At 37.8% G+C, this 117,368-nt stretch overlaps 5 protein-coding genes across 5 annotated transcripts in view; all 5 read right to left on the bottom strand.

Moving 5' to 3' along the window:
- Positions 1–10,398: 10,398 nt before the first annotated feature.
- LOC103461946 (BTB/POZ domain-containing protein KCTD12-like) lies at positions 10,399–12,165 on the bottom strand. Its single transcript, XM_008404355.3, has one exon. It carries the CDS (start codon positions 11,818–11,820, stop codon positions 11,032–11,034), a length of 789 nt encoding a protein of 262 aa, XP_008402577.1. The 5' UTR covers positions 11,821–12,165; the 3' UTR covers positions 10,399–11,031.
- Positions 12,166–20,139: 7,974 nt separating this feature from the next.
- On the bottom strand, positions 20,140–30,661 carry LOC103461945 (high-affinity choline transporter 1-like). The gene is made up of 9 exons (XM_008404354.3): positions 28,682–30,661; positions 27,826–28,051; positions 27,427–27,540; positions 26,983–27,138; positions 26,713–26,861; positions 26,374–26,517; positions 25,747–25,900; positions 22,138–22,355; positions 20,140–22,043 (listed from the first exon to the last, which is right to left on the bottom strand). Exons 2-9 carry the CDS (start codon positions 28,007–28,009, stop codon positions 21,372–21,374), a joined length of 1,791 nt encoding a protein of 596 aa, XP_008402576.1. The 5' UTR covers positions 28,010–28,051; positions 28,682–30,661; the 3' UTR covers positions 20,140–21,371.
- A 266-nt stretch (positions 30,662–30,927) lies between these two features.
- arl6 (ARF like GTPase 6) lies at positions 30,928–37,765 on the bottom strand. Its single transcript, XM_008404353.3, has 8 exons — positions 37,559–37,765; positions 36,077–36,225; positions 35,764–35,825; positions 35,525–35,593; positions 35,349–35,443; positions 34,876–35,005; positions 34,604–34,659; positions 30,928–33,075 (listed from the first exon to the last, which is right to left on the bottom strand). The coding sequence occupies exons 2-8, from the start codon at positions 36,194–36,196 to the stop codon at positions 33,050–33,052; spliced, it is 558 nt and encodes a 185-aa protein (XP_008402575.1). The 5' UTR covers positions 36,197–36,225; positions 37,559–37,765; the 3' UTR covers positions 30,928–33,049.
- A 415-nt stretch (positions 37,766–38,180) lies between these two features.
- Positions 38,181–92,245, bottom strand: LOC103461943 (ephrin type-A receptor 6-like). Its single transcript, XM_008404351.3, has 20 exons — positions 91,603–92,245; positions 82,003–82,067; positions 70,804–70,932; positions 70,247–70,396; positions 69,998–70,159; positions 69,659–69,887; positions 61,863–62,018; positions 60,525–60,869; positions 49,421–49,545; positions 49,085–49,247; positions 47,584–47,689; positions 46,494–46,561; positions 42,207–42,332; positions 41,354–41,539; positions 41,063–41,124; positions 40,735–40,944; positions 40,505–40,654; positions 40,198–40,391; positions 39,433–39,582; positions 38,181–38,979 (listed from the first exon to the last, which is right to left on the bottom strand). Exons 1-20 carry the CDS (start codon positions 91,769–91,771, stop codon positions 38,865–38,867), a joined length of 3,060 nt encoding a protein of 1,019 aa, XP_008402573.1. The 5' UTR covers positions 91,772–92,245; the 3' UTR covers positions 38,181–38,864.
- An 8,531-nt stretch (positions 92,246–100,776) lies between these two features.
- The window catches only part of nsun3 (NOP2/Sun RNA methyltransferase 3), an 18,351-nt gene continuing 1,759 nt past the window's right edge, over positions 100,777–117,368 (bottom strand). The window contains exons 3-6 of the mRNA XM_008404348.3: positions 117,267–117,368; positions 116,746–116,900; positions 114,493–114,614; positions 100,777–114,347 (exon numbers count right to left, since the gene is read on the bottom strand). The exon at positions 117,267–117,368 is cut by the window's right edge and continues 413 nt beyond it. Of these exons, the coding sequence (XP_008402570.2) occupies positions 113,981–114,347; positions 114,493–114,614; positions 116,746–116,900; positions 117,267–117,368 (746 nt within the window). The 3' untranslated portion in view covers positions 100,777–113,980. The remainder of the gene's footprint in view (positions 114,348–114,492; positions 114,615–116,745; positions 116,901–117,266) is intronic.

Raw genomic sequence — 117,368 nt, forward strand, 5'->3', positions numbered from 1 at the left:
TCTTGTGCCACTCTTGGCAGCAACAACAGCATTTTTATTTGCATTTGTCTGTATAGACTGTGCCTCTCCTCGACCATTTGTTTTGTTTTTAGGCCATTCAGAAGTGGTCTTTGTGTTGTAGAACATTGTCATGCTACAGATTCCCTAACTTTAAGTAAATTTGATTTGGAAGTCCTTCCATGTTCTTCAGTGCCATCTATGAGACATCAGTATATTTTATTGGGTCATTCATGGGATAGTTTGTCACAATGCCATGTTTTATTTATTTTTTCCCCCTTTGTCTTCATCTCTGGATAATGACTCGCACCGTATTTTTATGTCCAAAAACCTTAAATGGTATTTTAACCACTCTCAAATGAATAGATGTCAATAAGTTTAACCAGAGCCACTTGTTTGACAAAAACAGAAGAAATGTGTAACGATGAGTACGAGAAGGGTCATTTAGAGATTGAAAAATCTCAATCCCTCGCCATCTCACTCTATCAAAATGCATTTTTGATTCTTTACAACACTTTTTTGTTCTTGAGGGACACTTTTTTTTAATTTCTTCATAAAGGTCTGTACATACATTTTGAATCAACCCCTACTATTGAATAGGTTCACAAAAACCAAACAGGGTGACGGTGTGCATCAAGGGCAGAATGTCTTTATATTCCTGAAAGCTTATGCTAAACACTAATATTTGTTGGTTTCTGTACTGTTTCCACAGTACAGAAACAGCTCTCATAAAAATCACCAATGACCTCCTTATGGCAGCTGACTCCGGCTTGCTGTCCATTCTCATCCTACTTGATTTGAGTGCAGCGTTTGACACTATCTGCCATGCTACCCTACTCAACAGACTTTCCTCTATTGGCATCACTCAGACTCCTCTAAACTGGTTTAAATCATATCTCTCTGGCCGCACTCAGTTCATTCGGATCAAAACCTTCTCTTCCCAGCCTTCCTCTGTCACATCAGGAGTTCCCCAGGGATCTGTCTTGGGGCCCCTCCTCTTCATTATTTATCTCCTTCCCCTTGGCAATATTTTTCGCAAGTATGACATTGATTTCCACTGTTATGCGGATGACACCCAGCTCTATGTTTCCAGTAAGCCCGCCTCCAACCTCCCACCGTCTTCGCTTACTGACTGCTTGACTGAAATAAAATCCTGGTTCTCCTCAAATCTGCTTAAGCTTAACAGTGATAAAACAGAGGTTCTTCTCATTGGTACCAAATCTACTCTGGCCAAAATCAAAAGCTTCAGTCTTGTAATTGATAACTGTCCCGTTTCTCCCTCCCCTCAGGTAAAGAGTCTGGGTGTCATCCTTGACAGCACCCTGTCTTTCCAGTCTCATATTAATAACATTACCCGCTCGGCTTATTTTCACCTACGCAACATCAACCGCCTCCGCCCCTCCCTTACTCCCCATTCCACTGCCATCCTTGTTCCCTGTCTTGTGACATCACGCCTGGACTATTGCAACTCCCTTCTGTTTGGTCTCACCCAGAAATCTCTTCATAAGCTCCAACTGGTCCAGAATTCAGCTGCCCGTATCATTACCAAAACCCCATCCATGCACCACATCACTCCTGTCCTGCAAAGACTCCATTGGCTGCCCACCAAGTTCCGCATAGAATACAAAATTCTTCTGTACACTTTCAAGGCCCTTTACAATCTCTCCCCACCATATCTTTCAAATCTTATTCATATTGCCATTCCCTCTCGCTCCCTCAGATCATCCTCCTCAATCCATTTCACTGTCCCCTCTGCCCGTCTCACCACCATGGGGAGCAGAGCTTTCAGTCGCTCTGCTCCCCAACTATGGAACTCATTACCACCATACCTTAGAAACATAAAGTCATTATCAAATTTTAAAACCGAACTCAAAACTCACCTTTTTAGATCTGCCTTTTCCACATGACACAATTGGTTTGCCTGATTTTACATAGTTTTTATATAGATGCATTGTTTTGTTTTATTTATTTTTATCTATTTTTAATTGTTACATTTTATTTGTTTCTGTCACAGTTTTTTTACTATTGTACGGTGTCCTTGAGTGCCAGAAAGGCGCCTTTGAAATAAAATGTATTATTATAATATTTAAAAGGCAATTGCACTCCAGCAATGAGCCAGGAGTATGAATCCTGTCTAAGCTCCAGTGTCCTTTTCTGACGGGAGCCATTTTTTCCTTTTGAAATATGTTGAACAAAGTACACACTGAATTACAGCTGAAATTAATGTGACATTAGTCAAAGTCCTATAGGCCCACTCGCACTCACGGAGGATGATGAGATGGCTCATCGGTGGGACTTTGAATTGGGTATTTCACGTCTTGCCCTTTTAAACAGCCTTGAGAGGGAGGGAGAAGGGAGCTGCACTTCTTGTGAAAGGAAGCCTGCTGCAGCAACAGCAGGGGGGGAGGATGCTCCCTCTCTATTCCCTGCCGCTGATTGATGCTGGCAGCCTTTTACCTTTTAGTTCACCGGCTCAGTGCAAGGCTCAGCTTTGTCACTGGGAGCTGCACCAATCTCCGGTCTGCTGCTGGGCGCTGAGAGCAGCTCAGCAGAGACTGGCGACATTTACGTGCTCCCTCAGCAACAACTAAAACCACAGCAGACAGAGAAAAGCTTTTTGGTCAGATGTTGTAGGAAAGTCCTTGCAGGAGATAGACAGTAAGTCGAGGTTCCCGGTTTGTAGCTACTCCTGGCTGCTAGTATGTCGTGCAGTTTTCAAGTGTTTCCGAATCGTGTTTGTTTTTTTGTCAGTCAAAGCAAAAAAGATGAGTCGGAAATTGACAATTTGACATTTTTAGCCGTTTCACCTCATCACTGTTTACTCATTTTATTAACCGATTCCTGTTTAGTTAGTTTCTTTAAACAATCATTCACAAAATGCCACGCAATAAGAGTTCTGATTTAATGTGGGGTTTTTTTGTTTTAACTATGAATGCAAAAATTGTCTTGGTGGGTTTTAATATGAAACAAGCTACAGTATGGTCAGTTTTCCATAGAGAATTGGGTTTTAGCTGGAATGTGTTATTATATTCTGCCTCTTTGTGCATTCATTGAATTCCTTTTGTCCAACACAAACATGTACTAGCTAGATAATCTGTCATTTCTGGTTTAAGACCAGGAAATTATACCAGCAAACCACTCTGACTGTAACACATGAGCCAGTCTGTAAAAAAAAAAAAAAAAGTCAGTGAAATGTCTGAGTCACAGATGCCAACAACTGAAATCCCAGAGTGTCACAGCTCACAAGATTGAAGTTTTTGAATGATGGATTGTGACGTTAAAAAAAAGAGGGTTTTGTGAGATTTCTGATCCATAGATGGGGTTAGACGAGAGGAATAAAGGGAGCTTGTTTTCTTTTGAAGATGTCGGTACATTTTGTAGAACTATTTAACGATCCATAACTTTTCACAGTAACAAAACAGACATTCATATGGAGTTACTCTTTAGCAGTGCACAGTTCTAAGAAGTGTTAATGATTTAAAATCGGTATGGGTCAATAATACTTTGATTGCTTGGAAACACAAACTGTTATGTGTCCAGTCGGTAACCAAGCATTGTCGTCCTGCGCTGTGATGCTACAGAATGTGTTTGCATTAGGCAACTCTTGTAATGCTTTAATCAAACAGTGAAGTGTTTACTCTGGAACCGGGACAAATATATTTTTAAAAGGCTTTACAAGAACTAAGGTGGATCATGTTCTCAATTTCAAAGTATCTCTGATTACCAACTATCAGATAACTACTGAGAAAATCTCCAAAATGTATCTGTCACTAGAATACATCTGGGTGGCAAACAAAGGTGTTTTTTTTGTTTTTTGTCTTTGCTAACCTTCAATGTATTTTGCTTCTTTTTTTTTTTTTTTTGCTTTTTGACTGCAGTGAGATGAGTTTAAAGAAATAAGACCAGCACACTATCGTTTGGGGAAATATTTTAATTCCCCCATGCTGGAGGGTTTCAATATGGTGAATACTGTAGTATCTAAGTCGTATTTAAGTCGAGACTCTGGTTATGGCTCTCCAAAATTAATTTTCTTCTGGTCCTTTTATCAATCAAGTTTATCACATTTCTGTAACAAGGTACAGTATATCAGTCGAAGTGCTTTCCATCATAAAAAATATAAAGTCACAGAAGACGCCACACAGTCCAAACTGAGAAAACCAGTAAACATTACATTTTGCCAAGTGCTATCATTGCAGATCAAGATGTTGGTCAGTGTTTTAATTATGGTAAATTGCTACTATTCTTTGGATCCTCGTCCTGCTGCAGACCAAAGTGTGATTGGGCTGAAGTACCTAATAGCTGAAAAGTTTGTCAAGATTTTCTGATGGAGTGGATACTTCCCCCCTCCCCCCACACTTATGGAAAGTCATCCAGCAAAGACCCCTAAAGTCTTGCACTGCCACCGCCATGTTTGACTCTTTGCACGATAGTCTGTTTCTGTTTTAGGTCAGATGTAATGAGTCACACGCCTTCCAGAGAGGTCCACTTTTGTCTCATCAGTCCACAGAAAATTTTCTCAACGTCTTGGGGATCGTCGATGTGTTTTGGTAAATGTGTGATGGGACTTTATGCTCTTTGTGGTTAGCTGTGGTTTTCATCTTGGAGCTCTGATATGGGGATTGGTTTGGCCAGTCTCTCTTTCTCGCTCTTCTGGGTTGTTTCCTGACTTTCTGGTCCAATCGTTGATGCCCTCTTGGAGTGCTTTGTCAGCCTTTCTTGGGAAGTTTCACCACTGCTATGTTTTCTCCAGTTGTGATTTATGGCTCTTACTGTGAGCCTCTGTAGTCTGAAAGTGTTAGAAAAGTTTACAAAACTATTTCTAGACCAATGGCTCACAATCCTGTTTTTCTACTGTTCTCTGAATCATTTTCTCTTTTTCTGAAGTGATGCTTTGATCAGGCGCTGGTTTAGCTCATAAAATTAAGCTCAGCTTCCTACAAAATATAACTTAATTGCAAGACGTAATTTAACAAGGGAGTCATCGTCATTTTCCAGGGACCCAGTTGGTTTTTATAGCTTCTTACCTTGATTTTAAATTCAAAAATTGTTTTCTGTAGTTAGTCCAATTAACTATGTTCAATATTATCAGTCTGATGATCTGAACAGTTTCGGAGTGACGGCATTCAAAACCAGATGAAATCTCTAAAAGAGCAAATACTTTTTCACAGCACTCTACAGGGTAAATTAAACTGAAAGATCCCACTCTGCGTTTGATCATATCTCATACCCAAGTTCCCATGATTTTCAATAAATAGTTGCATTTTGAGCCTTTAATAAACGGAAATAAATTAACATAAGTGAGCATGCATGACGGAAGTTGAGAAAATGAGATGTCAAGATTGCAGTGGTTCAAAAAAAGATGACTTTTGCTCAAGACCAAGATGTACCAAGTAGTTTTTCCTGCTTTCTCACATCAGATCTTTGAATGGTTGTGGGCCAAGAACATGTTTCAACACCAGATGTCTTTCCTGTTCCTATCTGTTTAGATTCAATTCAGTTCAGAGACATTTAACAAAAATGGAGAATTAAATAACTTTTTTTATATACAAGGATTGACATTTATACGTTTCAGAAAGTAATTTGCATACAATCCAAATGTCTTCAGAACATCAGTCTTTGCAAATGCTTTTCACTTCTGAGTGGGAAATCAAAAGAAGCTGCAAAAATGTACACTGTAAATCAGAAAATGCATGTGGATACACCTGGATGCATGTCTAAAAGTAACATTGACACCACAGGCATAAAATCTGTACAACATTTTGGTGATGAGCAGTAAATATATAAGATTTAAATGTGTGAAATCCATCCATCCAGTTTCTTTGCCAACTTACGCATGCAAGGTAGAAGGGGAATCTGGTGCCCCTTTGTAGTGGTTATTGGGTGAGAGACGGGTTGCACTCTGGACAGGTCGGCAGTGTGTCACTGGACAAACAGCCATGCACTCATTCCTAATTTAGATTACAATAATTACACAGAGAGCAGCTCACCCAACAGTCCTGGTTTTGGACTGTGGGGAGGAAGCTGAAGTACCCAGAGAGAGCCCAGACAGGAACAGGGAGAATGCACAAACTCTGACATCCTGCATGTTTTAGTTCTCTCCCTGGTCTAACGCATCTGGATCAAATGATGGCTCATCATAAGGTCTAAGAGGAACATTGACTTGCTGAGAAGGTTGTTACTACAACCAGGGAGAGAACTAAAACATGCAGGATGCCGGTCCCCCAGGACTGACTTTGGGCACCACTGGCCTAGTGTGTACCAAACAGCTTGCCAATTTGGCGTTGTTTCGTTGATACATGAATATATGTAGCATTTTAAAAAATGGATAAATAAACTCGGTATCACTGCCCTAAATATCTGCTACAGTAGCAAATGGATGTAATCTCCAATTGTCAGATCTGCCTGCGCTCCAAGTTCTCTGGCATGTCACAAATAAGAAACGCTATGATCTATCATGGCAAATGGCATTTTACCTTTTACTCAGTCTCCTGATGTGCCATATTATGCCAATGTTCTGTCTGCACTGATGAATATTCCTTCATGATTTGCCAGATTCCCAAAGAAACAGAAGTTGGATTTCTAGTTCAAGTTAATAATCTGTCCTTCTAGGGGCTCACAGAAGGACAGATTATAGCCATGAACCTTCAGCAGGCAACCCTTGAAAATGAAGACTTAAAAATCAAGACAAAGATGTGATTAGTTCCTATACTAGCCTGTATGCTACATGCGTGTTCTGTGTAAAGCAACAGTTATTGTGCTGAATAATTCTAACAGCAGTTTGATTAATTAGCACATAAGCTGTCAAATTTAACACAAAATGTGTTATATAGACACATTATAGTGTTGGGATTTGACTACACTTGTGCTGAAATGATCACATCTGTTTAAAGAGTTGCACTTTCTTCACCTATCCTTCCAATGAATATGTAGGATGTGTAACTAGGCAATATAAATATATACACATTTCTCAAACATGACGAGACTTGAAGTTTCACAATAGCTTTCGTGTTGCGCCCACGTAAAATATTTTTAGACAGAGCAGCATATGACAAGATAAGACAAACGGTGACAGAAGCTTAAAAGAAGAAAAAAAAAAAGAAAATATGGGTAGAAGAACTTCTTGGTTCATGCTCGCTTTAGATAAGCTAGCTCTATCTCGAGGAGCTAGAATCCAAACATCCTGAGGGCTGTAAAGTAGCTTATTAAAACAATCAACCATAAGTTAGGAGAACCAAACTTCCTCTGTTGTTTTTTTTTTTTTTTTTTTACTTTTGCTGTGTTACTTGAAGCTTCTATCAGGGGTGTCCAAGTCCAGTCCTCAAGAGCTACAACCCAGAGACTTTTAGATGGACCAACACACCAAATGAATGACTCGTCAGCAGGCTTCTGCAGAACTGAGTTAGCAGCTACAAGTTGAAGGGTGGGAGCACTCAAGGATAAGACCTGGGCATAATTTGATTCTTTATATTCAAATGTATTATTGAGGCAAAATGTTCAGTTGTTGGGGATCTGAATACTTTCTGAACCAGTTTTTAGAGTCTAAATTGTCAGATTAACTACTATTCAAGAAAAAAAAAACTTCTATTTATTTATTCTCTTAAATACATCTTTATATTACACCAAGTATTCTTTTGCTATGTCACACAACTGAAAATATCATGTACAATGTTTAACCTGTTGTGCTGGTGTTGAGACTTTGGGTTGTAAATTAAAACTAAACAAGCGGAAAATCATGCCTGCTTTAATTTATTTGTTTAAAAAAAAAGGCAACTATAGAATTGACATTAACCAAAAACTTTGACTGTGAAAAGGACGTTTTACATGAAATGAAAGAATGTTTGAATGTTTTCACATTCGGCATTCATCCGAGTTTCTCCTCTGCTCCCACACACCTGATCTATACAGAGACAAACAGAGCTTGAATTATTTATTCATGCACACCTCTCTGTGTGAACAGCGTGCCGAGTCTGTAGACTGAAGGACTTGGAATTAAAAAAGGCAAACTGAGTTAAACACAAGCAGGTCACCACGAGCTCTAGATGGAGACTGGGAGGGAAAGTGTGAAGGATTTAGCACATGGAGGCTGATATAAAGAAGGCCAGCAGGCTGGCGTTATCTGCAGCTCTGTAATTTGGCTAATTTGGCTCCCTCCTTCTGTCTCCCTCCTGCGCTTTGTGTACACAGAAGTGTGTGCGTGCGCGTGTGTGTATGTGCGAGAGCATTAATAGCATTTGGTGATGAGAGTTTTCTTCAAACAAGAAAATAGCATGCAGTGAGTGAAATGTGCTTGGGAGGTGTTTTATCGGCAGCGACACAAATCTCTTTCACAGGGGACAGAAAATGTGATTGTGGGAGAAACTCTATCGCTTCAAGTGAGCTTAAGAAGAAAACGGGAAAATTTAAACCAAGGAAATTAAGCCTTTAAAATGTTTTTAACCAGCATTTATGAATAGATTTAGAAAACATTTCTGAGCTTGGTTTAAACATTTTTTTTTTCCATAGTATATTCAAATTTAGAGAAAATTTGCTTAGCCTTTTTTTTTCTGTCTAGTTGAAAATAGTGTGCACTACATCCTGTTTCTGGAGCTGACACTGGGGGAAGAGTTGTGGTCCATCCTTCCTTTTTCCTGTCCAGATGGCAGCATCAGCTGACCGCAGATAGAAAGTCTCTTCTTTAGACATGACAGTCTTTGAAGCTCCTCAGTACTGCAAATGTGCATGAGGTGGTAAAGTAAAGTAACAGTGTGTGTCTGTTTGCCAGAAATTTAGGGAACATGAGCCGTCTATAAAAACAACGTATTTTACAACGGCAGCTTCAAATGCTTCTCTGTGAATGATTCACTCTGCAGCTTCTCTAATATATATATATATTTTTTTTTTTTATTGCACGTTTGTATTTGCGTTCACTCTAACACACAAAGCCTTTTTTGTATTAGACTTGATCCTGGGACAGCTTGGATTTCTTCCCCAGGATCCCACAGGAGAAAAGACATTTGATTACTGTACTTGTCAGCTAAAGAGAAGCCCCTCTCCTTCTCGCCCTCCTCCTCCCCCTTCGCTTCCTGCCCAGGGGAGATAAAAAAGACTTCTGTGTTATGCTGCTTTTGAAAGACGGCAACCAAGTTCTCTTCTTCCAGCAAGTTGATGTGATGTAAGCTTTATGTGGACATTCAATATGAATCACTTGAATTTAATGAGCCTTAATTGGGAGAAGCTACCGGGGCCTTTTTCTGAGCTCGGTTTAAATTCTGTGTGTGCGAAAAAAATTATTTAAAAAAAAAGCTTTTCAGTTAAAACACTTTCACCATTTAGCAGCTGATTTAAAATGTAAGTGAAACACGGGAAATGCAAACACGGATGATTCTTCGCCAGATTGTTTATATCTGGATGCAAAATGGTCTCCAACTTCCTTTTTTCTTGACCTTTCAACCGTTGGCTGCTACAAAACCGTTGTGCCTTTAATTTATTTCAGCCAATATTTCAGCAAATGCTCATCTGGCAGTAGTGGTCACTGATTACTTGCCTCTGTGCATGAAATTGTTTTTCTTGGTTGCAGGGGAAAACAAGATGAGGGATGAATAGATCAGTGTAGGAGTAAAAGAAAGGATCTGACTGTTTTTAAAGGAACAGACTGTAGACTGGAATGGCTCAGAAGACTTGATGCATTTCAATAATTAATAAAATGACTCATGTTTATGATTATTTCACTTAATTTAGTTGATAATGGCTTACAACTAATGGAAAAAAACAGCCATTTACCCATTATAAAATGTGTTTATAATCTCATAAAATTATTTTAAATACAGAAACAACTTGAACTAATTGGGGGGACTGTTTAGCTGACTGATATATAGTGAGACCCTTAACAGAGGGTTTGTTGGGAAGTTGGTTGTTCAGAGGGCTTTATACTATTAATGGAAAGTTGAGTGGAAGCAACTGGGATATAATTCATCCATAAGTATTTGGTAATGATTCACCAAGAAACTGTGGCTGGAGTGCTTTGAGAGCCACCACACACACTTCATGTCAGGTCAATATTGATTTGGGATCTGGAGTGAGAATCTGTGGAGTTCTGCCTGAAGAAGAAGATGCCAGATCCAACAATGCAAACAAACTTGAGGCTGAAAATAAACCAACCTGGGAAACGGAGTGATAATTTCTATTTGTGAGTCACGCAAAAGGAGTCCAGACCAAGTACTGAGCTCATATGCTAAGCAGTACATAGACATATTTTCCAATAGGCTGAAATTTCTGTATTTAAAAATCAGTTTCTGTCCTAAAATATTTTTTTTTTCTTTAAATGTCAAGATGAAGTTGAAAATATTTGACATTTTCAACTGAATTACCTGAGTTCTTGATATTTTATATTGGGAGGAAGAGTAAGAAGAACAATATGGCGGATAGTGTTAAAATATCACACTTTATTTGCTGTGTTTTGAATAAAATAACTTTACATAATCTCAAAGCACAAAAAAACACGTCAAAGTGTCAAAAAGAAAAAGAAAATTAAGGCAACACACAACATGTAAGACTTGATGGCATAGTGAAAACCCAGACTGTATACAGTGCACATTCTAGTGAGTATGTTCCTCAAGCATCTCCACAGCGACATTAGAGAGTAAAACACCGACGAAGAGCGTGCTGGGGTAGTTCCTAACATTTCTGCCACTCTCGGGAGAAAACTTGTCATGTATTTAAGAACAAAGCAGCTTCTCTAAAAGCCATCAAGGCCATGAGGCCAGTAGCGCAAAAAAAAAAAAAAAAAAACCCAAAAAAACCCAGTAATAATATCTGAAAAGTCTCGCTTGTAGTTGCTTCTAGTGGAGAGATTTATGAAGGAGTTTGAAGTTTTTTTTTTTTGTTTTTTTGTTGCTGCAGATAATCTTGTCTGAGCCTACTCTTGCAAACCAAGAACCTGAATCTAAAGGCAAAGCTGGCACTGGTATTATGTTTAATTAACTTTCTGTAACTGTTTGAAATAACAACTCTTGTTATTTCTCCCAAAGCTGCTGGTTAGTCGCGGGGTCCACCAGCTCATCGGCAGAAGACGTATTCCGTGTAGCTGGTCCACAGTTTGTCCTCCGATGGGTCGTTGCTGCCGTAAGAGCAAGTCCCGGTGGAGTTGCAGGCCACCATGTGGAAGCCGGTCTCCGCCAGCCGGTCAAACGCTTGCTCTAAAAAGTTATACTTCAGGTAGTAGCGGGCCGTGTATTTGTCCGGGGGCCGGTCCGGGTCGCGGCTCTCATTCAGGGTCTCCCCGAAAACCTCCTTGGCCAGAGAGATCTTTCCGCACACCGTTATCCTGGCAACCCTGCGGAACTTGGCGTCCGCCTGGATGTCTCTGCCGATGGTGTATGTGCCTCTGTACCCGATGGTGATGTAGCCGGAGTTTCCCCCCGGAGAGCGCAGAGGTCTATCCGAGGAGGAGGAGGAGGTGACCGGGCTGGTGAGTTCAACCTCCTCCGGCTCCCCGCTGTCCTCCGCGGAGGAGCTGTCTTTACTGGCCGCCGCCAGTCGCCTCGACAGCTCCGGTAGCTGGAAGAAGTCCGCCTCTCTCTGCAGCCTCTTTCTCTCTTTGAAAAACTCCGGCAGAAAAAGCTCCGAGTCCCGTAAGTAATCCAGAATGTAGCGGAACAGAAAGCCGTCCCGGTCAAAGAAGAAGCGGCCCTTGCTGTCTTTAGGCAGGTCGGCTGGAGTGTACTGGGTGAACTTGGTCCACAGGAGAGATCTGGGTACCGCGGTGAGAGTCTCGAAACGGGTCACATACACCTGACCACCCACGTTGAGCTCCACTACTTCAGGGAAAGTTGAACTTTGAGCCATCTCTGCCTCCCTCTCCCTACAGGGTCCCAGTTGCTGACCTCAGGATCCTGAGAGTACAGTAATGTTTATAGTGGCTGGGGCTGTGTGGGAGGAGGAGGAGGAGGACGGCCAGCAGAGACGTTAACTGTTCAGCGGAAAGCTCCGAGAAAAAAAAAAAGTCGTGCTGCATTCAGGGGTCGTCTGTAATCCTCAACGTTATTTTCATATATTTCATATGTAATTCTCAGCAGCACATGGAACCTTTTCTCCGTGTCGTGGTCTTGAAGTAACTAACTAACAAACAAACCGAAAGAACAATTATCTAGAATAGCAGACGTATGAGTCAATCTTCCCAAAATAAAGATTTGTGATTTGTGCATGGATCATTTTCAAACTGCAGCTGATTTATAGACATTCGTGTTGCTTGCTGTAACATCTTTATGGCAAGACATAAACTGGATCACGTCTGCTGTAATTCCTAAGGTCTGCATTGTTGCAAAGGCCACTCCTTGAACCATTTAGCAGAAGTTCTGAAACTTTTCATCATATTACATAAAACCCATCCTGTCACAAACCTCACCCAAACAACAGACATAATATTTAATCTTTCAGGTCAACTGTTTAAAATGATTATAAAGTGGATATCAATGAGCACAGTGTGACACTATACATAGTTTTATTTTTTTTCCCCCAACTTCTCTAAAATACTGTAACTGCTTTTTTTCAAAATGCCAAAGTGTAAAGGATAGAAAGTTCAAGCTACTACTATGTTTCCAAAAAAACTAAAAAGAGAAAATGGTACAAAGACCACAAAAATCCTTAGCATTGGCTTGTTTTCAGCTTTCCAAGGCCTAAGGTATAATTAAGCTAAATTCTCCTTTTCGGTCTTTGATCTAATGTTGCAGTACCGAAAGCTATGTGTTTATTTCCCAAAGAAGATTTACAACTGAATGCCAGATTCTCAGCCAATGGCATCATCTTCAACATTTTGAGCAAAATATGTAGTTGGTCCACATGTCAGATGTTACATTTGTAAAGGTTTTTCTGCATATTCTTCAGAGAGGAAAAAAGAAAAACATCCATCTTGACCAGAGCAAACAAGCTTCACCAATACAAAACGATTCCTTAGCAGCACTAATAAGTCACTGAAGTCGGTAAAGACGTGAGCATGAGATTGAAGAAGGCGTCGGTCATTTATTTCTAATTTAGTACTGAAGCAAAAGATTAACATAATAAACTGGGACAGAAAAAGTTGACTATCCGATTTTAAGTGGCTATATTTTAAGTAAAGGAGAACAAAATAAATGTTCATGTTTTCCATCGCAACAAAGTTTTTGAGTTGTTCACTCTTCATAAACATTGAGTTATCTTTTTTCTGGCAATGTCCTGGTCCACTTTGTTATCTGGGTTACACTGACATCTAGTGGACAGTATCCAAAGAAGCATCTTGTTTGTCTTCTGGTGGCATTTTCTGCAGATGTTGCGATTGGTGATATTTTACAAGTTTGGAAACACTGCTTTAAAGTGGGTTTGTGCTGATGTGTTTTTTTAATAAATATGCAGTAAATAAACTGTTAAAATTAATTTTTACTCATTTCACCTTTTTACATTTTGTAAGATTACACCCATTAACTTGAGTGTAATTTATTGGACTGTTGTTTGATAGACAAACACAAAGTAGTGCAAAATTGTTCTAGTGGAAGTGAAACAATATTTAGTTAAAATGCTTTTTAAACTAACCTGAAAGTGTTTTGTGCATTTTTATTTAGCCCCTCTGACTCAATGTGTCACATAGCCACTTTTTGCTGCAATTTCAGTAAATGTCTTGTCTCTACTAGCTGGGCATCTCAACACTGACATTTTTGCACACTCCATTTTGCAAAATAACCTTAGATCACCTAGCATATCTGTGAGCAGAAAATATTAACAACTGAGACTTAAAAACCCCCGAATTTGCTTGACTATGAAGTAGCTCTAGCTATTTCTGTTTTAGAGTTGTTGTCCTGCTGGAAAGTGAACCCCCATACCAGCCTTAAGGCTTTTCTTGATTTTAACAAATATTCTCCCAATAACTTTGACCAGCTTCCCTGATCCTGCTGGCTTCTTCATGGTGGGCTGCAGCTCCAGGGGTATCTGCTCATATGGCAGCTACACAGAGTACATCTGGTGCTAATGAGCTGATGGACCAGCAGCTTTGTGTGTTTAATATTAGCTTCAGTTACCCAGAACATCTTCTGTCACATGCTTGCTGTATACATGGCTTGTGGAAGATATTAAAGGGACTTACCAAGACACTCTCTCATCCTCCTACTGAATGGCACAAGCAAAACAAAAAGTTAGTTGCAGTAATGTCTGAAAACAGGCACAAAGTGATTAGAGAAAGTAAAACTTCCAGACCCTCTACCTGCACCTCAGATTCACAATGTTATCCTTTGGCCATGTCTTAATCTCTTGGAAGTGTCATTTTTGATAAGATGTGGCCTTTTTATTGTAGGCTGAAACAAGATAATTAGTTGAAAGAGGTTGTTAAAACTTAGCCACCTCTTGAAGGAAAGGAAGTGGCAACTCATTCATGGACCTCATAAGAAAGTTCTGTCTGTCTCCATCTCTAATGGCTGTCATTTCTGGGATTCAACAGCTCATAACCAGCCCGTATGATCTTTAATTGAGCTTGAGATTTTTAAGGTTTGATATACATACACGTTATGCCATTATTATTTCTTTTTTCCTTTACAGGAACTTTGCATTGACTTCCATTCATTTATCATTCATTTATACGGTCTAACTTACTCCTTACTCCTAACCATTACTAGTACATGCTAAACCTTAAACCTAACCTAAAATCAATTCACGCCTTTGTCCAAAACCTGATTCCAAAACGGCTTTAATTTTTTTCTAATGGGATCTGGGCTTTAAGTCCCATAAGGAGCAATGAGTCCTCACTATTTTAGTATTTGTTGGAAAAAAATTGCATTTTTTTAAGTCAGAAATCCTAAAAATACACACGTTTCTATTTCTACCCAATATTAGGACTTTGTATTGACATACATTTTGCTCGAGCTAGAAATACCATATGTACATTTCAGACTAATCATTTCAGGAAGGTCCCTTGGTATAAATACTCAATTACTTTCTTTAAAATCTATATTTTATGTCAAGAAATTGTGATAAAATCAAGACAATTTCAATATAAGAAATTATTATGATGCTATTTCTGCCATTATTATGATGCTATTTCTGCCATATTGCCCACTTCTGATCTAGCAGTTGCATTTTATTTCCGCAGAAAGGAAACATGTCAGCCTCCACTTCAGAATAATGTTGGTTTTAAAGCACTATCCTCTATCTGAACTGAATAAACTACTGTGCTCTGACTGAGAAATAATTTTTAAAGCATCACAAATGTGTAATTTCCTTCACAACCGTTACCTGAAACATTGCATGTGCGTGCACACAAACTGATCACATGACTGCCGCTTGTGTGGGTCTTTCGCATGACGTAGCTGCTTGTGGGCCCATTTGAGCTCATTCTTTATGAGAGTGGACATTGCTTTGTGTCTTTGGGTGAGCGTGTTCGGCAGAGTGAGAGAGAAAGCACGGTAGAGAGCGTTCTTGTCACCTCTTCTCAGGGTTACATCTGCATCCCTGTGCTCTTCAATCAGCCCTAATGGACCTTCTGGCTCAGACTCAACCGGGACTCTGATTGTGATCCTAAAGACGCTCAAAAACACACACATAAATGCACACGCACACACACATTGTGCAAAGTAAGACCGGGCGTGGCTCAAAGCTTATGTGCGTCGGGATGAGCTAAGAGGCAAAATGACCCTTTGAACGTTTCCCCAAGTCTTTGTCCTTTGTTTCTTCACCTGCACTTCCCTACAGTTCTCCTGTTCTACACTTTAATTTTACATTAGCTAATTAAATGGAATAGATGAAATGACAATTGTCATTCAAGTCCACCCGTGCCTTGGCTTTTGTCTTAAAAATGTTCTAAAGTCTCATGATTGTCAGCTGAAAACTATGAAAATATAAGGTTTATTGTTTCAAACGGTCCATCTTCCTTCCCTTTGTCGCTCCCTATCAGCATCCTCATCAGGGACCTTCGGACTAGCTGTGTGTATGTGACCGCTTCACAGCGGCCGATCCACCCTGCTTTGCTTGGCGGCTCCATTCAGAGGGTGAGCAGGTCCTCTGGGGATAATGTGTGCTTTTCTAAGTGTGCGTAAGGGAGTGTGTCTACGGCCGCTCGATTATTCTCTCCACTGATTTTCAATGGTATAAGAAAAATGACAGTCCGTCCAAGGCACTCCTCCTTTCTGTGTTAATAAAAGAGATGGGCCTGCTTTACAGACGTGCTGCAAAGCAGGGCATCACTACTGGATTTAAAGTGGAGGAGTGCTGGGAAACTTCAGATGTTTCTGGACAAATTTAGTCATTTTTCCTGTTTTGTGTGAATCCAAAAGACTGTCAAACAATTAATATTTCAGTGAATTACTTTCCTCAAAAACATGGTACACAGCAGACAAACTGTACTGCAAAACCCCCAAAAAATTTGACTTGAATGTTATTTTATGCAGAAGATGTCAACAATCCACAAGTATACATCCTACAAATGAAAATCTGCAAAATGCTTAAAAATCTATACTTTTTTTGCAAGATTATGATCTCAGATTAAACAAACAAAAAAAACACATTACCCCAAAATAATTTTCAACAAAATCATTAGTGTTGCAATTTTACATTTGCTATAATTCCCAGAAAAACGTGTTAAACAAAACAAAACACTTGTAGGATTAATACTTTGATTGTTTGAAGCTAATTTAGGTGTCAAAATGTTTATTTCAAAACTCCTGTCTTTCTATTTCCCTGTGGTACCAATTCAGTGTGAAACAGAGACCTGCTTCTCCTAACAATATTTAAGTTGAAAAATAGAAACTGCCATTCATTTGTGGCAAATGTGTCTTCATTTTCATAAGTCAGGGGATGCCTACAAAAAATAGCAACTTCCCCAAATTTGGATTCATGACGGTGTAAGCGATACTTAAAATAACTGGAATTATGAGGAAGATGCCAGATGAGGATCCCTGTTTATTTTGCCAGTGATCATGATGGGTAGCATTAAGATAACTTCAAGAACGAGTGGTATGTTGGGGTCACTGAGTCTCTTTAGACACTATTTTTTTATAAAAACATGACAGGAAAAAAGTATTTTCAATCTTGCCGTCACAAACTAGAACCATGGTTTTTGATCAGGTGAAATTCAGATTGAGCTTTCCCACAATAAACATTCAACAAGGATCTAACAGACAACTATTTGAAACGTTGCCATACATAGATATAAATGTGTGGATCTGTGATGCTCTTGGTCTGAATCTTATATTCGTCTTCCAAACTTAGAACAACTGTAAAACTGTAAAGACATTTTAAAATAATGGTAAAGAATTAATGGCAAATCTAACTGGAAACCCAAAACAACAGACAGCAGCGTGTTGGACTTGCATCACTTTTGTTTACGTTCCTACTCAAATCAGTTGAAATAATAAATTACTGAGAGGTCAAATAAATTAGCTCATCTTAACACAACACACTGGTTTTCTGTAATAAATTCCTCTTAAAGTCGGCATTTGCATTGATGTAACATAATACAATAAAGAAAGTATTCTCAGCCACCTACTGGAGGTGACATCACTGACAGAGTGTCAGTGATCCTGAGTGAAGCTGATTCACAGCTCTGACTCATTAAGAATTACCCAACTTGCAGATCGTTAGAAACCTGTCTCATTCCTGCGGTGAGCTCCAGACTGTGTGCACCTGCAGCCGACCCGGAGCGAGGCTGGCTCTGTAATCAGGTTCCCCTGGCTGATTCGATTTGAGCAGTCGCTGTGTTCGTTTCGCTGTAGATGCTCCTCAGCTCCTCGAAGGGACTAATGGAGGAGATAGAGAGATATATGGGAAACAATCAGGCAGGACATTATCGCAATGTATGCATGTGTGTGTGTGTGGGTGTCCAACACTGTGCATACTATTAAAAAGCTGCACGTTCATCCCAAAAGAATATTTTTGCTTTCATTTACATCATTATAAGATGGAAACACATTTTATTTTAATTTTTTTTACCTCTCCTGCTTCCCCACCCTTTCCCAATCTTTCAGTGACCTGACTTCCAATTAAATTACAGGGGACATTACTTATGAAGGACGTAAATAGAAGCCTGCCGTCAGGATCGTTGTTCCTCATCCTTATTTGAGATATGGAAGGTCTTGTGACGCATTGTCCTGAAAAGAGGAAGCAGAGACCACACCCAGTGGTTTGAACGCAGTCCCATCCAGTTAGAACTGTAAAGTATGATCTAGCTACAATTTAGTGAAGCCCATTGATTTAAACTTTAAACATATTTGCTTTTCTTGACAAGTGTGGCTAATCTTAGTGCTTAGATCAGTCCATACAAAATTGGAATCTGCTTCAAAACTTTTACAGCCCAACTAAAACTGCATCCTGATCACAATAATCGTATTGAACAAGCGCTTTGCTACCTGGACATCCAGTTTGCCTCGAGCCATCTCTCCAAAGTCATCTCCATCAGATGTCTACCCAAATGTATCATCCTCTGATGGTAATTTCATCACAGAAATCCCTTTTTTTTGTTTCTATGGAAGAAAAAAGGACTGTAACAAATTAGGAAAGACAGGGTCAGATCATGCACAGCAAAGAAAAGTGCTTTCATTTCATTTCTCTAATCATGCCGCCTGCTCAGTTTGACCCCTCCTTGAGCTTCTTCTGATTTTCAGATATCTGACCATCTTCAAGCTTGACTGATAAGAGATACTTTGGATATTTTATACAAGAACCATACCCTCACCATTACTGAATCCAACATTTTAAATAATAATAATAAAAAATATGTATTGTACCTGCATAACACACAATAACATTATAGGATATTATAAACATAATTGTGGCTGTACAAAAAATGTTTTGGTTTGTCTCTAAACGTTCCACACAAACCATCCCCCATCAGCCTCCTCTCCTTCTGTGAAGCACTAAAGAAAAATGGATTGCCTGTTGGACAAGCGACAGTTTAGTTTCATAATTGTTAATTATCATGAGTGCTCTGAGAGTCACTTTCTCTGAATGGAGGCAGGAATCTTTCTCCCCCCCTCCCACCACCTCTTCTTTTTATGGGATTGATCTAAGTTCTCAAGGACATCAAAGAGGTCAGTGACTATAGGGGGAGGAGACCCAGGGAATGCGTCAAAGACTTGCGTCATTTCCTTGCATCCAGGTTGGCGAATTCCACAAAAATGTTCGTTGGTAGGCTTCTTGCCTCCGCCTTTGGTCCATTTTCCCTGCCAGAGCAACAGCGGCCCCGCCCACCCCTCCCCGGCTCCTCCCCTAGTCCACAGCCAGAGAGAGACCAGCACTTAAAGTAAATAAGCAGCAAGGAGAGCTATTTTAAGATACTGTCTTTCACTGTGGACAAGGAGGGGGACAAAGATGCAAGCCATGCGATTGTAATTTTAGTCACGTCTTTCGACATGTCGTCTTCCTCAGTCCAACTCGCTGAAGGGCCCGGCAGACATGAAAGAGCTCGGAACAACGTATTTGTCCTGTTTTGAACAGAAAAAACATAAAAACACAGATTTTTAAAGACCAAGGCAGTTGGCGCTACTGGAAATCAAGCCTTACGTCTATCAACTTTAGACTTAAACGCAAGCAACATTAGGCGAAGCTTGAGAGAGATGACTCACAAAATAAAATATGTGAAGAAGTTCTGCTTTGCAAAACTGAGTCTGAGGTTCAACAACTTTGGTTCAGATTAGAAAACACTGTTACGGCATGAGGACTTGGATGCATTCTGTTGGTTGAGCTTCCCATGAAGTGCAAAGATTTCCTGGATTCCAAGACATATCAGCAAATATGCAAATGTTTGACTTTTTTCTAAATATTGTTGAATGAAATCAAAGAATTTCACATAAGCCTTTACCTTAGGTATTTGATCATTTGAGTCAGTATTTTTCTTTTTTTAACAAGAAGGTTTTTTACAGAAAATCTGCATGTTTTGGGAACTTTCTGTCAAAAATATCTATAGCTTTACCTTTGCTTTTCAGAAAATTTAAATTTTATATACTAACAAGGAGTTCTGGAGCTTTTTACCACAACCTCATCAGTATATACCAACAACAAAAACACTATGGAAACGCATAAAACAAAAATATGGTGAGTCTTGGACTTTTTTCAGTTAATTTGGTTTTTCAAAAGGACCAAAAATGCAGATGGTCCTTGATTTATTTATTTTTTTTAAATAAATCATAGACCAATAAAGCAGCTACAAAGAAATTACTTTGGCATATTTTATCGTTATCTTCACTCTTTTGAGTCTTTATTATTTTGTATCACATCAAAAATAAATAAACATTTATAATGAATGATTTTTTTTTGTCGCATATGGATAATTCAAACAGCAATAATTGTTACTCTTATATATGTTTTATCCTTATACAGCATGTAAATACACATGTCACAAGAAAATAACCTATTCACTGCTTCTGCGTAAACAAGTAACCAGCAGAAGGTACGTCAGAGCCTGCAAACACGACGCTCTGCAACATTTAGGAGGAGGAGAAGTGTCCCATTTAATTTAAACCAGATCTTCTGCAGATTTTACATTCATTGTAAAGTCTTTCTTACTCCGGTCTCTCATGAATCTGGTCAGAATAATGAAAGCAAAATATCTCTTTTATGAGCATCTTTAAGGCAGTTGAATACAGGTTCATTTAAAACACCAACTTTTTTTTTTTTTTTTTTGACTAAACTGTTTCTACGGCCAACATTAATGAGAGCAAAAGCAAATGCTTCAGCCAGCTAATTTCTGCTTGGATATTTTTGATTCACTTCATTGCATTTTTTTTTTTCAAATCACAGTTTGTTCTTTAGTAAGAGTATAAAATAATAATAATGATAGAAAATATAATGGTGTTTCTATTAAAAAAAAACACTTCATTTTTGTAATCACCAGCTTCAGATTTCACCGTGAACAACTGACATAATGAAGAACAGATGCATTTTTTTCATAATTACCTACAGCTGACCTACTCTACTGCTATAGTCATCGTCAGATTACGTTGCAAATGCTGCATGTGTGTGAAGCTGCATATCTTATTGCTTTTTATTGTTTCCCTTCCAAACAGTAGTTGTGCTGTCAATTCTTGTGAAGTACTTGTCAATCGTTATGCATGATTTTGGATGATAAACAGAAATCTGAAGTCTTTTTTTTTCTATAGTCAAATAAACTGGACTTCTCATATACCTCTAACCCAGTTAAAAAGGCATGAGGTATGCAAGGTGACAATGTATAGTGCTTTCTATGTATATATTTCAATATGTAGGTGTGATAATCAGCAAGCGGCTATAATTAGAGTCTAATATCCTGACATGTGGCTCTTATCCAATTAAGAGAGATGACCAAGTACTTTAAAGTCCAGAAAGAGGGTATTTTCTTCTTGCCTCTTGGCCTCCTGCCAGTTCAGTCAGGTATTCCGTCTTTACATTTTTATGAAATCCAGGTTTTATTATTCTTCGTTATGTGAGAAGTCAGGGCTGGACTCTTCCTCTTCCTCTTCAACTGTTTCCTCTGGCAGCGTGTCACGGCGGGTAAAGGCGGCTGCCAAGGTCACACTCAGCCGCGGCTTGACAGGCGCTAACTCCGACAGCCCGATGTTGTTGCCTCGGGTAACAAGAGTAGTTTTATCCATTATTTCCCCACTGCGGCTGGACACAACGGCGTCCAGAAAGTCATATTTGTGCGAAATCTTTCCGCTCTCGAACAAGTACTTCGCCAGGTACGAGAAAACAAAGTTACCGAAAAAGGAGGCCAACATAGAGACGGTCTTAAAGGGGAACCGTTGTATGATAATTTCCTCCATTTCGCCGGAGTCCTGGTGCTTCCGCTGCTCGGTCGTCCAGCCTGGATAATAAATGAAAGGAGGCAGGTGCAGGTAGGGCTCACCCCCGCCTATGCGCAGCACCAGGCCAAACAAGTACGCGGCCACCGAGCCGTACGTGTTTGTGCCTTTGACGAAGAGCACGCTGAGGAGCTGCGGGAAGATGATGACATAAACCAGGTCTGAGCTCAGGTACCAGAGGCCATAAACCGTGCCAGCGCCCAGGGCCATCAGCGTGGCAAGGCCGCCAAATACAAAGATTGTGATTCGCATCACCCACACAATTTCACGATCGGATGCCTTGGAAGACAGAGAATAGACATAAGCAACTAGATAGACAACTTCAGTAAGAGGCAATTAGTAACAAAATCTTTGATTATGTTCCTGAACTTACTGACTGTCTGAAGGCAAGCTGGTAGATGTTTCTTGCAAACATGGAGCTGGCAGACAGAATGGAGGAGTCTGCAGAGGACATGACAGCGGCAGACACAGCCCCCAAACCGAAGAAAGAAACAAATGGCGGACAGAGGTGCTGGAGCACAATGGGAAGAATCATTGCTGCTTCATCTTTGTCTTTAGGAGCTTCACCGCCGTAACTGGTCTTGTTCCAGTCTGAGTAAGATAAATAATCGTTAGTTCTATTGGAGGAAGACATGCTCTGTTTCAATTTTTGTAGATTAGAAAAATAGGAACAAACTTATTTAAAATTATAATTTAATTTACTGCATTTTCAGTGTATTATCTAAAACATCCTTTATCCCTGGTAGAGGCTGCAGTAATCTCATATTGAACAGAGTTACATTTCAGCATATGTGTCGAGATGGGGGAAAAAATCACATTACAATATTTACTTTTAGCAAAATATCAGACACATGGTTTGAGCATGTAGAGAAAGAGATGTATGATTCTTCTTAGTACAATCTCTCTAAATGATCCAGAGCCCGGTTCCTCTCATATGTTTATTTCTCTTCAGTTCAAAACAGATTTTTGATAAGATTAAATAAGATTGTTCAGGGTCTTAGATGCCCATGAAAGGATGCTAAATGCTGTCTGATCATTTCTAAGGTCAAACACTGATGCTGCACAAGAACGCCTGGCTTACAAGTCTGGATATTTATTCATCCTAAAAATGTCTTTTTGGGTTATGGTCTGGAATCTGTGGAGTTCACTGAAAACAAACTGACTCTGGCATGTCTTGACGCCTCTTGTTTTGTGAACTGAAGTGCAGTGATGATTGAAATGAAAGGGGACCAAACCGGTCCCAAAGATGAAAGTATAAAATGATCCCAAATGTCAGATACATCTCTCCAGACAACATGTGTCTATTGCTGAAGAACCCATTGGTACTTTACCACACTGAATCAAACATTTTGCATCGGATTTGGGAATGTGTGGGTTGGAGCTGTAGAAACAAAAACCAAACCATAAAGCTGTGCAGGCTCAGATCTCAAGCCAATCTGAGAGCTGCATGCAGTTTGGAGGTTGGCAGCTACTGACTCTGCAGAAACTTAGCAACTCCTTCATTCTCTGTGCCTTTGTTGTGCTACATACGGGCCCGTGCAGAGACCACTAAAGGGGCAGGTGCTCAACAACAAAAAAAAAGGGCACATCTAACCGCATTCTAGGACAGAATATTAACAAAGCCACTCAGCTTTCAGAGTTTAATAAACAATGATAAATTACAAAAATGTGACATATACAATCGAACATCTCCATATAGAGCATAACACTATGTCTATGTAAGATATTTTATTAGTAATTTCTGCAGGTCTACTTTGTTATAGGAAAGTATTGCAATATTAAAACCTGCAATTTAGCAGGATATGTAAATCAGAGCTAGACCACCAGACATATTTTGTCTTTACAGAATTACACTATTAAAATATAAACAAGGGCACAATGCAACCTTTTAGTGGACTGTAATCTATAAAACAAAGAGCTGCCTGTTTGCTGCAGTGGAGATGAAGATGGTCCATTCAGGAAAGCAGAGCTGCATCAATCTAATGTGGAACTGCAGAAAAAAGAAAAAAACAAAAGCAAAAATTGAATTGTTAATGCATGTCACCATGAGAAAGGCCTACTGAGTTTTGCTTAAAAAAAACTTTAAAAAAAATTTAAATCACACATTTTTGACTCATGAAGTTAACTTTTTTTGCAAAACAAACTTATTTGCGCTTGTCAGAAATCTTTTCTTGCTATTCTAAGTTTTGTTTGTGACTCAAAGTTTTGCTTGTGATTCTCACATGACATCTTGAACAGGGACTAAAATCACAACAAAAGATTTATGATGTGTGCAAATAAATGTTTGTTTGGTAAAAATTAGTTAATAAAAAAAAAGTATTTTAAACAAAACTTTTATTTTAAAGGAATCATTACAATTCCAAAAGTTTTGATTACAATTTTATTTTACTTAACTGAGGTTTTTTGTTTTTCTCCATTGAATAATTGGGAAACAAATTTAACTTCATACTCTGCAAACCAGACCCTAAACAAAGTCTGGGTCAAGTTTTTTCCCCTTCATTAATGACACTTTTATTACATACATTATATCTATCATGGTAATTCAGGATGAGTTATTTCTAATTCTAAATTAATATCCTAGTTGGACAATTATTTAAGTGTTATTCTCCTTAAAGATACATTTACCTAACGCTGGAATAAATGCAATGTACATTATGCAGCAAAGGAAATTAGAAGATCGGACATATATCCATTATGGAGATGATCGGTTTTGGACGGGCGATGTGCCCTTTTTGCATAAGCAATACTAAAGGATGACAGAAATTATTAAAGATGCAGGGAAGAAGCTTTTTAGTTATCTAGCTTTGCTAGCAAAGTCCATAGCTAGCAGCTAGCTAATAGCACAACAACAACAGCCTAATTTCTGAATGTTAAAAATACTGAATTGATAGATAAGAACAGTTTTTCCTCACCTGTCTGTCTCCTCCCGCTCAGTAGTTCTTCAGAGAAAGACAGACGCAGAGGCCTGTCAGTGTCTGTTGTATTTCATTACCTCTCTGCTTAAACCACGACTCCGAGCTGAAGCAGAAACGACACTTCAACGTTTTCCGTCATCTGACTACTTCCCTTTATTCACCAAAAACATTTTTTTTTAATTCACCAAGAACTGTTCTGTAATCTGGAACTTCACTACATTGAGCTCCGCAGTTAGCCGCCTTATTGCACTGCGTGAGAGGCAATTGCGTCATGCATCACGGGCAAAAGGTCAAAGGTAACAAGGTGACCGACTTATTATGCTATACAAAAAAGAAACAAAAAAGCAAAGAATTTTAGCACATGTTTTTATGTGTCAGAAGAGGGCTTAGGAAATAATACCAAAAAAAAAAAAAAGAAAAAATTTGACCAAAGGGGCACTTGGGGGCAAGGAGCAAAAAGGGCAGGTGCTTAAGCACCCCCAGCTCTCCCCTTCTGCATGTGCCTGGCTATATAATTAATTTTGTTGCAAAAAAAAGAAAAACTATTACATTTTTAACTGCAAGATTTTTTTGTCTGTGTAAAATTGTTATTGTAATAAAAGATGAATACATGTTAGGTCTGTAAAAACAAAGAACACATTGGGATACCAACATGTGTGAAGGGTCAAATCTGGACGCAGCAGAACATTACGTTTGTCTTTTCATCTTCCGTTACTTTGGTTGTTTCTGTTTGGGCCGTTTTATGGTATTAAGCTGCACATCTTGAGCAAGTTCATAGAACACGATGAAACACATTTGTGTCATCACTTCTCCGTGGAAGAATCTGACACCTAAAAATCTGGAGATCACAGCACTAATTTGGTCCCTTGCCTCGCTCTAATGCAATATTTACAATCCAGCACGGTTATTAAACGGATAGCTGCTTCATTATGGATGAGGTGAACCAGCTGCTATTTACCAGGTTTTCTTAGATCTAAGGGCAACAAGAACCCACCCAGAGCCTTCCCCAGCAAAACAAACACAGAGGCGAACACATCCACAGAGAGTGTATGTGGAGTGTCTCTGACCTGTGGAGGCCCCAATGGCTCCGATGAGAACGGAGGGCACGGCCATGACGAGGCATCCAAACGCAGCCAGGAAAGAGAGAACCTGTGCATAGGTGGCGGAGGAGGCAGATAACACCCTTTGGAAATACACTTGCCAAGGTATTCCTCCCAGCATCTGCAGCATGATGACCACCAGGAAAAACATATTTAAAAGTGAGGTTCAGGATTGTTAAACCTGAATCTGGAAGAACCAAAGTCACAAATCCATAGATTAAAAAAAAAAGAACAAAAAAAGAAAAGAAATATCCTGAGAGACATTATTTTAAGTTCAAAATATGGAGAGGACAAAGCAAATTTCTTAAGTGTAAAGGAACAAGTAAGTAATTTCATAAGGGAATGATTGTGCTGGAATGAATGAATTCTTTACTTGACCACGTGTCTAACAATGTAACAAATGTATTTACTGAATAATTTCTAGATTAACAAATGAATGAAGTCAATGAAGTTCTTCCACTTTTAAGCTAAACCCAAGAAGAGTAATCAACACATTTTAAAAAAAAAAGGTTGTTGATAAAATCAGTTTTTGACTGTATTCTAGAGTTTTAAGGTCTACTATTGTTGAGATGAATAAACATGTAGAGACAGTACCAGAAGACAAAAGTTGTCGACCCACATCCAGGTGTCTTCCTTCTTGATGCTGCCTCTCCACGGTGACTGATAAACCCTCTTCACTGCAGTGACGGTGATGTCTGACACCGCAGCGTTAGTCAAAGCAAAAGGGACGCTGATCCACTGCAGGCAAACAAACGTCAGTAAATACAAAGGAAAAACAACACAAACTAGGAACAGAAGAGTTTTAAAACACATTTAATTTCTTTCAAGGGAAACATGAACTTAACATCACTGTATTTCTGTCCATTTCTGCCTATTATTCTGAGAGATAATGACCAATGCATAAAATGAATCAAATGCAAGTCTTGAACTTACAAGGCCAATAAAGATACAAAACAGCTGCACCACGTCCGTGTAGGCCACAGAGTACAGTCCTCCAACCAGGGTGTAGAAGATTGCTATGAGTGCAGAGATAACCACTGACATCTTGATGTTGATGTCCACAATGACACTCAGAGTAGCGCCTATAGGTCAAGAGCAGGTCAAAGGACATCACAGTCCTTGTAGTGTCTGAAATTCAGATACATTTTGAGGTACATCCAAGAACATTTTTGTTCTGCTGTGTGTGCAGACACGTGGACTTACCGAGGGCGGACAGGATGGCAGCAGACCAGAAAATCTCACCCATGAACGCAGGTATGAAGAGAAGACCACCCATGCGTTTCCCATAAAGTTGCTGGAACGGGTCCAGCATGGTGACGTAACCTCTTGAGCGCATGGGCTTAGCAAAGAAAAGCCCACCTGGGATAAAGAGGGAGAACTTGATGGAAATACATTTCAGAGCCCATGTCTTCAAATCTTAAAATAGATCTGAATGAAAATAATAATAGTAAGAAAACATAATATGGACAGTTTGATACTTGTTTAAATGCTACCACTGAAAGATGAACAGAAGAGCACTTGAGACAGTCAATCTAAAACTCTTATTTTAATTATATGTTTAGCCTATAAAGTAGTGCTTAAGTTTGTATTTCTTCCACATAATACATTCAGCCATTTAAGAATAATATACTGTTTAAGAAAACTCACCAACAACCAGACTGAGAGCATATCCAAATGGGGCTTGAGCCCAAGCCAAGCCGTAGTCGGGAAGATACACATACTCAGCTGTGCCATTGATGTATCCTCCACCCACCCAGGTCGCTGCGAATTACACAAACACGTCACTGAACGTAACAGAAATTACATTTATTTGGACAGAATAATAATAATAATAATAATAATAATAATAATAATAATAATAATAATAATAATAATAATAAAGAAACTCTCAAATTCGAGTATAAACAAAATCGTAAATGTTTTTTTTTTTATTTTTATATACAATTCCAATAAAATTAACATCGACAAAGTCCCTCGGTTATGGGAATAGTCTCTTTAAAAATATATACCGGAACTAATGCAACAAACCAGTAACACAAACTCCACCTGTCATTGTGAATCCACCAACAAAGAGTCCGATGTCTCTCCCTCCGACCATGATGGTTTCGCTGCGGTCGGTGCCCTCCGCCTCCCCGGAGTGTTTGTTCTTCCATGCCGCCCAGATGCCCACGAACAGGATGAGGAGATAGAAGACCGCGATAGCCACAAGCCCCTCTGCATGGATGGTCATTGTCGCAGTGGTCTTCTGCTAGGAACGGGAGGACATGAAGACCTATAGAGGAGTAGAAAACATAGTTATCATAAGATATGATGTTATGTGCGCTTTTGTGTTTGTGGCAAGTGAAGTATCGACATAGTTTGGAGTGGAAACAAAGTTAGTTTTTTTTTTTTTTTTTTTTGTCCGATTTGAAATACTGACCAGACACACTGAAACCTGTTTGAAAAATAAAGGCACTTCAAAGAAAAACTAAGAAATAATTTTCTTTAAATTACGTAAATTTAAATATCAACTTGAACTTTGATATGTCTTGTAAAATTAGTCATAAAATGTGGTCATACTACCATTACAAATAAGACGGAAACGTTTCATAATTGTTTTTCTTCTTGGTAGAAATCCCAAGTATAAATAACTGAAAGATACAATGAATCCCCCAAAAATCTAATATAAACTATATTTAAACAATACAATTAACTTCGTATTACTATAATTTTGCTCTGTTAAATAAGTCATGTTCTTTTTGTTCATTTAATTTGGCTCCTTGTGGAGGATGCTTGTGCGTAAAAGCCTTATTACGCACAGAAAAACTAATTCCAAAGAGGCACAAATTATGATAGAAAGCGCCTTTCTTTGCGTCTTTCTTTCTTAATTTCTTTTTCATATATAAAGGACTACAGAACTTACCAAAAGTCTTTCCAGAGTCATGCGTGTGGGCAGATGAACAAAGAAAACGAGCATCACAGTTCCAGCAGCATTGAAATACGCGTCCCTCTTTGTACGGTGGGCAACTGGAAAGCGAAAAGGCGGTGGGGGTCTCGGGTGACTTGCTGAGGCTTATAAAGGGGGCAGATGTCGTCAGAGGACCGAGACACGCGTCAGAGAAACCACCCGTCCCTCTTAATGAGCACCTGGCAAAATAAAAAATAAAAAAAGAAAGAACGTCACAATGTCCCGGCTGATGTTACTGGAAGAGGGCCGAAATTCCTTCACCCAAGAACACTTTTTTTTTTTTTTTTACTCACCGGATGGGACATGAAAAGAAGGTTGTTAAAAGCGTCGCATCGCGCTTCGACTAATTACAAAACTGTGAATATTTTTTTGTTTTGCTTTGTCCGCTTCTGACACTACTTATTTATACTCAGTGCATACAAGTTTTAAGCAACACATTTCAGATGGCCTTCTGTTGGTCAGTAACATTATTTGCTTTCCTTTGTTCATCGGAAGGACGCTGGGAACACGCCTTCATCAAGAAACTCTGGTGGGATAAAAGTGTTATTATTAAAACATATAGCCAGGAATTACGAACACACTCTCAAGGAGAAATACTCAATTTCCTCTTTTTTTCCGTGATCAAACGAATTCGTGGATAAAACACTCCCCACATTTAAGCAATGATAGTCTTAAGTGTGTGTCTCCCTCTTCCCTTCAGGATATATATCTTTGAGCTGCGTCTACTTAATGGCCACTTCAGCTTGCACTCCGTTTATCTGAACAAGACTTGTCGAAACTGGCAGGCATCCAATTAGGATGGGTCCCGAGCATGCAGTGAGGTTTAATGATACAATCTGACTTTTTAAAAATCCTTACACACATACACCCAGCAACAGGAGGGGAAAAAAACTGTCTTGGAGAAGATGCTTATTCGTCATGGTAAATGGTGGCAAATGAGCAGAAAACAGCACCATGGAGAGAGACCAGAATATGTAAAACAGGTTATTCAGGTTGGGCCATAAGTTTCCATACATAGGAGAATGTAAAATATATATTACTTTTATATTTCAGATACCCAAGAAGATGCGTTTGACAAAAGAGCAAAGAATTGAAATGATTCTGATGGCTGTCGCCATCGGGAAGCAGTCGCATGGTTGCACGAAACTTTAACAGAAAACATGGACCGAGCATCTCAACGACACTGTGCGAAAACTTATTTGGAAGTTTCAGAAAACTGGAAATGTTTCAGATGAACCACGAAGTGGTCCAAGACGTGCAGCGATTACACAGAGTCCCACAAAGATAAAAACGGTTGTCCAGTATAAAATGTTTATATCTTTTCTATGTATGTAAACTTATGACCCACCCTGTATTTGGGAGTTATGATACAGGACATCTATGTTGATATTTCATGTTACTTGTATACATCATTAAAGACTATATTACATATGGACATTTAGATCAAAGCTTTTACAACAAAAATATTCACGTAGATGAAAAATAAAATAGATTTGAGCTTTATGTTTATAAATATTAAGCTTTTCTTAAAGTTTGTCACTAATTCCAAAACTATCGAAATGAAGCCTTAACTCATGTTTCTAGTAAGCAGTTAATACGCACAGTAATAAAACATCCTGCAATGGCAAACTGTGTGGCCGCATATTTAAAATCTATTACCAACATTACATGCGTTACATACAAACCAGCTTTTGGATCAAAATAAAATGAAATGCGATAACATTTGAGTGCCGAATGATTCTGCGAAATATTTATGCCAAAAATTAAAAGATCCGGCAGACAGCTGGAAAATCTGCTAACGGCATGTTGGACAGATGGTTGGTGCAGAACCTTGAGGCACTTTTAAATCAAACACTGAATCTTAACTTTGGCATTCGTGTGATTGGTTCATATCAAGAATCCCATTAGACATAATGTACATGCCTAGTGCATTTCTGAGCACAACTATTGTAAAAAAATATATATATATATATATATATATTGTGTTCCAGTTTTATAGAAAACATTTCAACATCTGTAACTTCACTGATTACATTCAACCAAATAATGTGTTCAGAGTCACAGGACTGGAGGTTTAATGAGCAGCTGTTGCTGGCAGCTCACAAGATCTCTAAAAAAAAAGCCTGAATAAAAGGAAGAGAGATGGAATATTTGGGATAACATCTGAATATATGAACATTACATGTGAACATGGAGAAATGTTGGGTTTCCACAAAATTTATTATTTGAAAATTAAAACACAGAATGGAATAAAATAGAAACAGGCCTTTGAAAAATGCAGTTTCAGCAAATAGTCTACAAATGATATCAGTTTAAAATATAAAACATTATTAATCAAGGACAGTTGACCTACAGAAATGATCTGAGATCTCTACAAGATACTGACTAAACTCTTTACAGCAAGTCAAGACATTTTACAATCACAGAAATATTACAAATCCACATGGTTTCCACTGTGAGAGTAAGCAGGAGTTTTCTTGATTTGGTTGTTTCACAGACGAAGCGCTGAAGAAAAAAACATTGCCTGCTGATGTACGACACTAAAATGTACACCAGCTTTTCACAACAAAAACAGCATCAGACTGTCAGCTATAACATTTTAAATAACTAACATAAATTAAAACATATTTTGCGATGCTTTCCTGACAACTATCACAGACTTTTTAGCATATGTTCCCTATCTATCTAAACAAATTTATAAGAGTTTGGTAACAGTTTAGAGGATGTTCTATGTGTGTGAGAACGGGTGATTGATTGAATGTAGCATGAAGAGCTTTGGGGTTCTCTGAACTTTATCTGCTATACAACATAACACATCTACCATTATGTTTTACAAACACCTCAAGTTTTGTCGAGGTTCTTAAGGTTACATTTCTTCAATATGATTGTTACTGAAACAGCAATCTCCATCTGCACCATTTCAGTTACATGTCATTCACGTTAAGGAAAACATCTTTGACAGACTACAAGCTGTAATCAGTTAAATAAAGTCTTGCTTCAGGAACAGTTACTTTCTGAGTTGTTGCAGGAAGACATTAAAAATGATGAAGAAGTTGTTTCTGTTTGGTTTTCGCTGCTAAACATTATTTAGCCACAATTCACAAACCTTTGACAGAGCATAGATAAAGGATTAAAATAAAGACATTTGTTGATTTTAATTTAGTGCATTAAAGTCAAAATAAAGCCTTTGTAGCTGCCGCTTTTAAATCTGTGAGCTTAGTTGTACGTTTTTCCTTCTATCTATCTATCTATCTATCTATCTATCTATCTATCTATCTATCTATCTATCTATCTATCTATCTATCTATCTATCTATCTATCTATCTATCTATCTATCTATCTATCTATCTATCTATCTATCTATCTATCTATCTATCTATCTATCTATCTATCTATCTATCTATCTATAATACTGATTAATTCTAATCAAAAAAAGGCTTAAAAACACAGAAAACATTTTTAGAAACCAGGGCTGAAATAGCATATGTTAACATGGACGAAACAAGCTGCTTTTATGGCAAGCTCTAGGTCAGTCTATATAAAAAGATCAAAGCCTTAAAAAAACAAACAACAACAACAAAAAAGAAATCTTTTGTATAGACTGTAATTTTATGCTTTCTGGCCTGCCTTTGATTCATTGAAGTACTGAGAGTAAACTGAAAGCAGCCTTTTTGAATGATTACTTCTTGTTCATTAGAAATGGAATCAAGCCAAAAAAAGAACAGTGGCTGGAATTTAGCTTCGCAGAGGCTTGTTTTGACTTATATTTGCAGTTTTCACCTACTTGTTTCACATCTGTATATATACTGACTTAATATTTGTATATGATCATTACAGCTAACTATGTCGTATTAGATTTCTATTTTTATAATTTTTTTTTGTTTATTATCCTAGAGAAACTTTGCTTAAAATTGAGCAGAGCTCCATTCTAAATTATCTGCAGTGAGGACAAAATGCCTGTTATTAGTGTAAGCATAAAACAGCCAATGAAGTTTTGGAAAAGGCAGGAATCTGAACACATTTTGCCTCTTTCTTCTTCTGATTCCCAATGATTTTACAATAAAGTAAATTTTACCAAAATAACATTGCATCTTAACAAATCTTAAAAATGTTATAGGAAGCATTTACCAAGTTCACCTGCTGATTTTTGTGCACTTCTCTTACCAAGACTTGCTTTTTGGACATTTGCATTTCTTGCTTTAACACGTATATGTAATCAGAAACAGCATCTACGTCAAGTGGTGTCTTAAAAACAGCAAAACAATTATTTAAAAAAATATCTGCGAGTAATGGTGATTATTCTGGTGGTTGCTCCTCATGCGCTCATGTTTTCATTGCTTTGATTTGATCTAGAAAAGGAGGAAAAGGGTTATTCAGCAAAATATAACACATATGTATATTAATAACAGACAGATATGTCTCTTTGAATTCTCAGGATTACCAAAAGAAAACTGGACAAAGAACGGTCAAGACGAAGAGTTTACATGGGTAGGTTTCTAGCTTAAATACATTGCACAGGTGGCTTCATGTAAACTCACCTGCTTAGGATACAACAACATGGGGAAGGGAACCAGTTATAAATCCTAAACAACTACAATTCAACAACAGTAGTATTAAAAAGCAACCAGTACTCACTGTATAATTTGATCTATGGAAGGATTTGAATGAGGGCATTAAACATAACAGAAAAAAAAAAAAGAAAAAAAAAAGACATGGACATTCTTGTACAATGACACATATTTGTTATGAACATGCTTTGGAAAAGTAACTGTCTTGATAAGAGATAAAGACATCTTGAAATTCTAGATATCTATAGGTCAAGAAAGCAATGAGAAAATGGCAGAAACAAAGACACTTCAATAAATAGTAAGATAAAAACGATGTAATAATCCTCATTCACATCACTGCTCCCCGTTATTGAGGTTAGAACTATACGTCTCATTGGTTTATCTCTTCCTCAACCCACAACTCCACCTACTTAACCTGAGGTTATAACCATTTCTTAACAGAACTCTAACAAGGTTGGAAAAAGTAAGAGTGGAGTATTAATGTGGACAGGAAACTAATCTGAACAGCTGCAGTTACATTAGAAAATAGGCATTAACAGCAGTGGTGGGTTAATTTGTTATTAGAACAGCTGCTTCGAATAAATTGGCAGTCTGGTATATTAAAAAACCAAATAAATAAAAGCACTTCCCAAACTTTCTAACTCTGTTCTGTGTATGAAAACCAGCTGTGAGAAGTTTTTCCTCAGCTTTGGAGCCCAATTAGCCTGATCATTGCCTTTCTACGCAATTCTACTTGATAATCATCTGCCTTCAGTGATCCACTGGGATTTCTCCCATTGAGCTGGATTTCTCTGGTTGATGTTTAACCTTACCAGTCAAGAAAACAGAAGGAGGAGTTGTGACTGTAGCTTGGTAATGACAACGAAGGAAGTGAATGAAGCCATTCAGTTCTTGTTGGTCAAACTTTCAAATTTTGAGGAATTTAAGTTGGAGCAAGAACAATGAACAAGCCACTGTATTGCTGGAAAATATGCCGTGGCACTACTTCCCAAACGTGGCAAACGTGGCTAACGTTTGTCACAGCCAAACGTTAGCCACTGGGTAAAATCAGATCCAATATTTTAAAACTTCAACAGAGTCTAACCTCGCCACCCCCCCCCAAAAAAAAAACAAAAAACATGTGGAATATGACCAAATATGTGTGGTTGTTACTTTATTAGATTTTGAATGCTATTCTGGTGTCAAATTGACTAAAAAGTAATCAGGTAAGAATAAAGTAGATAGCAAAGTAAACTTCATATTAATCTAGGGGGGAAAAAAACAATAATACAGAACTTTAGTCTTCAATTATGCACATTAGGTCTCTCACCTTGCAGCCAGTCGACTCCTTCTTGTAAACCTTCTCCTCTGATCGCATCAGTGGCACTGGAAAACAACAAATGTGTTCTGAAAAACAAAAACCTGCATCCACCCAGGCTTTTCTACCAACCATGCAGAAAAAAAAAAAACAATCCCAAAAAATGTTACAAGAGTATATGACTGGTTCTATACACTCCTGTGGTTTAATAGTTATGTTAGATTATTAGTAGTAGTGTACAGTTTATGAGACAAGTACTTCAAAGAGTTTTAATCTGTTCATACCAGATGTACCAGGGCTTGTCTTTGATGTTCTCCAAACAGAGCAGCTGTGAGACCTTGACAGAAGACAGAGCATCTCTGACATCCATCTTGTTAGCAAAGAAAAGGATGGGGATCCTCCTGTGTTTAATATCTGCAGCAAAAACGGTGAGTAAAGTGTAAACAACCTACAGTTGTGATGGTGAATGATAAAGAACAATATTCTGACACCATTGCTTAATATTTGACACAATATTGCTCAATATGTGTTCTGCAAAGTGGTTCACTGTGTTTCTCACTCGTGGAATACTTTGTTTTCCATCCACACACACATACATGCATAACAAAAATAAAACGGGTTTGGAGTCATTGATGTTTGTGTCTTCAATGACTGTGGTTTATAAAATATAAACCAAAAATCTGTATTCATACTTGTATGAATTAAACATAGAACAGTATAAAAAAAAAACTGTGCAGACAGATCAGAAAGAGCTTACCGGGATGATTCAATAATGTTTCCAATTCTTCTTTGGCTACAACCATTCTTAGCTTGTCTGCACTATCAATGACAAATATGATAGCCTGCCCTTCCCTGAGAAGAGAGCAATGGGAATAAAATGTCTATGTATATCACCAAAAAAGGCAAAAGTCCAGACTGTATGTGTGTACTCACTTGTAGTAATGTTCCCAAAGATTCCTGTATCTGCCTTGACCGGACATGTCAAAGACGGTAAATGAAAGACTGGAGAACAGAAAAAAAATCATCAAATAAATAAATAAATAAAGTTGGAAACCTAAAAGTAATCACATGGAGCACATATCCTATCACTTAGCAGACGAAATGTTCAAATCAAAACAAGGTGGTAAAACAATAAGACATTTAATTTTTACTATATGGCATTAAGTATCTACCTGGATGTCTTGAACTTCTCTATACTGAAGCCAATTGTTGGAACAATGTCTTGCACCTGGGCCTAAAAGAAAGAGATTGGGGAATGAGGAATGGCTCAAAGAAAAGCTCACACAGGCAATGTTCATTTTATTTTCATGTAAGAAAGGATTTTTGTTTTTTACTTAATTGCATTGTAAATAATGTTGTGCAACAGCCGATCAACATAACTGCAGGACAACACATTTAAAACACAAAAAGGACATGCACAGCATATATGTCAGTGTGAGGTGTATTAAATACAAGTGCACAAATTTCACTGGATCATTCACTTACATTGGAAGGCTTGAGTTTGTTGATGATGGTGGTTTTGCCACTGTTGTCCAGGCCCAGGCAGAGCACATTCACCTCCTTCTTTAAGCCCAGCCATCCGACCAACTTGTCAAATAGTCCCATTGGCTAGCAAGCAACCATCAGCTGTGAGCCTTCAATGAAAACAAAAAAAGCAAAAGTTAGTAGGTTAAAATTACAAATAAGAAGAGGTAAGGAACAGAAAGGAAATCTATAATAGACACAAGTTGATCACACTTTCAGAGCAGTAATGGTGATATCAGTTTTAATGAACTTATATTTTTCTCTTCTCTTTTTTGTTTTCAGCCATTATTAGGCACCTTTCCCTCTTGAGACCTTTAGTATCTCAAACACTGAGGTTTAAATAAGATGCAGGTGGGTAGCGTCCATCCAACAGGCTAAATATATTCATGCTTTGAAGAAAATGGATGCATGGCTACTAAAATATTATAGCATATTATATTCACTACTTTATAAGAGTCCTATTCAACTACCAAGATGCACAAAAACTGAATTAATATAGGACTTTTCCATTCATAACGGCTACTAAACGCCTACATTCACCCAGTCACACTTTAAGCATGGAAGTTGTCTAATTTTGATATTACAATCATTGACCTGCAACCAGCTCTGATTAAAATTAACACGTACTGAGCAAGTGCATAAAAAGGTGCATCACACTAATCTGGTTGCTAGCTAAAATGTTTTAAGGAAAACTATAGCCTCTTTTAAGTTTAGAAAAGCCCAGTGTATCCTAAAACAGAGCAAAGATCAATGAGGAACAGAAATTCCTTTCATGCAGCGAAATTAACTAAAAATCGAGAAATCTCTGGTAAATCTCTGGTAATGTCCATATCCCTCAATTAGCTGAACCATTCAGGAACTATGGTCATGGTGCTAAGTCTCTTTCACACAAAAATATCAAGCAGAGCAAAATAATGTTTTGATTAATAATGAATGTACATGGAATTCGTTTATTTTAAATAGCAACCAGGTTATTTTCTATGAACATCAAACTGTGACATTTAACACCCAATTGTAAATCTATATCAAATTGTGATCATATCAGTGATAAAAAAAAAGAATATAAGAGCATTATCTACACCCAGTGTAGTTAATGCACAGTGTATCCTGTCGCAGATAGGTGTTTGGTGGTTCTAACCAGATTTGGTCGCATTTACTACACGCTAACAGCTATTTAATCTCTGTCACGATAGTCGCTAGCAAGCCACTGCTAACCGTTAGCTGTTTGAAAGTTAACTACTTCAGTCATTTCAATACAACATAGACAGAACTTTCCGTGGTCTTTCTAAAAAAAAAATTCACAACATATTTCCACTCTTAAATAATCCAAATGTAGTTATGCAATTGTAGCGAAGACCAACACCGCGGTTAGCCTAGCTACGATATCGCTAACGTTAGCCCGTATTATCCTGTCGCAGATTGTTAAGTAGAGCTGTAACTTACCTGTAATTCGCCCGTGCTATGTTGCTAATATTGGATCAGCTAGTGCAGTCCCAGTCTTTGTATTTCACTAACTGATGTTTCATTCATTTCTCTGCTGCTCTCTCATACTACATAGAATAAAAATATAACTGGATATTTACACTACGTTGCTGGGAGACCAACGTCTTGCCGCTAGGTTGTATCACCGGGGCAACGGAAGACGTTTTCTACGTCAGCCGCACAGGGGTCTACCGTGATTGGTCATTGTGTTGCTCGGCAACGATTGGTCTGCTCCGCGGTGATTGGTTGTTACGGTGGTAGTGGCGTAATCATATCTATGGATAGACGTGTAATAATGTTTGGCAAACCCAAAATTTAAAACCTTTAATCGTAATGATTATAAAGGAGTAAATTGAGTGTTATTACTTATTGCCGGTTTGTTATTTTTAAAAATGACCATGTACTTATCACCATATGACCTTCAAGTGTCTGTTTAGATACCTGATAAGACTTCATGCCTTGAGACTGTTCACATGAAGATGATTGTCTACAGGCGCTTAAAGCTTCCCGTTTATTGTTGCGCATTAACCACAAAACCAGCGTGGCACAAAGATGTTTTTTAGAGTTTGAGCAAAAAGCAGCATTAAAATATAGTTGTTTATTAAGGAAGAAACTTACAGAATAAAACATACAACTTTCACAAGACTTTTTTGTACAAGACATACTGCATTATCATAAGGAGAGAACATACATTTCTAAAAATTGTTTGACATTCAGTGGTCTTCAGTTCAAAAATCATTGTGGAACTTTTTTTGTTGTTGTTTAAAACCAGTTGGAAATCTTAGAACCACATTATTTCTCATAAATCACCAGATGGTATACAGTATATCCTGTATACTGTATACCACCTCTCCTCATCTTCCCTGGTCATGAGGTAACTGACTTGACACCTTTCAAAGTCAATAGAAACCATTGGATTGTCACTTGGAAAGATAAGAGGTATTGGTGAACACTTGAATAGACACTAGAGACATGAAGTCCTAAATTCAAGTGAATTCTAGTACTTGCTGAGATAATAAAAAGACCCGGTTTGGCCAATGCTGACAGAGGTTGATTGTTGTGGAAGCTGTCCGAAGAGATGATAGTTGGGATTATGAGTGCAACTTATCTGGACAGCCGTGGGTCTAGTACCAAGACCCCTCCCTCATGAGCAGCATGTGGTACTGGCAACACCTAACAGTCCAGTGTTTGTGCAATTGGTTGGATGATGATGCCAAGGATCGGCAGCTGGATGTGCAAAAACACAGTCTGGTTTTGTGAAATGGTCTCAAACTTGAAATCCACTCTGATGGATGTGATGAAGTTGCAGTCGAAGAGACTGTATGCTGCTTATGATTCTCCTCTGGTGGCCAATCAAACAAACTCCAATGCGTTTGATGTCCCTGAAGAGGAGAAGGAGAATTATCTGGTTTTACATAGCAGAATTCAACAAAGCTTTTGCTTGTACAGAAACTTGAACTTTAAGAGCTGAAATCAAGGGAAGTTGAAGAAAGGTTGGTCTAAAAAGTTTACATATTTAGCATAGCAGGATTAATGTAATAAAAACAAACATCAAAATTAAATTGTATATAAAAATATTAAGGATCCTGAAAATGTGATGAAGTTGTATAATTAGCTACTCTTAATGTGAACTGAAACTAAGCTGCCATACATATTTATTTGGCATGTCAAAAACAATGACCTTTGTACATGCCTTCTCATATACAGCACTCTGCACACTCCACACAGTTCTTGATGCAATGCTTTTGACAGTGTTCCCATTTTTCTTTGAGTTTAATGCAATTCTTTCTTCTATTTGTGTGTAGCATCACTCCTTATAATTTAGCTCCACTTACTCTATACTCATAGTTGCAATAGAATCCAGTGTAGTGTATCCTGCTGCAAGGAAGTTGCTCTTATACTGGCTCATTTTGATGGAGTCTAGCCAGTCGCCGATAGAGATGAAAAGAGGGTAGTCTGGCATCTCCTCAGGAGAGTCTGAAAAACTGAGAAGACAAACAGCATATTAGCTGATACAAAGTCAAGTTGGCATGCCAACAAACTGAATGATTTTATTTGGCTAGTTAATAGTGCAAAGTAAATTATTTTTTAAAAAACAAAATACACTTTAGAAATGCTACTCTTCTTTCACTGAGGTATGGGATGTACTATATTTTTGATTTTTTTTTCACTTATGAAAATACATTCCAATTATTATTAATAAAGGTCAAAAGTAAACTAAAAAATAACTACTTTTTGTAAAAGTGTAATTGTCATTTTTGCTATTAGGGCTACACTAAGAAAATAAAAAATAATATTACAAGAATAAAGTCATAGCATTATGAGAATAAAGTCATGGTATTGTGACTTTATTCAAAAAATATTATGACTTTATTCTCATATTATTTCCACTTTATTCACATATGACTTTATTCTTGTAATATTATGACATTTATTCTCATAATACAACCTTATTCTCATAGTATTATAACTTTATTCTCAAAATTTTATGACTATTCTCGTAATTCATTGTTTTATTTTTTTTTAGTACGGTCGTAATACTTCGTCTTTGTTTGTGGTTTGGATGCAGTCACGGACATTTATAATAAACTGACATTTACCTTAGAGCGTCATTGACCAGAGTCAGCATACTACTGGGATTAATCATGAGTTTGTCAAGGAAAGAAACCACATTGTTAAAGCTTGGGCGTTGGCTGGACTCCTTCTGCCAGCAGTGCAGCATCAACTGGTGTAGGGCCACAGGACAGCCAATTGGTGCTGGCAGACGATACCCTTCTTCAATTGATAAAATAACCTAAGAGAAATGTCAGCAAAAAACAACTACTGGATTAGATGTTTTTATTGTTAAAATGACATCATTTTGATAATCTTGGAGCTTTGATTGATTGTATGTAAACATAAACTTACATCTTGATTGGACATTTCCCAGTAGGGCCGTTCACCATATGACATCACCTCCCACATAACAATGGCATAGCTCCATATGTCACTAGCTGAAGAAAACTTTCCATAAGCAATAGCCTCTGGCGCTGTCCAGCGTATCGGTATTTTTCCTCCCTGATTCAAAGAAACACAGAATCATCCTCAGAGTTTGTTTTACCATAAAATCATTTTGGAGCTGCCATTTCCGCACTCACTGTAGCTGTGTAAGCGGATTCAGAGTCATCTTCAAGGATCCTCGACATGCCAAAATCTGACACCTTGCACACCAAGTTTTCATCCACCAAGATGTTGCGAGCAGCCAGGTCCCTGTGAACATAACCCATGTCTGAAAGGTATATCATGCCGACTGCGATGCCACGCAGCATGCCAATCAGCTGGAGCACAGTGAACTGGCCCTCACGGGTCTGGAGTTTGGAGATGCAGACAACAGAGAAAACAAGATAAATAAGTAAGTGTTTTTTTTTTTTCCTGTATTTGATGTACAAATAAATATCTGAATAATAAAAAAAAAACTCTCAATACCCGCAGGAAAGCGTCAAGCGCTCCATTTTCCATGTACTCCACTACTATCATCACCGGTCTACCTGAAAGAATGGAGAAAAGTACTTGTGTGAAACGATTTGAAAGGTGCAAGCAGGAAACAAAAGGGGATTGGATTTTAAAAGCGAGCCTCTATTGAAAGGTGATTACAAATAAACATAAGTAGACTGCTGGTAAGATATATAAAATATCCGAAGATAATATAACCATTGTTTTTTTTTTGTTTAAGAATAAAATACAATGGTTTTACACAAAAAAATTAATTCAGCTCACTCTTAGTGACAACTCCCTCCAGCCTGATGATGTTAGAGTTGTTGAACTGTCCTATGATGGAGGCCTCGCGCAGAAACTCCCGTCTCTGCTCTTCCATATAGCCACCTTTAAGAGTCTTTATTGCCACAGCAACATCCTTTCTTCCAGGAATACGCAGGCGCCCACTACACACCTCTCCAAACTCACCTGTTAAGACAAATCAAGACTAACTCCTATGTACTGAATCAGACTCTTTAGTAATGTATTATAGTTATTTTCCTTCTGGTATTAACATATGAACTCTTCATACTGGGCTTTAGCAGACACAACTTTACATTACTAAGGTAATAAAAAATATTTGATTAAATGTTTCTTGTAAAACTGTAACAGAACTTTGTCATTTCGCCTTTATCCTGAATTTTGGTAATTGCGCTTCTTGTCCACTAGATGGAGACTGTGTGACAGGAAATCAAACGGCAGCAACCCTCGGTATTTAGTGCAGGGACCATTTGTTAGTTTAATGAAAAGTGTTGATTGAGGTCCGCAGTTTCAACTTTTCATGTCTAAGCCACAAAACCATAAATTTCCTTAAAAACAGCTGCAATTAGACACCATATAAACCTTCAATGACAAGTTTATAGTATTAATCATTAATTTTTACTATCTTCCTTGACATAAAATGAGATCATGTCTCTTTCTCAAGTGCCCAATAATAATAACTGAGACAGCTTAGGCAGACTTGTGTAATATTTTTACAAAACAGCACCTAAGTTAAGGTGACACCACACTTTGAAAATGCTCTCAAACTTCCAGGCACTGTGTATAAATTCACAAATTACAGCAATCTACTGATAAGGATTAGTAATAATCTCACCAGCACCAATCACTCTGTCAATGCATATGTACGAGGGGTCTATCTCCTTTGCGAATTCTTCCACAGCCTGTGTTGGGTCTTCATATGTGTCTGGGTCCACGTACGTCTTTATTCCAGAAAATGGGACTGATACATAAAAGACATACATGAACATCACAACATATTAGATATTTCTTTCAAACTTTCCATGGATGTTTTTCATGGAAATGTTGGTATGTAAAAAAAATATGCAATATATACACGCAAAGTAGAGACATTCTGTAGTAACACAGGAACACTTACATGAGCGGCACATCATATTTCATTCTTTAATCAATCTATTAATGTGTGTTTAAATCACAAGCTGACAACTGTTTTTTGATTCTGTTTCAGCAAATGTACTTTTGATATTGATATTTATACATCATGAGCTTCTTTGTTTTGTGTCCACTTTCTACTAGAGTTTTTCATTTGCACTGTCTTCACATTAAAATATATACAGTAACTATCACACATTTGTACACTTCAATTACTTTTTAAAAATCTTATAGATACATATCTTTTAATTTGGCTCAAAACAAGGCTCCCTGTTTTGAGCCTTGGGTTAGTTTCAGTATATTTTTTTTTTATTACACAGAGCAGTATGTGCCAAATCTTGAACCTTAAGATCTTCCAACAACCTTCAACATCTAATGTAGAAAACTAATCAAATATTGGCTTAAAGCAGCTCACAACTCTTCATTATACGTGGGCTAATTTTTCTTAAGAGACAAGGCTTTTTCAACCTAGACATCTTTTTTCCAACACTGTTACTTGTTTCTATGATCTTTTAACTTTGCTGTATTTCTGTCAAGAGATGGGAAAAAAAACTGTGGAATAAATATGAAGTATGAAGGTGAGAAAAATCCCCAAAGTTATAACCCCAATACTATAGGCGGCCAGACTCCAGCAACCTGCTGTTTGGGCGAGCCTTGGGATGCTGCTGCAGAGCCGGGTGGATGATGACTGGCACAAACACTAACTAGAAGGAGACCATGGGACACCTCTAGCAGGAGAGGTTGAGACAAAATGTACTTTATAGCTTTGTCAGCTCACATTGCAGAAAGTTGAAAGATTTGTTTGAGACAGATTCAAGTCTGGAGTCTGAATTGCACCTCTGTCTCTGGGGTGTCTGTAGAAGACGAAGAAGAAGAAGAATCTGTTTTTTACTAGTTTGTTGAGCCTGCTGGCACTACCTGCCTGAGCCTCCAGTAACAAAACCAGGAAAGAACAAGCAAGGAAATACCAGAGAAGACAAGAATTACAGCTATCAAAATAACATTAAATCCTTTCAGGGATTTCAGCAAACACGTGGAAACAGTATCATTCCAGTTTCTGAGCTAAATGTAGTTTTTAATATAGAGCTATCCATCTGTCTATTGTTGCGCCTATCCAGCAGTCATGGGGCGCTGGGCTACACCCTGGACAGGTCGTGCCACATCACAGTAGGTTAGCATAGATCTAATTCATCTGCAGATTAACTCTACCACAACAATTTATAATTCGATTAAAAAAGTATCTACTTGCAAAAACATTTAGCAATTAAGACACAAAATAAATAAATTTTGGTATAACCTTCTAACTAGGACTTGTTAGCTATAGCTTAAATAAAATGATATAAAAGTATACAATAACTTATATGCCATGCTTTATAATTTGTGGGTTATTCTTTGAGAAATTTAAAGTGCCAACTGCAAAAAAAAAAAAGCATAACCATACAACAAATAAAATGTTTGCCTTCAACAATGCATTATATTTAATGTGCCAAAATGAGTCTAAATCAGCCTACATAATCATAGATGTGCAATAACTGATGAAAGGCCTCGCCTTTATGCAATTAACAAATTAGTCAATACATTTAGATAACTTGAATTTTTGAAATTATTGTCAACCAAGAAGAAAAAAAAAACAGTTTATTTTTTATTCAATAAGAGAAAAAAATCTGAACACAGACAATAATCGTAAGCTCAAACAGAAACTGTGGTAGGTTAACGCAACAGCAGAGCAGATCTGTGAATATATTGGTTAATTCCATGTGTTGTAGCATTAATCTTCACTGTCCTCCTTGTTTGTTCCAGATCAATCAAATGTCTCGCCATACGGCCCAAACAAGACAGAACAGCTTTCTCAAGAGTCTGACTAGCCCCCCACCCCGATGGAATCAAATTGAAACTCCACAGCACAAATGGCTTCAGTATAACACGGAGGATCACTTAGTTCCCAAAGAAAGATACATTGTTCCTTCAGGGAAATCAATAACTCACAGTTATCTGTAATTTTACCCCCATAATATGGGCAGTGCAGCAATTCTCAAAGGAAAGAGCGTATTTTGTAAAAATCCAATAAAAGGAGTTTACTATGATGTTTGAAAGGCAGGAAAAAGACAGAAGCTCTGCAAAGCGGATCTGTCTCATTGCAGTTTTCTTGGATATGTTTCTAAATTAACTATACAAGGCACGTACTGCAACTGATGCAATTTGCATTTCATTTTGTAATATTTCAAACTCCACTTTGTGACAATCTGAAAGTGAGTTGGATTTGTTCTGCCTTTCTACGCTACTAAATGCTGTTCATCTGATGTATCCTTGGGTCATTTGCCCATTTTGCTAATGTGTTCCTTCACATTCAGATTTCCTTTTTCCTCAGATTTTTCTCTGATTCTGTAAGGTGAACAAAGGCAGCCGCTGATCAATTCTCTTTGTTCTTCAGTCACTTAACTTTCTCGGACTATAAACCAACATGTCTTTCTCAAATTGTATGCCAAGACTCACATTTAAACTTATTTTGCCAGCCTTCTTAGAGCTAATCAACTCCTGCTTCCATCAATATTGTTATTTTTAGAGATATAATTCTGATTATCACTGGAAATTACACAAATGACGTTTGAGAAATTCAGCCATTTTCTCAAGGATTCTGAATAAATTCAGTTTATTTTTTTCTTGTAAGAAGTAATTCCTTCAAGCCTTTTGAGACTGACTGTATCCTTTTCTCCTTAACTGTCAATGCTATCTCAAAAAATATTTTCAACTAAAATGTCACTCAGCTCCTAACAACCATTGTATTTCTTTCCAATATTGTAACTTTTGCCAACAAATGATCCTTGAAAGAAGGGATTGTGGTTTCAGAATAACTTAAAATATATATTTCTGATTCACTTATATTTCAACAAACAGAGACAACATGTATTAAAGGATACGCTTTCATTACATGCTAAATCTAACAGCAACATTTCCCATTTCTGCACTCAGATATTATAAATATCTCTCAAACCCATATCCTCATAGAGAAATGCACAAATATTGCACATTTGTAGTGGTAACAGTTCAAAGAAGACATCATTGCCTCCTTTAAATAACTTTGACTGTATAAGCTGGTAATATTTGCATGTAAATATTAATTTAAATATGAACCTTTTAACAACTTCAACGAACCCGTCTTTCCTTGCAGAAATTCAACGTGATCTTTTACAAATAGTCTTTATGGGTGGAACAGACAAAACTCCATTCCTCCATTTAGATGAAAATCTACAACAACACCGTTCCGTTTTCTTTAATTGAAAATATTGTGCATATAGTTTTTAAAAATGTAAATATGAAAATATTTAAATCATAAATATTTTTCTCATGAGTAAGTGTCCACAGTCCTTGGTACAAAGCACCCAAATTCAATCAGTTTGCTGTTTGTGAGCTCTGCCACAAGAACATCCAAAAGAAATAAGTGATGTAACCTTCATGCTGTCATTCTGTTAGCTGGGACAACCAGGCAGAGTTACGGTCTGGGTTCTCTGACAGTGCAAATCGGGTCTGTGGGACCAAAATGGTAGACCAGAGACACCACAGCCTTCTTTCATTCAGCCACATGACATTGATTGTATCAAGCCCTGTCTAGGTTAAATTTGAGGAGGGCAGGTTTGAGTGTGAAGAACAGGGGGAGAGCAGTAGGAGAGAATATTTATGCATGAGGAACTCAGAGTCCAGAAAGACAGCTTTGAGGCAGGACAAATTTGCAAGTAAGCATGGTTTTTTAATGAGAGGACGGACGTTTGAGATGAGTGCAAATAAGAGCACCTGCTTTTAAAATGAAAACGGATGCTCTAGATAAAGAATGCATCTTTTCCAAACGAGACTCGCTAGTACAAGTTTATGTGAAAATTAAAGGTTCTGGGAGCTGGTTACTATACTAACCAGTGTGAGGCAAACTAAGAATAAAAAACACACTTGTGCAAGGGAAAGAGAGAAAGAGAACAAAACACAACTTTATATACAGTACCATGTCCACTGTGGAAACGAGTTCTTTTATCTTCTGACTTCATCCTGGCTTTAATGTATCCCTGACACCTGCACAGAAGAACCAAATGAACAAAAGTGTTACCGTTTCAGAACCACATAGTTAAATTGCTAATACAGCTGAAAATTAGAGACATGCGAGACTAAATAGAATAAGAATATATTCTAAATAGAATATTCCTTATTTGGTATAAATTGATACAAAATAAGCAATAAAACTAAAGGAGGCACTTATTTTTAAGTAAAAGTGGAAACTTGCTCTTTGAAAATATCATGATTTAAAATGCAGCAGGACTTTTTTTTTATTGCTGTAAGCATATATTTAAATAGTTTTACCATACTTTTATTGAGTCACTGATGCTTAAATAAAATGCAGCAAAATCAAATATAATGGATTGTAAAGGTCATTTTCATGCTATACGTTTTCTGACACCTACTCATAAAAACTGGTACTGAATCTCTCCCAGAGCACAAAGCCCAACAAAACAGCTTTCGTTCCTATCTGGTTAGTGATACACACTGAAACAGAAATGTCACCATAAATGTTTTAAAACTCAAATACAATGTATTTCAGGTGAAATTGGAATGGACATTTTAGTGACAACAGTCAGGAACAAAGGTTAGAATATGTCTTTCACCATTTGTGAAAGACATATTCTCAGATAGTTCAGATAGTTTCAGTTTACATCACTGACCAGAGGTAAACTGAATAGATAGTGATTAGAACTGCAGTTGTGATTTTTTTTTTTTTTGTGTTAATTTTTATAGTTTTTTTTTTTTTTACGCGAGCTTCTAAAGGTAAATCCCTGTTAACGAGAGGTGAACAGACAACAACAGTCTGGGCAAACCTGTGGAGGTTAATGGAATGGAGCAAACTGCTGGTACGTGTGTTACATGCTGGGTAATTAGGCAGAAAATGGGTTCAGCCATTTGGAAAATAAGAGTGTCTGCTCAGTGGCAAAAAAAAGAGTCCATTAACAGATTTCTGAAGCATTACTTTGTAGAGTTGGAGAAGGAATGGTGTTTGTGCAGAACGGCACAGGGATGAGCAGTCGAAAACGAAGAAGACTCACCGTCCTGTGATGAGGAGGAAGAGGGTGAGGATGACCAGAAGGGAGAAGCCGCCAACAGAAGCTGTGACAACAACCAGAACCTGACCCTGATCAGCAATGTCTGGATCTACAGAAGGTGAGAGGAAAGCAAGAGGTGACGATGGAAAAATGAACAAACCGTTTCCTAGCACAACACACAAAAAAAATTAAATATCATGAAAAAAGTTCAAAATTTTGTCACTTATTTCAGGAAGTGAAAGTTAAATATTGTGTTGATTTATTTACACCTAAACTGAAATATTTATAACCTTGTAGCTTATAATAGAAACCCAATATTCAAAAAGTCTTAGATAATTTGAATAATAAATAAGACTAATTATAATTGGATATTTTAAACATAAGCCTCATTTCAGAAATAAAACAGTGAACTAACGCCAGCAGATGTTATGGCAACCAGAACCAACACTATCTGTGGAAACTTCACTCTGGACTTTAAACAACATGGATTCTGTGCCTCTCCACTCTCTCTCCAAACTCTCTGACCTTGATTTCCAAATACAACGCCAACTTTCCTTTCTCCTTAGCCCCTGTAAGATACCTCTGATGTTCCCTATTTGTAACTCATGAATCGGCATCATCTTTGCATATCAGTTCCTGATATCCAGCCTCGGGTGACTCCTTATAAAGCTCCTTAACATTCTCAAATGGCTCTTAAGGTTGTGGTCATCCCCGTTACTGGTGAACCGTTTTGTATGACTTTTCTTCCTTCCACTCAACCTTCAATGAATAGCCCACATCTTTCACAGTGTTCACATTTTTTTAGCTTTACTTGTACATACCCAGGCTGTCTTCTCCTTTCTATAGTTTTTATTTTTATTTGTATCTCTACTGGTGGATAATAGCTGATCTTTAATTCAGCTGCAGTTGTTGACAGAAATCCTCAAGGCAGCTTCTGTCAATTTAAGGTGCTCTGGCTATGATAGATAGCAGTACAGTTTGTAGATCATTGCATTGATTTGATCACTTCCCAGAGGAGAAGCTGCAACAGCAAACATTCAACAAAGTGTAATCTTACAATTAACATAAAAAAACATGTTCAGATGCAGTTGCTAGAAATAGACTTTCCAGACAGTTGGTGTAAAAAAAAATATATATATATAAAAACAATTATGAAAATCTCAAAAATGATATGTTTGACGGTTATTGTCTAAACTTCTGAAGAGTCATATTATATAATATTATTATACTATATTATTATATTATATCATATTATATTTCCAGCAAAATCAAAAGGAATTTTGAAGGAGTTTTGGGCTTGTGGCATAGCTAACAGCTGAACAACAGTAATTAGTTTTATTGATCTCCGGCAAAGAAAGACCACAAATTTCTATAAGGATTTAGCTGATGATAATAATTTGAGCATCTAATGGATTGCTTGAAAAGTGTGCGACTTGAAAACATGCCATCTTTCTACCTCAGACCGAGCCTTTATGAACACAAACTCCAACATCCACCCTCATACCCTCAGGTGCAGTTGCAAACTCAAAGTTGGGGCTGTAAGCTGTGTAGCCGGCTGAAGTACGAGCCCGCACATGGAAGACGTAAAGGGTCGAGGGTCTGAGGCCTGTGACTACCACCCTGGTGGATTTGGTCCGGGTTGACGAGTAGCTCAGCTGCTCCTGCTCCTGATGGGCGTGAACAGATAACAAGTAAATGCTAAACAAGAATTAGATAACTGGGTTGTACTCCTGCGTGTTATCAGAGACCAAGACACATCTTTTTTAAATCTGAATATCTTTAAAATCAGACGAGGTGAAAGCAAAAGTGATAAAGTATCACTGATATTTAATAATTTTACCTTTTCATAGTATTTGACTTCATAGTCCACAATGTCTGAAGGTGGCTGTTCTACTTCTGACCAGGAGAGGGCGATGCTGTTGTGGGTGGCCCAGTCTTCCCTTACTATTCCCACGAAGGCAGGACCTAAGTCAAGGCAGAAAAGAAGAAAAGAAGGGATTTCAGAGAATTGAAATATTACATGAAAGAAAAAAAAATGAAGAAATGCTCCTTAGTCTTAACAAGTTTGGAGTTGACTCAAGAAGAGTCTTTCTTAATAGATTATGTAGAAACTAATGATCTAAAAGAGTTCATGTCATCAGAACACAGTTACACTCACTAAATAAAACCGTTTCAGACTTCTAAGAGGTAAAATAGCACAATGAGAAGGTAAAGTAGTGATTTTTTTAGAAATGCCATGTCCTGTAGATCATCACTTCAAAACTTGCAGTAGAAAATCTTTATAAACGATTTTTTATAAAAGTGATGTAACGACTTCAAAGCAATTTACCAGATTTCAAGAAAAGCTAAAAGTAAAAATAGACCAACAAGCAGTTATTTTACCACCAAACTCTTGTATAATATGCAGAGTCAAAGCAGGAAAGTATTTTTCCCATATCCCCACACATACATTTTCATTTTCAACAGCATTTTCAGCATGCAAAAGGATTCTACAGACATGATAAAATCATCAATCAGAAGTTCAAATATTTACCACCAATTATCCTCAGAGGTGCAGCAGTGAGATTCAACAAACTAATAGATCTCTGTTGCTGAGCTTACTGTTTGAAGGATTATCACTGGAATACTAATTCAGGACCAGACATGTTTCCTAAAGGGTTCTCGCGCTCAGAGAAGCGGATAACCTGGTCCAGACAGATGGCTGCAGACTCAGAGTGGACGGGGCTCCTAAAGACTGCGACATGTCGCTACATTCATTCAGTTGTGCTTGTGTCGCAGACCCAACTTTCCCATCTTGTCATGAAGCCAAGATTTTCTCGGCTCAGACAGAACACTTCACAGTTCAGCAGCTCAAATACTCGCATTAAAAAAAAGCAGCAGAGAAGTAGAGCACGCCGAAAGCAGGAATCGAATGCTGACACTTGCAAAAATATGAGTTTTTCACCTAAGCATGCAAAAATTCTGTCTTTTGATACAAGTCTGGTTTTGTACAGTCGAAAACAGATTTTTATTTATAAGCTATAAAAGGTTACATAAACTTTTTTTTTTTATATACCCTCACTGTCTGACATTAAAACAGACTGGACTTTTCCTACTATCAGCCAATTAAAAAGACGGAAATTATTTCTATTTACTAAATGCCACAACAATTTCTCCAAAAGAGTAACGGCTCAAAAGTCAGATTCAAGCTTACAAATATATTCCAAGGTGAATACCTATATTTTAGGAGACAGGCTTGTGTATCCCTAAGAAAATATCCTAAAGAGGACTGGCAGCATTATGTTGTGGGGGTGTTTTGTTGCAAGTAAATTATAAAACTGAATAAGAAGTCTCTCTCATTCTGGTATATGGAAAAAAATAAATCATTTTCTTAATCCTAACAGACTTGAATTAAGAAGAAATCAGTTTTATGTAAAGTCAGACACTGAGAGAAAGAAAGGTTATCTTTTTTTCAGACAGTGTATGAAAATATTTGGTTTCAGCTAATCATGAGGTGAAAATGCTACGTTGTTCTAATTGGTATAAATGACAACAGGATCACATTCTGTCAAAAGCACAAACTCTTTTGACCCTTATTGCTGCTATTATTGACAAAAGTAAAGGAATAATAATAATAATAATAATAATAATAATAATAATAATAATAATAATAATAATAATAATAATAATAATAATAATAATAATAATAATAAACATTTGTTTCACGACTCGCAGTTCAAAAGAAAACAAATTCAGTTTGCCGTTGTGTGACCAAATTATGTCTTTGAGTTAAATTAAAATATATTGTCCTGTCCTCTACATTTATTTTATAATTTCACGTTTCGAATTCTTGAAAATGAAACAGTGAATTTTTTTACTTCTGCATTGCCTAGGAAATCCACAAAACTTTAGCAGGGAATACAAAGGGTTAACTTTAACCCACAGAGGCAGAACATCCACATGCAGAAAGGAGGCTTTTCTTCACGTGGTGACAGTTTGTCAGCTTTCGTGATGGAGACGCATAATGCTTGGGCTCTGAGGCCTTCAGGGACTTATTGCATGAAATAATATGAGATTAATTCTTGTGATTTGGAGAGATCTTAAAAATATCTTAAAAACTCACTAGCGCTCAGAAACTTTGAATAACAATTGAAAATTAGTTGTTAGTAGCTGTTAAAGCCACAAATGACATACGTAAACCATATAAGGGACATTACTATGCTGATTTTCTCTGCATGCTCAGCATGCTTTTTGCATGCTGAGTGTGTTACTTAGGCTGAAAACCAACATAAAAAGAAAATCTTTTAGTGCATCAAGATAAAAATTTTTTTGAATATTTGAAAAAAAAAACATGCGCTCTTATGCAATAACCTATTTTAGTTTGGCACAAAGCAATTGCCTTTCAAGGTACCTCCATCTATGAGATTCTCTAGGAAAATAACTTTAATTTATTTACAGAACTCTCAGCCTAATGTAATAGAAAATCTGAAAACATGTGAAAATGGGTTAACCCTTAGCAGATGCTAAAAAAGATGAAGAAAACGAAGGAAAGGAAGCCAAGAGGAGAGAGTGAGAGTGAACAGGGAGAGCTGCAAAAAATCCCATGAGGTTGCATCTCCCCAGCATCTGAGCATAAAAATAGAAGACAGTTTTTTTTTTTTCCCAGAGCAGGGGGGTGAAAACAGAGGAGAATCAAGTGAAGGGAACGAGGGGGGGAAGCAAAGAGTGAGAATCCTCCACTGAATCAGGACACCAAAACAGTGGAAAACGTTCACGAGACCAGTTGTTCCACAAAAGGATAGATCACTCTAATGGGAGCAGCAGAGCAATAAAGTTTACAAGTCAAGATAATTTGCTAAGAATAAATTAGGTGCATTATGCATGTATAGTCACACTTTATCATTTCTAAAGTTTTATGCATCAGAACATAATAAAACTGAGCGGATTTTCACTGTGCACTGACATTATGTAAATCTAACATGTGAGATTCCACATTGGCTTTGTTTATTAAACAAAAGGAAAACAAAAAGTATGTCTCGTTTTCTGTATGAAATTATGAATCTCACATGGGTGAGTCTACTTTACAACATTTCACTGTTTGCATAATCCAATTAGGAAAGAGTTTCGTTACTCCTTTGACATACATGGCTCAAACCAAACATTCACTGACCGTCACAGACATAAAGTTTTTGTTCTTTTATAGAACCTGCAGACAATTTTGAACATGTCATTTTTCTATCGTAAAGCAAACAACAATCATGTGACACTTAGATTGCACAAAGGTGGATCATCTTTAGTTCACTAAGCATGTGACTTCTTAAAGAAAGTCACAGACATTCTTTAAGAAGAATGTTCACAGACGAAAGGATGCCGTCTGTGAACACCAATGTTCAATCATCAAACCTGATGATTGTGGATGACGCCGTTTCACAACAATGGACTTAAAATTGTTTGAAAAAGGCCTTGTAACTTTCAACAGATTGATGGACAGAACCGATGCTTCTCTTAGATCAATTGCTGATGCCCATCCTTCCTGGCATTGCGCTAAAACACATTTATTCACGCCAGACAAAATGTCTAGTTTAATAGACGGTTTTAGAGCTGCTAATGATAAATGAATGGCTTTCATTAGCACAACTTGGCTGCTGTTTAGCATTTCAAATGAGATGGAAGCAGCAAAGGTATGCTCAGGTTTTTACTGCATCTCCATTTTTTGGCTATGCTTTAGATTAATAAACAAAAACAGGTGGGTTCTCTCACATGGTTTTGCACGCTTATGGTTAGAGTCTAGTATGCTCTTTTAGATAATAATAAAAAAAGATTAACTGCACACTAAATGTTTCATTCCTTATTTTTTCTGCAGTGGGTATGGAAACATCTTGATGTGCAAATTGTCCTGCTGTTATGGAAAGTTTGCAGCCCACACAAAACGATCAGATCAACAGGTGATTTTTGATTGAATAAATAACACTCCTCAATAACAACACATCCAATTGTAGATAAAGAGAGAAAAGTTATTTGAATCTAAATAAATACTCCGTCATGCCTGAACAGAGTGTGAAAAAATATTTGAAATTTTGATTTCTATGGTTTTTGCTGCTTTGTCACACCTAAATGTTTCGTATTATCAAATGTATAGCAATACGCCAATATATGTGAAATATAAAAAAAATACTATTTATAATAATTACAATTATTGGGAGAAAACATATCCACACAGATCTAGTATTATGCAAAAAAAGTAATTGCATGCATTAATTAGCCCCTCATTAACGCTAAGTATAGTCTCTTTAGCCAAACCAATAAATATAAGGTGATCCTCCTCCTCCATTATTTAATTTATCAAACAGTTCAACTGTCCAAAATAATTATTGCTCATGATCATTAATAAAAATATATTCTGATGTTTTAATGTCATTAAATTAATATGTCCATGCATGAGTGTTAAAAAGAATGAATCAAATCTCACTAAATTATAAAGATTCCTTCCTACTAACAACATCTGTTTAATGTAAAGATCAAATAAATCATTCGAAGCCAGTTCATGTTTACTGACAAAGTATAAAACTTTAAGAATTCATCCTGGTAACAGTGCTTGGACATCTGCTCCAAAGACTCCCACTAACTTTACATCATGAAAGTACAGTTAGTGAAAGACTCAATAGTTTTTATATTATTTACCCTAAACAGTGCCTCTAAAAAGTATTCATACTCCAACATCAATGTATTTTATTGTAATTTTTGGTGATAGACCACAATAATACATTATAGTAATAAGAATAATATGTTTTTTTACATCTCTGTGAGGTGTGGGAGCCATAGGTTTTAAATGCCTTAGTGTAAAGACTTTGGAGTCAACTTTTGATGCAATTACAGCTGCAGGTTATTTGGGTTACTTCTTTACCATTTTTAGACATTTAGACTCAAAGTTTTTAATTACTCTTCTTTACAAAATAGATTAAACTCAGCAACTGAACGGATGCTGTCTGTGAACATCGGTGTTCAACCTTTGCCACTTTCCTATGGACCCACATATCCTCTAAATGAAAGAGTTCTGTTGTACATCTGCATCATTGCCGTGTTGTTTTCTCGGGTCTTTTTGCAGCCTGTAACATGTTAACTTGTAGGATTGCCTGGTTTTAGATTCATCTACCTTCCCAATAATTCAAACCACACTTCCTGTTGCTGCAGAATAAAAGCATACCACAGCCTGATGCTACCACCACAGTGCTTCTTTGTGAGGATGCTGTGCTCAAGTCCAAGTCCAATGCTAATCTTAGTGATTTGTATTTGCTCAGAAGGATTTATTTTGGTCTCATGTGATCAGGGGACTACCTTTGAAATGCCTACTTGGTCCTCTACAATCTTTAAACATACCTGAAACAAGCATGGCCTTTTTCTGGCCATTCCTCTCTAAAGGTACAGCAGTAGACCAATAGTGCTCCATTCAACACCATGGATGTCTTGGTTGCTACCTCAATCACTATTCAATCAATCTAGAGCAATAATCTCATTTTTTTATTAGGTCTGTTCTAAGCTTCAGTTTAACATTACCCCTGATTTATCTGGTGTTTTTCTTGATCTTAATTATGTTGTTTGTTCACTAATATTCTGTAACAAACCATTGAGGCTTTCCCAGAACAGCTCTACTACTAATGTGATCCAGGAAAGAAATTGTTTGTGCTCTGTTAAGTTCAGAGATATGAGAGTAAAAGGGGGGTCGGGGGGGGCGAACACAAATGCTCAACAAACCAGATCATATTTGTTCTGATATGCTTCATACAGAGGGGAGGCTACATTGGTGAATTCCTGTTGGTGCTGCACATTTCTGATCTGTGCAGCAAACCCCTTGCACCAATTTGCACTCACTTCTCTCTGTGCTTCTTCAAAGAGCGCTGCAGTGAAATAAGTGGGAGGAATCTTCAGTGACAAATGCTCTGCTGAGCAACAACTAGCCCACAGCGTGTTCTGGGCAGAGCGCAGCTCAGTCTTCATAAATAGAGAGATCATCCAGCTCTCCCAGCTCTGCGCCACTGCTTTGAGAAATGTCAGGATGACAGCTGACCGTCATTGGCCGGGAAGAGTCTTGGCTTACCGTAAAACTAGTTATGCAGCCACAGATGCACAAGCAGCTTGTAAAGTCTGTTGAGAATTAACAGCTTAACAGAGACGACTTTAATCTGATTAGTCTACGAAATCCAAAATATTGAATTATGTATTTTGCACGATGGATTACCTACAATATATGATACGAAGAGCTTTAGAGATCTAAAGTTAAGCAATAAAAATAATAATTATAGTGAGTATATGCAAAAAATTTTAAATCGGGTTTAAAGAACGAGATTTAAAGACACAGGGATAAAAAAAAGAAATGTGTATCTTGGTAGGAGGAGGAAAATGCTAGAAATCCAAGGATGGCACTGAGAAAATCTTTGGCAAACAATATGCATATCTGTAGGTGGTAATTGTGTGCAAATGTCATTTTTATGAATCTTGTTTGTTTACATATGTGCCTCGTTGTGCATGCATACAGTATGTCTGCTGAGGAAAAGCAGTTTGACAACTTAATCCAGCCTAAACATCCTAATAGGAACATCCCCACAGGCTGCCTCTTCTCCTCTGTGGAGATTACTTTGCATTCTGACATCCTCCCATCAGTCTAGCAGCTTTTGCCAGGGAGACTGGAATGCGGTGACACACATACAGCCGACATCTGCTTTTACAGAAAGATGAATGTTTTGCAGCATATCTACTCTAAAAGACAGCTTTATACATTATTGTTCTCTACGCATTAGAAGGCAATTAGGTAGAGACACAGTGGGGTGAAACTGACAAAATCTGTATTATCTTAGCACCAGCAAACTCTACATCAGCTTAAATCCCTTAGTCAAGCAATTAAATTAAAACCTACACGGCTGAATAAATGAAAGTTGGGTAAACATGACAATAAATTATTAGAAAAAGAATCATAAGATTAGCTTTTCCTATATGAAAACACAATCTAAATATGTCCAGAGGCTTAATTTATGACAGTGAAAAAACCCCCAATATTTTTCCAATTTATCAGATTTCTTTTTAAAAACATAATGACTTGATTATTTGTATTACATCTTACTTACTTGAGTCACGTAACAGCAAAATCACTCCCCTGCCCCCCTTTTTTCTACTTATGGATATTGCTATGGATTCATTTAGTGAAATTGCTGCAACATGAACTGGTGATGCATGTTTTGGAACAAACAGGTCCAGTGGCTTTCTGAGATTGTACTAATCAGGTCCTGAAGGATGGCATTTTTCCTGCCAGTAGGAACTTACTGATGGTATAACAACTGAACGGCACACCGTGCTGCAATGTTACTCGTTCAACAACATGCATTCACGGACAATTGAAACATGGCTTTATTTATTTTATTATTTATTTATCTAGGTTCAATTTTACAATTGCTTAATAAATTATAAGGTGGAGTTACTGGTATTCTGAAGTTTTGGAGGCCAAATTTCAGTTTAAAAAATATATGTATATATATTTTCTCAAGCCCTTGTAAAAATTACAGAGGTACTTCTAGGTAGTCAACTGGAAGTAATAAAAGGAGACTAAAATGGTAATGTGCTTATGCCAACGTGACACCAAAGCAGCTCAAAGTAAAGCTGAAGTGTTGTCTGTTCCTTTCTTCATATACACAACTATTTCACAAACTGAGTGTTTTATAACCGCTGATTTATTGAAACTGGCAGTACTGAACTGAATTAGATTATAACTCGGATTGTTTTGGGTTGTAATATTGAATTAGAATAGACTGGAAAGAAGCGGGATTAAATTAAACTGAAAAACTCACAGAGTGATTTTTTGTTGTTTGCTTGTTTTGGACCCTGTCAGACCTGCATTGTGCAGATGAATTTTTTGATCAAGAGCGCTGTTCCTGCAGAGTAATGGAAGATTTCTCTCTCTTTTGAGACAACAGGGATGTCAGTTGTTTACCTGTCAAAGTTGTCAGAGGACTTAACTAAACTAAATTAAACTTTCATAAAAAAGAAAACAAATCATTTTCACTCCAGATAACGTTAAGTTAATTTTGCATAAATTGGACTGTTCAGAGGTTCAATCCATATGGATGGATCTTTTTTTTGTAAAAGACTGTTTTATGTGGAAAGGTGAAAACTGAAAACTTGGCCAGAGGCAATCTGGCATTGACATTGTGGCACCAAAGCATCTATGAACAAAGAGGGCTGACAAGCAAAACACATCTGTGGGGTCGTGAAAAGCTCAAGCCAGCACAGTGAATAAAATTGAAGGAAAAACGAAACGCACTGCCACAATTTGCAACCCAAAGTCACAGCGACAAGCTGAAGCTTGATTTTGAATGCACTAATGATTATTGTAGCTATTTATTACAACATTAACTATCAGATGTTACTGATATTGGTGAGTATACTTAGAGTATATATATATATAGCTTTTACTTAGAGTAAAAGCTATATATATATATATATATATACATACTGTATTTATGTTTGACTCCATCCTCAGAGACCACATAGCCATAGCTGCATAATAAAGCCCTGATGAATGGGATCAATGTACAAGAGGTGGATGTTCTTCGGGCATTTATTATTCATAGTAAGCTTCTCACAGCATATGAGAGAAGAAATTACACTGTGTGAGTCTGAAAAATTATTTTGTCACACTAGAGGCTCACTGTGGTGTGAGTGTTCCTCGTTGGAAAATAACACATCCAGTGGGTGGTTTCTATTGTTGCCTGGTGCTAATAATCACTTTCATCATTAGCGCTTAATAAGTTAGGAGAATCACATCAAATGTCACAAATTAACGTTTTAAAGACACACATGCCACATGATAAAACGTTTCATATTGAAGAGCCGTTACTGCTTATTACTGGAAAATGTAATAATAATAATAATAATAATAATAATAATAATAATAATAATAATAATAATAATAATAATAATAGTGTGAGATTGGGTTCAAACACTGGCGACATTTTTCATTCTTATTAGACGTGTTATTAAAAAACAATAGGCTACATATGAGGAAATTCATATGATCTGTTACAAGACAGTAATAGGATTTATCACAGATGTACTGTATACATTTTTGGTGCAAATGGAGAACTGATCAGAGTGTAATATGCTGATAGGGGAAAACATGCATAAAATACACTGGAATAATGCATTAACCTACCCCATTCCACCTTTATTTTGACCTTATTAATCAGCTATTCCTTCAGTAATCCTGCCCTTGAAATTTAAGTTTGAGGTTAGACCTCAGGTGTTTTTATTTTTACTCATTCAAGTCCAAGAGAATGATCCCTTGTGAACCTGTGGCGCAGCAGACTTCAGGTCAGCTGGGTTCTGCTAATTAGAATTAGGTTCAGCTCAGAGAGGCTCTGTCAGCTCTTCGAGGGTCACAAGGATGCTTCACACATTGACTCATTAAGTTGGACTACAAGGCTGGTCAAGTGGGAGCACGGTGCTCAGGAAGCAAAGCTGCTAATTTTCTAGTGTATCACTTCGAGCTGCAAACTGAAAATTATTTAAGTAGGAATCAGATAATGAAGCACATACATTTACATATTAATACGCACAAAGCAATTAAAGGCCAATGCAGCGTTGACCCAAAGAAAAAAAGCAAACTTTAAGTAAATCTAGTGCATGAAATTTAACTTTTACAAAGAACTTTGTGAAGGTAGCTGTATATAAAGTACCTAAAATGAGAAACTATTTTAAATCAGTTTCAGGAATTAAAAACTCTCGCCTGAAAATTTGGAAACATTTTAATCTGTCTCTGCCATGGCTGGATAGGCAGAACAGCCCACTGGGACTATTGCAAGCAAATTAACCGTCTCTCCCTTATGCTTAGTCTGAACTTTACCTTTTGCACATTCATGCTAGGGTACAGGAAGTTCTACTTATACCATTGTTTTTAGTAGTAAGAAAATAGTTATGACATTGTGAGCCTAAAAACAAGGATTTTTTAGTAGCACATTTTCCCAGGACTTAAGTGATGAGACCGTTGTCTGAAAATTGCCAGTATTTTCAGACGTTGATGTTTCAGTCATCTTGAACCTGGTGTAGTTCTCATGACAGGACACTAAATGGCGCTGTGATTTTAGCTTGCATAAAAATATGCATGTGCTTTTGACCCTTTACTTCAACCTCATTTAGAAAACAGTAACTTGTTTGTCTCTGATGAAACAAATGCTGGACATACATAGACAAATAGAAAAATTTGTTTGCACCTAGTGATTATGGTTTAAAGCAATAGACTACCATCCAAAATGTGCTGAAATGCAAAGGTGGAAGACTCTTTTTAAATAAACTGCACAAAACCAAACTACAGAAAAAAGTAAAAAAAGAGGAACTATGATTGAGATCATAACCTGCGATACAAAAGACACAATGTGTAATAATTTTATGAAATATAATGACTTTCAGACTTGTATAGCACTTTTCAGGAACCTCAAAGACCGTTTACAAAGAAATCAGTCATTCCCATTCACACATAGATGATGGCAAGCTACTAGATAGTAGCCACCGCCGCTCTGGGACAGTCCGACAGAAACGAGGCTGCCATGTTGCGCCATTGGTTCTTCTGACCATTACCAGCAGCCAAGATGGTAAATGTCTTGTCCAAGCACACGACAGCAGAGGCAAACAGGGTAGGAATTGAACCAGTGACCCACCAATTGCTGGGCAAACTCCTACCACCATTGCTACCAACATACCAGAAGTAAAACCAATTTCAGTTTAAAGATAGTTTCCAATTATTCACACATCTTATAAATAAAGTACATAATAATCACGTGCAAGAATGCAGCAGTGTGTTTACATCATTCAAACTTTTAACATTAACCCAACTCAAAACATGAAGTCTGTAAAATATTCAAAAACGCTTTGATGAGAGCTTTATTCTCAGAACATGTGATTTACAGCAACAGCTCACTCACCGGCCTGGTGTGTATTGACGGTAACATTGGCCAGCGATCGCGGAGCCACACCCAGTCCAGAGACGCCATTCACAGCTTCCACGTGGAAGGTGTAATTGGTATGCATCGCATAATCCAGTATCGCCACAGAGGTTCCGGTTATACCGAGCGGTCGGGGGATAAATCTCAGGTCTGGTTCACATGGCTCACACTGGCTCACACCAACATCACCACCGTCACATCGTTGGCACAGAACGTTGTAGGTGATGTCGCTTCTTCCTCCTGTGTTGATTGGAGGCATCCATTGCAGGAAGAGAGCAGTGTCATTGATTAGCGAGATGAGATTTCTTGGAGCTGATGGGGGCCCTGGAGAGAAGAGCAAACAGTAGAACATAGAAATTGATTTAAAAAAACAAAAAAACCATCTTTTTTTAAACAAAAACCTTATCCTAAATTCACTCCTCATATGACGAGTTGGGAGAAAGTGAGTGTTGCTGAAAACTTGGGCAAATAATGTGCAATGAGACTCAGTGTGTAGGTTGTTGAGGATAAATATATCTTGCTGCATTTCAATCCAACTTTGTTCCTGGATGGAAATCAGCCGCTCCGCGTCTTTATTTTAGCTTTCAAAGCTGTCCATGGTATCATTTGGCAATGAAATGTGAAGTTTTGTGAGCATGTCCTTAAATATCTGAGTGAAGTTGTGTGGGCAGTAGGTTTTCACAGAGTTAAATGTTTTGTTCTAGCATCCAACTTGTAAATCTCTCACACACAAATATCTGAAATTTCTATGCCTGTTACGGAGTACTTTGTTTTTAACTGGTTTGGAAACCAAAGAATACAACTTAGACTGGCCGCCACTGTAGATTAAAGCATTTCTCGAACATGGATTAAAGAATCAAGACAACACCCCAGGTATGTTTTTGATGAGGAAAAAACTTTATAACCTCATGTGAAGCACAAAAAAAATTATTTTACCTAATACTGCTCCTTTAATGTCAAGTGAGTATGATAAGAAAGCCTAAAGTATTTATAAGAATATAAATAAATGTGGCTACTGTAGGAAATAGGAAACATTAACATACAAATGACCACAGCAGGGAAATGGATTCCCACAGCCCTGATTATAGCAAAAGTTAATGAGATCATAATGACCACTGCTAACAGAAAATAAAAGAAAAATATTGAAAATACAATAAAATACATCACAGTGCATGAAATATAAACTTGAGCTACAGATATCCAAGGGGAATTCCAACCTTCTGGATTTATACTGTGGATGCTATCTTTCTCTGTTCCCTTCTAAAACCTAAAATGGCTGCAACTTGAAATGTTTCCTTCATTTAAAGTTCTACTTACTGGTACAGGCCATTGATGAAGGATCTTTGATACCTCTGTAGAAGCCTTTATCGCAGTGACAGATTGTGGCAGCCTGGTCATGGCTGGAGCTGTGTTGAGGACATTTGGAGCATTTAGTGTTCCCAGCAAACGCCTTGAAGTAGCCGGGTTTACAAGCTGGAGAGAAGAGAAAGACAAAACAAAACGGTTGGGAAAATTTAGCATCCAAAGGTAAAGTACCGTGGTTGAAGAGCACCTATTAGCTCACCTTGTTAACGGCACAAAGCTATACAAGCACAGCTCCAAAAAGTTAGATCTTCTTTTGTTTTAAAGCTTCAACACTTTTTGTCGCTCATATATCGGAAGGTGAACCTCATGGCTCATTTTCATCACATTCGGATTTTTGAAGCTGTGCTTGTAAGGTTCTGCTCAAAATTCAATTCACAGTTCGCTAACATGTTTTGAAGTGAAAAGAAAACAAAGACATTATGAGATTGTAAAGGCACCTCCAACCTCTGGATTTCCTACTCATCTCCAGGGAAGCTCATTTTAGCTGCATGTGCCAACGATTTCATTCAGCTCATATTTCCCCATTATCAGCCCGTGGCACTGCTTAGGTGTAATGAAAGCACAGGTTTCTTATCCTATTTCCTTATCAACACTCTTTCGAATCAAGAGCTTTGCGTTTTGACTCTCTTTCTTTACCGCTACACACCGAATTGATGTACTGAATTGATGAAACCCCGTGAACTGTGTGGAAAAAATACAATAACAATGATGACAAATGACAGATCAAAAGCCACAGACCAAGTTTGAATAGTAATAATGATGGCTGTGAGGAGCTCATTTACTTTCATTAAATTGGATTACAAGACTTTTCACACTGAGAATACCTTGAAAACAGACAAAGAAAGTCCATTTATAGGTGAGTGCTATTAACATAGTAAAAATAATAAAAATAATTACAACTGAACTTCATAATATTTAGTTCAATCAGATGGGCAAGGTATTCTCAAATTTCCATCCTTAAACAGCTTGGCCGTTGAATTTCCAAATCAAAATTCTACATTCTCATTTCTATTTTTCTATCAATATTTCTTATATTTTCAATACTTCATATAGTGTAGCTATTCCGTTTTCACCTTTTCTTGTTTGTCATCTTTCTTCCAATGCATTTCCTCTTCCATTTGCCTCCCTGCTTTACTCTCTGTTGCCTTTTTCTTCAACACTTATCAGAAGATGGAAATAGCCACTACATATTTACTCCTATCTTACCTAACTTCCTTGAATGAAAAGTAAAGCAATAACAGTGGTTATTTAATTTCTGGGAATTTTATTTCTGGACGATTTGCATGAGAAAACATTGTGTGCACCTGGGAAGGATAATAATTACAAAATTAGCGAGTAAATATGCCTGCTAGTGGACAGGGAATTAAATGAAAGAGCAAAAAAAAAAATACACAGAAAACAGAGTGTGGGGTCACAAGAATTGTTTCCTCTCGCTCTGCCTCACACATATTCATTAATCCAGACACGTCGTCTTGTATGTTACGGAAGAAATTTCTAATTAAAATGTACATGTTAAATAGAAGCTAAATAAAATACAATAAAATACAGCCAATTAATAAGATTTTACTTTAGATAATAACTGATGTGTGCGATATGATATCTACACCCGGCTTTGTCCAGAAATACACATACAATCAGCATGAACTTGAGAATTACAAGACTTTGTGCTTGTTGTGCTCCAGCAGCTTTTTGTTCATGGCAGCTTTGACATTTGGTGATTCTTCCTAAGTTTTTCCTGGACATCCTAATTTATTTCCTTTAATCAGAGAGGAGAAGGCTTAGTCTTTTCTTAGACATGTAGAACCTTTTGAACAATGATTTAGAAATGACCCCAAAAGGACTTATGATTTGTGGGAAATCTACACTTTCCTTGTCCTTCCTTTCTTAATTCCAGAACGGCCAGTAAGGTCTGTGTAGCAAACCTTTTAATAGCTGGTTAAATAAAGAACTCTAAATGAAATAGAAGAGTGATATGGGACCTTAAATGTGTTGCATTTTACAATGTCAACTTGTGGAAAATGACAGAAAACATCTGCCTTAGGTTTAAATCTCAAGGTGCAATTTAGTAAAAACCAGATTAAAAAATTGGAAAACAACTAAGTTGCATAGTAACAAGTGTTAAATTAGTGGATTTAGCACTAAAATATCTCTACCCCCCCCCCATTATAAAGTAGGTTGCTATTATAATGGAAATTACAGTAAAATCCACCCTAAGTAATTAGAACTGAAACTTTGAATCGCTGTAGATTTAATATTGTTGGGCATAATCCTAACATGCACATTCATCCAGCAGATCAAATATATGGTTTAAAAACATCCATTGATTTATTTTCTACAGCTGCTTCATGTACGGGGTCACGGGAACAGAAATTTATCCTTGTTCCCTTGGGGGATAGTCCACACAGTGTGCCTTCAGCTGATCTAAGCATCTCTGTAGAAAAAGAAAACAAAGCAAAGCAAAGCACCCCACAGCAAGCAGATGAGCACCACCTCTTGATAATACAAGAAAAACACAAATGAACAAGCGAAGGATCTGGAACCAGACCAACACTGAAGCATAAAGAAGGAAGAAACTGTCTTCACAGTCAGGCACCATTAGTAGCTTGTTTATTGCAGTTCACACAAAGAAAGAAACTTTTTTTTAAATTACTTATTTCACCTTTCTATTGAGACTTGCATATGTCAGTTATTTAACTAAAAATCGAAAAGAAGCTACAAAAATTTTACTTTTAAAAGCTGGACAATTTCTTACGTCCAGAATCAATAACTTCTAAACAAAACATTATAAAATCACAAGCTTTACCTCCTCAAAGTAGTACAATAATACAAAACTAATTTTAATCAGAAATAAGTTCTATTTTGGCTGAATGAGTTCTCTGAAGCACAATGCAGACTAAGGTACCAGGAACTAGAACTCCTTAGAGGTATGGACTGGGAAACCCAGGATGTCCAAACTCACTATGAGGTGGACCACAGAATCAGTCTCCACTGTCACAAAGAAAGCATCAAGGTGTCTGACTGAAGAGGCAGAATATTTGGACCACTGTGACAGACTCTGTCATTTTTATCAACATGTCTGTATTCACAGTGTACTGTATATTGAATTATGTATATAAATTCACAATATATGAGAAAAACTGTGAGAAATCAGCATTTTTAGCTTAACTTTGAGTGAAAAGACATACAAGAAACATTATTACAAGTACTGAAGGTTATTTTTAATATAGTTGATAAGAACTTTACTTCTTTATACATCTAACAAATATTGGCATGAAGCAAAAGAAAGCACTGCTGATTAAATGGGCTGAAAAAAGAAAGAGGACTATTTTTCTGACACCACACATGGTTTTAAAAATCACATATCTTGGTAAGAGCGTTCTTGCATGCCTAGCCATATTCATATTTTTTTCATAGAACTTGTCAGTCAGTAAAGATGATTGAAACTCTGCCAGAAAATGTTGCCAAGAAGGTGCCTGAACAGAATTAATTTCTCATCAACAAATGTTAACAAAACACTGGGAAACATTCCACGACACACTCAGACACATCCCCAAATGTTGGTGTTTATTCTGGCTGTTTTGTTGTTCCGATGCAAATAAAAGTCTAGACGAAGTAAAAGCCGTACAAGTTCGGCTCTACATCCACATCTTGCAACGATAAATGTTGGTAAATTAGGTTTGAATTTATGCGAAAGCTTGTGGAATCTCATATGCTCCAGATCAGCTGACCTCAAACTTTTTTTTTTACTGCACATGATGAAATCAACAACTAATTTCCTCTTAATTTTAAAACATATTCCGGGACGCAAAGAAAACTTCATTTTCCTCCACAAATTCTTCCCTTTTCAATGAGTAATCCACATGAATAAAAGTGAGAAGGACTACACAGTCATCAAGCTCATCTTTTGACTTGAGTTTTTCTTCTAAAACTTAAGTTCCAGCAGGTCACCCTGCAAAGAAGTGGTCCATCAAAGCACATCCGTTGTGTATTTATCAAGAATGCATTGTAGGTAATTTGGAGTTTACCGTCCAAGGTTATAAGCTGTCTCTTGGCTTTACTTTGTCAGAAACAGATGGTGCCAGAGAGAGTATGTTTACCCTGCTTGGTCTCTCAGCTTTGATATGCAGATGGGAAGTTCACACAGAATGAGATATGTTCTAGGCTGCCTGCCTGTGCTGAGTTACAGGCCCGAGTAAACAATCCTTAATGGACCTAAGAGGGCCACAGCAGCTCAAACATAACCAAGACCTTATCGATTCCCTCATTTCCTATTCCATTTTACCTTAAATTTAAGATCAGAAGGCAGCATTGTGTGCTTTCTACGTATTCAATTTTAGGCCAAAATATGCACATTTCATTGTGTCACCCCCAAATCAATCACCCACTATTAAATGAACATTAACTGGATAACTATCAGGCACACTTATATATGAATTACAATCAAGTTACAGAAACTCAGAACTGCTAAACCCATTTACGTTTAATCCCAAAACATCAAAATCTCTCTGCTTGGTCTGGTCTCGTACGCGACTGGTGGGTTTTTGATTTTTTTTTTTTTTTTGCAGAGTATCTGTGCTGATTCAAATGGAATTTGAAAAGACATCTCTATTAGCTTCCCCCCCTCCGCATTTTGCTGCATCCTTTTGAATGCGGTGCTGTGACGAAAGGATGTGGAACAAATAGAATCAGCTCTATGATGTTTCCTTATCTAGGTCATGATATAACCAGCCTATCTCTGAGTAATCCTCTTGTGACTGACACTGAAGGAAAGCAATAGAATAATAAAGTGCATGATTGAGATGTCAGAACAGTCTGGTAGAATGCTGTTGGGGTGGAAAGCAGGGTTTGATAAGCCCCAACGCCTTTGTTTAGGCAGCTGGGAGGGAAAGATGGACATGTTAGTGCCGAGCTCTGCTTATATTTTGGGAGCGCTGGGGTTTTCCCTATTCTCCCTCTGACTCTCTCATCCTCTCTCTCGCTCCCTCTCTCTCTCTTTTGCTTTTTTCCCCTTGCTGCCTCTCAGACAGCTTTGATCACAGCACCCTTTGAAGCAGTGTTCCAAAATGAAAACGAGGAGAAAGCAGAAGTCATCGAAAGTTCACGCCTAAACTTCCTGCAACTACTGTTGAAGTGCATATCTTTATAACGGCATAAGCCCTGACAGGAATATAGAAATTATTCATCAAAAAAAAGGAAAAAAAAAAAGATTGGACATAAACCGTTAAGGCAGTAAATAATTGATCATAGGGCCATGCTGTGTTGTTTCTACACACCGGGTCCTTTTGACTAATTACAGTGAGTTGCAGGATGCTGTTTTCAAATTCCACAGCAGATTTTTGTTAATATATTGGTTATTGAATACTTTAATGAATATTGTTCGGACAAATAACTGAGAATTCAGTAAAAGAAACTCTGATTGTGACAGAATGCAGCGGTAGAAGAAATATGAGAACTAAGATTCTTTAGGAAAAACGTGTTTCCTTTGAGAATGTGCATATTTCTGAGGTTTTCAGCAAAATTAACAGTGATCTAAAATAGTCCTTAACTCAGGTGTTGAAAAGCTTCTGAGGCTTATATATTATCTTTTAGCATTTTGATTTATTTAACTAACATGTTTCTTCTCACTGGAAGTAATGTTCATGTTTTGAATTCTGTGCTGAATCTGTGGAGGAGGCAAACAAGGTGATGTGGTGATGGCAGGGACTTAGAGCTCACAATCAAAGACAAATCGTAAATCGCCTATTCTTGTGTTTGGTATAAATAATGTATACATTTGGTATAAATACAAACACATTTTTATTAAGATGTGAACAAATACACACTTTCTTTTTCAGCGCTTTATCACATTTTGAGAGGCAGCCGTCTTGTTTAGAATCAGAAAAAAGACTCTTGGAACATTTTTAAATCGAAAGCTCAAAGGAGTTTCTTCTCTCTTTGCTTCTACATCAGCCCTCCACGGCCAGTCAGTGAACAGCAGTAAGTTTACGTGACGGTAAAGTTCAGACTCATCTCCGGCAGGCCCCACTCCAGAGCAGGGACTGTAACAGCAAAACTAATGAGCTCGCTAAGCAGGCCGGGTAGGACGGAGCCAGGTAGAGCAGAGGCCGTGGAAAAGGATAATCAAGATGTCTCTCTGCTTCAGCACATCTGGCTCCGATATTGGCTCATTAGCTGAGCTCTGTACAGCTTAACTACGTGCTAGTGAGGCATTTAATGCAAGTATGTAGGAGAAGGGAAACATCTGAAAGTTGTTGGAATGACACCAGCAGTTTAATTTATTAAACTTAAATCAACCAACTATGGTTTTAATGAAAACCGACAGTTTATTTTTGCTGTTTCATCCATCTGGTGCAAAAAAGTAAATAATATTTTTTTGGAAAATACAGTTTATCACTATAAACATAAGTCAGCTTTGCAGTGGATACTGACAACACTTTAGCAATTGCCTGAGGTATCTGTCACATTGTTTTCACAGTGCTAAGTGGGTCACAACTGCACAATTTACTGCCATATAGTGGCTGCCAAGACAGCCTAGGGTGTTGCAACTACTGAACTATCAGGAGAAGCCACCACTGTCAGCAAAAGAGTGCGAACAGGGGCAGCGTAGATTTGGGACGTAGGAGACATCATGAGACGGCTGCTCCTAAGCCGCGGTCTCATTGGTAATCTCTCCTGACAGACTTCAGCATTGTTTAACTTGGTATGATTGAGTGTGAAAGCGAGTGAAAAGATAAATAAAAAGCAGATAAAAGAGACGAAGATAAGAAGAAAAATTACACCCGAGGAGCAAATAAAGAAGATATTACAGACTGTCCTACATATCAGCTACTAATGAGTGTTTGAGCTGCAAGACCCTGAGCAACTACATCTCCACAGGGGTACAACATGAATTTCACCCCAGCCAGCCGAGACTGCTGTAAGTCTGCAGAAATGCAGTAAGAAACAGGGAGGGCACTGTAATTGTAATCACGCAGTGTGGCTCAATTTAGCTGCTGCCTTAATTACAAGAGCCAGGCAGGGATGAAAGAGGGGGTTGGGGGAGTTTTAGAAAAGACTAGGTGCAAGCTAAATTATCTGTGAAACTAACAAATGAAGGCAATTAGCCAGCTAGCTCCCAGTCCGGCTGCACAGTCGAAATGAGAAACCAGGCCAAAAGACTATCTGGAACAAGCAAATGGTTTCTTTAACTTTTCATTAATGTGTTCGGTTCACAATGCGCTACTTCCAGGTGATGCTGAGGGTACTCATTAGAGAACAAGCACCCTAAAAAGCCGTTTGCTGAAACGTTGCGGTGCTCATCGCCGCTTTTTACGTGCGAACGTCTGTGTGTACATCAAATTCTGACCGATTTCTGCTAAAAGTAACGGTGTATGTGTCGTAGGGTTTATCTCCTGTAGGAAAAGTGTGAGAGTTTGACTCATCAGGGAGCAACTGAAGGACAATTATAACAAAGGGGGGAAATGAAGAGGAAACAAAGTGGACAAGAAAGGAAGGAAGATGATGAAAAATGAAATGAACAGACATTTGGACACACAAGGAAGGGTGCATAATCTCAGATGAGAAGGGAGACCATGAGCTCCCACGTCTCCCAATTTCCAAAAGGACTCTGGGGACCTGATAGTGTGACGTAAAGCTTCCCTCTCTCATTAGTTTTCTTCAGTTTGCAGTTTTGCATACTGTTTAAAAAGTGAACTGCTCTAAAATGAGCACAAACGCATTCACAAGAGCACAAAAATGCAGCTCCTCACCTCGGCAGTGGTCGTCCGTCTCCTCGTGGCCGATGCTGCAGATGCATCGACCCAATGGGACAAGCCAGTCTCCGTCGGCGCCACAGTAAAGTTTGGGTGTGTCTCTTTCCTCTGCGTTCTCCACACAGGTTCCTCTCACTTCCACTAGGGAAGACGAGTCCATGTGTGGCACGGTGTCAGGAAATGCTGCCAGGTTTCTTAAAGTTGATGGGCAGCGTTTGTAGAACACCTTAAGCAAAACGGCACAAATTGAATTTTTGAGAGGGATTTGACAATCATTGGAGAATTCGATGAGAGTCACTTATGCAAATATGTGTCACACAGTCCAGTTCAACAGACCTTGACAGAGACAAGGGCAATACAAGCCCCTACGTCTTGAAATGCTAAGTAGAAGCCCTTCTTCGTCACGGGCCCCACCTCCCTGACCTCTGTATTGAGACGAAGTACACGATCTCCAAGATCTGTCTGTGTGAAGCTTTCGTCTGCTGCAATAGTGTCCACCTTAAACCCAACAACACATACTTTGTGCTTAGTTTTCAGATGTGACAGCGGAGTACCGTAGAAACATAACATCGTTGATCAGCTAACCTTGGCATAGTCAGTAGGGCGAAACCGCGTTCCTCCAGGAAGCAGTTCATCCGTCTGCAGGTAAAAGAGGTTGAAGGTTTCCTTACACGTGCCAGACACCCAGGGGATGGAGTTACAGTCTCTTAGCGTGAAACGCAGCTCTACATATACCTGAGTAGAAACGTAGCAGAAACAGAAAAAAATAATACATTTTTGGGAGCATATTTTTCATCATTTTAGTTTGGGTAAACATGTCTGCTTTGGCTCAAGAACAGACTTGGCTTCTGAAACTCTACTGTTTAATTGGCTGCATTTAGAATGTTGGCATAAACTGTGCAATAATTAACTGTGCAAACATCTCGGGAGACAATTATTTAATTTTGCAAATGTGCAAAAACAAATAGGAAGCACTCGAAAGTCTAAAATAATATCCTTGCCCCTACTTATTTGGATGCAGCACTCGTTCAAGAGCAACATTTGCTCATTCTAAAATTTGCCCATCATTTTACTTGAACAAGATGTCAAAAAGTAAATTCCCTCCAGGGATTAAATGTCTAGTGTAGCAATGCGGTCCAGACCCGCTGAGCAGCTTGTCGCTGGATCCATCCGGACCGCAACCAGTTGTTCTGGTTTGGCTCCATCACGTGGCAAACCTGAAAGGTGTGAATGGGTCTGTTCTGTTCATCCATTTCTGTGATGGCATCCCACTGCAGACAAGGATCAGACAAAACGGAAAAATATAAACAGCTAATGCAATGCTCAACTTGCGAGTCTTCTTAAACTTTCAGCATAACTTTTTTAAATATATAAAGAAAATCATGACAGTTGAGAGAGTATGAATCAGTTTAGCTAAAGTTTTCAATTAAAAATCAAACATTGCCACGCATTTGTTTTCTTCTACTGCCTACAGAGTAAAATCTACACTGCAACATTTTTCTCAGGGCAAATTCAGTCGGTGTCCTTCCACAGATCAACTGGTACGGTTAATTAGATTAATTTGTGACTCAAATTAACCTGCGGAGGGAGTACTGGTTTCTGTGTTGGACATGTTATAAACTCATGATCTGTTTGGAGGCAGCTCAACCATCCACTATCCCAACCCTGAAGTTGTGAAGCATTTTATTTACCGTACCTTTAAGCCTTTGAAAAAAAGAATCAGCATGATGAGAATGTTCCTGCTGCACCAACACACACACACACACACACACACACACACACACACACACACACACACACACATTTTATATATATATATATATATATATATATATATATATATATATATATATATATATATAGAATAAATTTACATAAATAAAATTGTAAAATGTGGTTTTGTAACTACAACGTAAGGTATTTTACATAAAAGCTGGAGAAAAGTTTCTCCAAGATGGTTTTAGTCATGTTGTCAGATGAGTTTTAGGGCTTCATTACAAGCTTTCAAAATATGGAAGAATTTGATCAATTCCTTAATTTCTCACTCATCCCATTCAGTCTGCCCTCCATAACATATAAATAAGTTAGTTTTCCCTCTGACTGACTAAACCTTCTTTCATCAAAATGAAAATTACAATGATCAGATCTTATACTGTGCTGTCATGAACGATAAGGATGTATTCACAATATATTCTATATAAAAGAAATACCAGAATTTATGGGTATTTATGCCCAGCAAATTTTCCCTAATCAAAACAGCAGCCTCTTAAAAAAACATGTACATATTTTCACATAATAAATTAACTCTATTTCCTTTAAATTTCAGTGATCAAGCATTCAGCCAATCATGGATGTAAGAGAGAAAAGTATTAAAAATACAGTAAGCCATAAAAGATACATTCAGAGTACCTCAGGTAAAATTTAAAACATCACTGACTACTATCAGTTGATCATAGCCCCAAAATAAATTAGAAGACAATATTTAAAGCTGAGCACGAAGTCTCTGAGAATCAAACAGGAAATTTAAACAACTGAGGTAGAGTGTTCTCAATTATGAATTATTGAATAACACTTTAACCTTGACTGGAGTGCGCCAAAAGCAATTAATCTTATATTAATTAAGCTATGTAAATTATCTCTATGTGACACCCCCAGGCCAAATGATTAATCAATCACACTCATTTTCTCTTTCACTTGGTCCTCTGGTCATCTAACAATGCTGTTCCTGTTCCTTAATAATGTTTAGTAAACTTGTTAGACTGTAATTATGTGCAGTTCTTTGTGGTGTTGACTTAAAGCAAAGTATGTTTGCTTTTGCAGTGTTGTGAAGCATGCACACACTTTTTCTGTATGAATATACCCTTTATATACAATTCATTAATTCAAGCCATTAAAAATGCATCAAATGTGTTTAACTCAACTTTTTTCCCCCTCACTAAACAATCTGATGCCGACAGGGATGTAAGCTGTTTTAGAAGGAATCTGGTCTTTGTGTCGATACTTTTGCAGTTTTGTCATTTTGCTCTGTAAGAGGGTTTGTTAACATTTTCAAAAAGTGATTCTTGAGAATAGGGACAAAATGGGTTTTAATTTTCCCATATTTTTTTTAATTGTTTCTCAACCTTATGTAAGCAAATATGACAAATAATGTTTTGGAAATGTAAAGATGCTAAGGTGCAGGCTCCCGGTTGCAACATTTTTTTTTTAAATTACATTTTTAATCGACCTGACCCAGAACTTTGTCATCACCATCTGACAAAAATACATATAAATAATTTTTTAATGACCCTATTAGTGATGTTTTACTAATTTTTACAGACAAATGCTTCTCAAGAAACAAAAAAATATATTATTTAAAACAAAAAACAACAAAAAGTCCATCTGACAGAGTTGACACTGCATGACGGAGTTGACACAGAACTGAAGGTGGTGTCAAACTAATGAGTAAAAAGAAAAACTTGATACGTGAAGTAAAGCAATTTATGTAAAATATATTAAAATTAATTAACTGCACATTTAAGTGAGATTTGTCAACAATTTTACTGAGTCACAAAAACTCTGATGGAGTTGACATCTGACAGAGTTGACAAAATACCAAACTACCTCAATTTATATGATGCTATTCTGAAGGAGGCCATGTTGTAGTTCATCAGGTCCATGAAATCTTTACAGTAAACTAAAATTAAGCTTTTATTTCACAAAATTTCATCAAAGTTTTGTAAATTGTCAGTTATGGTGTTGACACATCATGGTTGTGACAAAAAACTTAGGAATCAAAAGAAGAAAAAACTAAAGAATAACATAAGCTAACCAGAGCTGCCTAGCCCTCTTAGTAAAGGAAGAGAAGGGAAGTGGTCATGGGGTCCTCAGAAGTTCTGGTGCCCCCCAATAATGCCTGATTTTTTTACATTCTTTTCATGTCTGACAGTGTTGACAAAAACTAGGGACTAATTTCAATAGAGTTGGAAAATATCTAAAAATGATTTTTAATTCAATTTATTGATACTTTTATAATTATTTATATGACTACTTATACTTAATTGTCATAATATATAATTTTAGTATTTCTTTAATTGTTTTAAACTATTATAATGTATTGAGTTCTGCTTCAGGACAAGAGATTTTAAAGACACCAGCCACCGACTACAATGTTTAAAATAAAAAAATATTCAGCAAACACCAGGAAAATATACATTGTTGTGCTCACATGACCCAGGTTAGTTTAGTTAGATATTTGAAAAAAATTATATTTTGTATATATTTTATTCAAATTTTGTGTTTCATCCATAGGACCTGTTTCGTCCCTATTCTCAAGAATCACTGGTTCTTAGGGACAAAGGTGGAACTCTACAATGCAAAATATGGAGACAAATTGACTTGGACCTGTTATGGTTACATTTATTTTCAGCAGTGTCTTAAACAAAACGTAATGAGAAACAAAAGTTACTTCAGAAATTCAAAATCTAAAATTGTCATATTTTATATTGGCAGTTTAAAATACAAAAGGTCTTAATAAGGTTTAGGAAATAATCAAAATGTACAATATACAAACAATACAGGAACAGTTTGTATTAACTAATTGGAGCATTCTTTATCATCTTCTGATTTACCACTGTTGCATGAAAATAAAGTCACCAGAAGTTCAAAAATACCAAACTTTTTTAACAAGTTTCTTTGGGAGAGGAGTGACAGTAACCAAAAGGGAATTCCATAAAACTCGGGTTAAAACTGAGCAATTTGTCCTGATTACAAATAATTGAAAGTGTTAGAGATATGATTAGATTGCAGGCATTGAAAGTGTTGGTGTCATGTTAGTGGTTGTTACTTTAGCTTTCAATTTGCTCACAAGCAAGAATTCAGCTAACAAAAACTATCTGATGATGATTGATTGAAGCCTGACATTTTATCAGTCTGTAACAATTTGTACCAATCCATCCAGTCATAGATTTTTCATTATTTCTGCTTTACTCTGTCTACTTTCATATTTCATATTAAAAAAACATTATTATTTTTTTTAACATGATGCATTTACTGAATAAAATTAGGTTTCATATACAAATAATAAAGCCGAACCGTGCCTCATTGCACAGCTCCCACGTTTTATGTGAGCGGAGCCTATTCTCTCATTTCAGTGTCCTCCTTTGGAGAACTTGAAAAGAAAACTGAGAATCTAAAAAGAATTGTTTTGCATATGATCAGCATTAAGTAAATTAGAGTTCCATGGTGCATACAAAAAAGCAAAAATGGTGATTTGTCACTGCATTTTTTCCCAGCCTTTGAAAATGTACCCCTGGGATGAAACATGGTTCAGAGCAGAAAAAACAAATGCGATGAGTGTGAAAGATGAGCTGCAGCTCAGACTCTAAGAAGCAATCAGATCTGCGCTTACTAATCGCTTTGACTATTAGTAACAAGCTCAGCAGACAGCAACACGGATTTTAAGTGCGAGAGAAGAACAAATTCATATACAGACGCTCGTAATAATGTTGGAATAGGACGGTTCAATACAATATTTTGAGACTTTCATTCCTACGGGTTACTTTGCATTAGTAATGTGATGAAACACCGAAACTTAACTTGTGATTGTTCCATCACAAAACATGGAAATAAACACAAAACTACCGTAAGATGCTTTCTATACCCCTGCTTGTGCTTATTCATTTGAAATATTTTCAAGACCATACTAGATTTATTCATGCTTGCAGCATAGCAATTAATTTTATTGTTTGCATTCATTTTTCGAAGGAGGGTGGAAAATAATACAACAGTTAGTCAAAGCACATAAGTGTCAGAGAATAAAAAAAAAAAAACTTAAGGGTTCAAAAAGTTGAAAATAGGGGAAGCTGTTTTGTAATGCAGCTCAGTTTCCATCATAACTTTGCATTTTTCAGGGTTTTTTTTAGTTTTTCAATTTCTGTATAAGATGAACAACCTTGAGACAAAAGTCCTTGGGAACAAAGCTTATCGGGTTTTTTTCGAACACTTGATTTTTTGCCTATCTGTCATACCTATACAAAGAACTACAGATTGCGTTATGTCGTGACCATGCCAAGTGATGCTTTTGAAAAGCTTATGCATTTCTCAGTCTTGCTCGTTGAACTCATAAACCTAGATTTGTTCATGTATAAAACTTATTTGCTTCTGTTTTGTCAATTTTAATATTAACATGGACTGGCAGAAAAAAGACAATAACTAAACCAACCAGACGAGGATCAAACAGGGCATGACAAACAGCACACTGTGTGCATACTATAAATCCTAATGTTAAGACCAGGACTCCAGAAAGGGCACTTAACATCTTAGGTACCACACACGCCCTGCCTTCTATCACCTCCTCAATAACTTTCCTTCAGATTCTCTCCTTGACTTCTTGATGTGCAAAGCCACATCGTTGTGCAGAGATGTTCAGACATTCCTATAAATACATTTTTTTTTCTTTTATCGTGTTTCCCAGAAGCATAAGGTCTATATTCTCAGTTCCTGACAGGTGCCTTTGACAGCCACTGAATTTATTCTGTCTAAAGTTATTAAAGTTCAGATGCAAACTTTGTCTCACAGATTCCTGAGGACACTGCTAAGAACCACATCAGACATGAGGGAGACCCATGTGTTCAGTGACGCTATGCAACAAAACGACTGTAGGTTTACAGTCAGGTTTTAAGTCGAGGCTGTTGATAAAGTTGTGTTCGTACTCACAGATGATCAGACGTTTTTGTTTGTCTCTTGTCAATCACAGAAACCAGAATATAAAAACCACGCGCAAACAATGAATCTAGCAAGAATTAAGTCCTCAAGGTGTGTCTGGATTCATGTTTTTTGTGTGTTCCCATATAAATACTCAGTGGCACAAACCCCTAATCTACCACCGCAGATCTGTCTGCACGTCACTGCAGCAGAACGCTAAAATGTTTTGCGTTAAGATAAAACATGTCCACAGTCATCATCACTCATTCTCAGATTAACGGTATTGTGAAATATTTTAATCTGCTGTTGTTGCTCTTTAACACAACATCATCAAAGACAACATCAACAAGAAGGGGGGGAAAAAAGGAAACGGGAAAAGTGCAACATTTTTGGCAACATTCCTGTAAGGGTTTAAATATTTCATATTAAGACAATTAGATGTTGAGACACGCACATGCACACACACACACACACACACACACACACACACACACACACACACACACACACACACACACACACACACACACACACACACCATCCAACCAATAATGCGGACATGCTGCGTTGCTTGAGCAACAAAGGTGGGGGCTCTCATCCCGTTGCAGAGGTTTGAGGTTTTGATTAAAACAAAGCAATTTGTCTTCGTCAGACTAAAGGGAAGAAAGAGAGTAGTTGTTATGGAAATATCATTAAATCTCTGTAGTTTTGATGAATTATTGATTCGATATGAATCTGGGTGGCATCGTGCTGTGCTTTTCTTCAATCACTTAATGCTCTTGTTGGTCCCCACTGCAATAAAGTCTGTTTACAGAGAAACAAGTAGATTCGTCCATAGAGGTGTTTCACTTTTAAAAGCTCTACAAAACATGTTTGTGTTTATTGGTTTTGCTTAATTGATTTATTCAACTTTTAATAAAAGATTAGAAGTGCCAACATTTGCCCCAAAACTCTCACAAACATTACTTTGTGTTAAGACTATACAGATTGTCATAAAAAAAATTTTTTTTAAATAAATAAATCGCTGCTGTTGCTATGGTTTCTCAGTCCCAGGTGAAATATTTGTAAGAATGAACTTCACAGTTTTTTTTTTTCTCTTTCCCTTTAGGCTTATTATAATATGATACAATCAAATTAGTTTAATCTCTGGATATTTTACTAGCTCTTCCAGTTACGCTTGTACAACATATTAACATTGTCATAGTTTCTATAAAAGCAAACATACACGTGAGAATATTTACAGGATGTGTTTGCTTTGCTTTTTAAGCCTGATTTAACATTTTTTACTTATATCTAAAGCAACAATTTATCTTTATAGTTCACAACAAAGAGAGATGTTTGCTAGACTTGCTGTACCTAAAAGAAGCGCTTAGCTTAATCTCACATGATTTCAGACATTTTTTGTGTTCTCTTAGTCGTTTATGTTGGATTTTTACCGGTTTTATTTTCTGTTTCCTTGTAGCAAAGAGATGCTTTGTTCAAATACAGAGTATGTTTGTGAGTTATGTCCCATATGCCAGCATGTCGCCCTGTCTGTAGAGGTCATGTAGTTTGTCCAGTGTCTGCTCCACATCTTTTCCGTCTGACCACATTAGATTAGCACCACTCCGATCAGAAAACCGTTGGGAATAGGTAAATATAGAAAATACGTGGGTGGTTTTATACTGTCTTACATGTTCTAATCTAAAGCTTAAAGTATTACTATTATTTTTTTATCTGCACATGCTTAATCCTTCTGTATTTCAGATGTTTTCAGGAGAAAAAATAGGCTATTTTCTTGAGGGCATTTAATTGTTTTAGTGCTACAAAAATGACCACATAACAAATTCAACTTAGTTTGTTATCAGCCACCTCAAACAAAAAGTGTTCTTTCTTTTGGAAGAGTTTGTAAAGCCAAAAACATGGCTCCAAATTGTCTGTTATCTCAAACTAAAACTGGATTTTTATCTTATCAAGTAGTCTGTCTCCAAAGAGCCTCATCACTACACAGACAAATATTAACATAGAATAAAGTTAACTTGTTGTGGTTAACCCTTCAGGCAAATCTGTCAACAATTATAGTTATTGACCCTTTGCACATGATGTCAATCTCCAGAAAACGGCCCACTTCTCCACAATGGAAGTCAAAACAACCTATATGTGCATTAACTTCTGTAAAACTTGTTGGTGGGCTAATACTGCTTTTATTAACTTTATTTCACTGTAGAAATTATAATAGGGCGCTGTGCATTCAGCTGCACAATTGGACAATGGTGCAATTGTGCACAATATATACAAAAAAAAACCTTTAACTTTATCAGAAATCTTTTGGTGAGGAAATAATATGATTGTTAGCAGCCATCAATCAAAAGGACTGGCAGCCCTCAGTGCCCACTTGAACACTTTTCACGAGGTAAGATAATTAACTCTACCTCATCATCATGTAGCCTACAATGTACAAGAAAAGGTAAACATCTAGAGCTTTGTATACGTTTATGTCTGTTCTGGTATGAGGGGAAAACAGTATTTTATGATTTAGTGGTATAAATGATATGGTGTGAATTCAGGTAAAGTTGGAAATTTGATCAAATCAACAAACATGCTATGTTTTACAATTTTTGTAAATATTGCTTTTATGATCACAGACCATTTAATCACTCTGTGTCATGGCGCCGCAGCAATGTGATTAGGTGACGTAGCTGCTAAGAGTCTATGCTTTGAAAGAAAGTATATCCACATATTTAGAAAACATTACACTTGCATCTTTAAAATTGTACACAATAACCAGTTAGGCATGTTCTTTGGTTTTAAAGTAATGATTCATTGTTGGGGATTCTCTTCTGGACAAAGGGACCTATGTGTCGTTGCCTCGTATGCTGTCCAGCATTATGGACTGTGTGAACACTGCAGGCAGCTGAATCTGGACATTACCAGTGAAGTTTGCATTCAGCTGGATGCCGTTTCATGTGAAAAAGTGCAGAGTGAGCCAAAATATATTATTGCTGTTGAAAAATATGTATGATGAGGTGCTCTATGTTTTGACTTTCCACATTTTTTATCTGTAATTGCATGAGAAACTATAACATTCTGTATTAGAGGGGGTTAGTGACAGCTAACCTCTGCTAATAGTTGCACTACATCCCTACATCACTACAACTATGTTGCACTACATTCTATAGAACAGAGAGAGCTCTGTTCTGGTTTGGTGTCACTTTTTAAAGTTGCACTACAGAATGTTGGATTGTGCCTTTAGTTCCACACATAAACATTCTGAATGTTTTCACATATAAAACCACGCTCTACTTGTGCAGACCAAACACAGGAAGATTTTTTTTTTTTTTGGAATGAAAGCATGTAAAATTACACCCCTAATTAGTGCTGCAGGTGTTCTAGATCATGGGGCAAAAAGTATCTTTTGGAAAATCAAGCTTTGTTTAAATGAGTTTTAAATAAAACTGCAATCACCTGACTAATTAGCATGCTCTCAACAACAAACACCTGGCTATAATTAAGATTTCTATGGCATCTACTTACTTTTGTTTCTCTGCCTAATACATTTTCAAGCACATGCTGTTTACACAAATACAAAATATGCTTTAACCAACAATTTTTTTATGCCACCGCCCTCTACTTTGGGGGAAAGCGGAAACAAAGTGCAGTTCTCTAAGGAAACAACAACCAGCTAGTGGTGCAGATACAGGATGACAGCCGGGTCAAAATCAAAACCCAAGAAGCAGAAAACTTCACAAAGCACATCAACTCCATGGACAGTAGCATCAACTTCAAAAGAGAGGATGACAGGGGAGCAGGCTGCCGTTTTTTGTGCTGCGCTCAGCACATTGCGGACATTCAGGTAAACACCGAAGTTTATAGAAATACACACACACAAGCCATCACCTGCTCTTATACTCCCACTGTCGCCTAAAAATATGAAAGGCTCGGTGGGGAGGCATGAAAACCCCAAAGCCCCAGGCAGAGCATGTCCCAACTAAGGCACAAGAGGAAGAAAAGGAGCACACCGATTTTAATAAAGCACTTAATATCTGCGGACACCTCGCTTGGGACTTCTTCAAGTCAGGCAAGAAATAACACAACACCGCTACATTTATAACATGGAATCTGCGACACACCTGAACTGAAAGCTCGTGTGCGACTGCTGCTCTCTCTGCTCGCGGTTCACAAAGAAATTCAAAAGCCCCACATCCATCCCAGATTCTGAGTCTGCCTTTCCCTCGGGGGAAATTAGTGCTGTTACTCTTCACTCCCTGCTGTCCTGTGCTTCGTGTTCACTTATGCTGAAAAGGTCAGGGCCCAGATACCAAACACCAGCATGGTATATAGTCTATTTAACAAAGATAAGCTATGTTTCCATTTTAAAAGAACAGCCTTACAGTCACCGTTTAGCGCCAGTGTTAGCGGGGATAAAGATAGTTGTTGTTGTTGTTGTGCCATAAAGTAGGTGACACACTAACTCATGGTGCATCTACTGTCATGAAGAAGAAGGAGAAGAAATCCATATATGGACAAAGTGGACAGCAAAGAAAAGAAACGGCAAAATGGCATAAAGCAAGGAAAAGCTCATTGTGTCAGGATTTAGAGGACAGCATTTAGAATTTGCGATGTATATCAAGGTGTTCCAGTTATCAAGGTATCACACAATCCATGATCCATCTCAAGATGGAATATGTTACAGATTTATTTCTAGTGTTTTAATGTTTCAGTGAGGACTGCTATGACCAGGTCAATTGGAAAAACATTTCCAGTCAGCCACAGAGGTCTCAGTACCCACTCACTCCACAAAACTCCACTGTTGAAGAAAAAAAATTTAGAAGTTTATGTTAAACGTTTGTGACAAAACCTTTGGACAAGCCTGTAAAATACAGGAAAAATATAGCCTGGGTCAGATGAGATCAGAATTTAACCTTTTCAATCTCAGTGTAATCACCATGTTTAGAGGAGAAAAGGCACCACCACAACGTGTCAGTGATAATGTGACACACATTTTCTCTGACGTACAACAACAGCTACGTTTAGCGTTAAGAACATTGTCTCTTTTGGCATGTGGAAATGACAATCTTGAGACCCTAATAGAAGAATGAATAGAGAAACGTAGATTCCTAATATAAAGGTGACAATGATATTGTACCTAGAACACCATTCAAGACCTCCAGATAATTTAAAGTAGAAAATACTTCTTCTTTTTTTTTAAATAACGGCTTTAAAACATTTCATCTGAGGAACATTATCTCATGTTTTGCTCTAGCACATAATTACTGATAAACTTGAACATCTGGTTTGAATCAAGCTTCACTAGACAGAGATTAAATAAATGTTGGCATGTTCAGTACTAATCTTGCTTGCAGTATTATCTTTATATTTTTAAAGATTTTGTCTTGTTCAATCCAGATAGATAGATAGATAGATAGATAGATAGATAGATAGATAGATAGATAGATAGATAGATAGATAGATAGATAGATAGATAGATAGATAGATAGATAGATAGATAGATAGATAGATAGATAGATAGATAGATAGATAGATAGATAGATAGATAGATAGATAGATAGATAGATAGACAGATAGACAGACAGACAGACAGACAGACAGACAGACAGACAGACAGACAGACAGACAGACAGACAGACAGACAGACTCTAGGAGGTAACTTCACTCACCCCATTAACTGGAAACGTCTTCCAATCCAGTTCTCCCAGTACTGTTGTGGTGTCCAGTAAAACCACTGTAGACAGAAAAGAGGTGAGGGAGGTGAGGGGAGAAATGCAATGCAAAATGGAGGAGACGTGTTGGTGGAGCAGAAGAACAACAACAGTGGGCCAAGTAAAGGAGAATGGAGTAAGTGCAGGAGAGGTTGTACAGTGAATTTAAGAAAGAGGAGGAATGAAGGTGACAAAAGAGGAAGAGAGCACACAGTAGTTATCAAGCTGTCAATGAGAAGCTTACATAAGCTGCAAAGCTCTTAACAGATTCAACCACCTATGAAATAACAGCTTTCAAGGAAGTCCAGGACAACTCTAACACAGATCTATCCTCTTTCTGGCTGAAGCTTAGAAAATTAGTACTTTCCTTTTCAGAGGTCAAGCACTGTTTTGTTTTGTTTTTTTGCAGCATTTTATCATAAACAAACAATACAGAAATAATGGGGAAAGACAGAAGCATTAGAGAGACAATAAAAAGTCAAATCAAGAAAGTACAGAGGTTTCCACTGTGAAAAATGGAAGCAATTGGAAATAACATGAAAATAAACACAACCCTTTTACAGCCTTTTCTGGTAGTGAAGAGAAGTGATTAGTTTGTGTCTAAAATCTGCTCAGGTTGACATTCTGGGGTTATGCACTTGTATTAAGCCAGTCCTCACCTCAGCAGGAAGAGCTGTGCTTTTAAAAACTAGATCTCCAGCGTGTTGACGAGTGGCAGCTTTCACACAGTGAACAGAAGTTTGGTTCTGTCACAGAGCGATATTTAACAGCTGTCATTTGTAACAAGTAAAGTACCTCTAGTCCAATCTTTTGTTTTACACAAGGTGGGAAAAAGAAAGTTGCTCTTCTTGCTACATTAAACACTAACAAAAGACATAAACACATGTGAACAAGTCACAATTTCTGTCAGGATTTGGCATAATCTGTCCTAATCAACAAAGTACAGATGCAGAGTAGTTTTTTTCTTGGAAGATAATGTGTTTCTGTTATGTGTTTTTTTATCATGAAGTGCCACTGAGAGTTTGAGTCAAAGTGTTACTGGATTAAGAGATGGATTAACAAATTTACACTCACAAGCTAATCAAACAAACATCTCTTTTTAGTAAACAAAGGTACCCTGAAAAAAAGCTAAATCCATGCTGCAAAGCTTTGAATGTTTTACAAAAAGACAGTTTTAACCAACTATAGTTACTGTCAAATATCCAAACCTTCTATAGACCTGCCAGATATTCACGTGAATCTTTAAAACACATGCAAAACCTCTTTCTAATTACAACGTAAACACCAAGTTGTAGCTTAATTCTAATTAAGATACAACTTAATGTAGCTTAATTAGCTACATTAAGTAGCTAATTAAGCTACATTAATTACAACAGATAGAAGAATGCAAAGACTTTGGTACAACAGAGCAAGGAAAAAATATATAAATTAAGCACTTAATAGATGATAAACTATAAATTAATAGATTATTTATATACCATAATCAAGATACTAGGCAAGGACTGTTGAACAGATTAGATTAGAACATTTGATAATAAATAAAACTCATGTCAAAGTTTGACTGTACATTGTTTCATGAGATGGAAGAGGCAGAAAAACGTGTCAAACTTGAGAATGAACAAAAAGCAGCGTGTTCCTGCAACATAATCCAATTACACTAGTGATTCTGATAAGAGGAAAACAAAAAAGATGACCAAAATTTTACGCTTGAAGTTAAAAAAAAAGGGAAGCTTATTAATGATATCTGACTTTTTTTTTAATTGATTTCATTGATAACCCATAGCAGAACTATTAGGTGTAGTGTGCTATGATAATAATTTTAAAAAAAGGAGATTGGCTTTGTTCAGCATCTAACAAATCTGTGTAACAGTATTACCCGCCAGTTGGGAAAATTAATCCATTAAATCACACCTGTGGGCGCGCCTTTACCTGCTGCGAGTGCATATTAAAGCCCCACAGCTACAGGCTTACCTTGTATCTTGCTTTTATTCATGACGCTGCGATCACAAACACGAACATCAGTCGGTGCTCTGGGGTGGCATCATTAGCCACCGTACAGTCATGCCAATAATTCATGCCTCTCAAAGCTAATCTGACACGCTGATCATTTCAAAAAGGCACAAACGGCAGAGTCTGATCTCAGTATTAATGCCTGCTGGTGTTTATTCGCGTGAACATGCTCACTAGCGTCTGTTCTCCTGAATCCAAAACGGCATGGCGTACATACAAACATAACGCCCGTAGCTGTCTGCACTCCGGTCACGGCTCAGGCATGGGGAGAACCATTATCGGGCCCATGCTATAAGCCCCCTGAGCCAATTTGATGTGATGAATGTGCAATTTCCTTTGTCTCCCCACAGCCAGTTAATTACAATCTCTATCAATAAAGTATGTCCCACTTCAGTGGTCGACATTATAGACCAAAGAGTCACATCTTCAGATGACCCGTCGTTCCGGTCTGCACCACAGACTTTTGGCGAACCCAGATTCCTTAATGGGGGCCGGGCCGTTTTAAGAGCCGCCTAGATAACCAGAGAAGATAAACGCAGTGAGAGACTAAATTAACCACTTTAGTATTTACAGAGACTTCACTTAGCCTGAATTCCCTGCTGGTAATTAAGGAGTGAATAATAATAAGACTTCCTTCCCTATGTTGAAAGGACAAAAAGAGAAACAGGGGAGGGAGAGACAGACAGCAAGACACAATCATATTGATTTCTTGACCAAATTAGAACAATCTTTCATAATCAGGAGCAATGTCCCATGACATGTTTGACAGTGCAACATTTTTCCACTTATTCTCTTTGCACATCCTTTCCCTACTCAAATATATATCATTATGCTTGCACAGCAATGCAGTCAGAAAATTATTTAATACAGAAAACATCTAAGGAGCCAAGAAACAATGAAGCGAGCCTGAAGAGGTTTATGTAATGCACAGACTTTTTCAAGTGCCCACAGACACACACACAAATGCAGCAGCTACTGTTTTCAAGAGTCACATTAGTTTCGTCTGAGTATTTTATCTGGGCGAATAAGTTCCTGCTGCTCTCTCTTCAGAGTTTTACTGAGTGTTTTGCAAACAGTGGTATAGCAAACACTGGGATGTCCAGTGTGAGCTTGTGGGTTAAATCCAAAATATTTCCTGATTCACTGGATGTTTAAATTTGGTGGTAGTTTGTCAATGGCCACATATTTTAGTACATCGCCTCTACCTGCCTGTAAATTATCACCCAGTGTCTGTTACTGCTAATAAATCACAAAGTGACTTTGGGCATTGGGCAGACTGATTCTGATTGGCTTCACGTTTATTCTTCCTAATTTTTACAGCTGGTAGTGAACAGAACATGACCATAAAACATTTTGCGTCTGACCACATTACTTTCAAAATTAACGCTGTCTTTCTTCACGTTGTTTTCCAGTAGACTTATTTAAAGTATATGTTGTATCCTCATAAAGAATCGACCTCATGCAGGTGAGATCCACCTAAGGAACAGAGCCAGGAAGGTTAGCAAAATTTGTTTAATCCCTTATAGATGATTGTCTTGTATTTGTATTTAAACCAACAAGGTGGCATGAATAATGATTCCTGATGTACATTCTACACATACACGTACGCAAAACTTTACCACCATTTAGTGCACACAATTATTACATCACCACTTGATTCATTTGCATACTAAATTTTTATATTTGTGTTTTGCTGGTGCTATATTCAATTATGTGTCAACATAATTTAGGATGTGATCAACAAAAAAAACAAAGAAAAAACACAATTAGTTTTTGTAATAAGTAAAGTCTGGTAGTAAGTGGTTAAATTATGAAATATTACATGTGCATTTAAAATGAGCTAAGCTTCATGAGTTTATAAGAAAAAGCTTTTTTTAAAACAGCTGACAGGAAGTGATAAATAAAAAAAATTCCTTTAACACATCGCTTTACACAATTAAAACAAAAACAACAGGCAACCACAGCATCTCATGCATTTGATATTTACTAAACAACTTTTTTAAGTAAAACAAGTTAAAATAATTTGATCTGTGTTTTATTTGCTGTTCTGCAGCTGTGTGACTCTGCTGGAAGTAGTCGATCAAAAACTATATGATAATGAGTTTGGAGAGCATGTTTTAACCTCAGCAGTCTCCAGATACGTAACCAGATTTAGTCTTTTCTTATAACTTTATAAAATACTATTTACTTTCTCAGCTTAAGCACAGTTTTTAAGGGCAGACTTTAGACACCAACTGAAATAGCAAAAAGGCAAAAGCAGCAAGGGGAACCTGAAAAGTCACAAGTCAAGACAAAGGTAATGTTTTGAAAATATCCACCTTTTTTTAAACAAAAAAACTAGGGTTCATTACATCTATTAAATATGCAACGTGTGCCTGGATGACATATTAAAATGAAAGCTTCTTCATTTCAAAATTCCCTCATCATTTTATTTTCTGACTGATTAACACAATGCTTATTAAAAGAAAACACTTTCCACCAAATCAGCGATGAAGAACATATCTGCAGTGTTTACAGCATCACACCTCTAACCACAAGCTGTAAGGAGAGACTTTATACACATTGATGGTTTTATTTTTGAGGTGTTAAAACTAACTGAAGCGTAGCGGCTGAACACCGAGCCACAGGCCGAGCCTGAAGGAAAAGTTCACATGTGAAGTGGGTCACACTATTAAGAGACAACCTAAGGACCTGGAAACTTTTTGACTTATGCATCAGTTTGTGGGTTCCCTCTTTGGTCTTCAGTTGGATTTAAGTGGACAGGCAATACCTTTTAGTCAGTTAACCTGTGCACAGCGACTTGCAGAAGTATTCACATTCCTGCACGTCACATATTGGCATGTTGGAACAGAGATCTCCATGTTGGAACATGAGGTCTAAATCATTGGAATTTGATTTAGACCTCAATTTTGAAGCAAAATAAAAATGTGAAAATTGTGGAGTCTTCAGCCATTTTACTCTGAAACCCCTTAATAAAATCTGTCAGAAGTCACCTAACTGATCTATATAATCCACCTGTGTCTAACGTAACCCTTTCATGCATGAATTATGATCCTTTGTGTCAGAAGTTTTTCCCGTTTTTTATTTTTTTTATTTCTTAAGGCATTAAAAAAAGTACGAAAATAAATTTTGAAAAAAAATATTTTTTTCGGTGATCAATTGTAATTTTCTCTAAATACAAAGCTGTTATTTGAAAAATGCATCAGTACTATTGTTGCTTAGCGGTTATCTGATGTCACTTTTTTTTTTTACCTGCAAGAGTCGCCTACAGTAGAAGGAGGGACCGGGTTGGTTGGCATGCTTTTTTGTCTGTCGGCCATATTGGATTTAACAAAAATAATTTCTTGCATTTGCAGGAGATGGCCAGTAGTTGATAGTGTATTTTATGATGCATTAGTGTCCACTTCAGTGGTCTGTGTGCATTTATAACATAAAATTCCACAAGAAGCACAAGAAAATGGCTTTTAGATAGCTGTCCACTGTAGTGACCACTATGCATGAAAGGGTTAATTACACTCTATTGTTGGAGAACATGTGGCATCATCAAGCCCAAAGAGCACACCAAGCACACACACAGGTCAGAAATGAAGCTCTGACTTAAACAATTTAAGTTTAAAGCAGGTTTAGATGTTCAAACAGTATGCAAATCTTTGATTATCTCACTAATCAAAGACATATTTGATTAGTGAGACATATGACATATATGTAAATATATGAGTGAGACAAATGTGATATTTGTAAACCTACTTATGCACGATTGTCCACCCAAACTGACAGATTCAGCATTAATTAAAGACATCAAGAGACCAGTGGTAACTGGTTGAGCTGCATGGATCTAAAGCTCAGGTGGGAGAATCTGATGGCAGGACAACTATCAGCCATGCAGTTCATAAATATGACCTTTACAGAAGAGAGGCAGGAAGTGAGCCAACGCTGAGCGGGAAACCATGACAACGGCCATGTAAGGGAACACATCAAATGTGGGAAAATGGGAACTTGTCAGATTAAAGTTGCTTCCCCATTGTCAAATCTCACTCTAACCAGTTAATGTCTGGTTTGGTCCCAGTTGTGAGCATCTCCGTCATATACTGTTCCTCACTACTGAGGGCGTGTAATGTGGGCGAGTCGTGATCACGCAGGAGTTTTTTGATCTATTCGTTGATGATCTTAGCAGCAACACTGAGCAAGCTAAGCATTCTCAATTTGCCTAAAAGAAGTTCAGTGATGGCTCAAACATAATGAAAGCAATTCAGATTAGCTGATTATTTTTTCTCTAAATTGAAATGCATCCATGCTGTGGCACTTGATTTTTTTTCAACATGCCAACCTTTGATTATGTCAAAAGACGTAAACCAATATTCATAAATGAACTTTATTTCAAAGAAAATTCCAAAGAATAGTCACACCAAACTAATATTATGTAGTTCCTGAGTTTCACTGGTAGGCGCAAAATTATAAATCTGACAGAAAGTTGGCCGGAGCTGCACAGTTCCTCGCTTCGCCTGTTGTTCACAGAGAGGCAGGGCCTTGAAATCACAGTCATTCTGCTGCAAAAGTTGACGCATTTGTTCCTGGCGCTGCTTAAGATTAAACTCATAATTACGCTCCTCCACACTGAGCAGCTCTCTGACGGCAGATGGCATGTCCGCCAATGCAATGCAGTGGCTGAAATGTTGTTTGGAGTTTGCAGGGACATAAATCAAGGGTCAGTTATCAAATGGAGTTTACTGTCAATCAAGAGCACGCTTCGTTTCGACATGTCCTAGCCCTGAGGTTAGTAATGAATCCGGTCGGGATGGACTGGAACAGAACCGGAGTGGTTAAAGCTGCTCGAGTAGAAAAGTTTCACGAGATTCACGCCAAATACCATAGAGGTAAAGAAACACTAAGCATCAGCTCTATTCAGTCAGTGAAGCATGGTAGTGGCAGCATCATGCCAATCACTTGCAGCAGAGACAACTAAGTTGGTCTGTGTTGTAATCTTGGAAGAGAAAATATATTGAGTGTTTAAGTTTATGAAAGACAGTAAGATATGAACCTTTAACATAAAGTCAGAGCAACGATTGAAGGCTTCAGATAACAACATAACTATGAGATAAAATAAGACAGTCAAGGTCTAGACCTGAATTCTTCATCCAGTTTGACTGAAACTGTGCTATAAAAGACTAAGATTTGTGTTCGTTAAAATGCTAGCCTGGCAGAGAAAAACCCCAAAAGAACTGAACCTATAAGGAAAAGGTGATTCTACAAAGGATTAACTCAACAGTGGACCAAACATAGACAGCGCTATTTACAGTTCTTTGTTGGTCTTTCACGTACAATCTCAATAAAATAAAGTGAAGTGTTCTGATAAAATGTGAAAAAGTTTAAAAGGTGTGAATTTCAAGACACCGGGTCCTTCAGGAGCCTTTCAGAGTCACCACAGATGCCTATTTTCTGCCTCATAAACCCAAACGATCAGAAATAGGGGAAATCCATGAATAAAATTCTAACCTTTAGAAACAGAAGATGCAAATTATTATCACGTAAAAATGAATTAGAGATGACTGCAGCGTTGTTCTACAAATGTAAAAGAGAATGACTGAAAGGCTGAGCGTCTTAGCTGTAATATGCTGTAAGTCTTTTGTCGTTATCAAAATAAAAATGCATCAAAACGTGTGTTGTGGCTATGCTGCCTTTTTTTTTTTTTTATCTTACACCGAAATGTGTGGCGTGCTGTGGAGGGGAAATGAACTATAGGTCAACATTTATGAATAACGATGAGGTCTACCCGTGTTTAAGGCCAGAGCCTTGGGCTTTTAGACAACGTCGTTTAAACACAAAGACACTCAGAACCATTCCCGCTGACAAAATGCTTTTTAGGAGTCCATTTGCAGTACAATGCAAAAACACGGCGATAAGCCCTTAGAACAGGTAGGTGACTTGAGCAGACCAGTACGTAAATGCTTAATGGATCTGTTGCATAACTATAAAACAAAAAAAATATGCTTTTTTGTGCTTCGGTGTTACGGAGACTTGATTAATGAAAACACAAACTTTTTAACCAGAATATGCTGCGTTAGATCACGCTTTTTAAAGCCAAAGTTTCAAAAGTCAAAAGTGCAGAAGCAAAGGGATGTGTGACCTATTTATACTGGTTTGACATAATAACATAAACTCCAGAAATGAGTGTGTTTTCAAATATCCCATCACGACCTTGAAGTGTATGCTAGTATTATTACGAAGACAGTTTCAGGTTCAACATTTATATAATACACGGTAAAACCACCTAAAACGTTCCTGACCTCAAAAATCTAAACCACCTATAAATAACCGGTTATATAAAAACAAATGATTCTCCTCCCTCAACTCCTCAAATCACAAGGAGGAAATCGCATTCATTACAAAGCTAAGTGGCACGTATTGACTCTTTCTCACTTCATTTTAAACATCTCACGTTGTCATTTTTTTTTCTTCTTCAAGTTTCCCCTTGAGTGTACCCACTCTTCTTCCAACCTGTCACCGGCAGACAGGCGTCCTGGTGGGAAAACAGACACACACACACACACACTCACAAGAACAAGAACAAGAAGAAAAAAAAACAGAGTAAAAGAGACTTTGACATTTGGCTGTAGTGAGAAGGCTCATGTCGTCTTGGAAAATGTGTGTCCTAAACATTAGGCATTCAAAGGAGGAATGTTAAACTCACCCTAGCAAATGTGCAAAGTGGAAGATGAACAGATTACATTACGGCAACTTCTTTTTTTTTTGCCCGTGTGACGCTGCGGCTGAGGAGAGATAACATTATCATGTCCTGTGTTTCTCATACATATGCAGCTGCACAAGCTATATCCAGTAGACGGCAGGGGAGGCGAGTGAGAGATTGCTCAAGTGAATTTTGTCAAAAGTAGGCAAACATAATGAAGTAAAAAAAAAAAAAAGTCACATGGTGTGTCTCCATGTATGAGCAATCCTCTCCAGACTGGGAGAAAGCTCTGATATTTTTTTTATACTCTGTATGAACTCATCAGGAGGAAGACAGATGCACATCCACAGCACCAGCTGACAGAGTTTGCCAGAGGCTTACATCTACTGTAGCATTCAGTGGCCCCTATTGCAGTGGGGATGTTTACTGCTCTCAGACTGTGGAGGTGAAGGAGAAACGTCTGATTTGATTCTCCTGATAATGTATCAGTGCTTTTTACATTATTCTGGTCTGTTTTGTGTTCTGAGACTGTAATTGCTTTGTTTGTTTGTTTGTTTGTTTCCGGAAAATACAAAAAGAAAAAAAACATAAAATAAAATTGAGTTACACCAAAATTAGGCAAACATTGCATTTAATAATAGCAAAGCACGTGTTTCATCATCGCGGTGCAGATATTTGTATTTCTGCGGCACACCATGCTTTGTTGCGAGACAAGAGTCCCGATTCGTGATCGAGCTGGATCAACAAACTGTACTCTACTTCTATTTTGACGTGTAAGTTCAAAAGTCTTGAATTACTTTAAATGGCTACATCTGCTTTCTTGCCTCGCTCTGAGTGCGCTGTCGTTGCGCGGCACCACTCACCTTGGTTGGAGGCTCCCGGGTCCGTCAGGACACTTTTGAGCAGGAGGAGAAACACGCAGCATTTCCCAGCGGAGCGCATCGTTGAGTCAGACACAAGAGCGCTTTGAACTACACCGTCGCGCAATCTCCCGAATAGATCCACGAAATGAAAAGTTGATGGGGGTTTCATAAAGAGCGGGGTGAAAATAGCTCTCCAATATCCAGAGTCGGGAAGTCACGGCTGAATCCACAGGACTTGTCTTCCTCCTCTTCTTCTTCTTCTGTCGGGCATCCCGGATTCCCCTGACAGGATGCAGACAGACAGACCGATGATTTAAACGACACCCCCCAACCCCCCGAAAAAATAAGTGCAAAAATTGCTTCTTGAGTTGCAGTAAGTTATAAAAACAGTCATTTAAACCTAAAAAAAAGAGTTGATGTCAACAAAGGCTATGAAGAGTCACTTTACTAATTCGTGTTTTTATTATTATTATTATTATTATTATTATTATTATTATTATTATTTAAAAATATGTTATAAAGTGGAAGACATGAGGGGGGAGGGAATCCGGACTTTCCGCCTCACTTTCGGCCAGTGCATCCCTCGCTGTGGCTCTGTATCAATTCCTGCATATCTCTCTCTCTCTTTCTCTCTCTCTCTCTCTCTTTCTCTCTCTCTCTCTCTCTTCCCAGGATGGGAGAAATGCTCCTGCGCAGCCTAACAACTCGTTTCCCTCCAACTCCCCCCCCCCCCCTCCTCCTCCACTCCCCACTCCACAGCCAGAGATTCTGGAGCCAAGTCCAGACGTGCAAAAATAATTTGTCCTTAGCGATATTTCTCACTGTTCGTCGCTGAAAACGCGTTGTTTCCATCAGACGGAAAGTCTGCGGGGTTATTGATTTGAGCAGGGCACAGCGGCTGCAGAGATGCAGGAGGAGGGGGGGGCGGGGGGGGGAATATGAAGCCGTTATTACACTGACATATCAAGCCTGTGCACTGAGTTTTACCTGCATTGAATTATGTTGTAGGAATAGTAATGTGTCTGGGGCACTTTCTATTTGTGGTGGCTGAGGAGGAGGAAGGGAGGCAGACGAGGCAGATGGGTTGCAACTAATTCGATGGTGGGTTCAGGGTGCACACAGAGCAGCGGGGAAACAAACTCCATTTTTGAGTTTTTGTTCAAGGATTAGTCGAAATAAAGACCAGTTTTTTTGTTTTTTTTTTATCTTCTCTTCAACCAGTCCTGGCTGATTACCCCGAAAGCTTTCACAATACCGGAGGTGGCTCTTTATAAAAGTCAACCGAGATCCCCAGTCAGGGAGGAGATGTAGTGACCTTTTGGACTCCAAAGTAAGAGCTCAGCTGATAAGGTGCTGGGGGTCACATTAGTCACTCTCCGTCTGTTTGGCTGAGAGGGGGATGAAATTGCTGGTTGCTCTGAAGTTGGGAAAAGCTCAATCATAAAGAAACCAGGGGAGAAAACAAACATAACATGTACTTGGCAAGGTTTTTCTTGGCTTCTTGTTGAAGTCAAGCTGCTGCATTATCTTGGTGAGAAGTTTATAAAAAAAAAAAAAAAAAAAAAAAAAAAGACGACAGAAATGTTGAATCTCAGTGGGATTCCTGGTTAAATAAAGGTCAAAGACATAAAAAGAGAAATTAAATGGATTTCTTGGTTTTGTGTCAGGCTTTGCATTGACCTTTATCTGTGCTTGTTGGCAATTTAGTCATTTTTAGATGAAAGCAAACATGTAATCACAAACCTATTCTAATCATTATGAAACTCAATTTAAAAAGAAAAACAAAAAACGCATGAGCTGCTTTTTCTGACTGAACTTGAACTTTGGCTTTATTTAAAAAGGGGCGACGTAAAACCCAAACATAAATGTCACCATTTGAAGTGTTGCATCAGAAAACTATAGCTAATTCACATATGCAGTTCCTAGATTGTCAATAAAACCGTATCACAGTCATTATCACACTTCCAGTGTGAGCAAAATCACCATGACAAAATACCCCCTGGGTGGAATAATAAGTAATCTAGAATATTTTATTTAAACTCTACTTGACAATGTTTATTTACCAATTTCCATCTAAAAAATGAGAACTGAATCGTGAGATAAATCAAAAGATTAATAATAATAAGTCAAAACGTCCTGCTTTGGGCATTAGTTGACCAAAACCAGCAGGCTGCTCAAATCCTCACTGACAGTGGAAGCTTCTCTCTGGATCTCAAGCGATTTCGATTCTGTGTCTCTCCGCTCCACACCTGGATTTTACAACAAAAACTGAAAATCTTCTTTCATCTGAAGAGATTAAGTTGGATCACTGAGCAACAGTTCAATCTTTTTTTTTCCCTCCTTACCTCAGTTAAGATGTTTCTGATGTTGTCTGCAGTTCAGAAGTGGTTTGAAACGAACGATGGGACAGTTGTAGCTCGCGTCCTGGACGCATCTTTGTGCTGCGGCTATTGAGACGCCTTATGAATACCATTTAAACTCTTCTCTTCTCTTCACAATAATCTTAAGGTTGAAATTAATAGCACAATTACGTCATACATTCCCTCCGTCGTGCCACCCTGTTTCTGTACGTCTCTAGTTTTGACAGCGCTGTACGCAGCTCAATGGAGATTTTCAGATAAAACAATCCCTCGTCTTCTCTCCATGTGATTCAGTGGGAACAGAATATGCTTCAGCACCAAGGACAGTTACATCGACCTTCACACTGTTTTGCCTCTGCAAGTTTCATTCTATCCTCAGTGGAATAGAGAAAACTCTTTGTTTAACTAAGACTAAAAAAAATACAAAGAAAATTCCCTAAAATTATGAGTATGTATTACATTCGCTCTCCTTCCAGTGACAGTGGTTGTCAAAGATTGCAGCTCTATGTGCTCCACTTGCAAATATTTGAGTTGGCTAACTAAATTCAGTTTTCCGCTTCAGGTTTTAAGGGATTATGTTAAATCTTTCATGTCTATATCAAACATCCTCTTCAAATAAAACTATATCTCGATAGTGCAAATATAATTAACCCCGAGACCTGGTTTTTGTTTAATATTCTGTCTTTCTGTTTCATCTTTCTCACTCTATATAATCATTTTGGCTGTTGTTTGAAAAACTGCAAGTAAAAGGCTATTGATTCCTGTGGTCAATAGTGGATCTCTTTCCCGCAGCAGAAAGAGAAAGGAGAACAGTTTCTGCAGATATATTTGTACTATTTTTGGTCTTTAAGCGCCGTCTGTTTGTCGTAGACGTGGCATTGTTTAAAACACAATGCCCTGGAAGGCTCTGAGAAACAATGTAGAGTATTTGTAGTTTTTCCAGTGAATTATTTCGAAGCTCTGGGGTAAAGGTGTGCTATGAAGATGTTTATAAAACAAAGTGGGGATTTATGGTGAAATACCATTTATCATTTTTCAATTCTTTATCTGCAATCAATCATTCGGTCTGTGAAGCTGCTATTGTTTTATCCCAAACTTAACCAAACTATGTTCGGCTTTTAGCTTTATTCTTGGAACCTTAAACTGGTTGAAAATTTGAATTTAATCATGTCATATTATCACACACACACAAAAATAAATAAATCACTGATTGTATACTGTTAGTATCAGGTTCCCTTAAACTTGTTGTGCTCAATGTATTATAACAGAGAGCAGTGAAATAAAGTCATTGAACTTTTGAGGTGATTTCTACAAAATACATTTTACAATCTCAATGTACAGGCAACACCTTCATCTTAATCTTGTTGTTACAAATTGAAAATTGAAGGAAATATTTTTATTTAATTAGTTGAGGTTGATTGTTGTTTAATAAATAGCTGTAATCGTTAGTGTGTGTTTTTATGTACTTGGAGCTAGATTTGTTTGGAGCCTGGTAAAACTTGCACAGCTTACATGTTATCCTAAAATTGAGAGAAAATGTACTTTTTCACCATGGCTGTAAACTTTATATTTTCACCATATCTCATTCTTTACTTTTTCTACTAGTAACATTAACTTTTAAACTAACTTTTTCCCCCCTCTTTTAAAAATAGCACACAATCCCTTGTCTTCAAGCAGAAGCATCGCGAATACCATTTCTTACAATAAGTCATATTTGACAAAAAAATGCCCGCAGAAAGATTAAAGGTAAAATTAAATGTAAATGATTAACATCTTGCTATTGGCTGCACTGCGGGTGTTTTCAAAACGTCATAGAGATTGAATTGAATAATGTGTAGCTTTAGGTCTTAATCATCCTTGAAAGGATATGATTAAGTAATGTCGCTGTCATTGATCACTGCTGAGGGACTCTTATGAAGGAAAGTTAACTAGAGCTTTTCAGGATATTAACCTTATTAACAATAGTTTTGTAACTCCTGCTAAAATACAAGACAATATTCGAAAGAAGAGTAAATCCTGCCAAACTTTTCTCTACAACTTAAGTCAGTCACATAAAAAAATAATGCATGTGTGTCACATTATTAGGATTGTTCCCAATCTTAGTGATTTTATTTTTTCATTCAATCAGGTGTAACACAAATTGCTGTGCAGTGGTACAAACACTGGACCAGAGAAGGTGCACACAAAATCACACAATAAATAATCAAATGGATAAATTAACCTAAGACCTGTAAAAAAGTAAAAAAAAAAAAAAAAGGAATCAAGAAATATTTCAAATCTATACCTAAATAACAACAAATTTCCATGGTTGCTGCTACCTTTAAAGGCCTGGTTAAGACCTGACCATTACGCAGAGCAGAATACTTTGAAATGCACTTAGGTCTTTTGAAGTTGTAGGTATAAGTAAGTGGCTGCAGCAGACAAATAATAAATATAGTCCTGTGATCTTTCAGCATCACAGCACTGTATGACCTGTGAAAGAATAAATCCTCATTAAGCCGCGGGCAGGGATTATCACTCTCCACTTGCAGACTGACTGGGACCATTAAGAGCTTCGGAGCATCGTTGCCCGAGTCAATTTACTCGAATTGCTGTGGGACAACACAGATTTTGTCAGACAAACATGCCTGATTGTTCCTAATGTAGTTTGCCTTGTCGGTCCCAATCTTTGCTTGCCATCCACATTTGTCCTATCTTCCTTTTTGATCATTTCTTCATCCTGTCACACTCTGTAGCGTCTTTCCTTTCTGTATCTCATTAGCCTTCAGCTCTGTTGTTCATCCCTCTAACTTCCTGAACAGCATCACTGTTTCTCTTCCCCTTCTCAGCATCAATCGCCCAGTCCTTCCCTTCACATCTTCTGCTGTTTTTAGAGTCACCCAGCCACTAACTTATCCACAGCATCCGTCTTGTCCTGTTATGTGACCTCTCTCCTCCTCTTCCTCCTCCTCCTCTCATTCTCTTCTCTTTTCAACTCTTCCCTTTCCCTCTCGCCTTGCTCCCACCCTCCTTTCTGAATATTTCATGATATGGTGGCACACTGCTGAGGTGAGGAACCTTCCACCGTCTAGAGCTCGCACTGCACAAATATTTACTCCCCGAGCTGAGCTTAGTTGAGCGTTAGAAAAGACTAACAGTGCGTGTGTGTGTGTGTGCATGTGTGTGTGCATGTGTGTTTGCCTTATAAGTCACAGTGATTACATGTGACACTGGCCCCAGAGGGTGAGGGACGTCTTTCATTGTAGCCTACATTGATGTTACTCCCTGTTTGCACAGTAGATTAGATAGATAGATAGATAGATAGATAGATAGATAGATAGATAGATAGATAGATAGATAGATAGATAGATAGATAGATAGATAGATAGATAGATAGATAGATAGATAGATAGATAGATAGATAGATAGATAGATAGATAGATAGATAGATAGATAGATAGATAGATAGATAGATAGATAGATAGATAGATAGATAGATAGATAGATAGATAGATAGATAGATAGATAGATAGATAGATAGATAGATAGATAGATACTGTGCTCTGTTTTGGCTGCCAACAGTGGAGCTCAATTGCAGGTCTGGAAGAACATCAAAACACAATTAAGGGCTGACATGGAGCTGGTCATGCAGAAGAGCGAGGACACAGGAAGAAGAAGAGGAACTGGAAGGAGAAGTGCTCAGTGGAGGACAGGCGGCGGGGCGTCTGAAAACAGGAAGGGAAAAACATGTTTGTTTTCTCAGCGGTTGTCACTGCCTGGAAATACGTGAAACTGTATAATTAGAATTAACAGGTTTATGTAAATTTTAAGAGATGGGTTTGTAACGACTTCGTTGGGTGAATCAGTTTGATAACATAACAGTGTGCGAGCGATGTAGAAGCCTCTTCCAGATAAAGAACAAGGCTGAGAAGCGAAAAGTAACTTGAAATTTGTGAAGTGCTCTTTTTCGAGGTGTAAATCAAAGAGTGCTGTGTAGTTTCCCCACCCACACATTCTGAAGAGATCGTTGCCTCAGCATTTAAATGTAAGCACAACCATTCAAATTATTGTTAGATTGAAACACTGGAAGTATTACTGCTATAAGAGGTAAACAGAATCTTTTTAATGAAAAGTCTCACTTCACTGACTCTTAAAGAGCAGTATTAGGTATTTTTCAGGCACATAGTGCCACTTTATAGCACAATCAAGTAATTAAGTTACCTTCAGCAGTTTAAAATGCTGTATATACATAGACTGGTAACAAAACAACCTATTTCACAACACTTTGCTTCCTACAGAGGGTCTGGGCTCTCTACTATTGAGAAACAATTGCTTCCAGGTGGCGTGGACTGTGCTGAGGTCTTAAATTTCACCCAATTGCTAATGTTTACTTCTGACGTACGTAATGCGCCAGTTCGACGCTTGGAAGCTTACTGGAAATTGGCTGCACTGCTAACATCCGTCCTGCACCACGAAGAGAGAAGTGTTGATCCATATGAGGGGGCTGTTAATGTTAATTCAATATTTGTTATTTTGCACAATACCCTCCCCCCCTTTAGCTGTGTGTCTGAAATCTTTGACTCTTTGGTGTTGTTGATACTGTATTCTTAGTTAGCAGCCATTTCACAAAGCTTGACTTCATTTTGTCTGAGGCAATTTTGAGAAGCACATAGAATGCAAAGGTGACATTTATTTGGAAATAATATATTCCTTTTGGAGATTCATATTTTGTTCACTTTTCATATTTCGTTTCTTTTCCTGTACATAACACCTAGTGGTTGTCATGGAGACCTTGGAGATTTTTGACTTCCTTTGCCTTCCTGATTACTGTCGGTAATGGCAAGATAAACTTGGCATTGCTTGTCACAGTTCCAGGTCTGAAAGTGTTTTAATTACTACTCTGACTGTAAAGGTGGGCAAGTTTAGAAAGTTAACTATTCTTCAGCCATTTCTGGACCAACACACATCTGCCTCACTTTAATGATTCTTGTTATTTTGAATAGCAGCTAAAACAAATTGTGTAGTCTGACATAAAAAATAAAAAAAAATCTAATTACGCAAAGTTATTTTTAACATCTTTGCCAGGAGTCCTCAAACAGTTGGTGAGGAGAACGTTGTAAATTACAGGATTACAGAAAGAAATTTGTGAAGATTTTCACAAATTTCCTTGTTATGTGAAACATTTTCTTGTTATGTGAAAATTTACAAAAAAAGAAAAAAAAAACAACTGTAGGGACAACAGAAAGAAAATAAAGTAAACATATCCATCTTTCCTGTTGCTATTTAACAAAACGTCAGCGAAGCCACACGACCATTTAAGCGACCACTTTTCAGCTAAATGGCAAAGTGAACATGATTAAACTTAAAAAGAAAGGAAATATGGCATTTACCATATGAATGCATATATATGTTAAGTTCAATATCCATTCTAGTTGTTCTGCCCTTTTGCAAGCTTGTAGTACTTGATTGATAAATCTTTTTTTTTTTTCCCTTCAGGGGAAAGTTTGAAAAAGGTCACAATTAACATTTTGCTAATGTTTTTTTGTGATCCCTGGGAAGAATAGTTATAACCATGGCAAATAAACAGATTCACACTAAACAGTACAGATAACATGCATTCCAATCTTCTGACAGATATGCAAAGCAGGACATGCTTCATGAATGCATCATACACTAACAAAACACTTTAGAAACATCAAAAAGTTTGAACAGAGTTCATTCAAACTTTTTTTTTTTTTATGCAACATGGGTGACCTTGTAAGATTTAAGGTAAAACCGTGACAGGATTAGTAATCTGAGAGCGGAAGCTTTAGTCTTCAGACTGCTGGGTTTTAATTGCTGTACATACGCTTTTGATTTCCTTTTGCGTTAGTGATGTGAAAACATTTTTAAACGGATTTCTGAGCACCGACAGAAACGACCTCGTTTGTGAAAACATTGAGCTTGACTCGACAAGGCCAAAAGCGTGTGAAACGGCCACATCAGCTGACAAGTTAGATATTCAATCCAACATCTCAGGGTCAAAGAGAAGGTGACACATCAAACATTTACAAAGGACATCTCATAAACTGTGATTCTTCCTCTCCTGCTGCCTACTGAGCCGATTTCCTTTGTTCTAAAGCTCAGAAAAGCTTTCCGTCGATGCACGGACACATTTGAACACCTGAGCACCTGTTGTTACAAGATCGATCTCGGTGGCAGGAGGGGAAGCCCAGATTTGCGGTTGAGGAATTGGATTGAAGCTGTGCCTAAGAGGCCCAGTGGGATGCAGGATCCTCGCAGTGATTAAGGGATGTGAAAGGATTCGTGCCCTTCAAAAGTATTTGATAGCTACAGCTCTGCTCACACTAATCCTAGAATGGCCCACAGACACCAACTAAACTACAAATAAAAAAAAAGAAAGAAAAGAACCTGTGTTCAAAGCTCTGATACTGCAGAATACTGTACGTTTCTGTGTGAAGAGACGCACGAGTTAATAAAACTCCAAATAGCTGCAGTAAGTAATGACAAAATGACAGTAATGAAAAGTTCTCACTGCAGCTTTTTCTCCATCTGACATCAATTTGACAGTCCAGACGAGGATTAGGCTTAGGCTTAATTTGAAGATGAGATGATTAAGGCCTCACATCTCATCTCTGGGGGAAGAGTTCTTTTTTTCTGTTACTCTGATAACAGAAAAACTCTGATAGATGTATTGTTGCAACATGAAGCTATCCCTGTGAGGGCTTTAGTTACACACTTAGTCAACAAGTGACTCAAAGGTGATCGTGATATTTGTTTCTGCCTCTCATTCCGCTGCTTGGTGCTTCTTTTCTACACTTCAGCCTGTTTTACGTACTTTATTTTATTTTATTTTATTTAAATCTACTTAGTTTATTGCATTTAAAGCAACAGTCTAAAACAAATTTGCAGAGCAGTTCTGGATGAAACTCTTGGGAAGGTCATCAATGCTATAAGTATGCAGAATGGCCACAAGAACTCAGGAGAAAATGGGAAAATCTAAATCATTTAGTAGAAGCTGCTGCTCAGCGTTATGATTCTTATATGTTTTCTTTATATAACATATCCTACACCAATTTTTCTATATCTAAAGTTGGGCTGGTAACAGTATAGCACAAGCATAGGAACCTCTGATTTGTGATAAAATGATACACATATTTCCGATTTATTGTTTTCTCCTTTTCCTAACAAGTGAAAGCCACAGCCCAGATGCACGCAAAGCATGAATGAGTTCTTGCAGTTTTTATTGCCTGTGATTTCATTTAGATGGAAAGCTTTCCATTGGTAATGGTTTTACTGATTTCGCAAAACAAAAGTGTAAACCATGTTTATTTCACTAGCTACCTATTCAATATGACTTTGGTTAACTTAATTTACAAAGTCGCATTCGGCAGATATAGTACTTATTGATTTCATGGAGATAAAAGGGTTTCATTGATTCCAACAGTAATATTACGGCCATCAGCCACGAGTCACATTGATTTGTTCCTGTTCCAGACAAAGAAAAGTTTGAAGTTATGAATAAGTCTGTCTAATAAATATCTAGATTTTATTCACTTTGAGAATAAAAAGGTATTTGTCTAACTGAAGGTGATAAGGAAGAGAAGTAAAATTAAAATATAGAAGGTATGTGGATATATATAACACATTCTCATTATAAGCAAACAAGGGACATCGAATTTAAGCTATAAAAAAAATGCAGGATGTCCAGGGGCGGTCATAACCATTTTGGTTCCCTGGAAGAACAACACCCATGACCTTTGAGTTGAATTGAACCGAATGTCAGAAATAATGTTAAATAAATTAGCGCCCTGCCCACAATGCACCCACTGCTACCCACCTATTTGGTTAGTAAGTAAGGCCTTTCCAATGTCAGCGCAATCTACTACAAGAAACGGCCTTGATATTGTGCTGATATTTTTGTTTAGGACCTGCGTGTTAACTTAATAAATAAATAAAAAAATAAATTTTTTTCACGTAATTATTTGAGTAATTAAAAAATTATGGTGACAACCAATTTATGGATTTAAAAATAATAATAATAAAATTCTATGTCAATGTATTTCTCCTCCCTCCTGTGTATTGGGGTTTATGTGTATTTATGGCTACTTACCCAGCTGCTTATGTCTTTGTGTTTACAACGGCAATGTTAAATGCTCCCTCGCTCTCTCCCTGCATCCCCATTTCCTTTGGGTGAACAGCCTTGAAAACGTATGTTATAGGTCTTGAGTGCTGAGTGCACTTGTAGGTTTCACAAGAACATCAAAACACAATCAAGTCGTGTGGATCCCCGAGGCTCCAGGCTGCAGCACTTAGGGAAAGAGAGGATTAGGAGGAGGGAAAGGAAGGGAAGCATCAGAAACGTAGAGATGGAGGAATGAAGGCAGGTAGAAGGATGAGCAGTCGGAAAATAAACGGACAAGCTGACGTAAACGACTTTATGCCAATTCATTCGACAGAAAATGGATGAGGTTTAAATTATGCATTTTATTAAAACACACAATTAAAATAAAAGTATTTTCAGATCATTTTGAAGGAACGAAGTGGTCAGCGCTAATTGATTTCATTATATTTCTTCACACTTTAGCTCCCTCGTCCGTCATTGAGCACTGAGCTCCACTGAATTGATCCATAGCTCAGCTCCTGCCCTGAAATCTTTTAAAATTACTGGTATAATTCAGAACAGAGCTCAGTGAACTCTGACAGTCAGAGAAGGGGAGTAAAAAATTAAAAGTCTCTTCTTCTTTCTGTTTTTTTTTTTTTTTATAGAACCCTGCTCCATTTTGTTCCCTTTTGAAGCCTGAGTGTGAGGAATGGTAATTGAGCCATCACTCCAGGAAAGAGAGACAGAAAGATGAAGAGACTGAGAGAAGAAAAAGAGGGAGAGAGAGGAGAGGAGAGATGAGTGGAAGTGGTGTAAGACCGGCTCACAGTGCAGTCAGATGAAAGCTTGTGAGTCTACTTTGAATTTTGTTCATTTAGATCTGTTTTTTTTTTAAATGCAAAGTCTTCAAAGCCAGCTAATAACTGCTTTTTGAAATGAGTCATTTCTTTTGTTTCTTGATTATATTCACTCAGTCAACAGGGAGCCGGTGCAACAATACAAGCAGAACTGGCACATTGGGATTAGGCTGATGATTAAAGAACTCAGGAGTAAACGAACCTCTTGTAGGATGAGATTGTGATATGAGTTTGATATACTACTGTCTCTGAATCTGGTCAGTATAGTATAAACTTAGCATGGTGTAAATCGATTAAGCCTTATGGTAAAAACAACGTCTTTTGAATTTTCATGCAAACGCCAACTTAATGAGTTGTTCCACTGGTGACAGATGATCAATAATTTTAGTCATTTCTTTGCCAGTAATGCAAATTATTTCCAGCTCCTAAAAACTACAATGTGAAAGCTTCACTATTTCCAGAAAATATTATAGTACTTCCATTTTTTGATTTCCATTTTCTATTGTTGCTTCAGAAACCCGGCAGCCAGCGCGTAAATGCTGCAACCGGTTTCCTCAGAGTCGCACTAATGACTTGAAGCAATCAGTTGAATTCCTAAGAGATAAAGTTTTACTTAGATGATCAGGTCATTTTGAATGTGCAGTTTTAATATTAGACAGTTTTCTGTCATGCAATATACATGGGTTTATTGGAAAACCTGTGTTATGCCATTGTAAATATGAGAAAACAAGTTGAACAGTCACATATTTGCAGCATGTGTGTCACATTTGACATATTGCTGGTTTGAATAATTCAGGTATATTAGGGAAAAAAAGATGAAATTCTCCAGTTTTGTTACTTATTTGCTCCTAAAATAAACTGATTTGAATTATTCTAAAACACATGACTTGACTCGCCATCATCCGTTTTCTGCAAGGTGGAACATTTGATTTATTTTTTTATTTCTGCAAGCGAATAGTTGTTGAATTGTTTGAGAGTTTTAATATCGTAGCTTTCATTTTGGCTAGGTGGGGCGGAAACTTTTTATCTGCACTTTAGTCTTGTTTTGTTTGCATGTGAGAATCACCTTTATCGATTTAAAAATTACTGAAAAGATCATTAGGCTTTGATCAGATTGTGTAAACTTACACTTAGAAGGAAGGCAGTTTTGTTTTGTTTGTTGCCTGAAAAAGTTCAACATTTAGTGATTTGAGATTTCTATTGTACAATCATGACGTATAAAGCTGCAAAAGGATGTTGATTTCAGATGGTGCAAGGCGCTAATGAGTTCCTCCTTTGAGCTGCAAACAAGTGGAGCTGATGAGGGGATATTATACCAATTCTTGTACGTCCTGTAAATCTTGTATTCACAAAAGAAAGTCATAAACCCTGTAACAAACCAATATGCATTTTTAATATGCATATCTATATAGGCCTTAGGTATATTTCTAAATACATTGCTACATTTCTTCCTAGCCACAATATGGCGGTGGATAAATAGCTGTCCCTGTGCATCTTGAGCTTTTAAACATCTTCTTCTCTGTTTGTGTGACAGTCTGAAAACAATCTTGGCACCCACAATGATGCATATTCGCCTGAATTACCTCGTCAATGTCCTGGATGCTGTCTCTTCGCAGGCAGCCTTGCCTGTTCTCCGACCCCTCTCGAGAGTATGCCTTATTGCATTGGCAGCGCCTGGTGTGCAAGGCTGGACCAGCTGCGACTCATTATTCACCTACTTTATAAAAAATCTGGTTGCTCCGTGCTCACATCACCAGATCGTAGTATTGCATTTGCAAAAAAGGGAAAAACTGCTGGAGCTCAGTCTCATCGCTTCCTTCTGCCTCATGGAGAGAGAGAGCACTTGATCGCATCATTCAATAAAAAAAATAAAAAATAGTGGGACTCAGAAGCCAAGCCGTGATCAAATGGATTAAAGTCGCCACCATGAAACGTGAGCCCAGCCCAAAACGCCACAAGGGGCAGGAGCAGGATTTGGCTCTACGTTTGCTTCTGAGGTGGATTCAATAATTTAGACGTCAGCCCAGAACACCCTACTAGACCGTTATTACAGTCTTCAATCCCCTGAAAGCTGAATGTTCATCAAAGTTTTTTAGTGAAATTTTTATGGATGTGTTTTTGTACAGTAAATCACATTTAATAGCACTGTCCCATGCATTATTTATAAAGACAAACAGGCAATGATTTCATCACGTCTTATCACTGCTTGTTTCAGCTTTCCTGAATTCCAGACCTCATATCACACACTCACACACACGCACACGCGCATACACACACAGTATGGTGTGATTAAGGGTGTCCAGGCCTGTCATTACACAGTATGGTGTGGGGAAATGATGTCTCAGTAGAGCCCCAGCAAAAGCAGGAGTAAGAGTTAAGACATTAATAGGCAGAGAAAAGCCATACACCATCACTGTCTACCTGTGTGCTGGGGCTGGCGAGATCAAAGCCCGACGCTGAGATGGGGAGGGTGGAGGTGGTGGAGGGGGGGAGGTGGTAGGGGAACAGCCAGCTACTCAGACGCTGAGAAAAGAAGAGGGAAAAAGTCATCTGGTGACAAGGAGACTTAGAGAATAGCAAGTCCTGAAAGTGCAGAGGCGACAGGTTAAAAAAAATTGATGGAGGGAATAAATAGGAGTCATTTCGTCTCTGCCATCTGCCTTATTGTTTACAATAGTTTATGTGCTGCATTGGCCTCTGTGTCACCTTCTGCAGATGGAAGACTTGCCAGGTCAGCACAACTGTCACAAAGTTAAGCTAACTGGTCAAAAGTCTTCAGAAAAAAAGAAAATGTTTTTCCTGAAGACGAGATGGCACTGTCCAACAGAGACCATTGTTAAGATCATACGAGTATCAAGGGTTGGTTTATTGGCCGGGGTTTACAGCTCAACAAACTTCCCTTGTTTTTTTTATTGTGTTATACATCGAGTGGTGAAAAAGTATTTCCCCCTTGCACATTTCTTCTTTTGGCTGTTTTTCTTACAATGAAAAATGTGCAGGACATCACTTGGGTTACAAACTAAGCCGCAGAAGCAGGTCCACCCTTCAATGCCTTAAAAAAAAAAAAAAATTGAAAGTTTTGAAGAAGCCTACTTAAAGTCCGGAGTTTATTCTGCTCCTCGGAGATATAAAAGACTCAGTCCCAGCTATCATGAACATCAGGGGTTTTGTTACTACCGGTCGTAGGGTGGGTCATCCCGGAGTTATTTTTTCTCGCAGGGTCAGGCTGGTTTGGATAACTTTTCACCTTAAATATATGAATCCATCACTAAAAAGCAAAACAGAGTGACTATTAAATGGGGGAGGTATTTTTTTCATAAAAGTCTTTGTATAAAGATGAAGAAATGTAGATCTTTTCCATCAGACTATCTTATCATTAGAAATACATTTGCTTAATTGTCCCACTGTGGTTGTAACCTTTGATGTCTCTGCTACATGTTTATTTTTTTATTAACACTTTTTTTTCTTTCTTTCACACACATGCTATAAAAGAACATCCCTTCCCACTGGCATGTATAGAGAGTATTTTTATATGAGACTTCAAGCAAAGAGATTATCCTTAAGTTTTCCCAGAGGGTGAATCCTTAAGATTTTTGTTTTATGTCTTTAAGTGGCTTTATTAAAACATTAATGGACCCCTGGGCAAACATCTTGTAATGGGTACTTGACTGTTTAGCCTGCTGCCACCATTAAGTTATGCGAGACTTAAAAAATATCTAATATTTGAGGTAATTTGATTAAAAGCACCGGAAATTAGAAAATTATAGAAAACAGAAATAATCTCTGAAGAGGTGGATTGGAGGAAGTGCAGTTTAGTCTGGCAAGAAAACTGGCAGTAGCTAACAAAGATCCCCCACAAACTTATTTTTATACAAACACTTTGAAACACTGTTGTCGTAAAATTAGAAGAGCCAAAGTGATGCGCTTACTCCAGCAAAAGAACTGGGTATTTTTGTCATCACCAGATTGCGACGGCAAACTGCCCAAATTTTGCGAAAACAGAAAGTGTGAGGGAAAATAGCACAATGCAAGTGATGGCATGCTGCATTGCTTCAGAGCTGCACACATACATACACAGAGAATATGAATAATAAATAGATCATCTGTAAGTGCTGCGTGCTGATGTGAAATGTGAATAGGCTGTCAAATATTCATTCCGAGCATTGTAAGGGTAAGCTTCGGCAGGGCACCATTATGCCTCAAATCAATCTGTGAATTTTCACCGCGAGAAGCCGCAACCATCGCCGTGCTTCGATTAAGATCTACTGCTAATGTTTTCAAAACCGAAACTAAACACTGCTGTGAAATCTTTCAGTTTTAATGAGCACCGTTATTATTCTCCTCACTGACTTCTTTACCCCCTTTTTTGTCCTGAAGGTGAGAGATGTTTTATTCATGCTATTCCTTTTCCTCAGGCATGTCCACTTCAGCAAGGTTTGAAGAGGGAAAGATGAACAGAGTTGAGGTAAAATTAAGATGAAGCACCTTTGTCTCAGGATAACTTTACTGGAATTCATCCCTGGGTGTACGTATCACAGGGATTCATACTGGGGTCAAACAAGAGTTAACACGGGTCCTCACCGCATGCCTTTACTCTGGGGATATCACCTGAACTGGAGAAGTGGCGCTGAATGTCATGACAAGTACAGACGGCGTTTCTGAGATGCCATCGATGTAATGATGTAATGAAAGGCAGGCAGACATCCGGGAAGAGTAGCATGACATAAACTCTGAGTGTGTTTAATATCGCAATGCTCACTTAGTCTGTAAATCAGCTATCTTTAGACCACCTTCTTTAATAATGCATAATTTCCAATTAAAAGCCTCTCTGACCAGGACATTTCAATGTTTTGCTTGTATATTTGTGACTTCAACAGAAACGTCTGTGAAGATAAGCTTTCGTAGAAAAGCCGAAAAGTAAAACTTGATGTTTTATTTACACTACTTGTGCTCCTTTATTGTAGCTTTTGATAGTTTATTAGCTCAGATCTCTCTACTTACCACACCATGTCAGACCTCTCCACGATAATCACCTGCGCCTCTATGATTCGTCTGCAGCCGTCATCTGTCTTCCCACTCTGAGATGCTCTGTTCAGTCATTACTGGGATCTCCAACCTCTCTCAGCTCAGCTCAGCTCTGTCCATCCTCCTCCTAGAGCTCGTATCCTCCTCGTTACCGCTCCATCCACGACGCATACTGCATACATGCCTCTAACATAGATGAGACCCCCACGCGTTAGCACATACAGTCAGATGTTAGGCTCCAAGTCAATGCAGGAGTTTTCTGGCAACTGCTCTTGAGGGATTTCTTGAATTGGATTAAGCTGGCTGTTCCAAAAAATCAAAAGTAAAATAAAAAACATGAATTCATCAATTAGAAATGTGAAAACAGTGCTTGACAGAATAAGTTACTGTTTTTTTATACTTTATAAAGCTGCACAATGACGCTTTTTAGATACATTTATAAAACGCTCCCCTTTTCTTCGTAAGTTTATCCATTCCCACCGTCTATGTGTTTAAGGATTAAGCAGTCAGCGGTGTAAAATCTCACATCTAAAGGTCATGTATTCAGATCACGTTAGATCACGTTGTTTTTAACTTGGGAAGAGACACATCAATACTTAAGGCTAAGAAGACCTGGTCATTTTCTTCTAAATCAAATTTTGCTAGTTCTGTCCAGGGCTTTAGTTTTATGTCTCCAGATCAATTCTGCCTTTTCTTCAAAGGATGAATGAATGTCTAGGCCAAGGTAATCTGTCCTGTCTTCACTCTGTTAAGCCTGCGCTTTGTCTTGTGGTGCCGCTGTTATAGATGTCTCCTTCCTGGCTGCTGCTGAGGCTCGCAGAAATCTTTGGTAAAGAGAAACTGGCAGAAAAAACATCCCTTTTGCTACAGTTTTTCATGGACCACACTGCAATCAGACTTGCTGTGTCATTTATTGTCTTTTTTTTTAAATTATTATTTCATTTTTCCCCCTTGGAATTGAAATTGTGAGCAAAGTTTTATAAAATATCAAAAACACAAAGACGGGTTGGATTAGACAATCTAGTACCCACATGCCTTCTACAGTCAGGGTTTGGCTTAGAAACATTATTTACAGAAATTAAATAAAAAAATGCTTTAAAAGAAATGTTAAAAATTACATGATTGAGCCATGAATATTAATTAAAACCATACAACAAAACCCCAAAAAGAAAATCACCTTCACTCCTCCTCCAATTGCAATAAGTTGATTGATGTCTGCCAACAAATAAAAGGGAAAAAGTCCAAGAAAGACCTTATAAAGACCTAATAATAAAAAATGTCAATAATGGCGTCTACAGCTGCTGCTGGCCAAGGCCGTCCACCTAATTTGGTCGTACAATGATGTGTACGATCTTCACACCTGTTACAAATCTTAAAGCTCCAGACAAACAGTTTCCACCAAATGAAAATATTTAAGAGAAGCATGCCTGTATAAAACATCATCATAATCCAGTACAGACGTAAAAGTAGCTCCAGCCTGTTGTTTTTGGCCTCAAGCGACTTGATCCTGAAATAAAATCCCTGTTTTAATTTCAACTTCTTCACCAACTGTTGTAAAATACAAAAAATTCAAACCTCAAGAATCCCCAGTTAAAAATATATGATTCAATCTCTTAAACTAATTTTAGAAAAAGTGTATGTAAAAGAAGTTTACATAAATTTTTTTAGTGTACATAAGAATCATTCCCACACCCACAAGACCCAACAATCCCGTCCAAAGCTCAAAAAGCACAATGTGAGGCAGTATGGTTAGTTGCACTGGCAACACGATCAGTGGAAAACTATTCAAGCCTGCCGCTACAGTGAACTGGAACTTCACATTTACAAATCCAAAGACCTGCTTTCCATTTACATACTTTCCACATTTTACCTTTCGCTGAAACCGTTCCGTGAAAAAGAAATCCTGACTTTTTTAGTTTGATTTGCAGTGAAAGCGCTAAGTAGCAAGCAAAGCCACTAGTTTACAGACCACTGTGAACATCTTTCTGCTCTGTGTGCTTCAGTTGGTCTGAACCTTGGATCATGTGACATGACCGGCAGACAACACATTTCTTAAATGACTTGTTGACTTTGACAGGCAATTTAGACACAATGACATATTAAATGACAAAACAAAGTTCTTTTTTTTTGTCATAGCCAAAGACAGACAGTATTTGGGTCCTACTGGTTTTGCAGTTCCTGACGATGATCATGTGAGTTTAGCTTCCAGTGTTTTTCTGCGGATGAATAAGCTCAAGCTAGATCACCTCCCTTTCTACTTAAGGCCTGAGCAGAGACAACAAAACACTTTCCCCCCCCCCTCCCGTACATGACAAACGGGAGATAAAAGAAGCAGGCATTTCTGTTCTTTTCTTTTATCTTGAAGGTGGTTCAGATACTCTTTCTAGTTTGTACCATTAACTTTCCTCTGCTGTTGTCTGTCAGAGCTAACATTGATGGGATCCGATGAGCTTCAATTCCAGGCCAAAAAAAAAAAAAACACAAGGAGGACAGTTTTCTTCCCATCCACCAAGTCTCTGACAATAAATCCTGACACCGATTCTGATCTGTGGATTATCTGAATTACACATAAGCAACGGGTCATGTAAGGATGACTTGATAAGTTCTGGTGTGCAGAACCTTTAAATTGAAACTCTTTCCCTTTGTTGGATTTGTAATTGTTTGGGCGTTACACAGTCGTGTCTTCAATTTCAAAGTACTGAGGGCTGATTATTGATGTTTTTTTTGTTGTTTTTTTCATTTGCAGATTGGAAAAAAAAAACAACAGTCTGACTATCCTCAGCATGGGTTCCTTCTTACCTTTTCCTTCAAGACAAGTGGCGTAGCAATCAATCAACAGCAGCAGTCGTGCTCTCCTTTTCACTGATGGAATATTGACATATGATGGCTTTTGAAATGAGCGATGGATAACCTGAAAGGCACTAGATCTATAAACACACTTGTTAGCTGTGCGTGTCATTCAATGTCAAACGCTTCACCGTAAAAAAAAATCTTACAAACAGCAAGCCCATCGCATTGTATTGCAGCTGCGCAGATATTGAATTAAAAGTAGCAATATTAGTGAGTGTACACCAAGTGGCCACTTTATTAGATACACCACTGCCTTTTGAAAGTTCAAAACCCACTGTCACTAGATCCGGATCCAACAGGGCACCTTTGGGATGCGGTGAGATGGGAAGTTTGCATCGTGCAGAGCCCGACGGATCTGCAACAACTGCTATCCCTGCCAACACGGACTAAACTCTCAGAGAAATCTTTCAGACGTATTACTGAATCTATGCCATGGAGAAATAAGGTTGTTCTTAAACATCCAACAAAACTGCCCTTCGGGTGTATTTTCCCTTTTTTTCTCTCTTTCTCTCTCTGAAAAATAGCTCCCTGCTATTAAAAACGCTAATGCCGCAGTGAAACTGGACGATAGGATCCCCCCCCCCAGAGGCTGTGAGTGTCATGTTGAAACAGATGACCAAGGGGCTTTCAGTTTTGTTGACATGTGGCACCTTAAAATTTGGATCCGTTGTCTGAACGCTACTTCAACTTTTTATACACAACCAATATGATGAAATGCACGTAGTGAATGGTTAGGAGGGAAGTAAGGATTAACTTCATGCCAGCATGTCCAAGCAGAGAATGTTGCCAGAATGGATAAAAAAAAAAAACTCCTAGCTGAGCTCAGATTATTCCGCTTTGCTTTCCTGTGGCATTCGGCACCATCCTGTGCTCTGCATTGCTTTCTAACTCCATTTACTGTTCTACAATTCCTTTTCTAATTTTCCCTCTTCTTCTCCCTTTATTGTGAATGACTAAGGTTTTAATGATTACATCTGGTGGTGCCACAAATTAATTCCTGCCTCTCTGGCAAAAAGCAGCTCTCCACCTGATTATGCAAAGCAGGCCTACATTCGCTGCCTTTGAAGTGGAGGAAAAGCTGCTTAGAGATTCTCCCCTTGAGGAAACGCAGCAATATGGGCACCATCAACAAACCAGGGTTCACTCAAAGGTCAGCAACATAGTTAACCCAAATGAAGCTTCGCATGATCTCCATATCTCGTCTAATTTGAATCGGTGTTGCCGTTTTCGTGGCGCGATGGCGCTCCCGTTTCAGACAGGAGTTGCTTTCCAATGTAAAAAAAACAACAACAAAAAAACTGGAAAAGTAAAGAAAAACTGGGGCAGTCCACAAAAATAGCCATATAAGTGCAGCAAATATTGCTTGTGTCTATATGACCAAAAGGAAGCGGTGGATGAGGCTGTTATGAAGCTCTCGCAGCTTTCTTATTTCAGCAATCATCTCTACGACTGTGTCTCACGGGGATTTGCTCTCAAACACCAGCCCTTTATATCTGAGTGCACAGGGTTTCCGCACAACGCTACCTCCGCGACAGCATACTTTCTCAGTCCTGAAACGCTCAGGATGTGAACTACGTGCATTTACCTTAAATGCACCTTTGCCTCAGACCTGAGCAATTACAGTCTAATGAAAAGCTGCAACGCCGCGATGAAACTGTGTCTACTTTTTGCTCAAGCATGACTCAAGTGCAGTCCTTCAACTTAATAACCCACAGGAGATGATACGATCGTCTCTCCGCTGCACTGAGAGGAGGTACAGTCTAATAACAGACCTGGCAGATGGAAGATTACCAACAGGGAAAATTAAAACCTGTGTCCATTCAGACAAGAGCAAGAAAAAAGGAGATCATCTTTGTGACGTTTCTATTTATACTGATTTATCTTATTAAACTTGCACCTTCGCGAGACAGTCTTTATGCCACTTTTCAGTTTTTGCAATAAAAATAGCTTGTTGTCTCTTAAAGATGTTCCGTAGGTCACAATACATAGAAATGCTGAGGTGATATTTAGGTTTCCACTATGTGGAATGACTCCTGAGGGAGGATGCCGGTCAGTGGTTTTGCAGCGACTCTATGAATAAACATTAACGTTACATTGTTGTAACTAATGGAACTTTTTTCACACAGAAGATTTATATTCCTGAATATATTCCTGAAGACCAGGAAATAAAGGAAACGAGTATAAAGCGCCTTCATGAAGATAAATCATCACAGGATGGGGCTAGTATGTCTTTTTCCTTCACATTCAGCTGTGTCTGAAATCACATCTTACTACCATGAAAAGAGCATTGTATTTTTTTATTTTTTTTTTATGGCAGAAACGGAAAAAGAAAATGATGCACAGCAAGACTCCTTCCTGGACAACTCATGTCTCAATTGTAATTAAAGAAAAGGTTTTCTGTTTGTGTATGAAATTCAAGACTCAAAGAAAAAAAATCAATCTACTTTAAAAGGAGCAACAAAATACTAACTATATATACCCTTGTGTGAAGAAGGCTTACTTTTAACTGTCCACGACTTTTCAACATATAGATATCTACTTTTTGTCAAGAATTTTGACAAAACCACAATGTTTTGCCAGTAAAACAATATAGTTTGCAAAAAAATGTTTTTTTCTTTTTACAGAGTAAAACAACCGACTAAGGGTGGTAGATCCTTGTTGGATGTAAATAATCCAAAATTTCTGAGGTCTCTTCCAGCTTCTGGTGGATAACAAATGCTTCACATAGAACATTTTGATCCAAACAAAAACAGTCTGGCCCAGGTTCAGACTGGATGGCAAACAGTTGAGCTTTAACAACTAAAACAATCCTAATAACCTTAATTTGAGTTTTCTGCTGTTTTATGGGTAAAAGCAACTCTGTTACCGTCACACGATCATTTGGTGCATCTTGATCTTAAACGTTGATTATTAGAATTCAGGAAACATAAATGTGTCTCTGGTGAAGATTGCTGGAGGTAAGAATGAGAGATTAGAGTCATGTTTGCTTTTGATTTGGTGCTTAAATCTAAAATCTCACACAGCACTCTCAGACAGATGAACGTCCGACTACACCTATAGTGTTCCTTACCTTAAAAACTTTATGTAACATTTACAGCGTAAAGGTTACTACAACGCACAGCTCGCGTCTGAATGTCTAAACTTCTTTGCATAGTTTGTGCTAAAAGACGTTCTGGAATTGATACAGGACTCAATTTAGCATTTCACCTGTCTTCTTCGTTCTGGAGGTCAGACTGTATCCTTTTTTTTCTAATTCGAGACAAAAACATTGGCCCCCAGGTCTTGCCGGGCTGGGGAACCACCAGAATGCCGAGCTGATGATGAGAAGCGGACGCAGAGCCAATCGGCGGACACGGAGACGGCTTGGGCTCTGTCTGTTTCTGACCAGGGAGTGAAATAACGGCAAAGTATTTTGACAGAGGCAGAGCGATCTCTTCCCACAGATTTTCAACTTCAGCATCAGGGAAGTCTTTCAGCACCGCCTCAACCACAGCGCCGTTCTCCAAGCTCGACAGTGTGCAGGTTGAGTAGACGACAACACCCCCCGGACGCACTGCAGATATAGCGGACCTATAGGAGGCAGACAAACAGCGTTTAATTTCTTTTTTATCACACTTTATCGATTTTACACAGTACAAAACTGTTATGTTTCAGCTGCTCTGAAGGTGCAGTACACCTCGCAGGTGTTTTCTATGTCTGGTGTTATTGGGTTCACCTTAGAAGCCGAGTCTGTAGCTCCGGCAGCCCGGCTCTGTCTTCTAGTCTCTGTTGCCCCCGGTGTTTGTCGCTAGAATGCAGCCAGCTCCTGTCATTAGAACAAGGAGCATCAACTAAAACCTGGGACAACATAAAATATGGACAGCTCAGTCACAGTCATAATTTATACAGATAAAGACAAGAACAAAGTATCAAGTCATGTTTGAAGACACTAATTTAACATCAGACGTGATGAAACCATTCTTTCCCCCCAGTAATTTCATACTGTTAATAAAGTAGAGCTTAGTGTTGGCTAAGAGGGAGGAGGAAAGTCAGTGGACTCCTAGTCCTAGCTTGGAAAAGTCTGGAAGGTTGCATCAGAAAAGAAACTTATGGATCACAAAGGACAAAATTAGAGAGGAAAGGCTGAAATAGTTTGGACATGTGCAGAAGAAAGGTGGATCTGGTGGACAAAGGACATTGGAAATGGAGCTGGCTTGGAAGAGGGGGAAAAAAAGAAGAAAGGCAGCTGTGACAGAGGAGAATGTTAAGGACAGGGTGGATAATCTGCTGGGGAGACCTCTAAAGGAAGCAGCCAGGGAGAAAAGGACAGCACTGTTGGCAAGAATACGGTGAAGGCAGCCACTCTTTAAAGGTAATCATTGTTCTGTTTTAGTTTAGTAACAAAACAAAAGAAAACACTGAGAGGACGCAAAACTCTTTAAAACATTTGTTCTCAGTGAAACATACTTACAAACAATTACATTTCAAAGAATCACTTATCGAAAAACAAAAAAAGAATACAGAAAAATAGCTCTCTAAATATAGAAATAGAAAATGATTGAAAAGACAAATCAATAAACTTGAGAACATTGTAGATTTACTTCTAGTTTGACCTTTGTTTTCTTTTTTCTCTTGAGAAAAATCACTAACATGCATTGCTCAGTAACAATATCGATTTCTTTCAGTTTAGTCCTGGGTAACCCCTGCATTATATAACCTAATTTGAATTAATAAAATAGGTGAAATACAACTTAAAATACAACAATTTTCCCATTGATTTTTATATATCTTCAGGTTGCATCCCTTTTCTTTTCTGGTAGCAGAACTCAGCTTGTCATTACATATTTCATTCGACCTGAAACAAAGTGCCATTTTTCTTAATCTAGACTTTTAACATGAACATCCATCCATCCATTTTCTGTACACCCTTTGTCCTTTGTTATTTGCGTTTATGTTTGCATTTTCTGTAGAAGTGTATTAAGGTCCAAACTCCACTTGCATCCAACTGTTTTGCATTCTGATCACATTTTTTATCTGGCTCTGACGCAACGCTCCATCAACACACCAACGGACTCGTAAGAGCGAGTAAGTTTGTAGCGGAAAGCTCACCAGTGTAAACATAAACTTAATAAAGAATGTTGACATTAAACCCAGTGCTTTACTTGCTGTGTATATCATCCGGCCTGATTTTCCATTGGATCTGGCACCAAAACAGATCCGGTGTGTTTTGGCCCTGCTTCAGCTTTCAGTTTTCCGACTTTTGCATTTTAATATCTTCCCTTTGCTATGCTTTCTGTGGATCAACCATGTGCAGCAGCTCTTAGAAAGTATTTTTGTAGAACTTATGAATTATGTCTGAGGGTTCAAATATGTGTTTTCTCTGAATGACCGAAAATTAACCCATTATTCTATTTTATTACCTACATATGAGGCATGCTCACATGATTAATCCAAATTTAGTTTGATATCACTCTATATATTTTTTACATTTAAGACAAGTTTTTAGGCATTTTACATTTGTTTGTGTACATATACATTTATTCTTACTTTTCTTATATGATTTACACACATTAACATACAATAACTTAATGACCACCTCTAAAGGTGACTTGAGAATCACTCCACAATCTTGTATCTGTGTTATAACACAGCAGCACGATTTGTCACGTCTACCTTTCAGACAGTTAAAAGTAAACCTTTTCATTCTCTGCCCTCCCTTTTTTTTTTCTTTTTTTTTTTTTTATGATGCTGCTCCATTCTCAGCCACTTCCCCGCAGCCATTGTCTACCTCGTCTCAATTTCTGTTGTGAATAAATGCTTTTTCTTCTTTTTCTGCGGGGTTTATTAGCTTCTGTTCAAAGGCTCGCTGCTCTCATTGATTCGTTACCATGGAATTGGAAAATAAAAAGTGCATCACCCTAATTTGTTGGATGCGGAGAGAAAATTCAATTACCAGTGGCCATGAACACGTCAGGTGTACTTTGCTCACCTTGTCATAAAAACCGGCTTCGCTTTCCCCGACGAAGCGGCCGTCCTGCGCAGACACCATCACTCTGCTGCGCAGGGAGGGAGGCAGGAAGGACTCCAGGGTTTTGGCCAGCCAGTCCCGTCTGTGAGGATCTGGCTCATTACAGCAGAGAAGAGCTGCAACATAAAATAGGCAGAATTAGTGATCACCCGTAGTAAATAGGGTAGGAAACGAGTTGATCATTGCAGAAGCTTTGCAACACATTTCAGCATTAGGGTTTTGGTGAAAGGCTCTCGTTGTAAAACACCCCCACATAACACACAGGAATTAGGATTTTCTTGCATTTAATTGGTAATAAAATAAGCTCTAAACATGACAAATTTTCAGCAACAATCCATTTTTATTGTAATAATTAATCAGTGCAGATAACAATGCACAAATCTTTCTTTTTTTATTTCAACATATTAATCTCTTTTGATTGCACTCCTGCTAACCCTCGACCGCGATATATAATGAAACTCGTGTCATAGCTGCTTGTTTACCTGGAGTTGCACTTTGCATTATGGCGACAGCTTTGCCTCCGGGGGCAGAGCACAAATCCAGGACCTTATCACCATCTCTCACTTGCAAAGCCAGCACTGGAA

Source organism: Poecilia reticulata, chromosome 3, assembly GCF_904066995.2.
Source record: "Poecilia reticulata chromosome 3, P_reticulata-male-v2, whole genome shotgun sequence".
NCBI lineage: Eukaryota > Metazoa > Chordata > Actinopteri > Cyprinodontiformes > Poeciliidae > Poecilia > Poecilia reticulata.

Excerpts from the sequence above, each read along its gene's own strand:
- LOC103461945 (XM_008404354.3), bottom strand. The coding sequence starts at position 28,009 with ATGACCATCCATGCAGAGGGGCTTGTGGCTATCGCGGTCTTCTATCTC. Across the intron at positions 27,139-27,426 it reads TGCTCTCAGTCTGGTTGTTG|GTGGGCTTTTCTTTGCTAAG; the intron begins GTGAGTTTTCTT and ends TCTTTATCCCAG. Across the intron at positions 26,518-26,712 it reads TTTGTATCTTTATTGGCCTT|TGGATCAGCGTCCCTTTTGC; the intron begins GTAAGTTCAAGA and ends GTTTGCCTGCAG.
- arl6 (XM_008404353.3), bottom strand. The coding sequence starts at position 36,196 with ATGGGACTATTTGACAAGTTGGTCGGATGGCTGGGCTTAAAGAAGGAG. Across the intron at positions 35,444-35,524 it reads CTTTGGGAACATTACTACAA|GGAAGGGCAGGCTATCATAT; the intron begins GTGAGTACACAC and ends CTCTCTTCTCAG. Across the intron at positions 33,076-34,603 it reads AGGAGTCGACTGGCTGCAAG|ATCAAATCAAAGCAATGAAA; the intron begins GTGAGAGACCTA and ends CTCCTTTTCTAG.
- LOC103461943 (XM_008404351.3), bottom strand. The coding sequence starts at position 91,771 with ATGAAACCCCCATCAACTTTTCATTTCGTGGATCTATTCGGGAGATTG. Across the intron at positions 70,397-70,803 it reads AGCGACAAGCTGCTCAGCGG|GTATATGTAGAGCTGCGTTT; the intron begins GTCTGGACCGCA and ends GTTTCTACTCAG. Across the intron at positions 41,540-42,206 it reads TGACAGAGTGATTGGTGCTG|GTGAGTTTGGAGAGGTGTGT; the intron begins GTGAGATTATTA and ends TTGTCTTAACAG.
- LOC103461946 (XM_008404355.3), bottom strand. The coding sequence starts at position 11,820 with ATGGCTCAAAGTTCAACTTTCCCTGAAGTAGTGGAGCTCAACGTGGGT.